Source organism: Furipterus horrens, unplaced genomic scaffold (genome assembly GCF_987537825.1).
Source record: "Furipterus horrens unplaced genomic scaffold, mFurHor1.1.pri manual_scaffold_3, whole genome shotgun sequence".
NCBI lineage: Eukaryota > Metazoa > Chordata > Mammalia > Chiroptera > Furipteridae > Furipterus > Furipterus horrens.
Window position 1 is genome coordinate 25,721,550 of NW_028327173.1, and position 140,896 is coordinate 25,862,445.

General features: G+C 41.6%; 5 protein-coding genes and 1 pseudogene across 9 annotated transcripts in view; 1 reads left to right on the top strand and 5 right to left on the bottom strand.

Moving 5' to 3' along the window:
* Window positions 1–28,182: 28,182 nt before the first annotated feature.
* On the bottom strand, window positions 28,183–28,724 carry LOC150014643 (proteasome subunit beta type-3 pseudogene; annotated as a pseudogene).
* Window positions 28,725–32,713: 3,989 nt separating this feature from the next.
* RRAGC (Ras related GTP binding C) lies at window positions 32,714–48,249 on the bottom strand. The gene is made up of 7 exons (XM_090269157.1): window positions 47,908–48,249; window positions 45,880–46,083; window positions 44,700–44,899; window positions 41,661–41,775; window positions 40,572–40,714; window positions 38,448–38,596; window positions 32,714–34,222 (listed from the first exon to the last, which is right to left on the bottom strand). The coding sequence occupies exons 1-7, from the start codon at window positions 48,142–48,144 to the stop codon at window positions 34,071–34,073; spliced, it is 1,200 nt and encodes a 399-aa protein (XP_090125283.1). The 5' UTR covers window positions 48,145–48,249; the 3' UTR covers window positions 32,714–34,070.
* Window positions 48,250–51,441: 3,192 nt separating this feature from the next.
* Window positions 51,442–58,285, bottom strand: MYCBP (MYC binding protein). The gene is made up of 5 exons (XM_090269159.1): window positions 58,187–58,285; window positions 57,932–58,004; window positions 54,267–54,315; window positions 53,900–54,029; window positions 51,442–52,648 (listed from the first exon to the last, which is right to left on the bottom strand). Exons 1-5 carry the CDS (start codon window positions 58,268–58,270, stop codon window positions 52,604–52,606), a joined length of 381 nt encoding a protein of 126 aa, XP_090125285.1. The 5' UTR covers window positions 58,271–58,285; the 3' UTR covers window positions 51,442–52,603.
* Window positions 58,286–59,319: 1,034 nt separating this feature from the next.
* On the bottom strand, window positions 59,320–61,236 carry GJA9 (gap junction protein alpha 9). Its single transcript, XM_090269158.1, has one exon. The coding sequence runs from the start codon at window positions 61,070–61,072 to the stop codon at window positions 59,525–59,527; it is 1,548 nt and encodes a 515-aa protein (XP_090125284.1). The 5' UTR covers window positions 61,073–61,236; the 3' UTR covers window positions 59,320–59,524.
* Window positions 61,237–66,076: 4,840 nt separating this feature from the next.
* RHBDL2 (rhomboid like 2) lies at window positions 66,077–111,714 on the bottom strand. Of its 5 annotated transcripts, XM_090271567.1 has the most exons (9): window positions 111,578–111,714; window positions 90,226–90,392; window positions 88,247–88,507; window positions 85,496–85,644; window positions 82,475–82,587; window positions 74,073–74,173; window positions 72,351–72,411; window positions 67,410–67,471; window positions 66,077–66,647 (listed from the first exon to the last, which is right to left on the bottom strand). In XM_090271567.1, exons 3-9 carry the CDS (start codon window positions 88,484–88,486, stop codon window positions 66,468–66,470), a joined length of 906 nt encoding a protein of 301 aa, XP_090127693.1. In that variant the 5' UTR covers window positions 88,487–88,507; window positions 90,226–90,392; window positions 111,578–111,714; the 3' UTR covers window positions 66,077–66,467. The 5 variants fall into 5 exon arrangements, with proteins under 5 accessions (XP_090127693.1, XP_090127694.1, XP_090127692.1 ...); XM_090271568.1 differs by lacking the exon at window positions 90,226–90,392 and having other exon boundaries at window positions 66,077–66,475; window positions 111,578–111,713; XM_090271566.1 differs by lacking the exon at window positions 90,226–90,392 and having other exon boundaries at window positions 111,578–111,713.
* A 21,797-nt stretch (window positions 111,715–133,511) lies between these two features.
* AKIRIN1 (akirin 1) overlaps window positions 133,512–140,896 on the top strand; it is a 12,097-nt gene continuing 4,712 nt past the window's right edge. The window contains exons 1-3 of the mRNA XM_090269161.1: window positions 133,512–133,846; window positions 137,686–137,826; window positions 140,171–140,305. Coding sequence (XP_090125287.1) covers window positions 133,630–133,846; window positions 137,686–137,826; window positions 140,171–140,305 — 493 coding nt within the window. The 5' untranslated portion in view covers window positions 133,512–133,629. The remainder of the gene's footprint in view (window positions 133,847–137,685; window positions 137,827–140,170; window positions 140,306–140,896) is intronic.

A 140,896-nucleotide genomic window follows, 5' to 3' on the forward strand; every position in this document is an offset into this window, starting at 1 on the left:
GTGCAAATTCTTTGAAGGACAAATTGGCAATATGTTCCACATTTTAAACCTATGTGTCCTTTGACCCAGAAATTTTACTTTTAAGAATGTTTCCTACATGTGCAAAAAGTATATATAAGAATTTTGCTGCAGCTTTTTTATATGATCACACACACGCACACAAAACACCTGAAAAAACCTAACCATGCATCAATAGGATAGTTAAATATGTAAGTATAGTAATGTTGTACAAAGAGAACTTGGAAAGATACACTAATAAAAGCAGGTGCCAAAGGTGGGCAGAGGAACACTCATAGGAGAGTCATAGATTAGAGTCAGACTTTTCAATGTATTCTTTTTTCTACTACTTTGATTTTTGAATCCTTTGGATGTATTACCTATTGAAAAACAAAATTGAATTTTAAAAACAACAACAAGAAGAATATCAGTCTATACTCGTATATGTCAATACAAAATGATCTCAAAATATAATGTTAATAGGAAAAAGCAAGGAACAGAAACCTGTCTAGTATGCTACCATTTATATGGAAAAGTATATGCATTGAAAATGTCTAGACAGATATAGAAGAAACTGCTAACAAGGGTTTCCTCTGAAGAGGAAACTGAAAATCTGAAATGGAAGAATCACTTTTCTTTTCATTCCCTTTAGTAGTTCTTTTTTACCAAGTAAATATAATACAATTGCAATTTTTTAATCCCTAGATCAAAACCATTATGCTAGAATTATCAGGATGAAATCAGCAGAATCTCATAGAAACACAGATACAGAGCTTGTTTGTGGGCCAAGGAACTAACAGAGTAGGGAAAAGCGCCCAGCCAGTATTCAGTGACCTGAATGATACATTTAGCTGGACACTGAGCTTTGGGAGGAGAGCAAGTCTTCCCAGTCTGAGTTCACCTGGGTGTGCATCCTGCCTTTGCCACTTACTAGCTCTGCGACCTCAGGCAAGTTCCTTCACCTCTTGGGGCCTGTTTTTTTATTTCTTCAAAAGGGATTTCTTACACTTGCCTCTGTTGTGATGATTAAATGACATGATACAGGTAAGGTGCTTAGTTAAAGGCCTAGCATGTAGCAAGCATTTACTTAGTAGTAGCAGGAAAAACGTTAAGTTAATTATTGTACCCTGCTACTCTAGAATATTACACGGCTTTTGGGTGGAATTAGATAGGGCAAGGCCTTATCAAGTGGCAAGATCTCCAGGCTTACATGAAAAAAGCAGGCGAGAGACCAGAATATATAACAGGGGTGGGGGAAAAACTGTTCTGTTTCTATTTTAATTTTTTGAAGTCAGATTGCTATAAGTATTAAAATGTCTGGAAGGCTATACGCCAATCTATAAATGGTGTTTATCTCTGGAGAGGAGATTTGGGAAGGAAGAATTTGAGGGACTTTCGCATCTTACTTTATGCATTTCGATATTGTTTGAGCTGCTCAGGACTAGCGTTGATCACTTTTTTTGATTTTTAAAAGAAATAAATACTTTTTAATTAGACAATTAATGGGAATTAGGAATCAGGTGCAGGCCTCCGCAGCAGCCCCGCCGTGGGGACAGAGGCCCGCTCCCGGCTCTCAGCACCGACAGACCGCCCTTTAGCGCCGGCCGCGGGGCCGCAGGGTCCCGGAGCGCGAAGCCCCGCAGTACCGGGCGCCCGCTGAGCCCGTGGGCCGCGCCGCCATCAGCCGCGCCGCGTGCAGCCCCGCGCCCTGCTGCTCTCGTCCGCCGGCTCCCGCCAGCAATAATGAGGCAGAGCGCCGAGACCTCGGCCCCGGGCGGAGCAGCCGCCAGCCGCGCGGGCGCCGTATTAGCATTTTAGAGGCCTTCCTGTTTGTTCTTTTGTGCTGTTTTTCCAGCCCGAATAGTCCGCACAGCCGGAGCCACGTACTGAGCGGTGGGGCCACCGAGGCAGAACACACCGGAGTGTCTCGGAAACCCCTGTCTCACGCCCTGTCCGGCCAGACCTGCTTTGGGACGGCAGGCCAAGGAAAGGGGCAGGGGCCGGGGCAGGCTTCGGCCCAGAGTTAGCCCTGAGTGGCGTCTTCCCCCTCCGCAGTCCCTGCCGTCAGTCCCTGCAGCTCTGGCCGGGGCGCACAGGCTGTGGATCCAGACTGGCGTCAGCTTGAGTCCTGCCTCTGCCACAGAATGATATGGAGCCCTGGTCTACAGCCTCCTCTACGTGTGCCTCAGTTTCCCCAGCTTTATAAATGAAGAGTACCGATCTCATAGGAGTCACCAATGCTTCTGAAGCACTTACCTTTAGTGCTTGACACATTATCTAATTTATTCTTTAACAATCCTGAGAGGTACGTATTAATACTGTCAAAGTAAATGGGGCTCAGAGGGGTGAAGTGGCAGAGGTCTTGACAGCTATGAAGCTCCTGCACCGCTGGGGGAAGCAGCCAAGAGCAGAAGTATTTGTCTCTAAGGTAGACTGCAGCAAGCACTTTGTATGCAACTTAAGTTTTCTAACGCAGAAAGGATCTTAGGAACAAATGAACTCAAACGAGGGGGCTGGAGAAGAAGCCTGTGCTTGGGGTGGCATCTTTTAAGAAGGAGCTAAGAAGCCCTGAAGTTCAGGTATATGTCTGCATGCACTTAGTTTGTGCTGAACAACTGCAATTATCTCAGGGGTGGGGGAGGCAAACCTACAATAATCAAGACTATAGGATAGGGATAAACATATAGATCAATGGAATAGAATTGAGCCAGCAATAAACTTGTAAATTTATGGTCAATTGATTTTTGACAAAAGTGTCAAGATAATTCAATGGAGAAAAGCTAGTCCTTTCAACAAATGGTGCTGGTACAACTAGATAGCCACATCATCGTATACAAAAATTAACTGAAAACAGATCATAGTGTAACAGAACCCCTGGGCTGCTCCGATTGAAACAGAACCCACGGGCTGTTTAGTTAGGGGTCCAACTGCCCGCCGCCAGAATCATAACTCTGAATACCAGAGTTTGGTGAAAAGAAAAAGAATTATTTACACAAAGTCCTGCCTCCCCCTCCCAGACCTGGCCAGTCTTACGGAAGTCAGAAACACCGTTTCCCTACTTCCTAGGCACAGTTCAGCTTTACCAGTAGCTGCCAATCATTCAGTTCTGATTGGGGAGGTCCTTTCTGTGCTGTGGTGCCTCCAGCTCTCAATATAGGACGGCCTGGATTCTCAGCCTCCTTATAAACTGCCTTCTTCCTGCAAACCGCATGGATCTCCTCTCCTTCTCAAAGCAGCCTGGCAAGAGCCGCTTCTTAAAGCAGCCTTGAGATCCCTTCTCCAAGCCAGATGGAGGGAGCCCACAAGAGCCAGAGAGTGAGGGCATGAGGGCCAGAGAAAGCCTGAGAGAGGGAGCCTCCTAGAGCCAGAGCCAGCCCAAAATGTCCGCAGCTCCTTCTGTCTTCCTCCCTGCCTCCTCTCTCCCCCTGCGTCCTCTCACGCAGTGGGTGTTGCAAACAGTTCTGACCATTCACAGAACCCTAGGTAGGCTCTGTCTGTTTCTTCCGTACCAGCCCACAGTCCAAGATCCCTCCCATCTTCCTGAGTCTTGGAAATAAAGCGGATCTTGCAACAATGTATCCAGCCACTAGCTCCAGGCATGCAAGGGTATCCTGAAAGCTGCTTCCTGCTCCCTATCTCCCAGCCACAAACTCTGGGATTTGTTTTTGGACTCCCCTGTTTCTGTAACAATAGTCCTAAATGCAGGAGCTAAAACTATAGCACCCTTAGAGGAAAACATTAGAGTAAATCTTTGTGGCTTTGAGTTAGGCAATAGTTTCTTAGATATGACACCAAAAGTATACACAAAGAGAGAGAGACAAGTTGAACTATATCAAAATACCAAACTTTTATGCTAAAAAGAAAAGGTAAAAAGGCAATCCCCAAAATAGGAGAAACTATTTGCAAACCATATATTTAGTAAGAGACTTGTATCTAGAATATATAAAGAATTCCTACAACTCAATAATAAAAACCCAAATACCAGAATTTTAAAAATGGGGAAAGAATTCGAATATATATTTCTCTAAAAGAGATATGCAAATAGCCAATAAGCACATGAGAAGATGCTCAACATCATTAGTCACTAGGAAAATGCAAATCAAAACCACAACGAGATATCACTTCACACCCACTACTATGGCTATAATCAAACACACAGACAGGATGTGGAGAAATTGGAGCCTTCACACACTGCTGATGGGAATGCAAAATGGTACAGCAATTGGAAAACAGTTACATATAGAGTTATTATATGACTCAGCAATTCTACTTAGATATGTACCCAAGAGAACTACAAACAGGTGTCCACACAAAAACTTGTATATGGATGTTTATAGTGGCATATTTATAATAGCCAAATGTCCATCAACTGATGAATGAATAAATAAAAAATGGGATCTCCATGCAATGGAATATTATTCAGCCATAAAAATGAAGTATTGACTCATGCTACAATATGGAAGAACTTGAAAACATTATGCTAAGTGAAAGAAGCCAGTAATAAAAGGCTACATACTGTATGATCTCATTTATAGGAAATGTTAAGAATTGGCAAATTTATTGTATAAAGACTAAAAGTAGATTAGTGGTTACCAGGAGTTGGGAGGTATGTGGGGGAGGATGCTCAGGTGGAAACCAGAACAGGTAATGGGGAATAACTGCTAACAGGTACAAAGTTTCTTTCTGGGGTGATGGAAATGTTCTGGAATTAGACAGCAATGCACAAAACTGAGAAAACAAGTATTGTAAGGTGGGATCTCGCCCCCAGAGTGTCCTTTCCTCCCCTAGCATATTGCTGATCATGCAGTTTAGATCCCTGACTTTTTGTATTGCTGGTCATGCAGGTTTGGACTCTCCCCTGACCTTTCCTCCCCTGGCATGTCACTAGTCATGTGGTAGACCTCCTTAGAAGAGGAACAAGACGGGGCAGAGAATAACCTCATACCACTTGCCAGAGAATACTCTCATATGACTCCCATGCCAGCCCTTGCACAACCACTACTTTAAGCATTAAGCCCTCAGGACAATGAGGTTCTGCTCCACATAAAATGATCTTAAGAACAAAGCCTTGGGTCTGTTGACCACAGAGACAGAGTTTTGGTCAAACTAGAGATAACATCTAGGCCTCAGTTGTGTTTCAGCTCCAGGCCCAGAAAAGCAGCAAAACCAGACAAAGTGGTGCCATAACTGACATCAGGACCAGCTGCAAAGACTAATGACCCTACCCTAGCACCAACCAATGAGTAAAGACCACAACCTTGAAAAGGGCAAACCTGGAAAGCTGATGAATATTCTATTGAGATCCTCCCCTGAGACCTTCCCTAAAATCCTTGCATTTGGAAAACAGATAAAACCCCTTAAGATGAAAGACCCAGCACTCATGGTCTCCCCCCACCCCTTCCCTTCCCTCTTTCTTCTTACAAGGCATATACCTTTGCTTTCTTTCTCCTAAGCTATAACGGCCCTCCTTTTGTCTCTGTAACTGGTTTTACTGAGTCCATGCAGCCCAGCTGGCTCACTTCTACCTCTATGACATTCTAAATGAATTTTCTCTTAGAGTTCTTGGCTCTAAATTCTTTCTCAGCCAAACTCAGGGACTGAGGTCTATCTTTGCCATTTACATCTGGTGCCATTCACCCTTAACATTCATGATAGTTGCAAAACTTTGTGAAAATACAAAATCACTGAATTGTACACTTAAAATAGTGAATGTTAAGGAATGTAAATTATATCTAAGTAAAACTATTTTTAAACAGAGAAGGGGTTTATGCATTACTTGTGCAAGTAAAAATCATTTTAAAAGTTAGGCAGGTTGGGCAGCAAGGAAGAAATGAGTTCCAGGCAAAGGGAACGGCATCTGTGAATCAAAGACTTGACAGCAAGATAGGAGTTATGATGGGGGAACTGCAGGACGTCAGAAAGTCTAGAGAATAGAATGTAAGGAGGACAGAGGGATGCAATGGGCAGAAGGCAAATTATGAGGGTCAGATCATGGGTCCTGAGAAGGAACTGAGGCTTTTTCCCAAGGACAGTGGGCAGCCATGTTGTTCCTCTCACTGCACAGATCTGGATTCACACTCTCCCATACCTTGACCCATCCTATGAGTCCCATCACATCCCTCCATACACCATCTTCTCTTACCTCTTACACACACTTTTCCCTCTGCCTGGAACTCTCATTATTCCTTCATCCGTGACTGCTACTCACCCATCCTTCAAGATGCAGATCAAATGTCACAGCCTCTGAAAACCACCCTTCCTACCTCCCACTGCCTGCTCCACCCCCTCCAACCCAGAGCAGCCTCTGTCCTTGGATCCCTCACACTGGATTGTGAACTGTGCGCCTCCTGGGGGAGTGCCATGATGTTCACTGCTGAGAACCCAGCACTGCCCGCATGCTAGTAAGTGCTCTGTATCTGTGTTGAACACGTGACGAAATGAAAAGGTGAAAGAATGACTGCTCAAGGGGTGTTTCAGCCACAGCTGGCCTCTGCCTTGATCTGTCAGCCCTCCCAGCTGTACCGTCCGCTCACATTCCCCTGGGTTCCTGGAACACATCTCCAGGCTCAAGCAAACCCCTGCACTAAAACATCATAGTCACCACCGAATATCACCCTGGCTCCTCCTGGCTGTGCAAGCTTACATGCGCCTTCTCTGAGCACTTGTCAAGTGCCCATCAGTGCTTGCCTGACTTCCCTCCTAGGGCTATGTGGCTAAAATGGAATGTGACAGGTATTGAGTACAATCTTCAAACTCAAGTGTCTAAGGAACATTTTTATTTTCTTTTAACAAGTTTTAGTCCAGCTGTGAAGATCCAGTCCACTAACACCATGGCAAATGTAATCAGTCGTTATTGGGGCTCTTCCTTGCCCCCAGGTTGTCCAGGGATATTGGGGTCTTGGACAGCACCAAGCCTCAGAGAGGGCCTCTGCTCACCAGGAGTCATCTGTCCTGCTTGTTCCTGAGGACATGGCTGTCCCAAGGACATGCCCAGGAGGCCCAGCCTCACAGCCTCTTCGGCCCAACAGCTCTGCTACTTCTACACCAGGCAGGGACCTACTACCTTCTTCCATTTCAGGTTCATAAAGCCTCTGTCTTCTCTCTCATTGCTTACCAAGCCATTCCCTACTCTAAGACACCCAGCATCCTGTGTTCAAGGAGCTTTGACTTCTGCAGAACAAGAGCCCTCTCTTCAATCAACTGCTTCGTTCCATGCAAGAAACCCTGAGGCAGAGGAATTGGAAGGGCCAGGCTGTTGGCTTGAAGCACAAGGATTGGGGAATAGGGGGGTGGGGTGGGGGAGCAAAATGCATTCATACACCAAAAGCTTTAATAGACTGTGAAGGGACATGCCTTGAGTAGGAGTTACATATGCCAAGCCCCGCCATGTGCAGACACCACTGGGGAAGTGCCTGCCGTAGTAAGCCATTAACAGACACTAATCTGTGGAGTGGATGAAAGAACAGAAAGGTCTGACTTCTTCACTCCAAAGCAGCGAGCTTTTCTAACTTAAGCAGGGCTGTCAAAATCCAAAAATCAGATGCTTGACACCTGACATTGGCCTTTGGGCCCCGTTTAGTCTCTCTGTTGTTCTAGATTAAGCAGGATCTCCAGCCCAAACATCACTTCCTCCAAGAGGTCTGCTCTGATCCCAAGAGGAAGTAATCCCTGCCCCTCTGAACTTTCCTAGCACAATGTCTGTGGTTCTCCCAAGGGACATGACTCTCTCACCCTCTTTTCATGGAGTTTTATGCCCTTGCAAGAGGCACAATATTGTTTGAGTTAACAGCACAGTTTGGGGTCAAACAGATCTATGTTCAAATCCCAGTTCCCCTGACTGGGATCATCATGAGCAAATGACTTAATCGTTCTGAATTTCACTCTCCTCATGGATAAAATAGGAACAACACAGTATCTCCCTCAGAGGGTCATAGTGAAGATTAAATAATAGGATGCACATAATAACTCAGTAAATAGTGGGTATTACTATTATCTGGTTTCTTTGTATGCAAGCTCCTGAGGGTAAACATAGCTTCTTTCTCATCTCCTTACAGAAGCTCAACACAGGGTTCTTTCTGAACATCGTTACACATTTTTTAAATAAATTCAATAATCAAAAGTAGTTTCAGGCTGTATACTTAAGTTCATAGCAGTGTTACAACAGCCAAAAGGTGAGAGCAGCCCAGGTGTCCATCAACAGACAAATGGCTAAACAAAATGTGGTACATGCATAAAATAGAACATTAGCCTTAAAAAGGAAATTCTGACACATGGATAGATGAACCCTGAGGACATTCTGCTGAGTGAAGTAAGCTAATTACAAAAAACCAAATACTATAAAATTCCACTTATATGAGGTACCTAGAGTAGTCAAAGTCATAGAAACAGAAGGTGGAACGGTGGTTTCCAGGGGTTAGGGGAATAGGAAATGGGAAGTTGTTGCTTCATGGATACAGAGGTTCCGTTTTGCAAAATGAAAGCATTCTGGAGATTGATGGCACAACAGTGTGAAGGTACTAAGGAACTAAACACTTAAAAATGGTCAACTGGTAGATTTTATGTTAAATATATATATTTTTTACCACAATTAATGCTAAAAATTAAATTAACTTGTTTAGACCTTTTTAAAAATAGTAGCTTTGCTGAATCCCTCAAGGATCTCAGTAGGAACAGAGCAGCTGAAAGATGTGCTTAAGAGTTTAACATGTTTGGGTATAAATTTTTTTTTTAATGTCTGTGAGTCACTCATTATATACATACACTCAAAATGAGCTCATTTTCCTTCTCCTTTCTACTCTGAAGGGTGACATAGAAATCATCAGCACAGGAAGGATCTGAACGACCTGCTGATTACAGGATAATATTCATACAATGAGGTTAAAAGCACTGGCTGAAAAGTTCTTTCATAAAACCTGCTACATGAGAAGAGAAAATAATTTATGAGAACATGAACAATTAGCACTTTGTAAAAAAGAAATAATGCACTTAACTTGATCCCTATATTTAACATCAATTAAAGATTATCCTCATGAATGAAACTCGACCTGGAAATTAACAAGGGATTTAAATTGCATTATGCAAGCGAAAGAGAGAAGCTGGTGCACCAGTTCAGGGCTTCCAATATTCAGCTACAGTGGCATCTGTACAATGAGGCTTGGCCATTTCTTCACATCTCTGAGCTTCAAGATGCTGCTGCCACATATAAAAGCATGTGTTTTAGCCCCAAAATCCTGTGATAAAAATCCCTAGTTATCTACAAACACAAGACTGATACCTTTCATTTTTAATAGTAACTTCTGGGTTGTTTTTTTTTAACCAATAAAACTAACCAAGAGATTTCCTTTAAAATGACATCTGCAGCGTTTCTAGATTTGAATCTGGATCATTTCCATAGTTCTATTCAAGTGAACCTATAGGGCAAGGCTAGATCAGAAATTATATTCTGAGTCACCTGCTTCCAAGTCAAAGAACATTTTATTTCCTAAAATGAGCAGCTCAAAGAGTGTAAAACGGGTCTTAGAAAACAAGTGTGGACTAAAACTATGTACATGTGGTTTTTAAAAATAGTTACCACATACTGGGCCAGACTCTGTGCTAAGCAACCCACACACATCCCATGAGGCTAGTATCATTACCTTCACTTTACAAATGAGAAGACTGAGGCCCAGGAGTTCATTAATTCGGGTTCACACAGGCAGATCTGGGACTGGGACCCAGGTGCCTCTGTCTCCATAGCTCACCGGTAGTCACTACCCTTTCCTGTGGAGGGCAGATATGATGGCAGCGGCACAGAAACCCTCACAGAAGACAAGCATAAGACAATCCCCTCCCACCCACAATGTTCCAGGGTTTGTATCTTAAACTAGAGACTGAGCTCTCTCAGTTTGTCTCCTTCTGATACAAAGCATCCTGCTGCTTCCCACGGGATGTGTCAGGACCATAGCTCGGATGCTGATTGCTAAGAATTGCCCCGCTGGGAGGAAGCAGAGAGCTTCTTGCCATCTTCCAGACCCCCTGGAAGAAAGGTTCTTGTTCACAGCCCAGAAAGTGCCCCCTGAGAGGTTGGCTTTGTTTTTTTTCCCCTATCACTGTCACTCTTGCTACATCCAAGTTTTCTGGTTATTTTATTGTTCCTAGTGCCAGATCTGGGGACAATTTACCTCTTTGCTGAGAGAGAGAGAAACTCAGCTCTCACAATCCTGGCTTAGTGTGTGTGCGTGCAGAGCACAGGTTTCCCCATTGTTATCTTGGGAAAAGAGAAAGCAGATGTTAACCATTACCCCTTGAGAATTCACCTTGCTGTGCTGTAAAATTCTGCATTATTAACATTCCAAAATCCTTCCACTCTTGTATGCATCTTAGATGGGAGTCAATTTTTGAGAATTCAAAAATGTGAAGAAGATGGAGGTGGCAGAAGTTTATTAAATTGGCCCAGGGCAGTTTTGAAATGTGAAAGTTTCTCACTCTTTCCATGGCTCTGGGCCAACTCACAGCCAACTTGGCTGAGCAGCCTGTGTGGAGGTTTCTCATTGGGTAGCCCTCCCCATCCTCTGAAGGTGAAAGGCAAATATAGTGGGGTACCAAGGGAGGACAGGTTTGTTCAGCTCCAGCTAGACTCTGGGTCACTCTGGGAAGAGTGACAAAAGGGAGACATTCCAGATGACTTCACAGTGAGTGCATTAAATATTAGTTAAATTAATGGATGGTTTTTTAGGGCAAATAATTCTAAGGCAAATTCTCTTTTATAGAAGCCATCAGTGAAACTCAGCAGTTCCTTCTTCTGATCTGGTTGACCCATTGAAAGTGAGAATTGGGGTTTGGTTTGTTTTTTGCTCTGTTTTGAAAAAAGGGGGAGTGTGGGAGAGAAAGGCAGCAAAACCCAACACCCATTCATTGCAAACTGTAAAATAATTTTAAGGGATATTCCCCAACATACACACGTGCTTTGCAGCAAGATAACTGCAAGTTTGTGTATCAGTAAAGCAGAGTGATGAAGTCTAGGGCCTTGAAATCAGGACTCAGGCTGAGTTCTGCTTCCATTCCTTTCCAGCTCTGTCACCTTTAACAAGTTAATTAACCTCTCTGAGCCTCAATTTCCTCCCATCGAAATATCAACAGCACCTATTTTATTGGTCTGCTCTGAAGATTAAATAAAATAATGGAGATAAAATGCACATTACCTGGCACATAGTAGGTGCCCAGAACTCTTGCCTGCAGTACATTATTTTCATCATTATTATTACTGTTGGTGAGGTGGTTTCTTAAGCACCCCAGGTGCAGCAGCATCCACACATCCTGCCCTGAAACCACAGCTGGGATTTGGTTTTGCATCATGAACTAGACCCAAGGATCCCCTGACCTGAGGCGAACTGCAAAACAAAGCCTCCTCTAATAAAAGAAACTCCCCCTCCCCAACCCTCACCTCCAACCCCAAGTGTTTATTTCAGAATTCCCAGCTACAAAAGATTTACTAAGGACATTTTGGGATAGGGAGAAAAGAAAGTCAAAGTAGAACCTAATTCCTGTAATTAACTGGTTAACTAGAGCCCACAATTAATGGAATTTTTAAATGCACTGTCTTCTAAAGAAGAGATGAGCCACCCTTTCTGATCTACCTTCACAGAGATAAGTTGTTCCCTAACCCAAGCGCAAAATGTCACCCAAAGAAAATCGAGGTGAGTTCTGGCACCCCCTGAGCCTCAGGCATCTGAGGAAGGAGGACCCACGTGGGTTTGTTGTGAAAGGTTGGCCCAGTGGAACCCCGAGGAGGAGATGGACGTTTGTGCAAGACTGCCACAGATCAGGATGAAACCCAAAAAGGATGGTCTCAGTAACGCAAAATAACCGGCCAGGTTAACTGACCCATAGCCCACAGCTCCCTAGCATTTGGGGAAACGGAGTCTGAAGAAGCCGCAGCGCCGAGCGTGGGAGGCTGGGCGCCACTCCCTGCAGAGGGAGCTGTGCGGGCGTTCCCCCGCCTGAGTAGACAGCCATCCATCACTCCAGGAGAGGCAGCGGTGGGGACGTGAACTCGGTCACCTCCTCCTCCTCTCCCCTCCGCAGCCGGCTCTAAGTTGCCGAGGCGGCGGCGGCAGCGCGAGGAACAGAACGCGCTGCAAACTGCTTGCCTAACCCCTTTGCAACACTGATGCCGCCGACACAAGTTTTTCCATTTCCCCGAACAGCCTCTCCGGCTGCCAATAAAGACAGGCAGCTGCTCCAGGTCCTTGCACGCGGTCAAAGGGGGCCTTACCCAGCGGGTTCAGAGAGGCCCTTTACGCTCAGAGCGTGCTCGGGGCCCCCGGGGACACTCACCTTTCCTCTCCATCTGCACGGCTGTGAGGAATAATTACCGAGTAATTTGATGGCGGGCCTGAGAGATGCCAGGTCCAAGTCCCTTTCGAAAAATCGGATTCTGCCGCCTTCTTCGTCCATAACGCCTGGAATCCCACCTTCGCAGGACTCTGGGCAGATGTGTATAAGTCATTTCTGCCTAAGGCAAGTTGACAGGCTCCATTAGAGAGCGGCTCGGTCATGGAAATCGTGATCTTAATGGAGGGGTAGGTTGTGGATACCAATTACATACTCACAGCTCCCTATACCACCTGGCAGCTCCCTTCCCTAGGGATTACTTATAGGATCAGTGGGTGTTCACATCACAAATCCCTAACTCCACAGTCAGGGAAGCATGGCCTGGAGACCCACCAACGAGTGGGAACAATGCCCCTTCAATGTTGGACCCCACTCCTGGGGCCCATTGGTCCATGCATTCTGGCACAAGGCCTTAGATGCTTCTCAAAATTAATGTAAAATACAAACTTCGCAAGGACTGTCAGATCTCAACTAGAAAAATCTTCTGAGTGGGCCTTGCAGCAGCAGCAAGAGTCCTGGAGTGGGAGACCTGGATGCCCAAGAGTGACCTCAGCAAAGGCCTTCCACCTCTGAGCCTCAGTGCCCCCACCTCCAAGTGCCACGACAAGGCCCAAGTCCTCAAGTCTATCCCTGACCAATTCGTAAAGATGGTCTCTAAACCAAGACAAATTCTGTCTGAGACCCCCTTCCTTCTAGAAAGCAGAGAAGCAACCCCCTGAGAAGGAGCTTGACTGGAAAGGGGAAGCGAAAGAGGGTCAACCTCACCTGCCCAGGCGGCCGCTCTCATTAGTTATGTAGGATCCTTAAAGGCAGAGACCCTAAGACTTGGAGCCCAAAAGAAAGGGGCCAGTAAAATGAATTCATGAATTCTATCAACATAAGAAATGTCCAGACCTGTAGAGAATGTTTATGAGTTTCTTGGAACCAGCCAATCACTGACGACAATTGCCGGGAAGCAAAATCTCAACGGATTGAGAAAATGCTCCCGAGAATGGCAGTTCTGCACCTTATTTTACACATTAGAATCAAAGGAGGAGATGTAAAGGGATTACATGAAATCCACTGGTGATAGATTAGGGAGAAGGGAGAAAGCAAAGTGGAGGAAATCTCTAGGACTAGATAAAAAAGTAAAGGAATAGAAACATACTCCTTATACATTGGTGGGTATAGGAGAGTTAACAGTTAACAATTAACATGATAACAATAACAATGAGAGGTTCTGTGGTCTCCCATTCCAGTTCAGTGATTGTGCCCTGAGGGGTCTGAAAAAAGGAAACTACCCTGACTTTCCAAAAGTGTATTATCCTAGATGCAAAAAAGATGATAGCCAGGATCAGTTAAAGGTTGACCTTTGTCAGGAAGATACCAGGAGGACATAACTACCCCGCATGACTCGTCTTTAGAGTTTTCATTTCAGACCATCCTATGTGGTTATTTTCAGCCTTTGAGTTTGTAAGGGCGCCATGCAGGCCTTCCCTGAGCTTGTCGGATTTAGCATGTGGCCTCTTTTTGTCCACAATTTCTATCATACATTCCAAAGACAAGAGGACTGAGCCCAGTCCTCTGGGACCCACCCCCCCTCTATTCTGGGAAAGGCAGGATTGGCCCCACCGCCACCCACACCTCTCTCCAGTGGCTGGGCCCAGGCCCTAAGGGGTGCCAGCTCAGAGATGTGCCAGTCCCAATCACTGCTTCCCTAAAGGTGTGGCCCTGAGGATGGGAGGGGATGACTCCACCTACCATTGGTCTTGGGTCAAGGGAGCATCACTGTGTCTGAGAGGCCAGCAGTCACTGACCCAGGTCGCTACGCGGCAAGTGTGAGCCTCAGAACGCCCAAGTCTGGGGGGGAGGTAAGGGAAAAGGCTTTACGGTAGGTCCCTCCAAAGGGACCAGATCAGGACACGCCCGGTGGCTTCCCACCACGGATTTCACCCTGTACGACCTCACTGACCCGCCGCACGACGACCCTTCGGGCCCTGTGCGTGTATCCCGGCTCTCCCAGGTCTGAAAGTGCCCGCCACCCCGTAGAGCACTCCGGAAGCCGGGAACAAGCCCCCATTTCGTTCCAGGCAGGGGAGCCTGAACTGCTCCCAGCAGCCCTCCTCCTTTGGTCACTTGGACCCTGTAAACCCGGGCTTGGGGGCCAACGGAAGCGCCTCCGACGAAGCAGCCCGTGAGTCCTCCAAGCCAGACCCTTCCAAGCTTGGCCGCCGTGCCTGCGGAGCCCCCTGCGGCCCGCGTCGCGCGGCGGAGACCAAGGCTGCCATCTAGCGGTCGCGTTGGACAGACGCCGAGGGTGACCTGAGCCGGACCAGGGCAGAGAAGGCTCCCGCATCTGCGGCAGCGCGGCTGGGTCTAGAGGCCAAGGACTCGCGTGCAAACTTCAGCACGAGCTGTGTGACCTTAGACAAGTTCCCGGCCCTCTTTGACTCAAACCTCCTTTCCCGGTTCCCCCAAAGACGGGAGAAGGAGGCTCCGAGGAAAGGCAGCAAAGCAGGAATGCGCACTGAACAGCAGGATCCTTGTCTAGGAATTGTAAATCCAGAATTGTAAATAAAATGCTAATGATTTATTCGTGCTCAAACTCCGGGGGCTGCGTCGCAGCTTTTGAAGACAATCCCCAGTGAGGCTTTCCAGGAAGATGGGCCTCCCACTGGCGCCTTCCAGGGCTCTGGGGGACTTAAAGGCTGTGGTTCTGGCTGAGAGCTCTGAACTGTCCTTCAGAGACATGGATGGGGTCAGGGGTCTTTTTCCTTCAATCCACAACTGAGTCAAGACCCCTCAGCAATCACCCTCATTTATTTACCCATTACCAAGTACCTACTAATCCTTTAGCTGAATACTGGCCAACAAAACAGAGGTGGAATTTATATCCCATGCAGAAGGCTGACTTAACAATCCAACAAGTAAATTCATGCAAATTACAGTGAGTGCCTCAAAAATAAAGTACAGTATAGATTTTTAACTTCCAGGATGAATTCCATGTAAGTTCTGGGAGCCCCCAGGGGTCCTGGAGGGGTGGAAGGAGTTGATCCTGTGATAAGCCTTGATTGTCCTTAAATATATTAAGGTATTTCTTAAAGGACAAGCTTTTTAAAAAATGATAAAGCAATACGCATGTACATCTTCAGCTATCATCATAGCTGTCCTGATGCCTGACCTAGCTAGGTAAGGTAAAGGTCACTGAGCACCAGCAGAACCCATCAGACTGCTGTCCAGACAGCTTAACCCATGGCAGCAGCAGAGGTGGGCTCACTTGCAGCCTCCTCTCCCAACTAAGCAGAAGGCTGGCTCAGAGACCCTGGCTCAGAGCTGCCCGGAGAAGCTTCAGTGGCCACAAACCCTACACTCAGAGCAAGAGACCTGAAACAGCCGCACCCAACTCTCCAGTAGCTCCCTGCAAAAGCACATGGCAGGCTTTGTTTGTTTTTAATAAGAGCTTCTCTTCCCACACTCCCTTTTATGTAATTTCTTGAGAAATGGTGAGTCTCTGGTTAACAGTGACCTTTCTAAGGTTCTTTTGAATGTAAAATACAAATATAGTTAAGTCTTGCCTCTACCACTAATTTTTTTTTTTTTTTTTTGCATCGGGGGTCCTCCACCAGCCCCGCAAGAAAATACAGTGTAGTTCGTCAGTCATCAGTCACTGAAGACCTTATTGCTGAGGAAATTCAAGCTGAATGACCTTTATTATCTCCTGCTATGGGCTGACTCTGTATTGGCCCTTGGAGATACAAGAGATAAAACAGCCCCTGCCTCCAAGGGGCTCACAGTCTAGATCAGGTGCCTCATTGACAAAGCAAGGAATTCTGGGATTTCTTTCCCTTGCCCAGCCATATGGAAATCTAGACCCCAGCAAAAACCTGTTCCCCTTAAATTACCTTATGTTTTGAGGGAATTCATGAAATGACTGGGTCTCTAAAGCTTAAGAGAAAGAAGTTGGTACTTGGTAAGGGCAGTCAGAACCAAAGTTCAAAAATCAGCCTTTGGGGGGCACCCTTGTTCCAACACCAACCCTCTAGGGTGAACTGCATTATGGATTACACTTTATTTCACAGGGCAGGGTTCAATGAGTTTCTTTCTTTTTTTTTTTTTTTTAAGATTTTATTTATTTATTTTTAGAAAGAGGGGAAAAGGGTGGGGGGACATCGATGTGTGAGAGAAACATCAATCAGTTGCCTCTACTACACACCCAGTTGGGGACCTGGACCATAACCCGGGCATGTGTTCTGACTGGGAATTGAACCAGCAACCTTTAGGTCTGCAGGCTGGTGCTAAATCCACTGAGCCACACCAGCCAGGGCCAATGGGTTTCTTTAAGATAAGTTTCACATAAAAAAAATACCACCAATGAAAATGAATGAAATTCAGCTACAGGTAACAACATGGATGAATCTCACAAAGAAAGAAGACACAAAAGAGCGCATACATACAGGATGGTTCCATTTATAGAGTTTACAAGCAGGAAGCAATAAGCTATCTTTGTGGGAAAATTATGAAGAAAGGCATGGAATGGTTACTACAAGTCAAGATAGGGATTACTTCTAGGAAGGGAAATTTGAGATAAGGGGGGCACATACTGGGCTTTGGAGAGGGGTGAGTTGGTAATACTCTATTTCTTGACCTGGGTGGTGAATGCAAAGGTATCTGCTTTATGGTTTATTTGTCAAATTGTACCTGTGTTTTATGCACTTTTAAAAAATGTGATAGCATACAGTAAAAAATATATTCAAGAAACAGAAAAGGAATATGCAATATGCAGCCTATTTTTAAAATACAATTATTTGAAATTGATTTTTTCATTTGGGTGTCTATTTCCTGCCTGAATTTCCTACACCTGCTGTATCAACCCTTTACTTTTCTCATGTGGCTGCAACAGAGTCTAATCCTGATCCAACTTTATAGATAGAGGGAGGGTAAAGAGGTTGGCCCAAGAGTCTTGAATTCTAGTTCTGTAGCATTACTAATTCATTGGATGACCTTGGGCAAGGCCCTTCTCTCTCTGGCCCTGTTCCCTCTACTGCACAAGAAGAAAGGTTAGAGGAGATGATCCCCCAGGCTTGTAGTTATGTGAGAGGTGCCTCGTATGTCGGGTGAGGTTTTCTGTTCTAGAAACCCCCTTCAATCTCCTGCAGCACCCACCCCAGGAGCTCAGCACATCTTGCAGTGATGTCACACTGCAGAGTGTGTGAGCATCCCCAAAGCAAGGCCATCCAACACCCAAGGTGACTGTCTGAAACTGCCACAAAGGCTGTTCGTGGGGGGTCGGCACTCTGCCTCACCCCACCTCCAAGAATTCACACAGAGGGAATCACAGCTCCATCAGTCCTCAGATTCCTCCCCACTGCTGAGACAAGAGCTGTCTTTGGGCCTGATGTCCCTCGGGGATGTGAACACTGCTAAAATCCCATTGATTAATCAGGTCCCACCCTTGGATCAATGGCTGGCATTAGGCGAGCTTAGCACAGTTTTATTAGTCTGGCTGCCCTCTTGCAGATGTTATAGATGAAGAAATAAAACGAGGAGGAGAGGGAAAAGGGACAAAATCATTAGTCTGAAAGGAGCAAAAGAGCATCTTCTCTATTTTGTATTCAGATTTAGAGCTACACTGGGAGCACACATAACAATCCATTTTTATGCTGTTTCCAGAAGTTCAGCTCAGCCTCCTGATTTCCCATTTTGCCCAATATCTCAGATCCCAGGATCATTTGGTTGGTAGCAACTGCCCGCCCAGACTCTGAAACCATTTTCTAGGACCCAGGAAAACACCTGAGGTCCCATTCATTCATTTATCCATTTCTTATGAGGGCCTTTGCGTGATGTAAGGAAACATGCCTAACTAACTATTCACCAGATAATCCATCCTGAAAGAACCATATTTGCTCTGAAGGCAGCGGTCCTTCCACAGGTCTTGAAGAGAAGCCTGCTATATATACACAGTCCCCACCTTGCCAAAGCTTTGGTTCCAATGGAGGAAACCCACGGCATCTACTCGCTGAAGCTCTCCAGAGGCACTTTGAATGAAGACAAGAAATGCTTTTAGAAGACTTCGTTTGGTCCCTAGCCTTCTATGATGACCTCTTCCTTAATTTTTCAATGGCTTCATCTTCCTCTTTCGATCACCTAGGTAGCTATAAAAAGCTAAACACCTCCTACTAACCCCATTAGGATGAAAGTGGAAGATTTTATTATTCATTTTTAATAGGAAGAAACTCAAACTCCCCCAGGAAGTGTAAATGGTAGGGTTTTGATGTATCTGTTATGGAGAGGTTGCAACAAAGCAGCATCCCCAACCTCCAGAATGGACATACAGAAATGTCAGGGTGACGAGATCATGCATGAAAGTAAATGATCTCAAGCAGCCTGGACCGATTCAAGGTGCCTGAGCTCTGCAACACAGACTGATTGCAAAACCAGCCTGGGAATCCAGGAACAACTCGAATCCCCTAGAACATCATCTCCTGATAATTGTCTGTTAAACATTTGCAACTCGCACACAAAGGTAACTAAATGGAATGGCTCCCTCCAGACATGCACCGTTCATAATAGTAATAAAGCCCCTGCCACAGACAGCAGCATTATCCAAACGCCATCGACATCAATATTTGTATCAAATGCCATCTGGCAAAGGAGCCTGCAAACCTAAACCCCTCCTACTCTGGGACTTCACAGCCTGCCCCTCTCAGCCTGATGCTTAGGGCAGGAGAGGCCAGGCCAGCAGGCTGGTCCCAGGAGGGTACTAAGGTATACAGGAAAGGAAGGGCAGGGAGGGGGAAAACATCCAAGTCTAATTTATTCACTGTCATTGACTTTTCTTCAAGTCTTAATTATGAAGATGTAACCAACTGCTCCTTCATGTTGTCATAATAGGAAACTGATTGAGTATTTATATAAACCTCAAAGGAATCATTGTTTTGAAGAGAAACAGAACTTAACCTCCCGCCAGTCCTCCGGGTTGCCTTGCAGACAGCATCACATACAGAACCCTATACTTAAATTGAAAGAGCTTTCTGTGGGGAGTAATTACGTGACCCCAGAACACTAGTTCTTCCTGGAGAGAGAGGCTGGGTACTTGGAGCACAGCTCAGCTCCTCCTCTGGGGCTGGATCCTGCTTCCCCAGCCACTGCATCGGTGTCACCTGGGTGGCCTCTTGAGAACTGGAGGTCACCCGGCCATGATGCTCAGCATCTCTGAACCCGGGCATGTGAAATGTACAAAGAAGGCAGGAATCTTGTGGGTCTGGGCTTGACAAAATGATGCTGGGCACAAGAGCAGCCCTGACCGGTGTGGCTCAGTTATTTGGGCGTCATCTCACAAACAAAAGGTCACTGGTTCGATTCCCGCCCAGGGCATATGCCTGTGTTGCAGGTTCAGTCCCTGGTTAGGGCATATGCAAGAAGCAAATGATTGATGTTTCTCTCTCACATCAATGTTTCTCTGCCTCTTTCTCCCTCCCTTCCCCTCTCTCTAAAAATAAATAAAATCTTTTTTTTTTTTAATGCAAAAGCAGGCTTCAAGGACATTCTAACACACCATGCTGAGGCTCATCTTTCCCTCTGTCAGCTTTAGCTATTATGATTATAAATATCAATAAATGAATACCTGCTGTATAGGGTTATGGTGAGATTTGAATGAAGTAGTACTAATGATGATGATGTTGATAATAAGGACTACCATTTTTTGAGTTTAATATGTGCCAAGAGCAAGGCTGAGTGCTTCACATCTTATCTCATTTAAATCTCACCACAACCATGCAAGGTTAAAAAGTTATTCATCTCCATTTCATGCAAGATGAAATAGAGGTTGAGAAAAATTGGGTAAGCTACTTAAGCTTATCCAAACTAAGTAAACTAGTAAGTGGGAGAGCTGGATTTTGAGACAAATCTACCCAACTGCAATGTCCAGGCTCTTAACCACTATCCTGTGCTGCTGCCAAAAGTATTTTGTAAGCCCTGATATAGTGAGCACAGGATTTAGAGTTAGAAGGCAGGGTCCTAGTCCTGGCTCCATTGCTTTGTAGCTGTGTGACCTTGGGTGAGTCACTTTGCCTCTCTGGATCTCAGTTTATCTGCCTGTCTCAAGAAGTGGTGATGATGTTCTTATGAGGGCTGAGACTGACTGCTCTTTCTAATGGGTAAAGCACTGCATAGATGAAAAGAGAAACCACAGGAGCTTCACTGTTAGAGCAGCAATGAGCAGCAGTAAACAGCTGGGAAACAGCAGCAGACACTGCAAAGAGGAGAAGCCTTTAGGGAAGCATCAGGGGGAAAGACTGTTTGAGCCCAGGGTCTGGGGCTGCCAAAAAGCACAACCGTTTCCAGCCACTGTGGGCAACCAAGGGCCAGAGAGAGGCTGCTTGGGTGCCAGACTAAAGACAGGCCTTCGGCCCCGCACAAACCTACCTGGGAAGAACCATAATCCCAGAACCAGGGACCCCGACAATGGTGACAGGCACATCATTACACTTACGGGCAGCTGTAGCTTCTTTCATACAGAGGTGTGCCTGGCTGGTAAGAACTGCTCTGACGTGTAGTGTCTCGATGAAAGTGAAGATGTTATAAAGCAGGAAGCCCTTCTCCCAGCCCCACTTTAAAAGCCTTTGGGAAAGATACAGGACTCAATACATTCAAAAAATGAAACAAAAAGAAGTGAGTTTCCCAGCATTGGAAACATCCACATACAACCCATCAGGAGTATCCCAGGGATGAATTTCTATTTGAGAGGGAGGTCTTCAGTCCTAGAACTTCAATCCTATAACAGCCCTTTCTAATCATCCAGCACAAAGCCTTCTTATAAGAGACAGGGAGAATCTTAAGTCTTTGACTCCAGGGCAGTACTGTTCACACTCTACATGTCTCCTGTGATAAAGTCCAATCGTTCCACACAGCCCCTCACTCCCTGCATGCCTCTTGAGGCTGGTGTGGTAGACATTTATCAGTTGCTAGAATGGGGTAGGTCTGGAGGCCAGGATAGAGGTTGGTGGTTCCCTGGCCTGGGAAAGCAGAAAACTACGCTGCTAGAGGGAGCAAAGTCAGAATGTAGCTCAGTCCAGAACAAGGAAAGGAGGTCCAGCAAGGTAGGTCAGGATCTAATGGGAAATCTGCATAATTACATCAAATGTCAGCCAGCATTTAGAGCTCACCTTTATAGCCCATGAGGACGTGACTCAAGGCTTGATCTGCCTGGTTCAAAAAAAGACCAAGACAGGATGGGTGCTTGGGGTGAACAGGATCAGCTCCTGGCACAAAGTACCCAGATGCCGACACCCTGCCCTCAATTGCCTGCAGTACCCTCTGAAAACCTTAGGCACATTTTCTCTGACTCCAGCCTACTAGTACAACAACCCTGGCACAGGAAACTTTTTCTACTCCTCCCTAATGCATTCAGGCAGAAGAGTCATTAACACTTCACAAGAAATGAAAAATCAAAAGAGGAAGATAATTCTTTACTGTATTTTTTAAACATTTGGGGAAGAAAAGTCAGATGTCAAAAAAAAAAATCTCCATTTACATCTTTTAAAATATGAGCAATTAATATTTTCCACGGAGGTTCACGCTCCCTCTCTTCATTCTGTTTGCAGGGTATTGTTAAGCCATGCTTTGTAATTTGTTGCATGTTTAAATATTCAGTCTGTATTTCATTTGGGCTACACATTTAATTCAGCCAACATGTTCATTTTAAGATCAATACTGTCATAACTATGTTGAAAAATTAAATTATTGTAACTTTATTTACATTTCTTAAAAGTACTGTGAAAATTATTCTTAACCAGGACCTAATCAATGTTAGAGTCTAAAAATATGCCACTCTGCATGAAGCTATAAAAAGATTAATGTACATTTTTTTACAAGAAATTAGTAGCTTAATGAAGTGGATAAAAACGCTGTCACAATTTTTATTGGATCTAAATTGCATAGTAGTGGAGGTACAGTAAGTGCCTTCTACATAATGACATAATGAGTCATGACTGGTGCTGGAAGGCTAATTTGCCCTTAACTGACACAAAACCAGGGAATTAACATCCCAGTCGCTCTACGCCAATAGCAGATGCATTATTTCATTGCACAGCAGGGTTTTTAACTAAACTCTTAACTGTAGAAATATTGATCTATTCTTCTGTGAAATGATGAAATTGGAATTTTTTAAAAGGACGTCTTAAATTATGGCTGCAGCAGTGACATTTGCTTTCACAGTAGCATGCCTGCTGACAGAACAGACGCAAGAGAAGTTTGGTGAGGCTCATACCTGTGTTTTAGAGTCTAGTCAGAAGACAGAGGAAGGGAGAATTTTGGAGGAGAGCAAATGCTGGCATTTGAGAACATGACAGACTGTCTATAGGTGCTCAGGTTCTGGAGTAAATGTTCTTGAACATGTCCCAGCTCATAATTGATTACTTTGAAAATTATTTAAGGTTTGCAAGTTGTTTGGGGTAAAACATCATCAAAACAGTGATATTCAACTTAAGTATGAAATAAAAATTCAGTAATAAATGGTAGAATGGGTAGAAAGAACTAGAGACCCTTATTAGAGACAAGTATAAAGTTAGAGACACAGTACCACACTGGTTTCAATCTTGTCTTCACTTATTCATTTCATTCATCCTGTATTCATTAGAGACCTACTAAGTGCCAGAGATAGATAAATACAGTAACTATCTTGTGGTGGCTAACTACTGCTTCTGTCAAATAGTAGTACAATGCTACATATTTCTTTAATAAAGTGAACCAAAATTCATCTAGCTTTGAAATTTTTACAACAAACCTGGTACTAACTGTAATACTTTGAGCTAATACAACTCCGAATCTTAAGAGAAAAAATATGGTGTGCTAACAAATATACATCTGATACCTCCTGAGTGTCTGTCTCTGACACATAAAAAAAATAAAATAAAATAAAAAGGAGTGGCAAAATTAGAATTCTTTGTGCTTGAGGAGCTGGGAGACCAAACCTATTTTAGTCAATTCAACAAGCCTATATTGTGTCGCATGACCTAGGCCTGGGTGAAGAACTAGATGTGGTTAGATCCAGCAATTCTCTACACTAACTGACATTGTCACATGGGAACAGACTTATTTAATTGGTTTGGGATGGACCTGATATCACTATTATTTAAAATCACCCAGGTAGTTCTAGAGTGCAGCGAGGGTTGAGAAGCACTCCTGTAAAGGCTACAACATAACAAGAAAAACTGAACACACCACGCTTAGAGGACTTCATGACCAGGCTCTGCTCGGGAGCTGAAAGGAAGAGAACCACAGATGGGCCAGGTGGGGATGCACAAAAGAAACCGCGGACAGTAAATACGGTCCCCTATTCTGATTCTAGGACCATGCTCTATTGCATGTTAAAAACCAATAAACATCTCCTGTGCATTTCCCTTCTATTTTATAGGATTCTTTAAAATACATACGTGTACATAGTTAACTGTTAAAAAAAGATACATATTCACTGTAGAAAAACTGGAAATCACTGTCAAAGATGTATAAAAAAGTAAGAGTCTTTTTAAATGTTATTTTAAAGACGTATAAAAATCAATCAGTTTAAAAACATCCTAAAATTGATTGCAAAAGCATGTGTGACGATTGTGTTCTTGAACTTTAATCAACATGGAGCATCATCCTCTAGGGAAAGAAAGCCTATTTGATAAAGAAAGGGAAGACCATTGTTATTTTAACACACATTTTCTTGATACTTATGAGGTTTATGGTTTTTCATGTTTTGGGCCTCTTCTATTTTGCATGTAAGAGTCACACACTGGTATCTTTTCCTTGTTTTATTTTGGAATGTGTTTCTTCCTGATTTGTGAAATTGTACTAAGAATATTAACTTTTTCTAATATACATTAGCAAACATTTTTCCCTAAGGGTTTCTCCTGTTTTGTGTATAGTACATTTTGACATAAAGCTTTCCATTATTATGGTTTAAAAAGGGCAATAAACAGAACTCTTCATTAAATTGCCTCTAATATATTTCCTATCTCTCCTCCCTACCCTCTTTGTGTTGACAAGCCCCTGGGACTAGGAGTCCAAAGACCGACACTCACTTATCAGCTGTGTAATTTAGGGCACACCACTTCACCTCTCTGTGCCTCTGTTTCCCTCCATCTGCATCCCAACTTTTGTCATAATGAAATTCAGTAAATACTATAATGGCAAGAACTTTGCTCTTATTCACTGATAGATCCCCAGAACCTAGAAAAGAGCCCTGCACCTGGTAGGTACTCAATAAATAATTTGTCCAATGGATGAATAAACACCTGGCTTGGACCCTAGCACAGAGCAGGCAATCAGTAAATACTGGTCACCCACAGCACGCCCAGACATCATTATTCCTAAGAAGTCTTTCATGGGTCTGAATTTGTATCTCCCAGTCCTGCCATTTCCATTTTTCCCATTACTCCCCAGCACAGTCAAGTATTGGTAGTGCAGAAGGAGGCCAGGCCTATTCTGAGCAACCCTGGTGAATGCAAACTACATAGACCCTGCATAGGCCTAGTGATGGCCCTTGCAGGATTTAATACATGTAGAATAAGTAAAAGAGGAGATAAGATGGGCCAGAATGTGGGCCAGGAGTCTCACAGAGAAGTGAGATCAAGAGAAAAGCAGAAGCCCTAGCTACTGTGGCTCAGTGGATTGAGCGTCGGCCTGTGAACCAAGTGTCACTGGTTTGATTCACAGTCAGGGCACTTGACTAGGTTGCATGTCAGGTCCCCAGTTAGGGGCACGAGTGAGAGGCAACCACATAGTCATGTTTTTCTCCCTCTCTTTCTCCTTCCCCTCTCTCTAAATAAATAAATAATTTTTTTTAAAAAGGAGAGAGAAAAGCAGGAGCAGGTTAGGCTCATTACAGGAGGAAGCACCACGGGATTTGAAGGACAAGGACACTTCCGACCACACAGAAGAGGAAGCTGGCAGGCCAGATAGTAAACCACGATCTAGGCTTATTTTCATTCCTAAGATTATTGGCTGAATGTGTTACTTGACCATAAGACAAGTACATTTTATATACATGATTTCCCTCACCCAGACTATTTTACTTGCTCATTGACACGTGTACCATATGCTAATGTATTGGTTTCAAGAAAAGCTCTCCATTTATAGTTTTTACACATAGAAGAGGGAAGTTTGGAAACTTTATTAAAAAAATGTGAAATCCAGAACATTCAGCCAAATCAAGTTTTTCATTCCTGTTCTAAATACGCTTCCTGAATGGTTCGTGTTCAGATTCACAACTGGTTCTTCACCTTTTTGAGTACAGACCCCTTGGAGAATACAGAGAAAAGCCAGGTTTCCTCTGTCCAGTTGGTACATGTAATTTTGCACGTCAGTTCAGGAGCTCTCAGAACCCCACCTCTAGCCCACCCATATTGACTCCTAGGGTCACACAGTGAACCGTTTGCATTAGAAGTTTTCCCTGAAGAGTATCTAGCAAACCCCAGACTTCAAATTCTGTAGTCATTATAATCTCCTTGACATAAAAGCATTATTTTTAGCATTTTGCAACTAACCACAAAAACTGGATCTTCCCAGTTCACTTCTTTTTGGAGGTTATACCCTTTTTCACTCCTTACCTGCCTGAGCTCCTAGCCAAGAATCATGACCCATATAGCATATAGGTGTTAAGTTAGGATAACACCAACTGCTGTAACAAATAAAGCCCATAATCTGAAAGACCTCATATCAGAAACACTTATTCACTGCTTATGTAACAGTCCAGTGTAAGTGTTTCTGTTCAGCAGATGAGCCTTCCTTAGTGTGACCCAGGAATTCAGGTTCCTTCCATGTCAAGGCTCTGCATTTGCAGGTGTTGCTATGTGCACCCTGCAGCAATCTGGGGGAAGGGGAAAGGATCATGCATGGAGGATCCTACATGAGAGGATTTTAGAGGTTAGGCCTGAAAGTGGTGTACATCCCTGCCACTCACATTCTGTTGGCCACAACTTAATCACATAACCATCCCTAATTGCAAAGGAGGCTGAAAATGCTATCCCTGTGCCAAAGAGGAAATTTGTTTGGTGAACAAGTATCCTGCCTCTACCACAATGGGTATCTACAGCTACTTCTGGAGAGCTCTGGGGCAAGGTTTTCAGAGTCCCCATGTAGCCACTATCCTTCTTCCTATGTAGACTGTTTCTAAAAGCTCTGGCACCAGACACATGGGACTTCAAGTGCAAGCTCTGCCAATAATTAGCAATATGTTTTTGCAAGTTCCTTAGCCTCTCTGTGCCTCAGTTTTCTCATCTGTAAAATGGATCATAACAATACCTCCAGTTTCATGACATTGGGTGGATTAAATGAGAAGGCACAAATAAAGCTCTTAGCACAATGGCTGGCAAGTTGTAAGCCCTCCAATATCATACTACTAATGATACTAATAATGACTATAGCAAAATAATACTATTATATTATAGGCTAGTCCAGATTTTGAAAATAAAGAGAAGCTAAGGGACAAGTGAAGGTTCCTGTAAGAACTGAGACAAAATGTGGTAAGGATCTGGCCTGGATGGGGTAAAATTAAAAAGAATACCATTTAAACAAGCACTAATAGGCTCTACAGAAACATCAAGTGACCCAGATCTCCAGTTTGAAGGTCTTTCAGACACTCCCAGGCAAAATCAAGGTCTCTTATTCTCACTTCTTGTCTTTGTGCTACATTTCACAGAATACCTGGTTTTCCTCTCACTGCAAGGATCATTCTGACTTCTTGCCCAACTATCTTCCTTCCGTTGATTAACCATGGTCCTCCCAAAGATCTTCTCCTATCCCCTCAGTGTGCTAGCTCAATCTTCAGCTCAGCCTTCCTCCCTTCCATCCAGCCTCATCACTGTAGTTTTCCAGAGAGCATTTTCACCGAGATCCAATGACCCCGACACCTAAATGAGTTCCTTTTTGCCGAATAGCCTGCCTTCTCAATTATCCCATTTCTTTTTTTTTTTAAGATCACCAATTCAATTCTTCTTCTTCTTTTTATAATTTATTTGTTTGTTTATTTTTAGACACAGGGGAAAGGAGAAAGAGAGGGAGAGAAACATCACTGTGTGGTTGCCTCTCACTTGTGTCCCCAACTGGGGATCTGACGTGCAACCTAGTAATATGCCCTGACTGGGAATCGAACTGGCGACACTTGGCTCGCAGGCCGATGCTCAATCCACTGAGCCACAGCAGCCAGGGTCTCAATTATCCCATTTCTATCAACAGACTGACATAGGAGTCATGCAGTGAGGAAACAGAGCCCAAAGAACCTTCAGTCTCAGATATCTAGGAAGAGCTACAGTGCAGCAAAGGCGGCAACCTCCAAGCATGAAAATGGCAAATAATTCTATTTCCAAAGTCAAGACAGGTATTAGGGAAATGGTCAGTAGGGCTATAAGCCTACTTCTCAGGCCATCTCCCAAAGCTGTAAAGCAAACACATTTTCCGGGACAAAGCCCAAGTACAGAAAGTTCCAGCACTGCTTTTCAGAATAAGATAGGTCCAGCCTGCTCAAGTAAGTTCACAGTCCCTCCTCAGCTGACTCATTACCTGGAGCACAGTTTGCACGCCTATTTGAATAGAGACATGAGAGAGGGCATGGAAATAAAAGTAGAAATACTTATAATTTACCAAAATGAGTGTTATTAGTATCGTACTTTAAAAATTATAGGTTAATATTTCATTTTTATAGCCCAAACTTCTGTTCTGCAAGTTATGTTACAGTAAATCAAATTAATCTTCTGATACCTGATCATTTAAGCTCAAAGATGTGTTTTTTATTTAAAGGAATACTATTTTATTTAAAAAGTGGGCTCTGGGAACAGGTTAGTCCATTCAGGCCTATAGTGTCCTCGTGGTGATTTTTGTCCTTCTCAGTGATATGGACAATGACTCCCATGCCCGACACTGCATTACAGTCCACAGCATTCAACATGGCTCTTGATGATGGTTTCAAATAGGAGTTCTGGATCCATGTTGGGCTCCCCGAGGGACTCACACATCCTATAATCTTATTCAGCGCCGGTGCCACTAACCACAAAGGTGTGAGCCACCATGGGCAGCCAATGAGGTCTGGAGAGCAAATGAAGGGCTTAAAGGTCTTTGGGTCCAACCCAGCAGACTGGCTCAGTGTAGCAGGAGCCAAACCGTTTCTCATACAAGAGGTGAACCACCATGCTCATGAGGGTGGTAAGGCTCGATCTGCTAACCTTCCTTCAGCTCATACTGGTTCAGCTGGAACCTGAGGCACTGGGCAACAGTCAGGATGTCAGTGGCTAGACCAGCCAGGCCATGTATAGCCAGTCATCCATGGAAAAGATCTTCTGGAAATCCATGGTCACCACCTGGGCATGGATCCCGAAGTGCCATAATGGCCCCTCCATTATAGGACATAGTAGACATGATTGCAGGGTACTGGGACCTCCAATCACCAGAATCCAAAAGATGCTTTCTAAAGTGTTAAGGATCTCTTTTCCTCCCTGGCTGCTTGAATGTGGGTCACCATTACGAACGAAACAGTAACTATCTGGACTAGAAAGTTCATGAACAACAGACTATTTCAGCAGAAACAAATGGTCATTGATGTTTTTCAGAGTGGGAAGGCAACAGCACCTATGACAGAAATGTGGGAAAAACTAGCCAAAATGTGTAAGACCACACAAGACGTCATCTTTGTATTAGGATTCAGGACCCATTTGGGCAGTGGCAAGACAACTGGCTTTGGCATGATTTGTGATTCCTTGGATTACACAAAGAAAATGAACCCATAGAATTGCAAGACATGGCCTTATGAGAAGACCTTAAGAAAACAGAGGGAAGAACACAAGACCAAACTGGAGAAAGTCAGGGGGCTGCAAAGGCCAACATTGGTGCTGGCAAAAGCTGAGCTGGAGACTGGACAACAGAAGGAGTAAAGGTTCTTCAGGGACCACTGTGGTGGTTGTGCAGATTTTTCATGAGAGGATTAATAAACTAAGAACTTATTTATGAAAATGGAAGTGTAGGATCTTAAAGCAGAAGTTGCAGCACTTTTAGGCCAACACACTGGTAATAACAGGCACTTTGAAGTGGGGGGGGGGGTGTCAACTAGTTTCCTTCCATTCAATTCCTCATTATAATTATCCTTTTGCAGTTCTCTCAATTATATTTTAAACAGCTCTGAAGATGCACTGATGTATCTAATTCTTTTACATTGAAATCTGCCTTTGCAGAACAAAATCACAAGCGGGGACTATGGAGAGATGATATGGTTCTAGAAGAAAAAAAAAAGTGTCCATGGTAGGATAATGGGCTGCAATCTTTTCCTTTGATAATACACTAAACCTTATTTGAGGCAAAGGAAAGTGATAAAAGCAGATATTTTTATTCAATCATGGGGCATTTCTTTCCTTGGGAACATTTAAGAGCACATACATCTATCTACAACAGATGGCATAGGAAGCAAGTAGTTTGCCTCCTATATGAATGTGGACAGGGTGGTCTTAAGGCCCATAACCCATAAAGCAAATGATGTTATGACTTATGTCTATCCAACCCTTTGTTAAAAAACTGTTAACAGACACAAAAAGGGAAAATCACAAACTGCTCCAGTTCCGCTAAATTGTCCCATATCAGCCCTGAATATTATTTCAGGGGACATAATGCCAGCAATCCTTTGGATCTCTAAGTCAGGTGTACACTTGGGTGATATGGGCAGTTTAAACTTTGAGAACAGAGCCAATAAGCGGGAGCCAGAAAGCTAGAAGCCATGTTTAAGTGACACAATACCACCACCTAGAGGTTAAATACTAAGGAATTGGACACTACAGCTAAACCCAGTGAAAAGCTGAACAAGCACTGCCCAGGCCGCAAAGGCATCCCTGCCTTCACACTAAGCTGCAATGACAGACCATTTAAATGAACACGGGTCTTCTTCAACATATAAAATATTGAGGAAATGCTACAGAGTAGCAAAATATGGTGCTCCTTTCACTACCTACATAACAGGTCCTCGGCAGACAACAGACCCACCCATGGCAAGGTTCGGCAGGGAGTTGAGAAGGCTTTTGTGAAGGATGTAGCACTTAAGCGGAGCTTAGGAGGGTAATAACTGCTACAGGCCAAGGGAAGCAGAGTACAGGCTCAAGGAACAGCATGAGCTATTAGGCTCAATTGTAGAATAAAAATCGTACTTCCAATCCCACTAAAAATATTTTAGTAAAGTGTCCTTCAGTATACTTTACTATACGCTGCTTGAACAGGCATTTCAAAAAGGGTCAAATAAATTTAAGAACAGGGATATAAACCAGGTAGTCTACTCTATTGCAGGTCTTCTCAAATATTGCAGAACCATTAGCATTTGACTGCACATAGTAAATTTCCAAGAAGAGACTACAGAATGCTATTTTCCAGATTTAACTATCATATTTGTTTTCTGCAAAACATCTTATGAGCAAACCCTCCCTCCCTACTGGGGAAGCAAGGTCAAGTGGCAGTTGAAGGATGCACGTTCTATAATCATACTGCATAGATTCTCATTCTAACCTCACCACTCACAACTGAACCTCTCTCGGACAGTTTCCCCATCTGCAAAATAGGAATGTATACCTACCTTGCAAGGTATTGTGAAACTTACTGAAGGTAATACACATAAACCACCTAAAATCACTCCTTATGCTCTGTCTCCCAACTCTGTAGGAGCAGTTCAGGGAATATGCTATTAACAGAAATGCACTCCACTATGTCCACATACCTGCAAAGACTGCTATTTCAGGGTCTCTGGGGGCAGGGAGTGTTTATAGTTACTTTACTAGCTTAGATGGAAAACAATAATGTAATTCACTAACTTATTTCGGATATAATTGGAAGAGCTTTCAGCATTAGCGAAACAAAACAGAACAGGAAACTGTTAACAAAAGTCCACAAATCACATATATTGCTTTCCCCAACTACAAAGTTTGTAGCTATTGAAATTTTACCTTTAAAATCACTTGTTTCTCTGTATAAGCACAGAATTCAAAATTTAGAAGTAAATTAGTACAACTCACAAACACCTTGAGTATTCTATTTCGGAACATCATTATGTCTGTATGTATATGTGCATATGTGTATGCACATATGCATGAATGAGTGTGAATGGGAGAGGTAGTGGTGTGTGAAACAGCTGAAACACCTTGCTGTGAAAGATTTTAAAGGTTTTATTTCACCATCTGTTCCAACTCTCTCTGAGGTAGCCTGGTACAGATAAACATCCACTGGGATGGAGAACACAGCAGGCAAATCCTTAATAATTTAATACGATTCTCCCATTTCCCTTTTCCTGAGCTGTCTCCTTTCTTCATTGGTTTTATTTCTATTCCATCATTTTCACCTTTTCTCCTTAATCACTCCCTGAATTTATAATTTTCGATAGTAGTGGGAAAAAAATAGTATTTCTTGCACACCTATGTGCCACATTACACTCATCTAGAGGCATTACTGCAATTTAACCAATGGGAGCCTGAAGCTAAAGGTAAAGACAGGCAGCACTGGCCTGCCTGCCAGGTCTAGAGCAGAGCCCACCTGGCCACCAACTAGATCTATGACAAGATTGGCCACCCTTGGTTTACCAAGAGCAGTGCAGTTTACACCTATTGCACTGGCATCACTTTCAACAGTATCCTGGTCCAGAGCTTAAGTTACATGATAATACCATCTATAACCCTAGACAAAGTTGTTTAATCCTCTGGACTTAAGTTCCCATAATTTGAAAAATACAGGATTTGATAGTATTTTAAGTTTTGTTTTTCAATCTGTTTCTGTGATTTCTATTTCAGAGTTTAAAATTGAACTTCCAAAGCAGCCCAATCATAGATCTTTCAACTTCTCTCCCTTCTATAAGCTAATGCATAGTTTACTCCAATCAGTTTAGTCCCAACCTAACTATATAAGGATCTATATAGATAAACATTGATTAATTGACATTTAGGGGTCAATAATAAGTATCTTAGGAATTGGAAGAAATGAATCACGAGCTGGAATTGGTACAAATTTTGTATATGGTGTTCTACTTAATTCCTCTCCTTCCTAGCTTGTATATGATACATCGATTATGCTAGGCCCTGCATATTTCCCACCATGAACGAGATCTGTTGGTATGAAACACCACAACTTACCCTCAAAAAATTTTCACCTGGGCCTAGACCTCCTATCCTAGGCAGAAACAGCCCAGAAGAGCTGTCTGGATACAAGGCATGAAATTTCTGCATCAGGACAGAACTTGAACTCCTGAAACCCAGGCATGTTACCCATAAGAGGCAGCAAGAGAAAAGAAATGGATGGTAAATGATAGCGTAGGACAACCCTATGTTCTATCACCCCACCCTCTCATATCTTACGCAAATAAAAAAACTAATTTTGGTGTAAATACATTTATTGATACCCATTTTATATAGTTCAATGAAATAATCTATAAATATAAAAGCATTTTTCTTTTAGATATCACCATGGTCCATGTAAATACTCAGCAGTCAGAGTCACCTGCAGGAAGCACTCCAAGTCACACTGTCAGGTTAGAGACCTGAATATACATATATCATTAAACAGTGGCACTTATGTACTCAAGTGGTCCAGTGGCTTTGGAATGTGTGACTACTGGGCATGTGGAGTAAAAATAATGTGTAACTTTAAATCAATAGGAAGGGTATCAACCAACAACAAAAAGAAACAATTATGAATTAATATGCTAGGCAAAGGAAGTACCACAGTTGACACTTGGTGTCAGAATACTGGAGACAAGTATGTTGAACAACATGTGTGGTGTCATGTGCTCTCTCCAACTCCCAGAAGATAGCCCACCAGTGCCTTAGGGTCATTCATGGTCAACAAAACAGCAGTAAAGAATCTAGACAGCTTAAAATAAAAGGTATGTAGCTGCTGGTATCAAATTTAAAGAAAAATGAGTTAAGTTAAATATCTCAATGACATAATAAGTTCCTCCCCTAGAAAGAGAAGATTGTGGAGAAAACAATTTTTTTTTTTATTTCCTTTGCTATATTGATCATGATCATTTATCTTATGCAGGAGAAAAAATCCAGATACCTGGTACCCAAAACACAGGTGCAAAAATTTTCTTATTTTAAAATTTTTTCCTCAATACTTCCACTGTTGAACTTTGCCCTTGACCTGACGCAGCATAAAATTTTCTCATTTCTTCAGTACCAAATACAGGAATGTCCTTTGCTATAGTCAGATCATGAGTCTTCTGAGTTAGCAAGCAAATGCATTTAAAAGGTCTTAGGTATGCAATGCCCAAAATGAAATCTGAGGCAGTGTTAGAACTTAAGCAAGGCAGCATTTTTAGAGACTACTCAACTGAAAACCTAAGTGAAGCATATAAAAACTCAGTTCTATTATTTTCAACTGGTAAATGATGGCAACATTCCCTGGTAAGGATGGGTAAAGTGGTGTTCTCTCCAGTCCAAAACATCCCAACTACTTAAAGTAGAACCCCAAAAAGGAGAAACACACACTTGAGTTCTGTGGTTTCTAGAATTCTTTTTCTGCCATTTTTTAAAAAGAAGAAATAGTAGTTTCAGTTGTACACCACCGATTGAAGGGGTTTTCATCCAAATGAGAAACTCTACCCCTCGTCTCTAGTGGGACAGGCACCAGACTTCCACAAGCAGTAACTCCCATGTCCTGTATCACGTGGCATCTGACCCTGGAGTGAAGAGTAAGCTGGCACAGAGCCCCAACCACTGGAATTCAGGCTAGATGGCGTTTCGCGGTGTGCCGTTGTGTGCCAATGCTTTCAAGCTGGGGACACTAGTCTGGTGACCACAGCCCCTGTGAGAAGTCACACCCACCTCAAAAACCTCATGAATAGCTTTTCGGAAACAATGGAAGTTGTAGTCTATTAAACCTGCAAGAGAAAAAAAGAGAATCAGTTCTCCTGAATGTCAATAGTGAAATTATCTAATAGGACACATTTGGTAACAGAGAAATATAATTGGTATATATTATAAAAAACATACATCCAACTGAGTAATTCTGTACACTGAACACACAAATGCATATGCCCAAAGTGTTAACACTGGTTACCTCTGGGGTCTGGGAGTGGACAGGTTAAACAAATGAAGGAATTAGGAAGGTGAACTTGCTCAGAAATTTTATAATAAAACCTAAAATGAAAGTAAAACACTTTCTGAATTATCAATCTTTTCCTTTTACACATCTTTGGGGAAACCAATAAAGGAAACAACTAGAATAACAGTTTGACAAACCATTCAGTAGAGCTCTGGGGTTTGGGAGATACCAGAGAGGCCCACCAGGCAGAACCTCAGACAGCCTGTACCTCCCTCCTCAGGCAAGGCAGCTCCTTCTTCATGTTTCACGAACTGGCTGGCTTCCAAATAAGATTCTGATCAATCAAAGAGTTCTATTTTATGACAGAAGTGGCTAGTTGTCTACTAAATATCCATTTTCCCCCTTTTTCCTCAGAAACAGAACCCCAGTTTTGGATGCGCATACTGGTGCTCAGCTGAAACATTACACTCCCCAGCCTTCCTTATAGTTCTGTATTGCACACAACCAATTCTGGCCACTGAGATAAGTGCAAGTGTGTGGGAGTTCGTGAAGTCTCCTTAAAACAGAAGAGGATGTATTCTTTCCTCACCCCTGTTCCTCCTTAATGACTGGAATATGAATAAAATGACTGGAGCTCCTGGAGACATTCTGAACCATGAGGTGACCTTGAGAACCGAAGCCAGTGCTGAGAATGGCACAGCAGAAAGAAAAGTACTTATGTCCTAAGGATACTGGGACATAAAAGACAACACACAAGAAACAAATTGAAACAATCTGGTGTCAACATGACTACAAATGTGGAAGAAGTCCAAAGGAAAGAAAGCAAAGTACGGGGCAAAAGCAACCAATGAAACTTCAGACATGAAGCAGAACTCTGGGAAAACAGGCAAGATTTCAACAAGTAGGAAAGAGGAGCAAAAATTTAAGAACACAGTAGAGAGCTGGCAATGAGAACACAGCACAGGAGGAAAGAAACTAGTCTGAAGAGAGGGGCAGAGAGTACTTGGTAGGAAGTACTGGGAAATCAAGTCTAAAGAAGTAGGTTAGAGCCAAATTAAAACGGTCCTTCAGACTCAGGGGAAAAAAAACTATAACAAAAGGTCTGATAAGTTCAATTACATTAAAACTGATTTCTGTGCAAATGGTAAAATAAAATTGACAGGGAAAGTTGAACACTGGCCCAATATTTGTTGATATTATTAAGTAATTATTAATTTGTTTTTATGTCTTAACGCTAATAGTGTTACATTTGAAAAAGAGTACTATCTCTTAGAGATGTCTGAAATCTATAATACAAAGTAATTTCATGTCAGGGATTTTTTTTTCAAAATTTAGTAGGGAAAAAGGTATAGAAATGAAATAAGATTGGCTTTAATTTTGATAATGTTGAATCTGGGTGACAGATTAAAGAGAGTTCATTGCATTATTTTCTCTACTTTTATTTTACATGTTTGACAGTTTTCACAACAAAAGAGTAAAAAATAGTAAGTTGGGAAAAGGACATACAGAGAACTAGAGTGACCCTATGTTAATGATTACTAAAACAAGGAGGTCAGTACTTGAAGAGTCATTGTGATGGTCTACTTCTGTACATATCTGAAAATTTCCATGGCCAAGAGTTTAAAAGAAAAATCTTAAACATGGAGAAATCTTAGCATGGAGAAAAATAAAGAACTCCTAAGAAGTACAAAAAAGACACAGTATGAAAAAGCAAAGGAATAAGAAGAGATAAATTACCAAAGAAGAAACTGATCAGGCATAAAAAAGTAACTGCTTGCCCTTACTATTAAAAGAAGTAAAAATAAGAACCAAATGAGATACCATTTCACATCTACCAGATTGACAGTAACTAATCAATCAAACAATATCAAGCATTATCAATGAGAAAGTGACAAGAACTCCCACACAGTACTGTTGGGGTAAAAATGGTAAAGACACTTTGGAGAGCAATGTCTAATAAAGATGATGTGATGTCCTCCATAAATTCCACTCCTAAACACATACTCTAGAGAAATTTTCTACATGTGCAAAGGCAAACTTGTTCATGAGAATTAGTTACAAAACTATTTTTAATCTTAAAAATAATCTAAATGTCCAGCAACAAGAAAATAAATTCTGGCATATTCAACCCATAAAGTATGGTATGGCAGTGAAAATGAATGAACTAGAACTGTACATTACCAATATGGATAAATCTCAAAAACAATCTTGAATAAAGATAAACATGGCAAGTTGCAGGAGAGACTACTTACATTTTTACATCATTTATACAAAGATACACAATACTCTATACTGTTATGGATAGATGTGAAGTAATACAATAAATTATGCATGGGAAAAATAAAACACTGGAAGTACAAAGGAGGGATTTTCAATTGAGAAATACACAGAAGACACAGAGGACATATATGTACTTGTCAAAGAAATACACAAAACATTTTTGTTTTATCAAAAAAGGTTTGCATATCTGAAATAATTTATTAATATTAACATTAATGAAATAATATTAATCATTTAATATTAATTAACATTAAAATCACAGGCAGAAGGGCAGGGACTTGTTGCAGTGAGTAACAGATATTGTACATCCACAGGTAGTTAAATAACATGATATAAGTGATTTTCTGAAAGCTAGTCTTTTGGAATAAAAGATGACACATACACAGGGGTGAGCAAAGGTAGATTTATAGGTATTCATATGGCAGTAATACATTTAATAAATAATAATACAAGAATAAACTGTTTCACATACAACTGCAAACCTATTTTTGCCCACCCCTGTATATGTTGAACGTATGACCTCAAGGAGGAAGCTGCTGCAGCACCACAAGCCTGGAAGGACCTATATTGGAACCACTGACGGTGGAAATAAGAAGGAAACCCAAGAAACAGTTCCAAGTAACAAATGATAAAATTTGGTGAAAATTCCATCTGAGCAATAGAGGAAAAGACTGGAAAAAGGAGACCACTGAATGCCCTCTTATCTGCAAGAGCTCCTTCAGCAATACCACCACACAATTATCTGACTACAAAATAGGTAAGCCTGGACACCAAAATGTCATAACTAGTAACAGATCAGGGTGGCCACGATGGCCATGAAACAAAGGGAAAATGTTCAGCAGCTCCAACATCATGTCAAGATAACAATCAAATTGTTAAGTGTAGATGTCGTACTAATAGCTTCAACATGGGACAGGAATATGGGCCCAAGTCACAGCTGCAGATGTGAATTTTTCAACCAACCACATAGGGAAGATTAACTGAAGCCATGGCTTGGATGAGCTGACCTGGAGAAAAAGAGAAGTGAGCAGAAAGACTTGACTCTGAAGAATACTCAGAACCAAGAAAGAGAAAAACAGTCAAAAGAAACAAGAGAGATGAGCAGTCAGAGAAAGAAATACACAAAATACCGTGGAGGGTTCAGCTTCAGGAGAGCAAAGAGAGAAGAAAGCTTCAAGTAAGGAGGGACTGGCGGTCATGTGCTTCAGAAGGCTGAAGAGGCTACAGAATGAGAAAAGGCCACTGGATGCAGCAAGAAGGTAACCTGGTAACCTCTGAAAGAATAACCTCCACATGGAAGGCAGCTGGGTAATGAAAAATCCGAAATAAGAGAGGCTGGAATTTAAAAATATGATATAAAAGATCAAAAGAAGGAGTAAGTCTGACTATATATGGAAGGGAAGGGAAGAGACAAAAGCAGTTTGACCTTTTAATCATCTAACACAGTGATTTTCACCCTTTTTCATCTCATGGCACACATCAATTAATTACTAAAATTCTGCAGCACACCAAAGAAAATATTTTTTGCCAATCTAACAAAAACAACAAATTTGATTCACTCACACCAAACAGCTATTATTTTTTTAATTTGGCAATGTAAGGAAAAAGAGGTCTGTGCCTCTGACTAAATAGTCAGATATGACATGTTCTAAAAATTCCTGCGGCCACTCCAGTTGAAAATCGCTGGTCTAACACTGCGATATTGTTTTCTCGTTTTCAAGAACCTAAGAAATTATGACAAGAGACTTTAATATAAAAATCACATTTTAAAATGTCATTACCTTTTCGTTCAAAACTTTCTTCCCTAAGAATGCAGACAAGTGCCAAAAATTTAGTCACTTCCTTTAAATAAAGGACAGTTGTATTATTCAGCTTGATAATGGCCATAGATTCTTTGTCATAAGCACTGCCACTGCCATCTTCCTTTAACCTATTTCAAAAGAAAGTATTGTTCATTCCTGGGTTTTCAACTAGGCATTTTATCGCATTTCATTTCCATTCAGTTTCCCAAATGTCTTTTGAGAAAGAATACTAGCTTAAATACATTGGCACCAATGTTCTACTTTAGGTGTGTAGGGTTCACAGACTTTAATGCAGCATCCCATGCATTCACATCTTCATCTTGTTTACCTAAGATGCATGAACTACAGCAGGCTCAAATCTTCCCTCATGCTAATCTGTTCTGACATGACACGTCTGCAAATAAAGAAGGACCTAAAATACAACAACTGCCATTAGTGAAAAAAGAATAAGAAAAAAACTAAAATAAACACAGTCTATCAAAGATACTGTGGAATCCTGATGCCTGCAAAGTGAGCCTTACAGGGTATGAAAGTTTTCATTTATTAAACTAGAACTGTCGTTCTATAATTGTTATATGTAGTCCCCCTTCAAAAAACGTAAATCAACAGTCAAGAAGGAAATTAAATTATAATAAAGCACACCAAAGTGCATCCATAGATTGTGCTCAGAATAATGAGATAATGGATATTTTTCTTTCATAAGGTACTTTATAATGTATGTTACAATGTACCTTATACTGGAAATAAACTTTACATCTACTTTTGGCTTTTTTAATTACAGAAAAAAAATTGGTTTCTAAACTTTTTGTTTTAATGAAAAAGCAAATGTTCTAGTCATTCATTTTTTTAAATTAGGAATGAAAACACGAAACTCCACTGAATAATATAAAGACATCTCATTTTCATTATGGAAAAAATCAAATCAAGGAAGGCATGTAATCACAATAGTGAAAAATAGAAACAGAATAGACAAGAAAAGAAAAGGTGAGACAAATGCATTTTGCTAGGCACTGAAAAATTAGGCAAAAAGACCAAGGTGAAGGGCAGGGACAGACAAACAAAAGAGGAGTTTAGACTAGGTGGAACAGAGAACAATAGATAAAGGACACAGGTATCAGAAAGCAAAAGCAATGTTAAAAGCATCAGTGCCTTGGGAAAGCTGATGTTAACATGTTAACTTTAGGACAGAGACTTTCAACTTTTTTCATCTCTTGGCACACATAAACTAAAAACTAATATTCTACAGCACACCAAAAAATGTATTTTTTGCCTATCTGACTAAAAAAAATAGCTATAATTTTGATTCATTCACACCAGATGGCTATTGTTGTGTTCGCTGTTGTCATTTTTTAATTTGACAGTCTAAGGGAAAAGAGGTCAGTGCCCCTGACTCAACCATCAGGTATTGCATGTTTTAAAAATTCCTGCAGTACACCAGTGTGCTTGCTGTGGCATACCGGGTGAAAATCGCTGTATTAGGGGAATTGGGGTTATCAGAGGCAACAGAGGCTATTGGCTTTTGAAATACCAGTAGTTCTCCAAAGTTTTCACTTATCCTCTGGCATAATGTACAAAATTACATCTTTGTTGGCTTTTATAAATTTCTGTACAGAATTTGGTGAATTTATATAGTTTATATTTTAAAGATTTACTTTGGAAACTCAGATACAGGTCAAATACGTATTAGGTCCTTCTGACATTCAAAATTCTTATTTCCTAAAGATTCCTCATTCCACAAAGCCTGAGGTTAAATTAGGAACCAGCACCCACCCTGTAACTCAGAATGTTTTAAATAAATTAATTTAGTCTCTTGATCTAGCTAAGTCCCTAAGTGAGAAGATGCAATGCAACCCCCCAGACCCGAAATAATGGCAGGAGAAACTCTGGCTCTTGTCACAGTTTTTCAACTGTTCTTATCCATCCTCTCAGGAGTAAGACCCAGCAGCCTACCTACAGAGAAATCATGTACCAGACTGAAGCACTATGGTCAGAAGAAGTCTGCTTCAGACAGTACTTACTAACGGCCTCCAAAATTAATCTCCCTGACAAATCAAACTGGTAGTTTTCCACCTGAGATCTTGGAAAAATATGTACATAACTTACCCATATATACAAGATACATCAATGACAACATCAATCATGTCACAACAAAGTTCGTAAGACTGCATATCCACAGGAGAACTATCTGTTGCAATGTAGATTTTGCTGACAACATCAAAGAGAAAAGCTTTTTCAATACCTGAATTCTTGGAAAAAACAAAAAGGGGGAAGTGGTCAGTTTTTGGTTTTTATTTTAAGAATCACAATTTGCAACTTATCAAAGATCTTGAATTATTGATGAATATCCAAGGACATTTTTAATGATGCAACCCAATACCAAAATAGTACTGGGCTGAGAGGCACTTCTGTTATCCAAAGAATAAAAGTGAAATTATTTCTCTGCTATGACTTGCTGACATAACTGCGTCAGTCAAATTTGCGTTGTCTTCCTCCTCTTCACTTAAATGAATTATTTTCTAAGACACCATAAAAAATTTAACAAAAAAAATCCTCCAAAAATCAAGCCATGCTACATTTTCAATCACACTTTCTTGTTACAATAATCAGTCTGATTTGAATGACCTTGCCACCAAAATGGCTTTACGTGACCATTAGCAAAGCATAAAAGAACTGGAGATCATTAAACAGTGAGTCTTTCAAAGTAATGTTTAGAAAATATGATAGCTAAATGCTAAATTAATTGGAGGGATATCCTTTTTTATTAAGTTGAATCCTCAAAATACATGAATGTAAAATATAATACTAAGATTAGCCAGGAAATGAAAAGATCAATTTTTTAATGTGACCTCCATTACGGCAGAGAATAAAGCAAGCCAAATTCCCAGAACCCAGTCTTTTTCAGTTGTTACTCTTATTTCAGGGAACACATATCATGAAGATATTTTTAAATTATAAAAGCATGAGAAAATTTTTTGTTTTAAGACAAAAAGGGTAAGTGCTAAGGAAAGAATTCAGAAAGAAACTCAAGCCGTTTTTAATATTCTTATTTATTTTATATGTTAAGTGTGTCATTACTTTTTAAACTTGATTCAGACAAATTCAAACCTTTTTTGAGAATTTAATCATACCAATATACTCAATGAAAATGAAATTAAAAAACTATAGTGAATTAAATATAAATAGCTCACTTACTGATATAAAAATATTTAAAAGGTTTTCCAAGGTCGGCAGTTGTGGAATGAGTTTCTGTACCACCTTACTAAAGGCTTCAAATATTGAATGATCATAGATACTAGTCAAATAAAAGCTGAAAAACATAACACAGTTTGATTAATTTGAAAAGTCTCAAGTTTGGGGATAATTATCATAATACACAAAATTTAAAGTTTCTTAACATTTGATTTCAGTATGAAGTTCAAAAAGAGCCTTTTTATCTTTTCTACCATTCCCACAGTTCAAGATGACAAATATGGTGTCCCCACCTGGCTTGTAGTTATCCAGCCCTTTTATTGCATTTACACATCAGGCAATTGAGGTAATACTCAGGAAGGCATTTACAGAAGCAGAAACTTGAATATTCACCTAAGTTCTTGCAATCTGATCCAAAAAGCATGGTTTCTTAAGCCCACAACTGACAAAAATCAAGAGAAATCTTTGAGGAGCCCTGGCCAGGTAGCTTAGTTGGTTGGAGCAGCGTCCTGTATGCCAAAAGGTTGCAGGTTCAATCCCTAGTCAGGACACATACCTAGGTTGTGGGTTCGATCCCTGGGAGGAATGCATATGAAAGGCAACCAATCCATGTTTCTCTCTCCCCTCCCTTCCTATCTCTCTCAAATCAATAAACATATCCTCGAGTGAGGATTAAAAAGTACTTTAAAAGAGAGAAAGCTTACAGACAAGAAACAGTAAATAAGTATATATAATTTGGATCTCTACTGAAATATTACCTCCTCAGAAAGTTCTTTCCTGATCCCCCTACTTAAAATAATACCTCTGTACCCGCTGCTTTCTACCTCTTTTCTCTAATTTATTTTCTCTTCATACCACTGACAAGAACTTAAAATTACACTGTACATTTATTTATAAGTGCTTTTGAGCTAATTCATTAGAATGTAAGCTCCACCAGGACAGAGACTTCGTCAGCCTTGCCTGCAACTGCAATCCCACTGTCCTAAACAGTGCTCATAAATATACTAATAAATGAATACAACTGGTATTTAGAATGTATGTAAAAACCTTGGTAAGAAGGATGGGAGCTGGGGCTCTATAGAGAATGGGACAGGAGCCTGGTGGCCTAAAAGGATGTACAGTAGAGAAGCAACATCTGCACATTTAACACAACATATTTGAGAGTGTGTGTGTGTGTGAGAGAGAGAGAGAGAGAGAAAGTCAGAGAAGGAGGGAAGGAGGCTTTTAACAATTTAAACAGTGTGAACAATTCTGTCTGCTTTTTCACTCAGGGAGTATACTCTTCATTATACAATTGTGTCCATGACACATTTGTAAGTACATATTACAAAGTCAGAAACGCAGAACTGTGGGAATCACACTTCATAGGTAATTTAAAGACACAGAACTTCCAGGGAGTTGACCTAAGAACTTAACCCTATGCAAGATAATAGGTAAGGCCAGGATGACTCCCCAAAGGCATTAGGGACAAAGGAATATTTTAAAGTGTTTCCTTTAGGCAAAAAGGTTAGTAGCGTGAGAAGGTCCTTCAGGGACAGTGAGGCTTGGAGGTGGATAGGGACAGGGAGAACAGGGCAGAAGTCAAATGGAGCCTCATCCATAGACTTGCTAGTAATTATTTAAAGCTTGACGCAGAATTCTGAGGTTAACAAGGCATAGGGCCCTATAAAGGACTGGGGAAAGGGATAGCATGTACCACTGGAATGAGACACCCTGGAAAGAGATATAGACACGGTATAGAGTACTAGAAGGATTTCCATGGAACTGGGAAACACAGGACAATCATGGCTTAAAAGCCATTATTAACAGTGGATTCCCAAAAAATACAAATGAGGAATTTCATGGGGAGGCACTTTCATTCTCTCTTATAAATACTGTATTGCTGTTTTTGTTTAATGCATGAATTACTTAGAAATATTTTAAATTCTTAACCTAGGTAAACTACAGATCAATGAGATTTTTCTAGATGATTTCCTTGAACTGAAAGACTTTGGAATTTGAAGCCCCGGGGGATATTTCAACCAAGGATGGGGGCTGGCTTGAGCCTATAAGGAAGTCTCTGTAACAGACCAGGGATAAGAAAATAGCTACACTTGTTTGTGTCTCTCCCCCTGCTTCCCCTTTAAGTTTGTATCATCAGCTGTTTATATCATCAAGAGAACATTTTGGGGGGTACTTTTTATTACTCATTTCTACCTATAACACCAAAAAACATACAATAACAATTTAATAAGATTTAATTATGAATCAGCAGTTCTTCAAACTTAATAGCAGCCCTACACAGATTTATAGGATAAACTCACCTAACCCAAACTTTAGTTTCAGAAGTTTTTAAAAACATAAATAAAATACGTTAAAGTCCAGATCTGAATGTATACACTCTTTAAAAGGCTCTTCCTACTGTCCTGGCCAGGTGGCTCAGTTGGCTGGAGCATACACCATACACCAAGAGCTTGCGGGTTTGATCCCCCATTGAGGCATGTACAGTAGGCAGCCAATCAGTTTCTTTCTCTCTCTCTTTCTCTCACTCTATCTCCTCGCCCCACCCCACTCCCCTTCCTCTATCTCTAAAATCAATAATAAAAAATATCCTTGGATGAAGATTTTTTTTTAAAAAGCTTTCTATTGAGAAAAATACTGTGAAAACCCAAGCTACAGAAATCTACAGCAAATATAACAGAGTTCTTAAACTGAGGTAAGGGAAAAAAAAATATGATGAAACCAAAAGATGGGAGTCATAAAACAACTTTATGCCATGAGGAAACAGCCTGACTCCAGTCTCTTGGGATGAATTTGGAAAAGCACCAACAGAAATACTTCACATGACTTCAACCTCTAGGAAAATACAAAAAAAGGGGAAAAGTAAATTCTCAATAACATCAGGTTCCCAAAACTGCTTGAATTCAACAAAGAGGAGGTCAAAAATTTTACAGATTTGGGACAGGTATACCAGTAACAGAAAGTTATATATTTGTAATGACAGAGATGGGAATACATTTACACAATTTTCAGGGCTCCCATATCAAACACACATGTTGTTACCTAAGGTGGAGTTTTTCTAGCCCAGCATCTGCAAGGTCATCATTGGCCCTTTGGTGAATGTCCCTCTGTGTTTCTATTTTGTGATCATCAGATAGACCATCAACTTTGTGAATAAAAACCTCAAAATTCATGTCTGGGTTAACTTTGTAGGCTTTAGAAACAGTAATGTGAAGTCTTGTTAAAGCCTCCATGTAGTCATCCTGTAAGTCAGAACAAAATAGTTTTTAAAAAGAAATCTTATAAAAGTCAAGTAATGACTTAAGAAAAGCTCAAAACACCTCTTTCCCCAACCACAGAAAATATATTATCCTAGTTACTCATAAATACACAAATATCCATATACATTCACTTATACCACTAAATTGATCTTTAATCTCTCAAGAGTAAAAATTTCAATTATGAAGTTAATGCTTGTAATTTTTGATTCTGATAAGGAAAGGAAAAAGGAAATGGACATTTCTTCCCAACAGAATTTTTTTTAAGTAATGCCAGCTCTGCCATTTATTAGATGTGTGACTAGAAGCAGATTGCTTCAACTCTGTGGTCTCAGTTTACTCATCCATAGAACTTGAATTACAGTACCTACCTCACAGTATTGTAAAAAATAAATTAGATCAGATATGTGAAAGAACCCATTACAGAACCTGTCACTCTGAAAAGCACTCCTATATAATGATAAAGCTTATAAAAAGTAAGCTTCTTAAGGAGAGAGACATGTCCCATTTATCTGAGGGCTTGCCACTTGCTGGCCCTCAATAAATGCATGTTGGGCTAAACTCAATTTAGACAATTAAGGAAACTATTCACTTTAATATTTACTGACCTAGTTCTTATATTCCTCCTTATAACATGGGAACTGATGAGATCTTTTCAGTGAGTGACATCATTATTATAACAGTGAAATAGAGCAATACCTACTATTAACAAATAAAAATGGAAAGCTGTTCATTAACTAGAACTCAAAGATATAAATCATATCTCCTGATCACCTGCTATTCTGTACTCGCACAATGGCATGCTTGCTCCCAAAGCACATCCACAGTTGCATCTCTTATACTGCTAGAGAAACAACTGGCAAAGAAATAAGCTGTAAGAAGCACATGACAAAGATAACTCTGCTTTGTTTCTACATCTTTTGCCACCAGAGAATTAAAATAAGTAAACAAATAATCCTAACTACCTGTGCATCAATGACATATATCAACGCTCCTGTTCCCCTGAAGATCATCTCGTAGTCAAAAGTTGGGTCAAAAAAGTCCATTTGCCCAGGAAAATCCCATATTTGGAAATTCACAAAGGAGCTATTGGAAATGTCATCCTTATAAATCTTGTTGGTACTTTCCAAAAAGAGGGTCTCGTTGGGTGACATTTTATGAAACACCACCTGTAAAAAGAAAGACAATTGTATGACTATTCAACTTTGCATCAAAAGTTGAAAATTCTATCCTAAATTAATGTAAAGACCTGATCCCATAGCAATAATTTTAAAAGAGATAAAAAGTAAATGGTGTATCCATTGGTATTCACCATCCTTTAGCTTCTGACAAACAGAATATAACACCCTGACTGGTGTGGGTCAGTTGGTTGGGTGTCATCTGGCAAAGCAAAAAGTCGCACAGTTCAATTCCCAGTCAGGGGACACGACTGGATTACAGGTTCGATTCCCAGTAGAGGGTGCATGTTTTCTCTCCCTCTCTTTCTCCCTCCCTTCCTGTGTCTCTAAAAAATAAATAAAATATTTTTAAGAAATGCCAAATTACCTTCCATTCAGCCTATTTTTGAAGCTGAAACTTTTCTATTTTCTCTGCATCATAGTCCATACTAGCAGTAGCACTGCCTCTCGTCTCAATTTTTTTCGTCTTGAATTGTGTTAATTTTGCGAAAACCTGCTTTATGGTTATGAATGCTTATAACTAAAGCTAGAGAAATTTTGTTCATTGAAAACTTATTGGATGCCTACATTAGGTTCCAAAGAATAGTCAAAAATGAAACGGACTGAACCCTGCCATCACTGAATCTGCAGTCTTGTGGAAGAAATAAAACAAAGGCAGTAATTATATCAAGTAAAAAGTGATACATGTGGGAGAGAGGAGTGTTAGGAATTGACAGGGAAACCCCATGAGGAAAGAAATGGTAAAGACAACTGTTAAGAATCACAATAATCACAATCCATACAACTCGAACACAAAACGAATTTACCTCTCACTGTTACTCTCCAGAAGAGAAAAATGGATAGTCACTCCCAAATTTCAGTCAGTAACACTAATAATAAAAGAATTAAGACCAGTTTGCTAAAAGCCTACCATAAATGTACCCAAATTTTGTTGTAGAGATGAAAAGCAAGCAACTCCGTAAATGGAAAAAAGTGACTGCTTTTCAGAAATATTGTCTACAAAATATTACAAATCGGTGTATTTTGGATAGACCTCTGCAACAGAGTGGAAAGAGCAAAAGAGCAGGTATCTGGCGTTTTACGACCAGGTCAATCATGCCTCTATTTTCCCCTTACAAAAACTACATAGCCCTCCATTCGGTCCTGACAGACCCCAAGTGAAAGCAAATCGGCTGACATAGGTCTGCAAATGTTCTTAAGGTCTCAGGAGATTTCTGTAACCACACACAGGGGTAATATCACCCAGCAACTATACTCGCCAAGCCACAGTACTAAAATCAGTGGAATTGCAGCCCCCCAATACCCAATAATGTTACAGTCAAGTCTCCGTATTAGTAACAAGAGCAAGCATTAAAACGGCCAGTGGCTTCGTCACAACTCCTGACGCTGTTCCCTGGGGCTCACCTGGGAAGTCCTGCAAGATCAGGTCACCTGAAGGAGTGGAACACACAGAAACGGGGCAGGGGGAGGGGGTCCTTTAAGTTCTCCAAGTCAGAACTTGGGAGCACATCAGTTTCGCGAAAGGCACAAGGGCTGGATCCCAGGTGGCGGAGATCCCGGGCGGTGCCACGGGCACCTGCCTACCGCGAGCCAGTTTCGCCTTCGGGGAACCCACTCGGCCTCAGCTGACCTGGGCGTGGACTCAGAGGTCGAGGTCCTCCTGCGGGTCGCGCCTCGGGCTCTGCTCCCCAGAGGAGAAGAGAAAGTGCGGTGGGACAGCCCTGCCGGCCAGCTCCAGCCGCCGCCCTCTTCGGAGGGCCTCCCCCGACCGGCCCCCGGGGAGGAGCGGAGGGACGCGGCGCGGGCCCCACTCACCTTCTGGATGGAGGACTTGCCGCTGCGCCGGAGCCCCATGAGCAGAATCCTCGGCTTGGAACTGTCAGCGCCCCCCGGGCCACAGCCTCCGCCGGCCCCCGCCCCAACCCCGCCGCCCGCGGCTGCCGCCTCCTCTTCCTCCTCCTCCACGCCGTAGCCGAAGTCCTTTGGGAACGAATCCGCCGCGCCGTAACTGCCGGCGAGGGGCGTCTCCTCCGCCCCGTACTGTAGGGACATGGTGCTAGAGCCGCCGCCACCCGCGCCCTGACAGGCCAGGCCAGGCCAGGCCAGGCCGCCGCCTCCCAGGTTCACCACCACTGCCGCCGCCCCCGGCAGCCGCCACCACCTTGCGGCCCACCCCCCCGGAGCCCGGCTCTCATTGGCTCCTCTCCGAGGCCCAGCCGTTCATTGGCTGCCCCAGCTGCCATTCGGGAGCAGCAGTGTAGATGGTACCCATCACGTGCCAGGAATCACCTGACTCGGAACCGAAGAGGGGGGGAGGAGGAGTCACGAGGAGGGTGGCCCCGCGGGGCAAGCCCTCCGCTCTCCGCTCTCCGCCCCAGCACGCACCTCTGTCCTGCCCAACTACGCTCATTGTTTCTCACTGCTCTCCTGACTTCCTCGAAACTCCGGAGGCTACCGCAAAGGGAGATGCTCTCTGGACAATTGGAAGAATTGATTGTCCTACCAGTACAATTGTACTCGCCCAAACCAACACTTATTGATGTCTGCGAAATCCTAGGGCACAAAATTGGAACCGACTCGGACCCTCGGTACCCTCCCGTTCGACGATTAATGGAGTAAGTAGCCTCGGTACGAGTGGGAAGGTCAAAAGTACAGATAATATGCTCGGGAGTCGAGAGGATGAGAAAGTCTACAAGGAGCTGATCTATGGTTGGATGGGTGGATAAGGTTGGGAAATGCAAAGGTATGGAGGCGGAGCCAGCCAGAGTGAGGGCAGAGCCTCAAATGAGACAGTCAAGAATGTGATATAGTTCGTTCTAGCAGGCAGAACATCTCTTACTTCAGCAAGTCACGGACAGTGGATACTGCTACCACTTCAAACTCAACATTGACTCGATTTCTCCTCCTTCCCATCTAGTCAAAGTCGACTCCAGTAATTCTTTGCCCCCGCTTCCCGCATAGATTGCATTCTCCCTCCCACCCCAGAGACCAAAGGAATAAATAATGAAAGCAGATCAAAAGAAATACTTGTCACCAAATGTTTGAGAAAGCTAGAGGAATTTTCACCCTTGACAGTCAGGTTTTAGAATGGGAAATTCGACAAAAAGAGGATATTCCTCTTAAAGTAGGGGTGGTAGGGTGGTACTGATCTTCCAAGGAAGCTAACGTTGTGATTACAAAGGGAAAGCATGTTCCTGCAGGTGTGGGACTTTGTTATGTCTGAATCTCGAGGTTAAAGGTAGGACACATCCTTAGAGATCTAATCCAACCTCTCACCTAAAAGAGGAGCCACTGTACAGCATCTGATAGACATACAGCATACACTTCAATAGTTCCAAGAGAAGAGGGCTCACTATCTCAAAAGGGAGCCAATTCCACTGTGGTAAAACTTTAAAATTCTCTTATTCAGGCCAAAAATCATAATACCTAGAGTTTACAGTGGAATAACACAGGAGTAGTCTTCTCTATCATGACAGCCTTAGATCATAGTCTTCATTATCCACTAAATCTTTTCTGTTCTACACTAAACATACGTAGTTCCTTCAACCATTCCTTTTATGGTGACGTCCAGAAGAACAGTATGATAAAAATGTTCTGCATCTGTACTGGTCAGTATAGTAGCCAGTGTGGATTGACCATGTGAAATGTTACTAGTGTGACTAGTGAATTGAATTTTCAATTTTATTATAGTTTTAAATGCCAATGTGGTTATGGCTACCATCTTAGCACAGCCTTATGTTTTCAAATGCCTTTCATTGGTCACTCTCCTTTATATGCATTTGAGCTCGTCAATGTTTGTCAAGATGTCTGGCACCTAAAATGCAATACTGATCAATACAGCCTTCAGAATAACTGCTTAGCACTTGGACAGTAAATCTATTAATGTTTTCCAGAACGGATTTTTAAAAAAATATTCATAAAGTTCAAGTGGGCCCCACTGATAATCACTGGAACTAATACTTTGTCAACAATCCTAGTGCCTAAACTTGTATAACTGCATTTTTTTAACCTAAGTATAACAATCCTGGTGCCTAAACTTGTATAACTGCATTTTTTTAACCTAAGTATAACAATCCTGGTGCCTAAACTTGTATAACTGCATTTTTTTAACCTAAGTATAACAATCCTGGTGCCTAAACTTGTATAACTGCATTTTTTAAGCCTAAATATAAACCTTGTGTTTCAGCTTTCCTGTTTGGGCCCAGAAGTTTGAGTATTCCAAGTTGTTAAGCATTTTCAAGATTGTTTCAATATAGTCTACCAACCATCCCTTCCAACTCTGTGGCACTTACAGATTTGGCATTACTACCATCTGACCCATATGTAGTCCTTTATAATTTGCAAGGTACTTTACATCCATTATATTACATATGATCCTTACAATAACCTTGTGATGTATGCAAGATATGAAATCTACATTTCATAGGTAAGTTAGCTGAACATAGCAGGAACTGAATGGATGGGATCCTTTTTGTACTCCATTCAACCTCTTCTTGTATACTGTCTATATCCAAATCATTGATAGGAATGTTGAAGAGGACCTCCAGAGGCCAGGCTGATCCTGAATTCTTAAATAGCAATGACTGGTACAGCAGTTTAGCAGGTCAGTGCCACCAAAAAGTGTGATTATCAAACCCACAGGTTTCCATTCTGTCCAAAAGGATGGTACAAGAGACAGCCACCTGACTTACACAGATATTAATACTAGTCCCAAGGGGAAAAAAGCAATGAGGGTTAACTACCAGAAAAAAAAAATTTCTACTAGTCTGTATCCACAAAGGGACTGTCATGCCAACTGCTTGAAGAAGCCAAGTCTCCTCTTCCAAAACCCCTATGGGGCCATGTTTTATTATGACTCTTAGCACATCCTAGTCCACACTGTAATTACTCGTATACATGTCTTATAACTAATTTCAAGTTCATTTTTGTAACACCCAGCATTCAGCCCACTGCTGTCCATGTAGGAGGCACTCAGACTAGTAAAAGATAAACCAATTCAAGTGAATGTTCTTCCAACAGTATCTGGCCCCCCTCCAAAAACAAACTTGTGACTGGAAGAGGCACAGACCATTGCCACATTCCTGCCAATGTATTGATTAAAATGCCCTTACAATTGGCTTAGTCATTTTCTAGCAGGTGTTGAAACTTTTGCTAGTTAAACCCAACTTTCAGTGGATTGTTTTGTTTGTGTGTCTTTTAACCAAAAAATAAAGACAGATTCTCTTAACTGGGACAGGATAATACATGAAATAGGAGTACTTAATGTCAGTCAATCAGTAAGGAAAAAACGATGAAGAAAACAAAACATCGTCTGTAGGTCTTCCAAAATAAAGGAAAAGGACTAACAAACAAGAATATAGTGCTTTACCATTTACAAATCTTTCATATACATTCCATTTGACCCTCACAACAACCCTGTGAGGTAGGCAGCACAGATATTATTCTTCTCACTTAACAGATGAGGAAAATGAATCTCAGAGCAGTTAACTGATGTGCCCAAGGTTCTACAGTTAGTAAATAGTTTGTATTAATATCAGTCATTGACCTAAAAATTCAGCAACCAACCTCCCCTCATACTTGCCCTACCTACTTCACAGGGATAATGAAGATAAAATGAATTCAAGGCTAGAAAAATACTTTTTTGAGAAAAGAAAGCACTATATAATTATACCCGCAAACTATAATTTTTCACGATATATGGCTCATTCCCCTTCTCCCAGCTTGTGCATGAACCCAGAATTTTATATTGCCTCTGTTCTGTGCTCAACTGAACAACTAAGAAGGCAGGGGAACAGTGTGATCCTGTTTAAAGTTATATAAGTTAAATTAGGGTAACTGCTATTATAGCAAATTGAAAATTAACATAGAGAGGCCAATGTGCAAGTAGGACCTATTGAAGCACAGAGCAAGCAAGGCAACATTATCAAACAGGGCATGATTGCATAGAAGGAAAACGTGGTGTCAGAGTTCAAACTGGCACACACACGGTTACCTAAGGCAAAGTGGTGGCAAAGAAGTTATTTGTTCTGTATATAAATGAGTAAAAGATTTATAGAAACCCATGCAAAAGCATCTCATGTCACACAGCTCTCCAGCTGCCGACAGAGAATATAAACAGTGTCATCTTCATTTTAAAGAATGACTGTACTTGTGCTCATATCTTGAACTAAACCAAGGAACAGCTAACCTTCCTTGGCTAAGATACAACCAGTACCACCATTCCTAGTCAGACTAGTAAACAGAATGTCTTTTAAGGTAATGAATTAGATGGCTGTTTAGATTTTTTTTCCGGATTCACTTTGGATTCTCCTGCTTTTAAGACCCAAAGAAAGTTATATTGAGTTTTTATTGGTGATTCTAAGAATATGTGTTTATAACAGTTAAAGTGTGATAGGTGAATTTAACATATTAAAAGAGTTCTATAGCATCTGTTCAGAAAAGATTATATACTATACAAACTATTCAAGTCTTACAAAACCATTTTTCAGTGTCTTTTCAATTGAGAAGAATCCTATTCAGCACGCTTCTCCTCCTGAGGTGGTTCATACTGAGCAAGCTATAGAGCAAAGACAGAGGAGTTTAAGTGAATTTTATTCTAAATGAGGTAAAAAAACAAACTTAATGGTAACAAAAAGTTAACTATTATATTCAATTTAATTATTCAATCAGTAAGTTTATGTTTAAATCATTAAGCCATTCAATGATTTAAGGTTTAATACACTCAAACCTAATGAAGGCTTTTCATATAAACCTTTAATATTACTAGGAAACTTAAATTTAATTCCAGTTTATGGCTACACTGATAAACATTGATATGCAATAATTGATAATATTCCCAAAGATGTTGTCACTTATAATAAGGTACTTTCTTTCCCTCCACCAGAAACTTACTGAACTTTCTCCTACAAAGTAGAAAAAACAAATTATGTGACATTGATGAAACTAGCCAGTCAAGTAAGACCTGCTAATGTCTTTGATTTAAGAGGTGCCCAAGAGTTAACTGGTATTTGTACATTGTGGACTCTTGGTAATTTAGATACTGCAGTTTCTTTTATGCTAAGTTACTACCCTGGAAGAACTCTAGGCTAAGACTGTTCAATTCAGCTGTCAGATTTGAGAAGCTAACAAGGCTTCACTGTACTGTAGTTTCCTCACCTGTCTGTGTACCTGTTTCACTTATCTTGCAATGTTATTGAGAAAATAAAACACATTGTAAGAAATTCCTCAAGTAATGTAAAATGCATTATATGATTCAGCATGTAGTGAAACCTCAAGGACTTAGCTGACTAATTTGAAGTTTATGAAAATTCTCACAGTTTAAACAAAGAAAAAACTTCAGCACTAAACAAAATTAAGTGCAAACAAATTTACAGAGGTACACTAACACATTTCCTGGTCACCACGTGACTAGGCAGACTGTGCACTGCACAACTCTTAAGAGATGCCATTCACAAAGTAACTTAAATCAACTGCTTAAGACTCCGAAATCTCCATATACTTCTGGAAGTAGCAATAACCAATATTCTCATCTTTTTGTTGATGTAGGTTCCCAAGAACCTCTTCTTGACCACACTTTGCTGACCCTCCTATTTATAATGTGTCTGTTGTTTTCCAGACAGGGTATCAGCTTGGCCTTGCCATTAATTGAGATTGATATTCACCATCCTCTCTCTCCTACTGTCCATTTTAGTGAGGTTTTGATCATATTAATATCACTAACATGAATTTATCAATTATTATTAATAATAGGTGAAATTATTTTAACTAAAGGTGCAATTATTAACATGAATTCTTTTTAAAAATTTACCTTTGTTTTCAGTTTTTTATTTTCTTCTACAATAGCTTCATATTTCTCTTTCATTTCTGCCAATTCTAGGCGAAGCAGTTCTATTTCTGGATTTTCAGGGGTAGCAGCTCCTAAGTGATGCTTCAAAAAACTAATCTCAAAGTTAAGGATTTACTTGAGTTGAATAAAAGTAATGAAATAGCCCAGAGAAGCATCTCTGATCAAAGTCACCCCACCCCACCACCCATATTTACACAGATCATCGTCCAAAAATTCAAAGGAAAGTAAATTTTTCAGTAATCCAAAGTATTTTAAAAGTTAACTATGTGAAAAAATAAGAGTTACAAAAAATAAGGCCTTTTTCTGACTTGAAAGATGAAAAGGATACTCCAAAGCACTATTAGGTTTCTCTGGTTCTTCATATAAGGCTACCAGTACTGCAAATCGAAAAGCAGAAAAAGCAACAATTAAAGTCTTAAATTTGAATAGCTGAAATTATATTCTATAACTCAGTCTATATTAAGTGCCTTTTATATGTCAAGCACATTGCTAGGAGTGTCCATACCATAGTGAATAAGACAGACACAGTCCCTGCTCTCAATGAATTTACAGTCTAATGCAAAAGATAAGTAAGGAACTAGACACAAACAGAATTAAGGAGCAATCAGGATAACAGGTTATGGTAGCACACTGGAAGAGCACCTAACCTGCAAGTTCAGGTGGACTTTGATCCTAAGAACAGGCACAGAAACATTTTAAGCAGGAGGGTGACATAGTCACTCTTTACTGCTATGTGAAAAATCAACAAGTGGGACAAGAATAAAGGTAGGAAGAGCAGTTAAGAGGCTGATGTGGTAATCCTGTTGAAAAAGACAGTGACCTGGCCCTGGCTGGGTGGCTCAGTTGATTGGAGCATTGTCTCATACACCAAAAGTTTGCAGGTTCAATCCCTAGTTGGGGCGCATGGGGGAGGCGACCAGTTAACCTGTGTGTCTGTCTGTCTCTGTCTCTATCTCTGTCTCTCTCTCTCCACCTCCCCCGTTTTCCTCTCTCTGTAAAAAAAATCAATAAACATATCGTTGGGTGAGGGCTTAAAAAAAATAGTGACCTGCACTAGAGTAATATAGGGGTGAAGACATGGTAGATAAACTGGAGAAAAATGTAGGGGAGAATCAACATAGCTATAGTAATCACTGAAAATTTTGAATTCAAAATGTTCTTAAAGAATGAGTTTCATACATAACATGCTAAATAACCACCAACCAAAAATTTTACCAGTAATTAACATGCTCAAATCAACATTAAAACATAACTTTAGTGTTTTCATATCCAATAGCTCATATCAGCACTACTCTGCTCATCTTCTATTGAACAAACTCCTACTAGGATTTACAACTCAGATAAAAATCTCTAAACCAGTGGTTAACTATTTTATGCATGGGCCCCTTTGAAAAATCTGATAAAGCCAAAATAATAATAATAATAATAATAATAATAATAATAATAATAATAACTACATGCAAAAAATGTGCATATCTAGGTCGCAAGTTAACTTCTGTTGTAAACCAACTTATGTGCTTCCCTTTTAGAGTTTTAATACGCATCAAAATAATATAGTATGGAAATACTCAAATGGGCAACTACTTTGAGTTCTGGTAGTTACTCTTCATCTCTCTAAATATTCTTACAACACTATTTTTTGAGAAATTGTTATATTTACATCACTGCTACCCTCTCCTCAACCCCCCTTTCAATATGTTACAGTACCCTTTAATTCCTCTACTTACTACTTTTCTTTAAATATATACTCAAATTTCTTTTTCTTCCATTAATTTCCACTGATCTCTACTGAATCCTAATTTTATCCTTTCTTCCTCGTCTTTCCCCATCCCATTTCTTTCAACTTTTAAATTTATGTCAGCGGTACAAGGTTGATAATTAAAGAACACGATGTAAATGTCAAGTTTTCTGTGCTTTTCTATAGATGTAATATACTTCCTTTTAATCAGGCAAGAAAAATTCTATACCCAATGTTCCCCTTCTTGCCTTAACAGCCAGGATTTTTATAGGTTGATACAGTGCTCAAAATAACTAAAATGCCTCTTCTTTCAAATGATTTATCATCTTTATCTTTAGCCATCCTGTCTTTTAGTGTTTTAATGTTAGAAGCAGTTTCAAATCCTCTTGGAAATAAGCTAGATAAAAATTATAAATTAAATCTATGTACAGTACCTATGTTTGAAGCTGAAAATCAAATTTGAAATAGATCACGTCAATAGATAGCATGTTAAGTTGTCTGATGTTACTTAGGAAACTGGAAGTGTAGGGAGGCTGAGGGATTAGGTACCAGTAGATGTGAGCAAGGGAAAAGCTGCCAGAGGTTTCCAATCTCTTGTGAAGAAAAATCCATGTATGGCCACAAGGCTGTATGTACATCTTCAGTCACCTCCCACAAGGGTCACTTATCTGCCCTTTACCATTCTACCTTTCTCTTACTCCATCCATCCACTCTGGCCTCTTTACACTTCCCGGAACTCCTAACATCAGATATTACAGCATTCAGGTCTCTGCTCAAATGTTACGACTTAAGAGAGGCCTCCCCCCACCACCCATCCTACAGAAAATGGCACACCCATCCCTCTTTATCTACTACCACAGGCTGACACTATGCATTATTTTGTCTTCCCCGACTAGGATATAAGCTCATTTACAGCAGGGAATTTTTCTTTCCACTGCTGTGTTTCCAGTACCTAGAACATAGATCTGAATGAAATGGTTAAATATATGAAAGAAAGGAACCTGTGGACTTTGAGGGGAGAGGGTCTCCAAGAATCAGTGACACTTCCGTAAACAACAGAGGACAAGGCTTTCGCATAGTAGTCCCTTAAAGTTTGTTTAAACTTATTTGCGAAGAGGCAGAGAAACTAGTACCTGAATCCTTCCAAGGTAGGTAGCCAAATCAAAATTACCAGTCCATGCTTGGGAGTTAAAAGCCCTGCTTTCTGCTAAAACACGGAGTTGTTCTTCTCTTAGAACTACATCCTAACCTTTGCTTCTGGCCAAAGAGCAGTTATCAAATTATTTCCCAGACACTTACTATCCTTCTCGTATGGACCCAGGTCCTCATCCCTGGGCATTCAGATCACTGCTGAGCCAATGAAATAAGCAGTACCCCCACTAGCTCTTGAAACCCTGCAGCTCAAGCACCCTCACTTAGTTCTTGAACCCAGGAGAAAGACACACAGTGTAACTAACAGCTTCCATTTTAAAAAGTGAAAACAAAATCATTTTAATGAGCTCTCAAACTCCTTAATCTGTAATTCTACTTTAATTATGAAATCTACACAGTATAGGAACTCAGATGGACAACGAAATAGGGGTTGAAAAGCCACAGCCTGCCCTGGCTGGTGTGGCTCAGTGGATTGAGTGCCGGCCTGCAAACCAAAGGGTCTCCCCATTGGATCCCAGTGAGGACACATGCCTGGGTTGCGGGCCGGGTCTCCCAGTTGGGGGCGCGCGAGAGACAACCACACATTGATGTTTCCCTCTTTTCCCCTCTAAAAATAAATAAAGAAAAGCCACAGCCTAATTGACTATGTATGAATCGCCCACTTTGGGGATTAGACTCAGCTACTTCATAGCACACTTTAAAATCTGTAAAATTTACCACTTGAATGTTCGAGGTTAAATGTTTTAACAGGACTTTGAAGACTCCGTATAAACTATAAAGCGGGAGGAATTGGGATCTCAAGCTCTTTAGCAAACATGCCCACAGCGGCTGCTCCAGGCAAAGCAACGGAAGTTGAAGAGACTCTGCAACAGCTGCAAGAGTTTCACTCCCGGCAAGGGGAGTGGTAGAGTGAGCTAGGCTACCCGATCCGGGCCCAGGCCGCGGCCGGTAGTCGGGCGTGCGCCGAGCCCCAAGGCTCACCTCGCTGGACCTTGGACGGGTCCCACCTGTACTCCCTCCTTCCGCAAGCCACGGACCGTCAGGGACGCAGCCCTGAGGAGCACGACGAGGACACTAGGAACCTTCTCCTAACCCATACTCACCCTTGGTCAGCGTGTCCAGCACTCCTGACTTCTCCAAGTACCTCCGGAACTGCTCGCGCTTCGAGTCGGCGGCCTGAGAAGACACGGCGGGTCAGTGGCCGAAACTGGGGGCCGGAGCAGGAAGAAGGTGCTGGGAGTGCGACAAACCCGCCTCCGCATCGCTACCTCAGACCCCCAAAACCTGCGCGCGCGCGCGCGCCCCAACTCCCACCCGGAGCCGACCCGCGGCTGGCCACCGCCCGCACGCCCCCTCACTTTGTAATGGGCCATAGTGACAGCGGCAGCGGCGTAGCTGGCGCCGGAGACCGTGGCTGGCGGGCTCTGAGCAGCACTGCACATGCGCGGAAGGGCGCGCGCGCCTGCGTACACGCCAACTACGGTCCGGGATGACTGGGGTGTGACCTGTTTTCATGACGACCAGGACGCTCTGAACGCCCCATGGTGAGCTGAGCCGAGAGAGTCTGCGTAAGCCCGCCTATCTTGCTACCCTGACAAGCACTTTCTTTCCTCTTCCGGTCCCTGCCGCTGCTCGGTTGCTTAGAGAGAAGCCGGGTTTGGGTAACTCCGGACAAGCGTCCTAGTGGGACCAAAGATGGGAGTGGCGTCCCGGGGCGAGCCTGCGAAACCCCGGAACACTAAGTCTATTACCCTGGGAAGGATCTCCCGGTACAGATAGTGGGCGGCCTCCCTCAACTGGGACCTCGGAAGCCGGGGTAACCTGTATGTATGTGCTGGCTTCTTGGCTGTCACCCTATAAAAGTGCCCACAACTGACTCAGGGCGACCCTTAGATTTCCAATGGCTTAAGGAGTGTGTTTAGAATCGTATGTTTTCGGTTCTAGCTTTTACGTTTGGAATTTCCTTGTTTTGTTGCTGAATGTGGGCCTGCGGAGGATGAACATTAACGTGACAATAATAGCTAGCAATTTTAAACGCTGTGTGTCAGGTACTGTATTAAACGCGTGTTTCTTATTTTAATTTTCACACTGTACCCGTAAGATAGGTAATGTTAGTAAAGTGACGAGGTAGATGACCAGTTAGGAGTGGGACCAAAACTTCAGTCTGGGCACTGAATCACGATGCCGTAAACTGGTCAAAGAAAGCCACCAACCTTTTAAAGATTTTTATTTACTGGATAACAACGTTATGGTTATACTCCGATACATCAGGTTGAAGTCTATAATGAAAACTAAGTCCCAGGAGCAAACAAAATTGAACCAGTGCTCACAAATAAAAGATACGTAGCTAAAAGGAATTATATACATCAAGAACAATCTCCCAAGGATTGCGATCCCTTCAAAGAAAAATCTGATTCAAATCCATGTAGGCTCAATTCTAAACATAGTTTTCACAAATTCTAAAGGGAGTTACGGGAAAAGTAATCCCGATTTGATAACTTTGCTATTGTTTTTAAAGCTACCTCTTCACAATTCAGAATTGGAACTGTTTTTCCCTTTTTAAAATGGATTTGCCTTTGTCCATCTTTAACACGTGGTCTTTAGAGCTGTCCTTATCTGTTTTCTCCGTGTTCTACTATCACAAGGCTACTTCTGTAATAATGTAATTTACAGAATGTCTAAAAGCCAACAGTTGTTCAGATCTGAAGGTCTGCGGGAGCCCGCCTACTGAGATTGTTTGTTGGCAACACTAACTGATTTGAAGGACATGCAGTAAGATTACTGCAGGTTCTGACCAGCTCAGATCCGGAGGACCCCTCTGCCTCTCCCAAAGAATCAGGAGTGTCTGGAATGTCAAGTGGTTGGAATTCTCCTTCTAAAGGAGGAAGAGTTCTGATTGTGCCTCCTCTGAACTGACCCCTAAGGCTACTTTTAGGAGGTGACACCCAATTTTTATTTTCTGTAGAGGGACTCCATGTAGCATGAAGCCAGCTCGGTGTCCCTGTGCAGTTCACTGGCAGAGAAAAAGCTGTTTGGGGTGACTGCTCCACGTGGTTGTCCAGATCTATAGCAACACCTGGAATAAAACAGTGACCTGTAGGGTACTGGTTCCTTTTGCTATCTTTGCCATGAATTTCTGTTTTTTTCTTTAACTGGTTACCATTAGTTCCATTTCCAGGTATTTTATAAGTGTTTTCTTTAGTACTGGAGTCAGTGGGTTGAATATGACTACAGGTAGTACTAAGTGTATACATCTCATTAGAAGATACAGTTTCCTGTCCATCCAAAGTGCATTTTTCATCATTCCTATTGTGATGGTCAGAATCTACCTGAAATGCAGAGGAATTTAAACTAGGATACACTGTTTTGTGTGTTTGCTTTTCCACTATCAGATTATAATCGGGTGCAGAAGAGAGTTGCTTCAGTGAATTTGCAGGGGTGCTCTGGTATTTGGCAAGATGTTTTGACCTGTCTGAATAGAATTCATTATGCTCATCCTTCAATTTATATTGTCTCCAAATCCCTCTTTTAATCTTTTTAAAGCCTAGGTGGAAAATTTCTAGGACATTTAAGAAAAGTGAAACAGTGGCTATGGATTGCATAAATAATAGGAATATTGTCTTTTCTGTTGGTCTTGAGACAAAACAATCAATTATATTTGGACATGGATAACCATGACATTTAAATAGAGGCTCTAAATGAAATCCATATAAAAGATACTGTCCAATCATGAACCCAACTTCAACTGCAGAGCGAGCGAAAATGTGTATCACATAAGTGCAAAGCAAGGTTCCTCTGAGTGGAGCTTTATTAAGTTTTCTGTGCTCCAGCTGACAAAGTTCTTGCTTCAGTCTCCTCCGATCCCCAGATATTTCAGACTCTACCCCCTCCAGTTCTCCTCTCAGTTGAACTTTCTCCTTCTGCCTCTTTTTCTCCAGAACGCTCAGTCGATACAAAGCATGGCCCACATAGACCAAGGATGGTGAAGACACAAAAATCACCTGCAGAACCCAGTATCTAATGAGGGAGATAGGAAAAGCCTGGTCATAGCATATATTTCTGCAGCCAGCTTGTTCTGTATTACAGATGAAGCCAGACTGCTCATCATTCCAGACATTTTCAGCTGCTACACCCAGAACAAGCATACGAAATATGAACAGGGTGGTGAGCCAGATCTTTCCAATCATGGTGGAGTGGATGTGAACTTCCTCCAGAATGCCTCCAAGGAAATTCCAGTCCCCCATGTTTGTTTAGTCCACCATCTTAGCTCTGAACCCCATCAACTAGGAGGCATAAAGTCTTCCATTCTGACGGCGTGCTATTTCTTAAAGCAAACCTATGGCCAAAATATGAACAAAGCATCACTCTATCAGTGTGCTGGTTGCTTTGCTTTTTCCCTAGAGAGTTGTGATAATCTGTTACCAAGAATATATTTAAGATATCAGAAATTTAAATTCACTTACCTTTAGACCTCATACTGCAAAATTATGGGGGGGAAAGCATGATACTGGGAAGGGGTTTATATAATCTCTACAAAGAATAGAACCATAGGACTTCCTGTAAGAAAGGAGTCTTTCTACATAAAGTTTGTTGTTTTATTTATTTTTTCAACTCAGAGCTTTTGAAGAGATTCCTAAAACTACTGATTTAATCTTACAAACCTGTTAAGATTATTTTGTATAAAAGGTATAACCAAAGTCAGTGCTTTTAAAATCTCATTAATACACAAAGGAAAATGAACGTGTTTCATTGCATAATTCAGTAAGCTATAGCATTTAATGAAACCAGAAGAAACAGGTCTGGCTCCTGCTATAAGAATTTAATTAGTTTTTTAATCCACACTTAAACATCTAAATTCTGGTTTCTTTATGGTAGTTTTGAACATTTTCAGAAATCATTTCAGTAGTATACTTATGAATATTCATAAAATCCTTATACTTTCCTATGAAAAATACTATAAATTTTTATCATCTTAAAATTAACTCCAGAACTTCTCAACTATTTTATACTACCAGGATGTTATTAGATATTACTTGAAATAAGTGGAATATTGGTGTGGTGATGGTAGTATAGAAATTTTCATTGTAACAGTATTTGACCTATTTAGGACAAGTAGCTTGCTTTTGTGGAGGGAACAATGGGACAAGTTATAATTTACATGGCTTGAATTATCAGCCAGTAGGTTTTATATTAAGGTTGGTATCCTAGGGTATCAAAGAGGAAAATATATCTCAAAGGAAAGAAAGAAGAATGAATGTTTTCGTTCACTTTCATTTAACGTATAAATATATGTGTTATACCCCTTATTGAAAGGGGAATGTTACATAATCAAACAATGTAGAGGGATATTAAAGCTACAGGATAACGTTCATCACAAAAACCCTATGAGGTAGGCATATTGCTTCCCTATTTTATAATGAGGAAACTTAGACACACCTTAAATTATCCAAGCCACAGCTAAAACTGGAATTTAAATTCAATCAATGTGGCTTTAAAGTCAGGTCTTAACTTTTTACTAAACTGTTATTTTTTTCTCTTGAAGCATATTTAAGAAACTTACATGAAAAACATTAAGAAATCATCTGTTTTCTCTTAAATGTTTAATTATTTAAATAGTGATAGTTTTGGCTTTTTAAATAACTGGTTAGAGCCTTTTTGAAAGCTTTATGTAGTTAAAAAAGACTTAAAAATCATCAACCATCTAAAATTTAGTTGTATTCCTCAGATAGAGAACATTTCTATTTAACTTTGTTAACAATAATATACTCTTTGACCCAACAATCCGAAGCACTTTAAAGTGTAAGCAGATATTATTGATGGTAGTAATCATAGCTTGAAAACATCCAAAATAATTATCAATACAAGAAAGACATAGTACCACATCCAGTGTGGTACTATGCAAACAGTAGAAATGATAAATATGTGTTAATATAAAAAGACTTCATAAATTGTTTCCGTGACATTCAGGTTATAAAATAGAATAGAATGGCCCCATTACTGTAAATTTACTTAAATGTAGAGATGCATAGAAAAAGCGTAGAAGGATATTTATCAAAATGTTAACTGTCATCTATGGGTAGTATGAGTACAACTGACTCGATTTTTTTCTTACCATGAGCACTTTACTTTTCCAATCACAAACAGAAATAAAAGATTTTTTTTCCCCTTAAAGGGCATAGTATTTACTGAAAGAAGGAACAGTATTATTTCACTACAAATCTTAGGTTCTAAAGCTTTCATAGCAAATGACATGAATACTAGTATATATAGATACAGTATTAGAGAATTCAAAAGCAAAAAAAGAAAAAGTTTAAATGGCTCTTAATTAACTAAAAGAGAGATTAACACAAACCTTTTTTAGCTTAGATAAATTTGAAGCAACTCATTCTTAGAAGTTATACCACATCCATTTTCAACTCGTTCTCTGAATTTGCCCTTTGCAGGTGTAGAGCAGGTTCCATTCAGTTCAGTGAGTGAATGAATCAGCCACCAGCTAAAATGCATTTCCCTTTCAGCTCATTCTTGCTTCTAAAACAGTCTGTCCAAAAGAATCTTTTGCACCAATGTTGAAATAGACTCTATCTGCACTGTCCAATAAGGTAGCCCCTAGCCACATGTAGCTTTTGAGCTCTGGCAATGTGGCTTATGTAAGCTACCTGTGCCAAATGGCTGCTTTACTGAACAACACAGATAAAAATACTTGAGTATTTCTAATAACCCAGCACAGTTTAGAAGACTAAAGTTATGAACCCCAAATTAAGCTTTTTTATAGTAATTTTGCCCTCTGGGGAACCCAATAGGACAATCACAGTGTTTGGTCATATGAACAATATTTCTAGTGCCAAAAAATCTTTCTGACTAGATAAAGTCATCAATCTTAATAATCAATGGGTCATGTCCGATTTCATGGATGAATGCTGTTGCTCTGTCCACTTTCCTATTATTAATTACATTGGCCGTTAGGTCATTAAAGGTCTGTCCTCAGAGCCAGTGATCTGGTATATTCATTATGGCAGGTGAGTGTCTCTTCCCTGGGCTTGTTGGAAACTAATAGCTACTTTTCAGATTAAACACAAACATTTCATCAGGGAGGGAAAAAATATATATATATATACTCATATTTGTATATTATATAAATTATATATTATGTGTAATATATTATTAACAAAGTTGAAAAACACTAAGCCTCAGTACTCAGAGAAATGCAAATTAAAATAAAACATTTTTAACTATCAAAATGCAACTTTTTCAAAGATTTATAATATCTGCTTTTGGAAAAATATGAGAAAACTGTTACTCTCATATACTGTAAGACTATAAATGGATACAGCTATCTAAAAGGCAGTTTAAATTTATCCAAATTAACATAGCATTTATGTTTCTGGATGCCTGAAGTACTCGTTCAGCAAAACATACTCAGAGATACACTGTATACACAGTTGGTGATGTAAAAAATCAGCAACAACTTGTGTATCTTTATCATTCAGCAACTCAGAGAATAAGTATCTCTACAAACAGAAAGATCTGTCACATTATAAAGCAAGTTACAAAACAATACATGTAGTATAACTTTTTTTATCCTGTTAAAACCTACATTTCACATGTATATTTAATTAGCTAAAACAGAGAGATTGTTAACCCAAACCTTTCTTAGTTTAGGTAAGTCTGAGAAGCACCTCATGCTTAGGGGGAGTTATACCAGGGCCATCTTCAACTTGTTTTCTGAATTTGTCCCTTTGGGATGTAGAGCAGATTCAGTGCAATAAAGTGCAGTGAGTAAAGTCAGCCATTGGCTAAAATACATTCTCCTTTCTGCTCATCCTGGATAGAAAAAGGTATAGAATACACACCCAATTGTTGACAGTGGTCATCACAAGGGAAGAAAGCAGTTTGAGGGTGGGGGGCAGTGAGAATAAAGAGGAGTTACCTTTTTAAGTTCTTGCTCAAATCTTTGTTTAACCAAGAACATACTCATATTCTCATATTCAAATTAAAAAGAAATTTAAACAAATCTCAGATCAGCTCTTCTCAAAATGCTAGAATATTTTTCTCACTATATTAAGTGTAGGTACTCCTTTCAGAATACAGCAACATGTTTAGATGGCTGTTTATAAATAAAACATGTTGATGAAAGAAGAAAAAGTGTATTTCCTATGTTCAGATATAACTACTGTTTTGGAAAAAGAATGGCCAACAATCTGAGTTCTCTACAGGAAAATGACACAGGCATCTCAGCTTTCAGCTATGACATTTTTACCTTCTGTAAATAAATACTAGCCACTCCTAGGAGAGCCACTGGCCATGTGAAGGATGAGAATCTTATCAGAGGTGAGAATCCAGAGCCAGGTACATAGTGTGCACTGGAAAGCCAGTTCCAGGCTCCTTGGGATCCTAGACAAGCTATTAGAATCTTAAACTAGCAGTCCAGAGAATTCTCTCTTCTCTTGTAAGTTATTTCTGCTATCCCTGGGGCACCCACAGAAATGTTTATTCCTATACTCCTCCAGTATTCTTTAAGTTTTGGGGGGACACGGCATGGTTAGACATGTAGGGGCGGAGAGTATGGGCTTTCAAGTCATTACCGATCTTAAATTGTGCCCCCTCTTAGACAACTTACTTGATTTTTAAAAGAGTTTCCATGTCTTTGCTCCAACTGGTGTGTAGCTCAGTGGGTTGAGCATTGTCCCGCAAACTGAAAGGTTGCTGGTTTGATTCCTGGTCAGGGCACATGCCTGGGTTGTGGGCCACGTCCCTGGTTGGGGTCATGCAAGAGGCAGTTGATCACTGTTTCTCTCCCTCTTTCTCCCTCCTTTCCCCTTTCTCTAAAAATAAATAAAATCTTAAAAAAAAAAAAAAAGTTTCCATGTGCTCCTCTCTAAGATGCAAAGAATAGCCACCTTTCTGGGTTCTTAAAAAGATTAGCAATAGCTGTGGCCATGTGGTTCAGTTGGTTGGAGCATGGTCCCAAACACCAAAATGTTGCCGGTTTGATAACCAGTCAGGGCACACACCTAGGTTACGGGTTTGATCCCCAGTCAGGGTGCAGATAGGAGGCAACCGATCAACATTTCTTTCTCTGTTTCTTTCTCTCCCCCACCCTTCCTCTCTCTAAAAATCAATAAGCAAATCCTCAAGTAAGGATTTAAAAAATTAAATAAAAAAAAGATTAGCAATAATTATAGAAAGCACCTTAGTGATCTATCCTCTGGAACTGTAAGTGATCAGAACCAATTATCAGTAGTCTGGCACAAGTATGAAAATTTTTATTAACAGCATAGTACAGTATTTGTGGATTCTATCAAGTCTTCTCTATAGTATATCTTCCAAGAACAAGTCTCTTTTAGAGGATACATGCATGCACCCCATATGCCTGGGAAAGACCCATTTCTCATTTTTACTTCCCTTTTCTCCCTTCCTCTTCCCTCCCCTTGCATTTGAAGCTCCTTCCTTAAAACCTAAGTCCTTTTGAATGAAGTCTTTGCAACTGGTGACTTGACTTCAGTGGTGGTCCGCCTTCTTTTAAAATTGTTAGCATTTGCTGGGACTTCTCTCTTTCTTCATAGAGTTCTCCAGTTTCGTTTTGTTTTTTCTTTTTCCCCAGCTGGCTCTTTTTATTAATTGGTTTCTGTTAGGGGCAGATTAGTTTGCTGGGGATAAGAAAATGTTGAAAAATACAGCAAATAAGACACAAGCTAAATAAGCTGCAATTGCTATCCAAAACCGTGGATCTTTCAGCAATGTCTTATCAAAGCAGCTAAACACAGTGTAACCTATGGACATTCCAGCAAATCCACCTGCAATGTGAGCTGCAAAAGACACCTTGGGAGAAAAGGGGAAAAAATGGAAGTAAGTGAAAAAAATGCTAGTTACATATTTCAGTTGCATCTCTCTTACAAAACAATACCATCACAATCACACAAGAGTTTTAGAAATCTGAAGGACAAGGAGCTCAAGCAAAAGACACAAAAACTCCATGTGCACAGAGAGGAGATGTTCTAAAAATATGCAAAGCTAGAAAATGTCATTTCACTGACTCTGTGAGTACATAAGACAGAGCTATTGTTTCTCATTCTTCTTGGTCATCATCCCATTTTGGATGGATCTTTATAGAGCCAACCAAGAGAATAGACTTGAGTTGCTTGAGAGATCTCTATAGCAGCATAATCTGATCCTGCATAAATGAAATGTCAGATTTAAAACACAGAAGCTACCAAATTCAAAGGCTAATTCCAACAAAATGAAATCTTTGTAAGTTTTCTGTACATTGTAAATTCATCTGTACCCAAGTTGTCATTGCTGATTTCCAACCTGCTTTTTTATTCTCTGTGGACAGTGAAATCCCTTCTCTCCTGTTCTGGAATGGCTACCAGCAGGGCAGATGCAGAGGAGCAGAGCCAGTGGTCAGGGCCATGAGTGAGTTAAGTGAAAAGAACAATCCCAAAGTCTGATTTTCTCAATTTTCTTCCAGATGGAAATTTGCCCTAAATCACAGAATTGTTGCCCCTATTTGATGACCCTTTTTTAGGTATTGATAGGATAAGTAAACAAATTTTCATTGACAAAATAATAAGCCGAACTCACCGGTGACCCATTTGCAGGAACAAAGAACCTTCGGTACAGAGCGAATCCCATGTCCGACGCAACTAGAAGGAAAGGCAACCTGATGGAGCATCAAAGTCTCCACAATATAACACCAAATGCTTTTGGTTTCCCTCTAATAATGGTAGCAGCTAACATTCATTGAGATTTATTCTTTGCAAAGTGCTCTTCTAAGAGCTTCACAATCATTAATCCTCACAATGACCCTACAAAATTGGTACTATCAATTATCCCATTTTTCAGATTTATTCAACTAGTATTGATTATCTCCTTTGTGCCAGGCACTGTCCTAGGTGGTGGACATACTGGAGTGAGATCAGCCCTATCTCATGAAGCTAAGTGAGGCAAACAAACAAGCAAAACATACAGTGTGTCAAGTGGGTCTAAGTGCAGTGGAGAAACACAAAGGAAGGAGAACTGGGGATTCTGGGAGTAGAGTGTGATCTTTAAGAAGAGAGTCAGGGAGGATATCACTGAGCAATGACTTTTGATGGAGATAAATAAGCAAGCCATGCTGACCTTTGAAATAAGAGTGACAGGCAGAGGGAAGAGCAAATGCAAAGTCCCTAAGGCAGGAAGCAGTTGATCTCATTGGGTAGGTGGTTTTCAAAGTGTGGTCCCCCCCCAAAAAAAACAAAGAAACAAAGTGTGGTCCCCCTGCCAACGCAACAGTAGCAATATCACCTGGAAGCTTATTAGAAATTAGTATTTTCAGGCCCACCCCAGACTTAATGAACCAGAAACTCTGAAGATGAGGCTCATGGTCTGTTTTAACAAGACTTGCAGGGGATTCTGGACACTATTAGGGACAAAGTAATAGGTGATGAGCAGGGGACAGACCATATAGGGGGCCTTAAGGGTTATTGTAAGGACTCTGACTTTTATTCTGAGTAATAGGAAGCTTTTGAAAGCATTTGAGCACAGGAGTGATATGATCTATGACACAATCTATCTTAGGTTTTTGGTTTTTTAAAACATTTTACTTTTAGAGAGGAGAAGGGAGGCAGAAAAAGAGGGAGAGAAACATCAATGTGTGGTTGCCTTTTGCACACCCCCAACTGGGGACCTGGCCCACAACCCAGGCATGTGCCCTACCTGGGAATTGAATCGGTGACCCTTTGGTTTGCAAGCCGGTGCTCAATTCACTGAGCCACACCAACCAGGGCTATCTTAGGTTTTTAAAAGCTCTTTCTTATGGTTATGTAGGGAATAGACCACAGGGGAGCAAGGACAGGAGCAGGAAGACCAGCTAGATAGATTTATCTCTCGCACATTGATGTTCCTCTCCCTCTCCTCCCTTCCTTTCCTTTCTCTCCCCTCTAATAAATAAATAAATAAATAAACAAACAAACAAATAAAAAGTCAGGTCTGTGCTGCAAAAGGAGATCACTAGGTTTCTTGGCCTAGAACTCCACCCTACATGACCAGCACTTGGAAACATCTCATGCAGCTGTCACATTCCACCCCCACCCCCCATTCCCTGTGCTGGACTTAGTGAGCCACTATGTCCTAGGAGATGGAAGGACCTAGTCCTTGCCTTTGGGAAAATAGCTTCAGCACCATGTGTTCTGGCTCCTTTCCCTTTCAATACTGTATTGACGTTGAAGTCACTGGACAGGAATTGAGGTCTAGGAAGTACTCAATGTTCGTTTCATTGTAAATGACTTTTACACAACGTTCTGGCTAAATGTGGCTGTATGGTATTTTCAATCATTTACATTTCCTGATCCAGTGTAAATGACACACAGAGATGGGACTAGGAAAGCATAAGAAAAACCCTGCCAGAGAATAGGGCTGATTGCTTGGAAACAGTTGCTCTGCTCTAGTCTTGCTTTGTCAGAAAACATATCCAATAAATAATGCTTAAGGCCAATTGTCCTCCACAATTAAGGACAACTTTTACCATTAAAAAACCATATACACACACACACACACACACACACACACACACACACACATTTTCCCAAGGAAATGTGTTAAAAATTGAAATGTTCTTATCTAGTATGTGTTGTAACTTTTCTAATTTTCAATAGTAGGTAAGCCAGGCCAAAGAACTTTTAGAAACAACGTGTGCAGGGAAGTGGGGAAAGTTAGTGTTGGCGTATCCTACTTCTGCTTGTAGAATATAATAAAAGCACATCATTCAGTAGCTTTATCACTTACCTCAGAATGACATAAACTATATTTGGAAAAACGCTGTGCATGAGCCACATGGCGTGCTTACTCCAACATTGAAGAGTGTTCAAGAAGAGTATAAAAACAATTTCCACATCAAAGGTTTGAGGCTTATTTTATAAAAGTCACTCATAATTGCTCAAAAGAAGCAGACTGAAGACCAGGTAATTTGTGTAACAACTTTTTTCGGTCAAAGGATGTGTCCCTTGGTTCTAGTTGTGACTCTTGAACAACTCAGGCGGCACCTCAGCTCCCACCACAACTCCCCTGACTCCCAGACCCGCTTCCCTGTCTGTGCTGACAACTCTCACCTCTCGGATTTCTTCTGGAGAAAAAAATTTATATAAGTATGGTATAGACTATAACAAGTCACTTATTTTCTCTCAGGATCAAACATTGCTTTTACAGTTAAACTGTTCATAAACTAAATTTAGTCTTTTCTCAGAGGCGGTCATCCCTGTTCCCACAGTGTATGTAACTGAACCCTTGATACAATAAGCAGAATCATGTTTTCTTACCATGTAGTAGCCAAAATCTTAGGCTTTATCAAGTGTCATCTCTGTCTTGGCCCTCCAGTCTGACACCACAGTCTGATCCCAACGTCTGCCCTTCTCCCCACACCCTCTGAGCAGGTACAGCTTCAGCTCATCAGCTCTGGAAACACAAGTAACTGGCCCTGCTTTTGCTCTTGTTTTTGTGGGTAGAAAAGGGGGTTCTATAGAAAGTAACTGACAGCCTTGGTTCCCCATGCCCTCCCCCTCCCCCCGCCCGCCTGCAGCTGTCTAGGAGTTCCCCATGATAGTGGGGAGTGTCAAGCTGAGCTCCGGCCTTGATCAGCCCCCAGACTGGCAGCTGCAGATAACGACTGAATTCAATAGTTTCTTTTTTCTTCCCCCTATAAAACAGCCCCTCCTTCCCTAGGAGCCTGGAGTCGGGCCATTCGCAGCACAGCTTCCTCCCCGATTGCTAATTCCCTAAATAAACTTCTTTTCTTCTGCTGATTGCCTCCTCGTGGTTCTCTGAGCGACATGGTTCTTACAGTAAGTAACCTCATAGGGCAAGCTGACCAGTAGGTACTCATGCCTCAAGCCTGTAACTTCTTCAGTGAAAGGTGTCAAGTCAGCCCTATCCATTTTTCTTGTGCATCTAGGTTCACACGCCTTTGAAATGTCTAAATACCCCTGGGAGGGCATATTTACCCTCAAGAGAGCACATGATCTAGCTAACTATCCCTTAATCCAGTCCCTGCCTTGCTTTCTCAAATCTCCCTTACTTTCCTCCTTAATTTCAAATGCATAAAAGAAGCTGCAAAACTGTTTTCCAGAGCACTTGAAATCTTGCTCCCCGGCATATGTCATCAGTTTGGCTCAGAGAAACTCATGAAAATTCTCTACATGTTTGGACATTGTTGCATCGACATTTTCTTCTATCTTATGCAGCCTGCCACTATCCAAAAATCTACCCTGACTTTCAGACTCAGCTAAAATCCCACCTCCTCTCCATACTGAACACTCTTCCTAAAATTTCTTTAGCATGTAATTCTCTTCTGTAATTCTTGGAGCTGTCAAAAGCCATGTGGTCATCCTTTTTGTTCCCTGAACTTTCACTTCCATTTCCTCCACTCCCATTTTCAATCCTTAGCTACTCGTCACCTCGGCAGCCGTCCGTCTGGAGAGACGATGGTGTAGCTTCTTAAGAGTCCATCTGCACCGCCGAGAATGGCTGTGCAGTCCGACTCGGGAGTCACCTCGGCAGCCGTCCGTCTGGAGAGACGATGGTGTAGCTTCTTAAGAGTCCATCTGCACCACCGAGAATGGCTGTGCAGTCCGACTCGGGAGTGACATGGTAGTATCTGTCTCCTCCCGTGTTGAATCGACATCTTGCGATGACGCTGAAGCTACAGAGCCTGGGCAGGGTAATATGGAGGGTCTGCTGTTGCCCATGCAGCAGACCCCCCCTCTCTTCGCAGCTGAAGGGTCCAAGGGAAAGACGGAGTCGATACAGCTTGGGTTCAGGTGCGCCGCAGGAGTTGCCGGTGTTGACTACAACGTCAAACCGCCTTAGGGACTCCGGCTCCGGATTTTCTGTCAGGGTTTACTCCCTTAGCCTTTCCCCTGAAGAGGTATGCCGCAAGGCAGCGGAGGTTTTTTGGAGTCAGAGTTTTCCTTCTCTGATGTACCCTGACTGGAAGATCGAACCAGCGACACTTAGCTCGCAGGCCGACGCTCAATCCACTGAGCTAAACCAGCCAGGGCAAAATTGGAGGATCCTTAGCTACTATTCTGTGCTTATATCCTAGATTAGTTGTTTTTCTTTTTTCCCCAATCTGGAAACTTAGAAATTGAGGAAGGAAATAGATACCAGTGGTTTTCAAGCTTTCCCTTTTCAGAAAAAAAATATATATGTACAGAATCCAATGTATGAACAAGAAAAATCCAATATATAAAACAAATGAAGCTATTGTGGTTGAAGTGGATGGAACCCAGAGTCTAGTCTGCTCTTTTGACTTCCCTCACTTAAGAAAGAGACTAAAAGCAAAAACACGTTACTGAGGCACTCTAAGAAGGACCCATGAGGGTCTGTGAAAATCCCGCCATTTATACCTTTTTGCTTAGGGCTAAGGAAGCTAACAATTTTCTGACTCAAGGCTAGCAATCATCCTACACCTCAGTGTATAGGAAATGTGAGAAGACCTGAAGGATGAACGGATAAAACTGAAGGTGTGAAGTATTCACAAGACAAACTTACTCATGAGGATGATGATCAGTAGTCTGACAATTCCCAAGGCAGGAATCATTTCTCGAAAATTCTTGCAAAGAGACAAATAAAAATAAGGTAAGCTCTCTATTAGCAAATGAAACCTCAACCGTACTCCCTCTTCATCTCCTTTTCACATAGAATAAAGTTTGAGTGTCAGAAATTTACAAAACAAAACATTGGATTAACAGCCCAGTTTTCAAATGTATTTGGGAAGTACAGCTCTGGTGCACTTTGGAGAACTAAATTGAAACGTGACATTAACTCCATGCATGATATAAATGAGGCACAATTTGATTATCAGGAAGTAATCTATAAGTATAAAATCAACACATAACATTAGATAGAGAGATAAATAGATATGCTGTCAAACTAAGTGATGAAATATTTCCAAGTTTTTTTGGTTCGTATTCATTTGATACTTCTTTATCCTCTTTTCAAGTAGGAGTTAGGAAAGAACTAAAATTTGAGTACTACCTTAATTTTCTGAGATAATTTCAAAAAAATTTTAAATGTTGGTCAGAAAAAACACATCTCAGTCCAGCTTGCAGTAACCTCATATGTTACTAGAGAATGAAGTCAGAAAGACATTGCCACTTTAATTTATAAAGTTAACATATCCATTTCCTTTCAAGTTATTCACACTCTTCCCAAAGAGTAAAGATGCTGGATTAGTCGTGTTTATTCTAAATACATTATTTTCAGATTGTTGTGCCTATGACTTACAGTAAGAAATAATTTACATAACAATTCAGTACACATATAAATCAAGCTAATTCTTATTACACATGATGCATACTAATTTTTTTCATTTTTTTCTTTTTCCTTAATTTTGCACAACTGTTAAACTGAGTTCGCAACCACTAATGGATTGCAATCCAAAGTTTGAAAAACGTTTTTCTAAATGACTTCTATTTTTGGAATAGTTTTATAATTGCTTCATATTTTTCCTCTTACGGTATTTTTAAAGTACAGATATATAAACATATAAATAAAATATAAGTACTTTATATTTTAAAGTATACCTACATGGTTAAAAGGTAAGAACTAGACAGGATTTTAGCCTGTTTTAAAAAGTGGTTGACATTCTCACATATTACTATATGGAAATGTAAAATAGTATGCAAACTTTGGAGGATGATTTGGCATTGAAATCTGCTTCTAGGGAATTATCCTACAAAAAAAAAATCACACAAATGCAAAAAGATAAATGTAAAAGAACATTCTTACAGCATTATTTGTAAATGTGAAAAGCTGGAATCACCCAACAGTTTTTTCAATGAAAGACTAAATAGCCAGGATACAGCTCTATAGAGGGTGCTGTGGAGCACTTGAAAAGACTGAGGTGGATTCCTGTGTACTGACATGGATAGATGGTCGGGATACTCTATATTAAGATGCAGAACACTATAAGGGTAGTTCTATTTTTATAGTATTAATATTGGCAGGATTTTGAATACAAAAAATATCTGAAAGGATGTATATCAAACTATTAGCATATTAATTGAGGATTTTGACTTTCTATTTTTCAATTTAAAATTTTATTGAGTATTCATTAGTTTTGAGATCAGGAGAAACAAAGATAAAACATGAAAAAAACTGGTGGTCAAAAGGAAGATGAGTGTTCATTAAATATTGATAAATGAAGATTCCCTAAACTAAATACCAGCTTAAAACATAAAAAAGTCCAGAGATTCCATTCAAAGTTCTTACCACTAGAACATTCATAAAATAGCCTCCCATCAGAGCATAGACTCCTCCTGAAGCACCCACAAGGTATTTGAGTGGGTCAAAGATGGAGCTGGCAAGGGATCCTGAAGAAATAAAACACAAAGGATCAGACATGACTGACTACAAGAATCATGAAAGACAAATCTTTCTAATCTAAAGTAAAAGTTTGGTAAACTTAGGCCATTATCATAATACCAAACAACATACTCACTTTGTCCCTTCCATACTATAGAGGTAAAGCTATGTGGACTAACTACCTCAGTTTTTCTGAAACACTGAATGTTCAACATGAAGACAGTCAACAGTGATAAAAACAGACTCTGGAGCCAGAATTACCAGTTGTGTGACTTAAGCAAGTTTCTTAACCTCTATGTGCCTTAGTTTCCTTACCTAAAAAATGAGGATATTAATAGAACTTACTTCAATGGGTTGTCAGGGGAAGTAAATGAGTTGACATGTGCATCATGCTTAGAACACTACCTGACATTTATTATATACTTGTTAGTTATTGTTTCACAATATCCTACATGTTTAGCCAAAATTATCAAAATACCTGAGACATGCCAACATTTTATCTTATCTAATGGCGAACTTTCTCATGGAGTCAGGATTTGGTCTCAGAATCCTTTTCAACGTATACCATTCAATCAGATTCACCAAGCAAGATGAAATCTATTTGCTAACCTAATCTTAGATTGCCTGAACAACAACAAAAAAAGGCTTTAGTCCTGACTGGCATGGCTCAGAGTGGACTGAGTGCTGGCCTGAAAACTGAAAGGTCACCAGTTCGATTCCCAGGCAGGGCACATGCCTGGGTTTTGGGCCAGGTCCCCAGTTGGGGACATGCAAGAGGCAACCAATGGATGTTTCTCTCACACATCATTTCTCTCCCTCTCTTTCTCTCTCCCTTCCCCTCTCTAAAAATAAATAAAAATAAGTTTTAAAAAAGTTTGGCCGTTTTTTAAAAGTTAACCACACCCTGTGACAGGATCCAGCCATTCTATTTCTCAGTATTTACCCAAGAGAAATTAAAACACTTGTCTACACAAAGACTTGCACACCAATGTTCATAGTATAATAGCTTCATTTGTAATAGTCCCAAACTGGAAACAACCCAAGTGTCCATCAACAGAAGGAATAAGCAAATGGTGGTACATCCATACAGTGAAATACTACTCAGCAATTAAAAGCAATCAGCTATTGAGATGCACAACATGGGTAAATCTCAAAATTATTATGTTGAGTGACAAAGACAAAAAAGAGTGCATACTCTAAGATTCCATTTATATGAACTAAAAAATACAGATGCCAGAGGAAGTGAGACGAGAGAAAGAGGCAAGAGGAGGATGGGATTTCTAGGGGCACAGGTAAACTTTTGGAGGAGTGATAGATACGTTCATTATCTTGATTGTGCTGATAGTTTGATGGTTGTATATACATATGAAAACTTATCAAATAGTACACTTTAAATGTATGCAGTTTATTATTATATGTCAGTTATACATCACTGAACAAAAAAACACATGGATCCCAGGGCCATATCCCGAGATTCTGATTCAGTAGATTGGGGTAGGTTCTGGACAGCTTCAGCTGTAACAAGCTCTCCAGGTGATTCTTATGATTGGTCAGGTTGAGAGGGGATGTCCTGGGCTGGAGCACAAAAAAGGCAAAGTAAAAAAGACAATGGGCAGGAGGAAACTTCTGGAGGTGGTGGATATGTTTATGGCATAGATTGTGGTGATGGATTCATGGATGTATACTTACCTCCCAATTCATCAAGTTGTGTGCATTAAATATGTACTGATTTGTGTAAGTCAATCATACCTCAATAAAAAAGATTTTTTTTAAATCAAGTCTTTCTCTAACCTTTACACATATAATTTACTTTTTTAATATTAGTAAAAAAGTTAATTCTTTAAAAAAAAGAAAAAGAAGAAGCAGCCCTGGCTGGTGTGGCTCAGTAGATTGAGCGCTGGCCTGTGAACCAAAGGGTCACTGGTTCGATTCCCAGTCAGGGCACAAGCCTGGGTTGCAGGCCAGATCCCCAGTTGGGGGCATGTGAGAGGCAACCACACATTGATGTTTCTCTCCCTCCCTTCCTCCCTCCCTTCCCCTCTCTCTAAAAATAAATAAATAAAATCTTTATTTAAAAAAAAAAAAGGAAGAGTAGGAAACTAAAGGCAATGAAGGGTAATGAAGAGCTATCTTGGACATTTCAACTTTCTCGTGGCCACTGAAAATGGCCTAGGAAGAGTATAATATGACCTAAGCTGTGTTTGAGGAAGGTAACCCAGGCAGCAGTGTGAAGGACAGACCAGAATGGCAAAAAGCTACTGCAAAAAATAGGCAAAGATCTGAACAGGTTATTCACATTTTCTCTTTTCTCTGGATCTAGGGTAGAGCTGATTCCACAGGTTGAAATCAAGCTGTGGGGGAAAAGAAATCTAGATTCTGGAGCCGGGCAGGGCCTGACCATCACAACAGGTCAGGAAGAAGGTGTGTGCAGGAACAGAAGTAGAAGTGGAAGAACAGGATCCACAAAAGTAGGAGGAAAGTAGAATGGGGAGCTTACTAAACCTTGCCACGTCTACCTCATGACTGCTTCCTGCTCTCCATCCCACTGCTTTAGGAGGCTGGCAAAATTTTGATTGGTAAAAATATTTCAAGCATTGTCATGGATCAGATTTTGATATGTGGAAGTCCTAATCCCTAGCACCTCAGAATGTGGCCTTATTTAGAAATAGGACTCTGGCAGATGTGATTAGCTACAGTGAGATCATATTGGAGTATCGTGGGCCCCTAAACCAGTATGACTGCATCCTTATAAGAAGAGACAGGGACACATGAAGGAAGAATGCCACAGGACAATGGAGGCAGAGACTGAAGTGCTGCAGCTGCAAGGCAAGGAATGCTGAGGACTGAGGATTGAAGGTCATGCCAGAAGCTAGGGAGAGGCAAGGAAGAATCCTCCCTCACAGATACCAGAGGAGGGATCGTGGCCATGTTGACACCTTGATTTCAGACTTCTACTCCGGAGCTGTGAGACAATGCAGTCTGTCTCGCTATGCATGTGTACAGGAGACAGGGTTGTTTGGGAAATCTCTGTACCTTCCTCTGAATTTTGCCGTGAACCTAAAACAGCTCTTTAAAAAATACCTTTAATTTACAAAATAAAAAACAACCTTTCAATGAACAATGTTATTAAATAAGTTTCACTATTGTTTCAAATCCTGGCTAAATCATGGCACAGAAATACAGATACAATAGTCCCCCCTTTATCTGTGGTTTCACTTTCTGCAGTTTCAGTTACCCATGGTCAACTGCAGTCTAAAAATATGAAATGGAAAATTCCAGAAATAAACAATTCTTAAGTCTTAAACTGAGTGTCATTCTGTGTAATGTGATAAAATCTCATGCCATCCTGTGCCATCCAGCTCAGGACGTGAATTATCCCTTTGTCCAGCATATCCATACAGTACAGTATGATATGTCAAGAGACAACATTCTCATAACTTTTATTACAGTACATTGTTATAATTATTCTATTTCATTATTAGTTACTGTTGTTAATATTTTATTATGCCTAATTTATAAATTAAACTATTATTAGGTATGTATTTACAGGAAAAGACAGTATATATAGGGTTTGGTACTATCTACTGTTTCAGGCATCCACTGGGGATCTTGGAACATATCCCATGTGGATGAAGGGGGACTACTGTATACTTTTAAGATCAGTTATTTTTCTATAGAAGTTTTCTTTTAATCACTGTCATAGCCAAAATATAAACAATTTTAAATGATGTTTAATTTAAAATGGAAGAATTGCATCATTGGCTGAGCTTACTTCAATTACGCAAAAGTTTTGTTGTACTGCAATAATTTTGGCTATTAATTCCCACCTTTCCTAATGTCAATCATCAGTTCTTGCAAACTACATAATCAGAAAATGTTTCCATACATAATTTTTAAATGCACTAAAACTCTTTACTGAGAAATTTTAAAACAGATTAGGAAATTGTTTCCCAGCTTTTTTTTTTTTTGAAAACAGATCTTTATTTACAGTATTCCAACCTGGGGAGGGCAATGAGCACCTCAGCTCAGAGCCCTGTTCTCCCACAGGACCCAGCACTTCCCTTGCTCCCCAAACGGCTATAAGCCAAAACCATGCCCAGAAGTTCCCCATCCCTTATCTGTCAACTGTCTCCTTCAGGATCTGGGGTACGATGTCATCAGCCTCAGTATAACAGTCCAGGAAAATGTGTGCCATGTTGCATTGGATCACACATGGTTCTCTCTCTGTCCTTTCAAAGCCACATGGACCTTTCTTTCTTTCTAAAACTGCATGGTTCTCCTTTTACCTCCTTGCAAACTGCATGGAACTTTCCACTCTGCAAACTGCATGGTTCTCTCTTCTCTCTCTGCAAACCTTGTGGTTCTCCTCTACTCTCCCTAAAATGGCTGCTGCCTTATTTTTAAATCCCTGACTGTGGCCTGTGATGCAGTGGGTGCAGTAACCAGTTCTGACATTTCCCAGCTTTTTAAGTATGAACTTATAAGAATTGTTGCATCACTTTCAGCTCTTTTTTTTTCTTTTTGGTGCTAAAGGAAAGGAGTCTTTATTCAAAGGCTACACAATTTTGGAATAACAGCTTTCCACCTACATAGTCACAACTTTAATCACTTAAGTCTATCAGTTAAGGCTAAAATCTTTAACACATGAGTTCTCCTAGCATTCCCCTGTTAGTTTTTAATTATCTTATTTCTAAAGGATTAGTTTACAAATTAAGACAACATAAGCAACATAAGATACAAAATTTTGGAAGAATGGCAGGCGTCTGTCTCGGAGCTCATCCCCTCTAGAACACCCAAAGAATAACCCTGCCACCCTCTGCCAGGCCAGCCCAATCCTAGTCTGCGCCCGGACTTCCTTCCTATCCAAAATACCATCCATTGAGAAGCACAGGCAGCTGCAGCATGATCATCCAGGCATCCTCGGGGAAGAAGACATTTTCAGCATTTTAAGTGTGACCTTAAAAGAGTTGTTGCATCATTTTCAGAGGCAAAATCACATAAACGTGGAATGGTTTTCAATGACCAGTTCTCAAAATGCTCTTTTCATAGCATGAAATATGTCCTCAAAGGAACACATTTTGTGTTTGTTTTTCAACACCTGTTAGCTTACTACTAAAAAGCCTTCTGTTATCACAGAAAAAAAAATAGATGCCCATGTTTTTGTAAAAGTAAAATGCATAAACTAATTTTTTAGGTGGGCAAAAAATGAGAGGAATCACTAACTGATTTCAAGACTTAAGAGCGGCAGTGGCATTAACTATGCAGAGGGATAGGCACATTGATCAAGGAACAAAAAGGAGAACCCGAAATAGTTGGTCACAACTACAACCAACTGATTTGCGACAAAGTACAAAAGCAAGTCAATGAAAGACCAATGGTCTTTTCAACAAATTGTTCTAGAGTAACTAGATATCCACAGACAAATAAGTGAACAAAGAGAACCTCAATCTAAACCTCACACCTTATATAAAAATTAACCAATTCAAATGGATCACATATTTAAATGTAAAACAGAAAACTATAATTTTAGAATATAACATAGGAGAAAATATTTAAGACCCAGGGCTCAGTGAAGAATTCTTAGATAATGTCACCAAAAGCATAATTCGTAAAACCAAAAAAATATAAAATGGACTTCTTCAAAATTAAAACTTTTGCTTTGTGAAAGAACTTGGTAAGACAATGAAAAAACAAGCTACAGACTGAGAAAATATCTGTAAGCTACGTATTTGACAAAGGACTATGATTTATAATATATAAAGAAGTCTAAAAATTCAACCGGAAAAAGATATCTAATTCGTCGTCGGCAGCCGTCCGTCTCGAGAGACGATGGTGTAGCTTCTTAAGAGTCCATCTGCACCGCCGAGAATGGCTGTGCAGTCCGACTCGGGAGTGACATGGTAGTATCTGTCTCCTCCCGTGTTGAATCGACATCTTGCGATGACGCTGAAGCTACAGAGCCTGGGCAGGGTAATATGGAGGGTCTGCTGTTGCCCATGCAGCAGACCCCCCCTCTCTTCGCAGCTGAAGGGTCCAAGGGAAAGACGGAGTCGATACAGCTTGGGTTCAGGTGCGCCGCAGGAGTTGCCGGTGTTGACTACAATGTCAAACCGCCTTAGGGACTCCGGCTCCGGATTTTCTGTCAGGGTTTACTCCCTTAGCCTTTCCCCTGAAGAGGTATGCCGCAAGGCAGCGGAGGTTTTTTGGAGTCAGAGTTTTCCTTCTCTGATGTACCCTGACTGGAAGATCGAACCAGCGACACTTAGCTCGCAGGCCGACGCTCAATCCACTGAGCTAAACCAGCCAGGGCCAGATATCTAATTAGAAAATGGGCAAAAGGCATGAACAGACAGTTCCACTAAAGAGGAGATATGGATGGCAAATAAGTATATGAAAAGATGTTCAATATCATTAGCTACTAGGAAAATGCTAATTAAGACCACTATGCGATATCACTACCAACTTAAGAGCACAACTAAAATAAAAAATAATGACAATTCCAAATGCTGTTAAGACTGTGGAAAACTGAATTCCTTATACAATATTAGGAAGAATGTAAAATAAAATAGCCATTCTGGAAAACATTTGGCTGGTTCTTGAAAAAGTAAGTATGCAATTGACATGCAACCCAGCATCTGTGCTCTTAGACATTTGTCCTAGAGAAATGAAAACTCATGTTCACAAAAACCTATATACAAATATTTGTAGCAGTTTTATTTGTAATAGCCCAAAACTGGAAACAACCCAGATATCCAGTGTCTGAAGGGTGGGCAGTACATCCATACCATGGACTACTACTCAGCAATAAAAATGAATGATCTATTAATACATGCAACAACCTACATGAATCTCCGGAGAATTATGCTAAATGAAGAAGTCCAATCCCAAAAGGCTATCTACCATACACTTCCATTTATATAACATTCTTGAAGTGAGAAAATTATACAGAGATAGGCAAAAGTAGGTTTATAGTTGTGAGTATATAAAACAGTTTATTCTTGTATTATTATTTATTAATTATATTATTTACTTGTATTACAACTATAAACCTACTTTTTGCCACCCCTGTAGAAATAGAAAACAGATTACTGGTTACCAGGGCTAAAGGAGGGTATTGAGATGGGAGGGAAGAGTATAGCTTGGGGGGTTGAACATGTTTTCTACCTTGACTCCCTCAGTGTGGATATCCTGATGGCCATACTGTACTATAGTTTTGTTAAGCTGTGACCATTGGGAGTAGCTGGTTAAACGGTACATGAGACCTCTAGGTATTTATTTCTTACAACTAAAGTAAAAACCAATAATTATCTCAAAATAAAAAGTTTACTTGAAAAAAAAAATGTTTCCAACAAATAATGGATAAATAGGAGTTCTCATATTTTCTGCCCACACCATAAAGAATCATCTTAGGCACACAAAAGTTTAGAGATCACTGCTGTATGCTGCTAGTACCTGCTCAGTCTTTAGACCCCTTTAACTAGTCTCTCCATTCTTTTGGAGTTATCTCTCATAAATTAAAATTTGATCATGTTACTTCCCAAAATCTTTACTCTGACACATAAGGGCCTTCATGACCTGGCTTTAGGTTTTTATCCAGTGTACCCACCTGGGCACCAAACTAGAAACCCTGTTTGTGCAATACCTGAGGATAATCACAATGACATTTCTATATGCTTATCTTATCTCTAATATCTCTAACTTATCTCTAATGCTTATCAGGTTTCAGAGAAGGAAAACTCTGACTCCAAAAAACCTCCGCTGCCTTGCGGCATACCTCTTCAGGGGAAAGGCTAAGGGAGTAAACCCCGACAGAAAATCCGGAGCCGGAGTCCCTAAGGCGGTTTGACGTTGTAGTCAACACCGGCAACTCCTGCGGCGCACCTGAAGCCAAGCTGTATTGACTCCGTCTTTCCCTTGGACTCTTCAGCTGCGAAGAGAGGGGGGGTCTGCTGCATGGGCAACAGCAGACCCTCCATATCACCCCGCCCAGGCTCTGTAGCTTCAGCTTCACTGGAGAGGACACTCCAGCGTCATCGCAAGATGTCAATTCAACACGGGAGGAGACAGATACCGTGTCACTCCCGAGTCGGACTGCACAGCCATTCTCGGCGGTGCAGATAGACTCTTAAGAAGCTACACCATCGTCTCTCGAGACGGACGGCTGCCGACGACGATATCAGGTTTCCTAACACACATCAGGAGTACATTTTAAATAAGGAGCCCATTATCAACGTTTATTACCTTTATTTTGTTTATAACCTCCTGAGAGTGCAGAGGTGTTGATTTCGTGTTTTCCTCACAACACTAACCTGCAATCACTCCTGCCAGGTACACCAGCCCCACTCGGAGGCCTTTGTGGACCATTTCCAAGGGAATACCCAAAACGAGCTGCATAATAAGATTCCCCAAGATGTGCTGAAGTCTGCAGAGAAAAACATATTTTTCAAATATTATGACTGACCCAGGCAGTTCTTTCCTTGGGAGACTAATAGGGATTGAAGTGTTGTTTCTAGGTATGGACTTGCTTAACTCAAATTCCATTTTATAATTTTTTTTTTTTTTGCAGGTAAAAGGGCATTTTAGAAATATACATTTATTTTATAAGTTCTGTTTCATAACAATTGCTGATAAAACATCAAAGAGAAATGAGGCTGAGGCTTTCCTAAGGAACATAAACTTAAAATTAGGTTTAGATGACAATTGGCAACTTCTGTCGGCTTAAACATCTGATTTTGTCAAGGTTGCACAGTATTTAGAAAATCCTAATTCACTCAGATCGAGTTTAAATTTCAATAGGTTTCTAAAGAACTTGTCTTGCTATCTCAGAATATTCTTTAATAAAACAGATGGCAAAAGGAATCTCATTCCCAGTTCTACATTTGAAAGTTTTTCAAAAAAGCTTACAATAATGGAAAAATAAGTTTACCTAGTAATGCTAGCTAAAGTTGGTATCTCTCATGTCCTACAATTTGTCGTATAATATATTTGAGTACAGGTGTTTTTTATTATAATTCTTAAATAGATAAGTTATTTTGCTTGTCAAATCCCACAAGTATCTCTGGAGAATCTCTAAATGCAATTTGGTAAATTCCCACATTAGACTAATCCTCAATTTAGTTGTTATGCAGCACAATGCTTTTTTTTTTTTTAAGATCCTAGGTTAAACCAGAAAGTTTAAAAACAGAATAGGTGTTGGACTCTCAACAAAATGAAACGGCTTTCATGTTAGTTCTAGGGATTGTGTTTTACACTACAATTTACTTAACAAATATCCAGCGGACCACTGAAGAGGTTCTCTGGGCGCACCTGGCAGCACAGATGACTTGCCTTTATGGCCACATGCACACCAGCCACAACTATCACTGCCCAAGCCATCTTCAAAGACATATAAGAGGTAATGTAATTCAGCACAGAATTGTCTAGCAAGGACAGTTACACTAGTCTTAGGAGACCTCAGGCATCCAGGGGATTTGGAAATATGTGCACTTTGTGAATCTGAGCAACAATGTCAAAGAAAGCCATGTCATCCTGTCTTCTGGCAACAGCTGGAAGACAATATGACCAATAGCACAAAACCTCAATGAATCAGCCCAAGCACTTTTTCTTCTGCTCAATGTCAAGAGTAAAAGTGGCAGAAAGATGAGATCCTGTCATATTCCCAAAATAGAAATATTAATTTTTTATTCCAAATTTTATCTACCCTTCAAGGGTCCAACTTGAATCTATGTCATTTGTGAAGCCATCCCCATTCTGATCTTTCCCTCATTCTGTTTATATTACTGTAGCTTATCCAACACCCATTTCCTATCCTTTCTCTACCTCCTCTAGTGAGACTGGAAGAGCTAATGTTGACTTTCCCAACCTCTCTTAAGTAGGGACACATAGTTCTGGCCAGTGAGATACAAGTAAAAGCAGCATTGCCAGGAGACTTAAGAGTACTTCTGTCTTGACAAAAGGGATGATGTCACCAGTACGTGGAATTACCCCTTTGAATGCAGAGCTACAGCAGTCAACTTGCAACCATGAGAGAAGGCTTAGGAAAAAGCAGAAGTGCCAGCACATGACCAAGAGCCCTGGCTTCATTAAACTAATGAACCAACCACCTACCCCTGGGCCTCTCATATGGGAAAAAATTGACCTCCATTTTTTTAAGTCCCTGGTAAATTTGTTTTACTTGCATATAAAAGCATTCCTAATTCATGCAACCCCATGTATGACATATCCTACACAGCCCTGCAAATTCTTTTTGAGTGCCTTCGTATGTGTCAGGCACTGTAAAAATTATGTCATAACCATTGTCTGATTTAATCATAGCAACCTTATGAGGTAGGTATTGTTACCCCATTTTACAGATGTGGAAACTGAGGCACAAAGCGATTGAGTAACTACTGTATACTATAACACTATACTGCCTTACATTACTAGTTAACTGTTCCCTCCTTGTCATTTAAAGTCCTTGAGTGCAGAAGTCACATTTGCTCAGAACATACTTGTTAAATGGAAAACCAAAGTGTGGAAGTGTCCACAAAAACTGGGCAGTTGATGATTTTGTCCTTGACTTGTCAAGGCTCTGCACCCTGTGTCCTGCCATGGATACCTGTTTACCCACAGGCCCGAGTCATCCTTCACAATTCAGGTCTATAGAGGCGTGTTAGACAAAATTGGCCTCATCTGAAACCTCAGGAGTCCACCAGAGCGTGGGGCCAGCAGCACACTGTTCATTGTCTGCAGTGGACATGATGAGTCGTGGGTTCTAAGCGAGGCTATAGATAGCTATTAGCATTTAAGAAATTATAAGCAAAACTAAAAGGCAGACACAGCAGCTTCTATGGCTTGTATTATTCCAGGTGGATAACAGTATTATACACTCATCACATGTTCATGAATTATTTTTTTAAGTGTGTGATGGGGGCAGAAACAGTGGGAGTGATGTTTCATATCCTAAAGGGAACATTTAACAACACCAAACAACCAGGGAAACATGCTTTTGGTTTGGTAATGATTTGGTGGTCTCTTCTCATTAATATTCCTAGATAAATACCAATATTAGGCAATTATAATGTAATACAAAGTATGATGGACCTGGAGTTAGCAATAATGGGTTGCTCAGCTCTACAACTAAGCTGTGAGACAAGGAGCAAGTTACTACCTATCCTAGGTCTCAGACATAAAACCGCAGGAGTAACACCTGCCTCCTAGGGGTGCCGTGATAATCATACAAGACTATGGATATGAGATGCCTTACCAGTAGTAAAGCTCTGAACAAACGTTAGGGGTCACAATCACTTACAGTCACCTCCGACGTCAGTGACTTAACAGCCATTCCTTACCCAGCATGGACCAGCATATATGAGATAAACCTCCAGGCTTCTTCCCTCTTCATAGGGCTGTAGATGAATGGACTCTCCAAGATGCCCGTGTCCAAGGTGATCCACTGTTTATGAGGCTTCCACACAGCATAGTAAATAAACACCGCCAGCTAATGGGGGGTGGGGGGTGGGGGGGCAACATGAATGTTAACCACACCTTCTGCAGAGGCCCCTTTTAAGCCCCTGGGCACCACTACCTTTGTTTCAGATGGTTAGCTCTCACGTGGGCCACTTCAGAGCATGTGCTCAGATGACAGGAATTAAACCTCCCTGCTGTGTAGCTGACCATTTAACTCTGGGTATATCCTACTTCCTCCAGGGACTAGGAGCAGCCCTATACCAGACTGTAAAGAAGACTCTTTCTGAACCCTTTTTCTCTCGTAAATACCCACTGCCCTCATCTTTCTATCCCCACCATTTGGTCTTTCATTTACAACTTAGTATGAAATTGAGTCTGCTGGCTTCCAAAGAACAGGATGGGGAAAGGGAAAAACAGTAACTTATAATTTACAGTGGAAAAAACTGGCAAACGTGACCTTAAACAAGTGATGAAGGCTAATGTCACCAGGGATGTCATGTAGCTGCTCCCTACTCCCTGACAATGTGATGTGATGTGATACGATGAGAAGGGCATGTCACCTCTATGGTGTTCTTCCCCCAAACCCATACCGCCAGTCTAATCATGAGAAAAACATCAGATAAACCCCAATTGGAGGATATTCTACAGGATATCTGACCAGTACTCCTCAAGGCTATCGAAGTCATGAAAAACAAAGTCAGACTGAGAAACTGTCACAGGTCAGAGAGACAGGAGACATGACAACTAATGCAATGTGATGCCTGGGTTCAAGGGTACAGGAGGGATGTAAAGAGATTAATGGAAAAATTCATAAAATCCAAACAAAGTCTGGAGTTTACGTAATAGTAATATACCACTGTGAGTTTCTTAGTTTTAACAAATGTACTATGGAAGTGTAATATATTAACAATGGGAGAAACTGGGTGATGGATATACAGGAACTCTATGTACTATCTTTTCAATTTTTCTATAAAGCTAAAATTATTCCAAAATAAAAAGTTTACTGGAAATAATTTTTCATTAAAAAAGTTGATCTTTCTGTGACAGGCAGGTATCTCAACACCTGCCCCGTGATCCTTCTGTGGAAAACTACCTTGTCCATAGAACTCACTGTCTAGGCAGTCATGTTTTGTATCATGTGATCTTATCCCATTCTTCTCCAGCCCTACCACCACACACACGCGCACACACGCACATGCACACACACACATCCTCTGATTGGACCATGAACAGGCCAGCCAATCTATAGACTGGAAGGATAACATGAGATAAGGTACTGCAAGAAAGTAGAAAGAATTCTGGTGGCTTTCTAGCTGCAGGTTGCCTCACAATGAAACCCCTTGAGAAAATTTAGACCTATGTCCCTCCCACCAAAACAACCTTGACAAAAGCTTCTCCCAGCAATATAATCTTTACACATTAGCCTTATCTTTAAGCCATAAGAGGCTACATCCCTGTGATAGTTTACTGTATGTGTCAACTTGGCTAGACCACAGGACCCAGATATCTGGTCAAACATCATTCCAGATGTTTCTGTAAAGGTATTTTTGATGATTAAATCAGTAGACTTTGAGTAAAACGACTACCCTCCATAATGTGAGTTGGCCTCACACAATCAGACGCAGGATTTAATTCAACAAAGATGATCACTGAGGAAAAGGGAATTCTGTAGCAGATGGCCTTTGGACTGCAACTGTCACTCATCCCCTAGGCCTCCAGCCTGCTACCTTACCCTGTAGATTGTGAACTTGCCAAGCTTCCACAATCACATGAGCCAATTCCTTACAATAAATTGATCTCTCTCTCTCCCTCTCTCTCTCAACATATGTGTGTGTGGATGGATGGATAGATAATAGATAATGTGTATGTTTGTGTGTACATATCCTATTGGTTCTGTTTCTCTAAAGAACCCTGACTAATACAATCCCTGATAAAGAAGATGAGGCATCAGTGGGAATTAAGAGGATTACATTAGGGACTTCCTAATGCCGCTGAAGTCCTCTGCCAATTCCTTTATAAGACTTCACAGTGAGGGAGAAAATGCAAGGTTTGAGGAGGTTCACAAGAAGACCAGTCCTGGCCCAGTCACTAAGTATGTGACTGGGGACAAGTCATTCCACAGCTCTGGACCTTGCATTCTTTTCTGAAAAACAAGAGGGCTGACTAGATCAGAGTCTGAAAACACAATACATACTGCCCATAGTATACGTCATTAGAGGATTCCATTTTTTTTCCTACTGAAATTTTGAGGCAACCTATAACTCTTGTAACTCTTACTAGCCAATTGAAGTTGGTTCATAAGACCAAATCAATTTGCAATACCATGATTATTTGGTTTCTAAAGCCCCCACCAGCTAAAATGAAATGAAGCCACTGGAATTGTAGCCACTGCTGGGCAGGGGCCTTGTTTGTAACATAATGCTCAACCCTTGGCTGAAAGTGAGTCGGACCACAGGCAAAACGTGGGAGCTCTGGAGAGTGTGAAGTGGAGTTCCGTGTGTGCTGTATTTGCCGCCACCAAACTCTCTTCTTACATGTTTTCCAGTCTCGGATCTAGATCTGATCTAAACCTTTAGTTTGTTTGCGGCTCCCCAGTGGTTCCTGCACTAGTGCTCACCACCCAACATACTTACCTCAGCGAGGCTAACGGAGATGATGAACACTGGGGGAGGGAGGCAGGTAGCTCTCTCCAAGTATGTTCTTCGAGCATTTTCGGGAAGCATCCATTTTGAGACAATCTTGTGGACCTTTTTATTCTTGAAGGGATCTTCTTCACCTTCCCCATCCTCTCTCATTTTCTCTTCTTCCAGCTCCTCTTCCACATCTCTATCCACATTCACAACCTTCATCTCCAAATCATGAATAGCAGCCATTGTCCTGGGTCCTCCCTATACCTGAAAAGGACAAGAATGTCAGGGAAAACAGATGACCCTACAGTCTTCAGGCTATGATTCTTTCCTGGGTTCTCTGGCATGACCACTGGTTTTCAAAGCCTTTCCTGTATGTTAGTAGAGGGCAAGTGAAGACCTGGTACCCAAATACTAATAATATCCATACCCTCATCACCAGTATATAATTGTGACAAAGTACTAGGGTCTCCCCAAAGGAGGAAGAGGGCTCTCAGAGGTCACTTCTGGTCTCATCTACTGCCACCACCCAAGAGGATAAACTAGAAGCTTGAAATGGCAAGACTACTTGTACACCTCTTCCTTCCCCTCTGCCCTGGACTTCCAAGTCGACCGTTGGCTTTGCCCTGAACGCAATGTGTCTCAGAGCCCAAACCATGCACAACACATAATTGAACTTAGTTTTGTCTTAACTTAACTGAGCAATCTCCTTTCCCCTCTTAGTTTCATCTTGCTCTACTCCCAGATTTCTGATTCACAATCAAAACTCGTTTATTGAGCATCTACTGTGTATCAGGCTCTATGTTGAGGACTGTTACATCTATTGACTCATTAGATTCCCCACAACCCCAGGAGTTTGTTGCCCCATTTACAGATAAAAGACTGAGTTTCCCACCCACCCACCTTCCCAAAATAGCGTAACTTTGTTAAGATTCAAACTTACATCTTCTACTTCTAAATTAACAGTATCCTTTCTAAATTACCACAACTGCCCATTCTGTAGCACACTTAAGTTAACAAGGCTATTCTTTACTGATTCGTTAGAAGCAATTTCAATACTCTTGCTCCAACACATCTCACCAACAACTCTCTGACACCGGAAACTCTTAGCTGAGTTTCTACTAATTTCTACATCCAGTATTCCCTTGAACTCAATCCTTAACATTCAATCGATCATTCAGGCATTTATTCAACAAATATCTATTGAAAACCTGTATCAGGATGTAACAGGTCACCATCCCTCTCCCAAAATGTTTACAATGTAATGGAGGGAACAGAGGTCAATGAAAATAACACAAATAATTGTATAACTAGAGAGAGGCTTTATCTGCACACTCTTTCCTCTCCCTGTGCCCTGCTGCTATCTGCGTAGCCCTTCTCCTTTTGACTTAGGCCTGTTATTTTTCACCCCTGTTTAAACCACTTAAATCACTCAACCAAATGTTTCCATGGTCAAAATAAAGCAAGGGTTGAGAAAAGGACTTGAATATATTAAAAGAAAAAAGTCATGTTGCAAACTAGTACACAGTAATGATCTAATTTTTGTAAGTAACGTACACAACCAGAAGAAATCTGGAGAATTAAGCATGATTGTATCTGCATGGTGAGATTTCCTAGATTTTCACCCTCTATGCAAGAGTGGGCCAAGATTTTGAGGAGCCTAAAGCTTAAATAATGTGGGGGGTTTTCTTTGGGAAAAAAAAATAATATAAAATTAAAATTGCAAAATAAAAAATATTTACAAAAATAGATACATGGCCTTAGAAGAAGCCCATGTGAGAGGTCTGAAGCTTAAGCTTTATTAGTTTCATGAATAATCCACTTGTGTCTATTTTTTTAAGTATGTATTACTACTTTAATTTTTAAAACCTAATAAAGCCATATCTAGGAGACCTTTGCTTGACCCTGAAGTTCCCACTACTATACTATTTCTCCCTTCCCCTTTGTAGCACAATGTCTTAAAGGATGGGTCTGTGCCCACTAACCATCTGGTCAGCTGCGTATCCCATTGCAACTGCCCTCATGAGTTAGGTCCTTCAAACAAATCCTCTTCAGGAGTGATGTGGGAGTCCTAAGGAGGTGTGTATGCAGAGCGCCCTTGGCATCTCAAAGCACATCCCCATGCACACGCTTACGTACTCCTCAGAACAATCTGTGAAAATAGAGAGAAGGCAAGCAGTATGTTCCCAGTTCTCTGCATCTTCAACCTTACTAACAGACGTCTCTGTTGAAATCCCTTCACCCCCGTCAACCGCATTCCATTCACTGACTTCCTTCTCCCACCGCCCCCCACAGGCATCCCCTCTGTAAACTTCAACAACAGCTCTCCTCCTACGACTGGCCTTCTCTTGCGGGATGAAGAGGGGCACAAGGGCACAAGAGGACAGCAACACTGGTTTGATGCCAGGCAGACCTGGGAAACGGCATGTCTTGTTTTTCTTTGCAACCCCAGTCCATAGCCCTGGGCCTGGTACCATGAGCCGTAGAATGGTGGTTGCCAGGGTCTGGGGGAGCAGGGAATGGGGAGTTGTTGTTTAATGGATACAGAGTTTCAGTTGGGGAAGATGAAAAATTCCTGGAGATGGATGGTGGTGATGGTTGCACAACGTAAACATAGTTAATGTCTCTGAACTGTACATTTAAAAGTGGTTAAAATGGCAAATCTTATGTTACATATATTTTACCACCCACAAAAACTAAACAGTAATACAAATTTTCAAAGTCATTATGAAGACTAGATAAAATAGTGTTTCTCACCAGTCTGTACTTAATAAATAGTATCTTACACTACTGATACTTTCAGCTTAGTCTAATGTACCTATACTTCTTAAATGGCCCCCAAATAGTTTTAACTATAATTTTTTAAAGCATGAGCAGTGGTGCCAAATGACTGAGATTAAAACACAGCTCTACTGCATATGAAATGTAAGTAACCTAAATTCCCTGAGCTTCAGATTATACTTTAAAACTTTTTTAATTGTTTTTTTTTTTTTTTTAGAGATAGGGGAAGAGAGAAAAATAAAAATTTGTTTTTCCACTTACTTATGCGTTCATTGGTTGACTCTTGTATATGCCCTGACCTGGGATCGAACCTGCAACCTTGATGTATCAGTACTACATTCTAACCAACTGAACTACTCTGCCAGAGCTCAAATTACATTTTTTAAAATTGTGGTTAAATACACATAACATAAAATTTACCACTTTAATCATCTTAAACTGTACTGTGAACATAGCTGCTGTGAACATCCCTATGCAAGTTTTGTTTGAACACCTGTTTTCATTTCTTTGGGCATATACCTAGGAGTGGAATTGGATCATATGGTAATTCTAAGTTTAACTCATGGGGAAACCCCCAGGTTCCATTTTAAAGTAGGGATAATAATAGCACTTACCTCATAGCATTGTTGAGAAGATTTTTGAAATAATGCATGTAAAACATTTAAAACAATAGTATTCGGCATGTAGTAAACACTCTATAATTGTTACTTATTATTGGCTATGAATTAATGGGGTGGGTGTGTAGATGGATGGGTGACTAGAAATCAAGTCAAATGTATTTCATTAGGCAAGGTTCCACATTACAATAGTTATACTCAATAAGTTAGGGACAAAGAGAATTCCCCTTTTGTTTGTATTTTTACCAGCAACTTTTCTGGAAAAGAAAAAAAAAATGCTTCTTCCCTTTCCCACATCTTCTACCCTTCCACTCACCCAGCTTGCAGGGTGAGAGAGTAAATCAATAGACACAACTATTTTGTTAATTTTCCTTGGATGTGATGATCATTTCTCGTTTTTTGTCACTTCTAATTGGCAAGACACAGTGAATTAAAGATCAGCAGTTTTGTGTGTGTGTGTGTGTGTGTGTGTGTGTTTTAAAGATTCTATTTATTTATTTTTAGAGAGAAGGGAAAGGAGGGAGGAAGGGAGGGAAAGAAACATCTATGTGTGGTTGCTTCTCGCACGCCCCCAACTGGGAACCTGGCCCACAACCCAGGCATGTGCCCTGACTGGGAATTGAACCTGCGACCATTTGGTTCACAGGCCGGCGTTCAATCCACTGAGCCACACCAGCCGGGACGAGAAATATCTTATTGGTTGCTTCTCGTATGTGCCCCAACCAGGGACAAAACCGGCACTCAAGCTTGTGCCCTAACCAGGAACTGAACCAGTGACTTTAGCTTTGCAGGCAGATGCCCAACCAACTGAGCCACACCAGTCAGGGCAAGATTAGCAGTTTTAACCACAAATATTAAAGCATTAAAAAAAATAAGTTCACTTAGGGATGATTCACATTGTGTTAATAAGCTCTGTTGTAAATTTAAGCACCGTACATGATCATGTTATGAAGAAATAAAATTCCACATTGTTAACAATGCAATTTAATATCTATCAATGGAGCTAGAAAAAATCAGGATTACATTTCCCCTCCCCCCATCACAATTTTCTCTTTTCTGCAGGTTTCAAATTTTCCAGAAATTTAACAACTTCAAGCCCACTGTTTTAGGTATTTTTGTGAAATATATTGCCTGGGCTGCAAAGATACCTGACCCATTGGGTTTCACTGAAACTAAGTGCATGTCTGCCTTCTTGGCCTCTTCAGCAAAAGGATCTGATGTGTAGTTCTGGCTAATCTAGGCTCTAGCAACAGATGAGCGCATTTGCAGTGACTGCAGCATTTTATTTTTACCTCTCCTCTCAGTCAGTCACAATCACATTCTGACTTCCATACCTGTATGTGGGCCCTGCTCCCTGAGATAAGGAGCCTCTCCCTGTTCACCTTATCTCCAACATCTGCTGCTGGGTGCTCACAGGTGCTGCTGCCAGTCCCTGACACGCCCCATCCTCCCCACTGCTGTTTACCTTCTCCTTCCACACCTGAATTTCTGAGCACAATTCACCACCTTAGAAACTTGACTAATCAGATTGGCAACAATGAGAAAGACTGAGCCATACTGATCCATATGAGTCTGTATGGAAATAAGTGTGGTTATGGGGTGTAAATTGATGCAGTCTTTTGGGAAGGCAAGGGGCAATATCTATGAAATATGAAAAGCAGAACCATCAAGTTCCTAGAAATATATCCGATAAGTGAATTTGCGCAAGTACACAAAGCTGTATCTTAAAGATGTTCTGTGCAGCACTATTTATAGTAGTAAAAAAATTACCAAGAACCTGAATGTACTTTAATCGGGTTGTTGCATTTTCTGACAGTTCTAATTCTTAGGTAGTTCTTCCTTACACTGTGCTGAAATCTACTCACCAGCACTTGCTCCTGGGTTCAAGGTTTTCCTCCCTAGGGTCTCACAAAGCAAGTCTAACCTAAGGTCATGTCATTCATTTTGTCCCTGTATGCGTGTAGCCATTGTAGGTCAAAGTTGGTATAGAATATCTGGAAGAACACTTCGGATTAGCAGAATTTTTGGAAGCCCATTTGAATAGAACGGGAGCCTCAAATCAAGTGAGCCATGATTACAACACATTATAGACCCACATAGTTACAAAGGCATCCACAGGTATCAAATGATTTACTTGGCCACTCTCATTGCAGTGTTACTCATTGAGTGGCATTATTTACAGCACTGACTGTGCTCTCTCACTAAGCAAAGGTTATGCAGATTTCTTGAGCTTTCTTTAATGTTGGCTTGATGTTATACTTCACCTCTTATCTGCAGCAACTGGCGGCCAACTCTTTGTTGAAATCACACACATACATTGTAAGAACACTTTGTAAATTATATAAATATCTAACCACCACGCTATATGCCCAAAACTAATATAAATTGATAATGAACGTCAACTGTAGTTGAAAAAATTAAAAATAAATAAAAATAAAATTTTTAAATATGAAATCACACACACATCTCAAAACATTTTCATCCTACTGGTAGGGAACAAATGGGGTAGATTGTTAGTGTGGACGGAAAAGGAGACACAAACTAAACCTAACAAGCTCAGAGGAGGCCCGCATGGTGGCCTTACAAACTCAGAGACCAAAAGTCACCACATAGGACAAGTCTGAACATAAAAAGTCCTAATAAAACCAGGTCATGACGGTAGTCACATCCTAGGCCTGTAACTTCCTTGGCAAAGGTCAAACTTTACCTTCAGTAAGCCTGTCTATTGTGTTTTTATATCAGAGATAACATACCTTTGAAATGTCAGAGTAATCTCCTTTCCCAGACTCCTCAGGGTACACCCACCCCAGACTATAGAACCTCTCATTTTTACCTTGTTCCCCACATACCTTCTCTATGTGCTCTAAATGTTATTAACTACCCTGTACCCACCAAGGTAGAAGACTTGCATCTGTTTATTTGGCCAAATGCAGGTCCTGCTGCTTGCTCTATTCTCTTCAGCAGCAGCACTTGCTATGCCGTAAACACTGAGAGGAAGGAGGCTGGAAACAAGCACCATAAACATCTCCTGCCTTTAATGAGTATCTTAGATTACTAAGCCAGAGAAAAATACAACAATCCTCTTAAATGTATCATTTCGGATATTGTCAAATATAGACATAGGTGTTAACCCCAGAGAGTCCCTCTTTGCTTTCTCCCACCCCTTAACCTACCCCCAATGAATTCCATGTAATCCTCCTTACGTCTCCTCCTTTAACTCCAATGTATAAAATAAGCTGCAAAATTGCCACTCTCTGGAGCATTTTTCTCAACTTATTGAGATTTTGCTTCTGGGTTTTTGTCATCAGTTTGGATCAAATAAACTAATAAAAATTTTCCGCCCCACCTGGTGTGTCTCAGTGCCTTGAATGCTGGCCTCAGAACCAAAGGGTCACCAGTTCAATTCCCAGTCAGGGCTCATGCCTGGGTGTGGGGCCAGGTCCCCAGTTGGGGGTGTGGGAGCAGCAACCACCCATTGATGTTTCTCTCCCTCTCTTTCTTCCTCTCTTATCCTCTCTCTAAAAATAAGTAAATAAAATCTTTTAAAAAAATTTTTTCCACAGGTTTGGATGTTTCTTACATCATTAGAAAGAATGTCTCTGGAGAAGTATAAAAAAATCATAGCCTTCTGGTTAAAAATGGAGACATGTTCCCCCCTGCACCCCAAATACCAAAGGCCTTCCTTTCATGGCCAGCAAGTATTCTTCAAAAGAGGAAAACTGGAAAGAACGTCCCTATTTCCTGACCGTATCTGGTAGCAGCGTTGCTTGTGTTATAAATCATGGAGTAGGTGTGTTGGCCAAAGATTGGAAAGGGCAGGGCTGTGCTCATTTACTCAGAATAGTTGTCTGCCCTTTTTCTTTTTAATTGAACTTATTGGGGTAACATTGGTTTGCAAAACCTTACAGGTTTCAAGTGTACAACTCAACAAAATATCATCTGCACACTGCATCATGCCCCCATCGCCCCAAAGTCTCTTTCCATCCCCGTTTCCACCCCTTTTGCCCACCTCTGCCTAGTTTCCACTCCCATTCTCCATCTGCCTAGCACCACTCTGTTGTTGTCTGCCTTTCTTAAAAAATCTGTAGAAATATAAATTTCCATAAGGAGCTCTGCACAGGAGGCCCTTCACATCGCAAGGGATTTTTCCAAAGACCCTTCGGGTGTCCTCATTCACTTATACCATATATTATCTCCCAAAATTATGCTGTAAATTATAGCCAGAAAGTTTTAAATGATTTCATTTCAGACCCTTAATGATTCTATAAATGCAAATGTGAAGTTATTTATAAAATCTGTGGTGTGAGGGGTATTAACCATGTTCAACTCTTCACACCCAAAGTCCCAAAAAAAGAAAAGAAAAAGAAAACTTGGTTAGTGGTACCTCTTTTCATATTCCATAAATTTTAATCTCTCTCAAAGAGCAGTTTCTACACTGGCTGAAAAACTTACTAAAATCACTTCCCAAAGCATTTGTCCTTGTATCTATGTGACAGACATGGTGGATCTCTGGATATCAGAGATATTACACACCACTGAACTTGACATTCCATGCCCATTTGTCTAAAACTTCTCTTTCTGCCAAAAAAAATTAAAAAGAAAAAAAGTTACTTTCTCGGGCCTCTTCACTTTGTTTTCATGTTTATCACACTGGCACTATCAAGTGATTTATTTTTCTGAGACTCTCCTACTCCTCCAACAAGAAACAAAGATTTTAGTTATTGCATGCAGGTTACATAAAGTCTGTCACTAGTAGAAAATAAATAGTAAAGTCACATGAGATGTCAAGGTGGAACAGTAGGCCTGGCTCACTGTTATAGTAAATGACTGGCAACAGGCATAACCAGTTTTTCAATTCATTCATTTACAACAGGGTAGCTAATGAAATACAAAACCTGTACGTGATGAATCTGCAAATGTTGGAAGACTTCCAGTGTATTCTTTTCATAACACTTACGTAGTGATCATTAATTAGTCAGTTTTCTTGGAGAATTCCTCATTTCATGAATGTTAGCAGGCAGCAGAGACCACTTCCTGCTACAGAAGCCCAAGCTAAAACCACTCACTTTTTTAGGTCCTTAGAAGGTAGGCTTGCCCCATCAGCTGCATTTGCTTAGGATACTTTAGACCAGAGCTGTTGTTCGGGAAAATTCTTTACAGCAGTGGACAGCAATATCTGGTGTCCAATGCCAGCTGTATCTTTGACGAAGGCTGCAGCAACGCGCATACAGCAGCAACAAAGAGGCTGTCTTCGCCTACCTGGGCTCTGCGATGAAATTTTTATATAGTTCTAGGCTCCTCGTCTCCCTTTGTTTCTGCAGCCTTCTAGTGATTTTGTAACGTATCTGTGAAATTATGATATACTAAGAAATACATATTTGGTCTTCATCCCCATTTGGAATTTCCAGAGTGATAGAGGTGAGAGAAGCATCTTTTGTTATTTATAATAAGCCTCTTTCAACCACACCTGAGTTTATGCTAATGAAGTGACTCTTGGAGGATGGGGGCTGGTTGCCAGAGGAAACAACCACGTGATTAGAGGGTTGGAACTTTCAGCCCCAACCTCTGGAAAGGGAAAAGGGCTAAAGATTGGGTTTAATCACCAATGGTCAAGAATGTAATCAATCATGCCTATGTAATGGAACCTCCATAAAAACCCTAAACAAAGGTGTTCAGAGAGCTTCCATGTTGTTGAACACATCGAGATGCTGGGAGGGCGACACACCCAGAGGGAGTAGGGAAGCTCCACATCCCCACTCACACACCTTGCTCTGTGCATCTCTTCCATCCAGCTGTTCCTGAGTTGTATACAGTACTTTGTATACAATGAATTGATAATAGTAAGTAAAGCCCTCTCCTGAGTTTTGAGCAAATTATTGAACCTGAGGACCAGGTAATAGAAACCCCAATTTATAGCTAGTTGGTCAGAAGTACTGGGAGCCCAGACTTGCAACTGGCATCTGAAGTGGGGAGAAGTCTTATGGGACTGAGCCCTTCATCTATGGGTTAGTGTCAGAATGGCTTGGTGTGAAAAACACATACTTGGTGTCAGAAGTGTGAGTAGGAAAAGAAGAATAGTTTGTTTGTTTTAACTACCCAATGTGTTTTCAATAAAATTCATTTCCTGGTATAATCAGCCAGAATCAGTTTATGTACTTTGCAGCTAAGAACCTAATTCATACACCTAAACAGCCGAGAAACTCTTCTAAACTCTATCCTGTTGCAAGTTAAACGCGTTTCTTGTTCTATGTCTGTCTGGGAGGCACACTGTAAGGAAAGCACAGCAGGAGACCTGTTTTCTGGTGCAGACTCTGCCGTTCCCCAGCTGTGAGCAACAGTCCCCTCACATGCACAGCGAACACTCTGCACTAGACCAATAGTTCCCCAAACTGGCTGTGCCTTAGAATCACCGCCCCCCGCTCCCAGGCATTTGTTTTTCATAGATTCCTGTGTGGCCCCATCCTGAAGAAACTAATGATTAGATTTAGTAGGTCTCTGACAAGCACAACAGTGAAGTGGAGGCAGCAGCCCCTTTAAGAACCACAAACTAAGGCTCTCTAAGGTCCATATTCCCTCACACATACTCTGTGATCTTCTCATGGAAGGCAAATACAGGTTTTTTTTTTAAGGCTTATTTATTTTTAGAGAAAAGGGAAGGGAGAGAGACAGAGGGAGATAAACATTGTGTGAGAGATTGGTTGCCTCTCACCCACCCCCAAATGGGGGGGACCTGGCCCACAACCCAGGCATGTGCCCTGACTGGGAATTGAACCAGCAACCCTTCGGATCACAGCCCGATGCTCAATCCACTGAGTCACACCAGCCAGGGAAGGCAGAGACAGTTTTATTGCTGTATTATTCCTCATGCCCCAAAAGTTCCTGGCACACAGGAGATATTCAGTAAAGGATAAACAAAAACTCTGCAAGTTTTTAATAAATCTAAAATTATTTCAAAAAAATAAAAATTTTATTGGAAAGAATACTGGAAAGAAGGGAGAAAGGAGGAAAGGAGGTAAGGAGGAAGGGAGAGAGGAAGAAAAGAAAGAAGGGACAAAAGAAGAAAGAGGGAGTGAAGGAGGGAAGGAAGAGGAAAGGGAGGAGGAAGAGGAATTTTATCCACACCACATTAACTGAGAGTCTTATATCACTGAGTTGAAAAGCACCTTCCATCGCCCTTTTCCTCTGCACACACACCCCCTCCCCCTCCCCACCACATTATTACTCTGCCATCACTGGGCTGTGAGAGGAGACCTGTGGGGCCACCATGCTGTAATGGCTACGGAAGGGCTTGCGGCCTTTCTTTGAGGAGCGCTTCTCCCTGTGCTGGGCACTGTAAAGACCTGAGTTCTACTCCCAGCATCCACATTTAATTTCACTGAGCCTCAGTTTCCTCAACTGTGAAACGGAACTCCTCTTTCCTCTCGGTATCTTATTATAAGAATCAAATGAAGTAAGAGTTGTCATTTAGTGAGCACTGTGTGCTGGGGTTCAATACTAAACACTTTATGGACATTCTCTTTGTTAATTTTCACAACAACCTTGTATAGTAAGATAATAACATCTCTGTATTATGGATAACAAAACTCAGGCTTCCAGAAACCTTGATCAAGGTTCTACAGCCAGTGAGGAGAGAGGAGCCCAGGGCAGCTGACTCCAAAGACCCCATGTGTTCCTGTGCCCTGTGATTTCTCCACACCTAGTGTTACAAAAGTGTACATCTTTGTTTCTATTATTTCCGTCCCACCCTTCCCTCTGCCCTAATCTCCCTCTTCTTCCCTGGGGTCCCCAAACAGAACCAGACTAGACCCTGGGAGTTCCCAAATGGGAGCGCAGGATAACTGGCAGGTCCCCAGCCCTGAGGATGGGGCTGGGACTCCCCATCACTCCCATCCCTGCCACTGGGAGTCAGCCTGGAGACAGACGTCCAGGAAAGGAAAGAGTTTGCCTGTCTGAGAAGCCAGAGGACTAAGTCAGGCTCACCTTCCCTTCTTCACCTCACCCAGGAGAGGCCACCGCCTTAGACAACTCCTCTTTGTCAGAAGAGAGTTCAGATCAATTGCTTGTGTTCTTTCCTAGCTGCGCTCTAACAAGTAGGTTCTAAATATCTGAATTGTGTTTTCAAACAGCTGACCCCACCCACTCACTAGTACCAGGCAGGCCCCTGCGGAGGCTGAATGCAGCCTTGATGTGGCCGAGGAGCCCAGGAGGCTGGGTGGCAGGCTATGCTGGGTGTACCCAACTGCTGCCCAGCTGGGCCTGGTGAGGAGGCTTTTGGTGGTGTTGCTAGGCAACCTGAGTAATTGGAGAGGCCATGGACTGCGCTGCTGGGCCACAAAGATTAACAGCCTCCTTCATCACACTGCAAACCATCATTATGCCCAGTTCCAGAGGCCTGCAGCAATCTCTGTGGTTATAACCTGAAAGAGTACTTTTTTAGCTACAGAAATTGAGAACCAGCTTTTCAATATTATGGGTTTATGGCTGAGGTTGTTTCTTTTTGCTATGTCTCTGAGGATACACTTGGAATAAATAGGCAAAAGATTTAAAAACAAAAAATACCTTTTTTTCCCAAAAGATTTCCTTCTTACTGAAGCAAAGCACTCTTGCCCTCAATTGTGAGGGCAACTCAGGTAGAAACGCTGCTTCCTGAGGTCTCTGCATGCCCGCCACAGGTTCCAGGCTTCTTTCTTGGGATCTCACAGCTGCGGCTGTGGTTCGGGGTAGGGGGCCAGGGCCTTGGTCATGTCTTTGTGTCTCTCATTCTAAGAAAGCCGTGGTACCTCCCCTTCCCAGTCTACAGAACCACTTTCACTTATGCTGTTTAAGTGGATCCTCCCAGTTGCCCTGTGAAGACCTCATTACTATTCCCATTTTACAGATGAACAACTAAGGCAAAAAGAGGCATCCAAGATTACATACCAAGTCGCAGCAAAGCTGCAGCGCCAACCCATTTTTCTGAGGCCAGACTCTGGGCTTTCCCCTACACCACAACGCCTCCACACCGAGCTATTTAAGATATTACATAGATTTGTGTACCTTATTAGAGTATGAAAAATAGTAATAATAATACACACTGGTGGAGAGACACAGAATTTCACCCTATATCTTACTATATCCTCAATTCATCATCCTTATTGATGGGGGTCTGTCTTTCAAAGCTGCCTCATGTACACTAAGGAATACAGTCCGGAAGAATTCCCAGAGGTGGACACACTATTTAACTAGTTTAACAGACCTAGCACACCAGAGCACAGGGCTGAAGGAAAGCCCTGACCCTGAGCCATCTCCTTAATTCAAGAAGTTGACTTTATTTGATAGCATTATGATACTATATCAGTCTCTTAAGTAAGGAGGCAGAATCACTGCTTTCGCTATGTATTGTATTTGTAGGTATTTTTCAAAAAGACTTGCAGTGCCTCATCCACAATGTTCCTTAAATGGTAGTCTATCAATAGTGACCAACTATGCTGGTTTGGACAGCACTAGGGATTTCTTAGGACTGAGGACAGTTGGTCATCCTATAATTGACCACCTATATTAGAACCATCTGAGGACATCAAGTGAAGATGTCTGGTTTCAGCCCTAAGGCAGTGGTTTTTAACCCTGGCTCCACAACAGAATTGTCTGAGGAAACTGTAAAAATGTATTGATGCCTGAGCTCAGCCCAGATCAATGAAATCAGAGCCTCTGGAGCTAGGGTCGGGTCACTGGTAGTTTTAATTGGCAACCAAAACTAAAAGCTCCTGCCCTAGAGATTTGGATTCAGAGGGTCTGGCGAAGGTCTTGCCCAGAAATCTACATGCTTTCTTAACAATTCCCCAGGGCATTCTTATGTATACCACAGTCTGATAACCAGTGATGCGTGCATTCATTGGACAAGAATACCTTGAATGCCTCGTATGTGATAGGCTCTGGAAACAGAAGGAAAAAACAAACAAAAGAAAACCTCCTCTTCTCCAGTCCCTCCCTATGCAGTAGGGAATAGAGGCCTATAAATTGTTCCAACACAGTATACTGTGATTTAAACTTAAAAGTGGGTCAGCATCATCAGGGTGGTTATGATTACTCAGTTCCCAGAAGCCTTGTGCAGTAGATTAAAGGCAGAGCATGTTATTTGCCATTCTTTCCACTGAGAGGTGGAGTTTGCTCTTCCTCTCCTTGAATCCGGGCCAGCCCTGTGACTGGTTTTGACCAATAATATGTGGCAGAAGTAGTGCCAGGTACCTCTCAAGTTCAGGTCTTAAGAGATCTGTAGCCCCACTTTTGTTCCTCTTGGAATGCTCCCTCTGTGAAGCCTGACACCATATAAAAAAGGTTGACTACCATGCCCTGCCTGGGTGGCTCAGTTGATTGGAGGTCGTCTTGCAAACCGAAAGGTCCCAGCAAGGGCACATACTGGGTTACTGGTTCTGTTCCCTGTCGGGGTACATATGAGAGGCAACCGATCAACGTTTCTCTCTCACGTTGATGTTTCTCTCCCTCTTTCTCCCTCCCTTCCCCTCTCTCTAAAAATAAATAAATAAAGTCTTTTTTTTTTTTTTTTAAGGAAGAAAGGTTGACTACCCTGAGGCCACCATGCTGTGAAAAAGCCCAAGCTACCTACACAGAGTGAGGCCACGTGGAAGAGCATCAGTGTGCCAGACCTGTGAGTGAAGCCGTCTTGGACCTCCCAGCCCAGTTCATCCACCAAATGAAAACAGACGCTCCTTGACTTACAATAGGGTTAAAACCTGATAAATCCATTAGAAGTTAAAAATGTCATAAGTTGAAAATGCATTTAATACACCTAACCTACCAAACGTAATAGCTTAGCCTAGCCTACCTTAAATGTGCTCAAAATACTTAATTAGCCTACAGTTGGGCAAAATTATCTCACTGCCACTGCCCAGTATCACAAGAGAGGATCATACTGCATATTGTAGCCTAGGAAAAAAATCTAAATTCAAAGTACAGTTTATACTGAATGCACATCACTTTCTCACCATGGAAAAGTCAAAAAATCATAAGTCAAACCATTGTAATTTGGGAACCATCAGTCTAGCCAAGTGATTGACCCCAGCTAACAACATATGGAGCAGAAGAAACATTCAGCTGAACTCTGCCCATATGCCAGACCCATAAAATCATGACAAAATAAGCTACTAAATTTTGATGTGATTTCTTATACAATAGCTACCAACACACCTCATTAGAACTCGAAGACAGAATGACATCCCATATCATTCTGCCTTTCCTTTAACATTGTTCATCTTTATATCCCTCCACAAAATAGATTACAGTTAGTCTGCATCTATGTTTCCATTCCTGCTTCCCTCCAAAACAAAACAAAAACACACTGTAAGTCAGAATATATCAGCTCTCTGCTTAAAATCCTGCAATGCTTTCCCACTGTCTTTGAGGAAAATAAGAGGATCTTTACCATGGCTGATCATGCCCTATATAACCCAGGTCCTGCCTTCTTTGTGGAATTCTACCACTCACCCCAGCATTTCTGTGCTGCAACCACAGGGCCTCCTTTCTGTCCCAGGAACGCACCAGGCTCTCTCCTGCCTCAGGGTCTTTGCACTTGCTGTTCCCTCTACCTAAACCTTTCTTCATCCCTTACACATACCCCAACATATTCATACAAGGCTAGGTCCTTCATAACTGATAACACTTCCCTAGGAAATCTTCCCTAATAAACCAGCAAGTAAATGAAGAATGAAGAAAGAAGGAAGTACGGAGTAATAGAGCACTGAAATTACAGTAGTCAGAAAACCCTAATTCTCGCTCCAATTCTGCCCCTGCTTACGTATGGACAAGACACTTCACCTCACCTGATCAGAATCCTCGTTCCCACCATCATGCACATGGCCGGTGATGTTTATATGTGCCATATACCAAAAGTCTTCACATTTTTTGCTCATGAGTCTCCATAAGAATTTTGAAAAAGCTATGACCCTCTTACATGTTTTTAAGTTAATAACTAAAACTATTGTTCATGCCCTGGCCAGCATAAACTGCAAAGCAAAAGACTGCCAGCTTGATTTCTGATCAGGGCACATGTGTGAGTTGCAGGCATGGTCTCTGGTTGGGGTGCATGCGAGAGGTAACCAATCGATATTTCTCACATCATTGTTTTTCTCTGTCTCCTTCTCCCTATCTTCTCCTCTCTCTAAATAAATAAATAAAATCTTTTAAAAATTTATTTTTCGTGAGTAAAAATAGGTTCCAAGGAAGAATCTTCTGGCTCAGTCTTTATTAGAGACAAGCTTTAGCTATATTTTCATCCAAACCTTGGGACTACAGATTTAGCGTATTCAGTTTATGGAACTTGTCTACCCATAAACCAGTTGTCAAAGTCAGTCCTCACTGTCAGATCAATCAACCAAACCAGAATAATTTTCTGCCCATAAGAAAATCCACCTTCATTTTTAAAAATTTCTATAAATGAATTCATTTGCATCCCCATGACAACTGGCACAGGTCCCAATTATAATTTTGCAATACATAAACAGCAAAAGCACTTATGTTTAAAGAAGAGTAGCATAATGGTTCAGAGCACACATTCTAGAGATAAGGTACAAGAGACAAGAAAGAGTTCAAACCCTGATTTAACCACTTAATAGCTCTATGACCTTGGGAAACTAATTAAACCTCTGGGTACCTTGGGAACCTCATCTGTAAAAGAAGAATAATAAGTATCTACAGTATTCTCTCAATTTTCACGGGTATTATGTTCTAGACACCCCCACCCCCCCGCGAAGTAGGAAACTTACGTTTATTCGACACTGTTAAATCTACATAATTTTAACAGCATACGTATACAGTATCACAAAATCCCGCGATATGGAGAAAAATTCGTGATAAATAATTAAATATAATATTTTTTAAAATGCCGCGATACAGTGAGGCCTGTGAACCGCGATCTAGAGAGGGACTACTGTACTTTATAGACATGATATGTGTTTATTAATCTGTAAAACCCTTAGTACAGTGTCTGAAATATAATTAACACTAAACGAGTTTTTAAAATTTTTTTTAATATCTTATTTACTTTTTAGAGAGAGGGGAAGGGAGGGAGAGAAACATCAATTGCCTCTCTCACTCTCCCAACAGGGGACCAAGCCCGCAGCCCAGGCATGTGCCCTGACTGGGAATTCAACTGGCGACCTTTCAGTTTGCAGAACATCCATCTCACTGAGCCACACCAGTCAGGGCAGTACTTTTTTTTTTTTTCTATAAATACTGTAAGAGTCTATACTAAGGCACCACCCCTTCAGTTTATTTTACCTAATCTCTCTCTGCTTGCTCTCTCTGGAACAGACCATTCTCCAATTATCCTTTTGGTTTTTATATTCCCAAATAACTTAACATAAAAAGATTCACGAAGAATTTAGTAAAGCCAGAGAAGTGAAACAATGAAAGCGGAGTTGAAAAGGAGAATTTAAAAGAATCCAGACAAGTAGATTATTTTCAGGAAAGAGTACCTATGGAAATTGAGGATCTGGAAACTGATTCCCTTAAAGCTATCCAGGTCCATGTCCCCCCAGTTCCAGGGCCACTAGCATATTTGACACAAACCCCCTGAACACATTCAGAGCTCCATATAGTTCCTGGTGTCCCATCTAAAACTCCATCTCTTCCTCTTTTATGTAAGAAAGCACAGCTTTTGTCTTTCAGCTTTGGGCTCAGAGGAGGCCTAGGTGAAACTTTCTTCGGTTGCTTAGTCCAAATCTGGGTTCATCTGACAACAGTTGCCTCCAAGATCAAAGTTGTATATCTGAGGTACACCGGTAGGGAAGTCGGTGCCACAGCTGCCCTGGCCCCCAAGAACAGCCCCCTGCGTCTGTCTCAAAAAAGGTTGGTGATGATATCGCCAAAGCAACCAGTGACTAGAAGGGTCTACAGATTACAGTGAAACTGACCATTCAGTACAGACAATCCAAGATTGAGATAGTACCTTCTTCCTCTGCCCTGATCATTAAAGCCATTAAAGAACCGCTACGAGACAGAAAGAAGGAAAAAAAACATTAAGCACAGTGGAAATATCATTTTTAATGACTGTCAACATTGCCCTACAGATCCAGCACCAATTTAAGCTAGAGAACTCTCTAGAACTATTAAAGAGATCCTGAAACTGCCCAGTCTGTGGGTCACAATGGTGGTAGCTGCCATCCTCATGACATCATGGATGACATTAACAGTGGTGCAGTGGAATGTTCAGCTAGTTAAGAACTACAAAGAAAAATATTTCAGTTAAAGATCATTTGACAACCACAAATTTAAAAAAATATAAATAAAGCACAAAGGATTGCAAGTTAGCAAGTAGTATATCCCAGAATTTGCTCCAGATTATACAAATGTAACTTATTCATAAATTTCAGTTTATAGAAAGAATAGATCAGCTGTAACCCACTGTACAGCTGAAGGCAAAGCATTCATAGATAAGGACACGGGACAAGTCAGGATGCTCTTCATGAACCATTATAAAGTCCTAAAAAGGAAGACTCATTTCCTCAGACAGGTAGGAACTCCATCAGGCCTAGAGATCACGGTGTGATCTCCTCAACCATCAGCCACATTTCTGAAATACAAATCAGATGGTGTCCTCCCTTTGCTAAGCCCCTTTGGTATGTTGCCCAATGCCCTTCATATAACATCTAGGCTCCTTAACAAGGCACATGAGGGCCTCATGACCTGAGCCCTGCCTATTTATTCACTCTCATTCCTTGCCATTCCTCAATGCACACACACTACCCTTCAACCATACTGAGCCCCCAGCAATTCCAGTTCCCTCCCTCACTAGGCCTTTTCATGAGAATCTCCCTCTGTTAGAATATTTTTCCTCCCCCATATGTTTTCCTGGTGAAGTCTTAAACCCTTCAAGACTGTCCTAAACATCTCCTCTACAAAGCTATATTGAGCATTAACTATGTGCCTGCCATAGTGGAGAACAGTGGAGAACAAAGCAGAGATGGTAGAATTAAATGCCCTTCTCAGTTCCTTCAACAAACTCTGTTCCTGTCTAGAGTACTATTGTCTTCTTTATATTATCACCATCTCCTCTGCAAGACTGTGAGTAAGTACCCTGAGAATAGGACTTAAGTTTTACTCATCTTCAAATCCCTACTATGGAGCCCATGGAATACATCAATAAATGTTTCCTGGAGACTTCTGCTGAAGATGGTGGCACAGGTAAACATTGCTCCCCTCCTCACACAACCACATCAAAATGACAACTAAACTGTAGAACAACCATCATTCAGAAAGGTCAGAAATCAAGCTAAATGAAAATCCTACAACTACAGAATTAAAGAATAAACCGAAAATCAGAACTATGAACATTAAAATGACAACAAACTCACAACTATCAACAACTGAATCTAAAAAATAAAGACAAAATCCAACTAAGCAAACCAGAATAGGAACAGAATCATAGGTATGGGGATCATTTGGAGGGTTATCAGCTGAGAGGGGAGAGGGCGAGAAATGGAGAAATGATGCAGGGACTAAGAAGCATAATTGATTGGTACAAAATAGACAGTGAGAGGTTAAGAATAATGTAGAAAAGGGTGAAGCCAAAGAACTTATATGCATGACCTATGGATATGAACTAAGAAGAGTAGGACTGCTGCAGGGAAGAGAGGTACTGGGCAGAGGGGAGCAAACGGAAAAAAAATTGGGACTACTATAACAACATAATCAATAAAATATACTTTTTTAAAAAGGAAGAAAAAGAATAAACCACACTGATACTGGTAGGAGGGTTAGAGATATAAAATGGGAGGGTCCTGTACCCACATGTGGCATATAAAAATAGGGAGGGATATCTCAGGAGTGAAGGGTCCAAGTCCCATACCAGGCCACAAAATAAAGCTGTAAAAATCAGTGGGGATTGAGGCTGTGAAAGATAGAAACTACTGGACTCCCTAGCAGTTCCTCCTAAAGGGCCCATGACTTACTCGGATTCACTCCCTCTGAGCTCCAGTGTGGGGACAACAGATTGAAAAGCATCAGAGACATACAAGGGAGAACTGAATTATCCAGCATCAGGGCCAAGCTGAGGGAGAAGCTTTATCCCAGACAGAAGTGCTGGCAGAGGCTAATATTCCTTTTCCGAGTCCTCCCCACAAAAGAGCCACGGAGCCAGGAGGCAGGCATCCGAAACTCCATCAACAGCTTACGCTGCTTTCCCCACCCCAGTGATTCCCTGAGTCTCTGTCCCACCCAACTTTCAGACCCATTAGAGCTGTTTCCAGTGACTTTTCCATATGAATGGCTTGCCTTGGCCCATGCTTCAGATTTTCCAAAATTATCTCAAACAAACAACATCAGGCTTCAGTGAGTCCCATACCTCTTGTGAAGTTGTCCTAGGCCTGGCAATGGAAGAAGTCAGCTTTGATTCACAGCTTGGCCTCGCCTGGGCAGTTCGAAGCCCAGCACAAGTAGCAGCCATCTGCAGATCATTTTGCAGCTTATGCTCTGTGACTCTAGACAGAACACAGGCAGTGGGTGACCTTGGACATGCCAACAGCAATCAAGGCTCAACTACAACAGGAGGGGATACACAGCCCACACTGTGGGAACACCTTGAGTACCCAGCTTGGGTAATAGGGGAAGCTGTGCCACTGGACCCTACAGCACACCTACTGCATTAGGTCACACTACTAATCCTGGGAGACATAGCAGCTCTACCTAATACATAGAAACAAACAGAGAGAGGCTGCCAAAATGAGGCAAAAACATATGGCCCAAATGAAAGAACAGAACAAAAACCCAGAAAAATAATGAAACAAAATGTAGACAAGCAATGTACTAGATGCAGAGTTCAAAACACTGGTTATAAGGCTGTGCAAGGAACTTAGTGAGGACCTCAACAGCATAAAAAAGATCTTGTCAGAAACAAAGTATACACTAGTCAAAATAAAGAAAGAACAATTCACAGGGAAACAACAGTAGAGTGGATGAAGCCAAGAATCAAATTAGCAATTTGGAATATAAGGAAGCAAAAAACAACCAATCAGAACAACAAGAAGAAAAAAGAATTAAAAAAAAAAATGAGGATAGTATAATGAACCTTTGGGACAACTTCAAGCATACCAACATTCACATCATGAGAATGCAGGAAGGAGAAGAGAGAGCAAGAAATTGGAAACCTATTTGAAAAAATAATGAAAGAAAACTTTCTTAATTTGGTGAAGGAAATAGACATACAAGTCGAGGAAGCACAGAGAGTCCCAAACAAGCAAGACTCAAAGAGGACCACACCAAGACACATCATAATTAAAACACCAAAGGTTAAAGACAAAGAAAGAATCTGAAAAGCAGCAAGAGAAAAACAGTTATGTACAAGGGAGTTTCCATAGAACTATCAACTGATTATTCAAAAGAAACTTTACAGGCTAGAAGGGACTGGCAAGAAATATTCAAAGTGATGAAAAGTAAGGACTTACAACCAAGATTACTCTACCCAGCAAAGCTATCGTTTAGAATCAAAGGACAGATAAAGAGCTTCCCAGACAAGAGAAAGCCAAAGTAGTTCATCACCACCAAACCAGTATTATATGAAATGTTAAAGGGTCTTCTTTAAGAAGAAGATCAAAAATATGAACAATAAAATGGCAATAAATATGTATCTATCAACAATTGAATCTAAAAAAAAAAAAACAAAATAAACAAACAAGAAGAACAGAAACAGAATCGTAGATACAGAGAATGTTTTGAGGACTGCCAGATGGGAGGAAGATCAGAGGGATGGGTGAAAAAGGTGAAGGGATTAAGAAGTTCAAACTGGTATTTACAGAATAGTCATAGGGATGTAAAGTACAGCATAGGAAATAGAGTAGCCAAAAAACGTATATGCACGACCCATGGACATGGACAACTTGTGGGGATGGCCTGAGGGAGTGGGGTGGGGGACTGGGTGGAAGAAGGAAAAAGGGGAAAAATTGGGACAACTGTAATAGCATAATCAATAAAATATAGTTTTTTTTTAAATGTTTGCTGGACTCATTTATTCAAGGATTCATCAAGTATTTCCATGTCAGGGACATACAAGTTGCTGGTTATACAACTGAACGAACAGACACTGTCCCTGCCCCCTTAGGGCCTACAGTGCACTTGATAGAATGAATGATGTATGAGTGAGCGAATGAGTTCATGAATCCGGGAAGAAGTGTGCTCCTCCCCACCTGGATGAAGCAGCCCAGAGCAGGGGGTGTACAGGAAGGGAGAAGCTGGAGTCTAGGAAGTTGGGAAAGGTAATGCCCTTTTTTTCTTTTTGATACAGAGAAACTTATTAGCCAGGTGACCATAGGCAAATCCTTTAGCCTGTTTGTATTTTCACTTTAATAATATAACAGGGTTATGATTACATGAGATAATGCATTTAAAAGCAGAGTTGGTTTAGGAACTGGTAGTTCCTGTTACTTGCTCAGTAAGAGTTCGCAGAGTCAGAAACAGCAGGAGAGCCTGCTGGGACTAACATGCCCCCCAGGTCCCACCCCTGGTCCAGCATGCTTTCCTCAGACCCACAGGAGACACCTTCCCTATTCAGCCCAACCCCTACCCCTTCTTGGCCTCCCTCTCTTTACTGCCCAGTTCTGTGTTTACTTTCCAGAGCTTTCAAGGCCAGAGGTTGTCTTACATATCTTTATAAGTCTAGAGAGGGGGATGTGGTAGGAAAGAGGCCAAAGAAGAAGGGAGGAGCACAGATTTGTGTGTGTTATTCAGGCTTCAAGATGTGCCTCACACTAGGGTCTGTGCTTAACATGCATTACCTCCTGTCATCTTCATAACAATACCATTTCACAGATGAGGAAACTAAGGCTCAGGAAGAGAACAGAAGAGGGGGTTATTGTAAGAACAGAGTGGCTCAGAAGTCCATCAAGACACAGCAAGCAGGAAAAAAGAAGTTTATTGAGGGAATCAGCAAACAGGGAGGGAGCCGTGCCGCAAGTGGCTCCAACTCTGAACTCCTAGGGAAGGAAGGGGTTGCTTCATAGTGGGAAGAAAAAAGGAACTATTGAATTTAGTTTGGTTATCTCGCAGCTGCAAGCATGATGGACCAATCAAGGCCAAACGCGGCTCAGCTTGAGGCACCCCGCTATCACAGGGTACTCCCAGCCCAAAATATTGCTATCTCCCAGGCAGCTGCAGGCGGGCAGGGGGAGGGCATGGAAACTGAGGCTGTCAGTTATGAAACCAAGTGTCTCTATGATTCCAAAATAATTTTCCTCTGTGCCACACTGCCCACCAGCTTATAAATGATCATTAAATGTTTGTAAAATAAATTTCTATTTTCTTATTCCCCATAAGAGCAGAAATTATGTGTGTTTTTCTGCCCCAGAGAACCCAGATACATATTCAAACAATGATGAATAAACAAATGAATAAAAATAAATAAATGGGCAGCTGAAATCCCTCAGATACCCCATACCAGGAAGGAGGAAACATATATAACCCTAAGGGAGGCCCTTGCAGGCATGAAGAAGTGAGAAACTGTCTTCCCTGGCTGTGGTCTGCAGTGCCCAGGGCAGGGGCAGAGGGTGGACAACATAGGAGAGCAAGGAACTGGCTCATTTGTAGGGGGAAAAAATCTGGAAAGCAGGAGGGAGGGTGGGGATATTACTGGGGAGAATGTGAGGAAGGGAGAGAGAAGGCCAACGATTGACCAGAACACAGAGAGGGAATAGCATTACCTGGTACCCGCACCATGTCCTGGAGGGAGAAGCCAAGAAATCTCCTGACTCCTGGTCGAACATACTGCCAACTTTGAAAAGAAAGTTGCAAGATCCCAAGGGGCCACTCCGAAAGGCTGCTCAGGAAGGGAGGTTGCCAAGGAAACCCGGTGCGTTCTGCCTCCTTCCCACTGCCCCCACCCCTGTGCTTCCTGCCCTCAACCCCCTTTGCCACATGGAGGAACTCCCTCCACAGGCTGCTGGCTCCTGCAGCTTACCTCCTTCATTCAGGAGGTGTTCCAGGCAGGGCAGGCTGCTTTCTGTGTTCCGTCCTGGGCCAAGGGGCTGCCTCTACTGCCCAGTAGTTCTTGACCTTGTTCCTGGTGCTCCTTGACCCCTCCCTGAACTAAATTTGTCACACAGGTTCCCAGCCGCCCTGCCCTGAGGGAGGGAGCCTGAGGAAATCCCCTCCCATCTTTCAGCCTGGGTCTGGGCCGGGCCAGCCAGCTCCACAGTCTCACTCCTGGGCTGGCCCTGGATGAATGAGTCCTCCCCCTCCGCCTGCCTGGGACTGAGCCAGGAAGCCTGTGCCAGCCTCTGCTCTTTCTCCGTGGCCCTGACACTGAACTCCATTCCTCCTCCAAGTCCTACCCTACTCTTCTATGTCCAGGTCTCCTGCCTTCTATTCTCAGCTCTCTGGGGAAAGACCTTAGCAGGATGGTCTCTATTTACTCCGATTGTGCTCTGATAGAAACCCAGGCCTCGTACTGGGCACCAGGGTGGGTGACTTGATGACTCTCGGCAGGGGTTTAGTCACAAGCCCCAGGCTCTCTCCACTAAGCAGGTTGTACATTGGGCCCTGGTGAAATATGTCCACCAGTTTCTGATTATTCATTCAATGTGTTTTGAGAATAACTCACTTGTGCCAGGTCCTAAGGACAAAGAGGTGAGTTAACATGGTTCCTGACATCATGCTGTACTAGGAAGAGAAGGATGAGGTATTTCTGTAGATGTCAGCCAAAACTTAGGCATCAGAAATCAGGGGGATTCACCATCCCCTCCATGGGAGGTTCTGAGAAAGCTCTTAGAGGAGATGACATACAAGGTGGGTTTTGAAAGATGAGTAGATGTTCTCCAAAGCTGTAAGGGGGAAGAGAAGCAGGGGCAGACTGAATGGGCCAGGCAGCTAGGTGGACTCGGGCGGGAACTACTGGAAGCCAGATCAGTGAGCAAGGAGTGTCAGATCAGGAAGGACCTTGTGCACTTTGCTAAAGGACTTGGATTTATCAAATAGACACTGGAGAGTCACAGAAAGGTTTTTAACGAGGGAGACAAATTTCAGATTGCATTTTAAATAGATTGCTGGGGCCTGCAATGTGAAGATCATTTTGAAAGAACAAGACTGGAGGCAGGAAGACCAGCCAGATTGCTGCAAGAGTCAAGGCAATGGATGATGTGCGCTTAACCAGAGCCCAGGCAGGAGACCAGAGAGGAAGGGATGGATTCAAAAGATGTTAAGGGGGTTAGCACTGACGGGAACGAGTAAGGGAAGAGTCTCTCCACTCATGACCTAATTATCTCCCAAAGACATCATCCCCAAATGCCACTACATTGAGGATTAAGGTTTCAACATATGAATTGAGGTTGGGGGGTGACACAGTTCAGTCCATAGCACTAGGCATACTGTCCACCAATGAAACTGAGCAAGAAGGGAAGACTCAGAGGCCATAAAAGTGAATGAGAACTGGAGGGGACAGAGCAGGTATGATGAAGAGGTGGGGAGCCCTGGGAGATGCCCCAAAGCACTAGAAAAGGGCAGCTGAGGCATTTTATAGGGAGCTCATACCTACATTGAGGGAAGTACATCCCACCCCTATTTTCTAGCTAACATAGCTGGCAGGGTCACCTGCTAGAAGGTAGAGAGATCGAGGTTGGGCGGAAGATTGAAGAAATTTGTCAAATGTTTGAAAAAAAAACAGCTGGGAGGAGAAAAAAACGACCAATGTAATGTAGAGGTTCACAGAGAGCTATCCAGAACCCAATCAGAAAGGCAAAGATTCACAAGGGGACAAGAGTCAGGGGCACTCAGAAAGTGAGAAACTAAGAAAAGCAGGTCAGGTCCTGTCCTGTATGGTATCACAGTAAGGTCAATGCAAAATGGATACAACCCAAGGTGAATGCCACCAACATCATTCAACCCTTAGCGCTAGAGACTGAGCTTTCCCATGAGGTAGAAAATGGATACAGGAAGAAAGCAGACTTCTTTTGACCCCTGCTCAAAAGGGCTATGGGCAGCCATAGAAGCACAAAGGGCATATGAGACAAACATTGGCACAGAGGAGGGTCACAGAACTAACTGTGCCAGGTCAACTCTAGTTCTCCCCACTCGAGAACGCTGGACCCATGCTGTCAGAGATACTGTTACAGAAACAGGGGAGTCCAAAAATCCCCAGAGTTTGCGGTTGGGGGATGGGGAGAAGGAAGCAGCTTTTAGAATGCCTCCACATGCCTGAGGCTGGTGGCTAGTGTCTTTTTTATGCAAAATGGCTTTAATGCATCCAAAGCCTCAGGTAGATGGAAGGGGTCTTGAACCAGGGGACGGTATGGAGAAAGCACACAGAGCCTACATAAGGGTCTGTGAATGGTCAGAACTGTTTGCAACGCCCACTGCGTCAGAGGAAGCAGTCAGGGATATATAAGCAGCTGCGGACAGTTTAGCTCTCTCTCTCACTCTCTCGCTCTCGCTCTCTTGCGCCCTTGCGCTCTTGCTCTCTTGCTCTCTCGCCCCCTCCATGTGGCTTGGTGAAGGGGCCTTCTCCATGCGGAATAAAGAAGCTAAGTTCTCCATGTGGCTTGGAGAAGGGGTCTCCAGGCTGCTTTAAGAGGCTCTCGCCATGCGGTTTTGAGGAGAGGAGATCCACGCGGTTTGCAGGAAGAAGGCAGTTTACAAGGAGGCTGAGAATCCAGGCCGTCCTGTATTGAGAGCTGGAGGGCACCACAGCACAGAAAGGACCTCCCCAATCAGAACTGGGTGATTGGCAGCTGCTGGTAAAGCTGAACTGTGTTTGGAAAGTAGGGAAACGGTTTCTCTAACTTTTCTAAAACTAGCCTGGTTTGGTAGGGGGAGGTAAGGATATGTGTTTATGGGTGTTTTAAAGAACATATGACTTAACAGAAATCCGCAAATAACTAAATCTATGTAACTGTTAAACTATTCTTTTCCTTTTCACCAAACTCTGGTATTAAGAGTTATAATTTTGGCGGTGGGCAATCGGGCCCCTAACTAAAGAGCCCGTGGGTTTGTTTTCAACTAGAGCAGCCCAGGGGTTCTGTAACAATACCACCAACCATTTCCACCTTCCAATCAACCTTTCATGTTCTTATTTTATCCTCAACAAGCTGCTTCCTAATTATGATTTGGCTTCCTAAGCTGTATAACTTCAGAAAGTAAAGGTGTCTGCCCACACCCAGCACACATAGGTTAGGATGTTCTTAGAGGACAAAACCTGTATCTTATTTATTTATGTGTCCCCAGCACCCAGCATGGGGTGTAGCATTGGGATGGGATTCAAAAAGGTATTTGCAAAACAGATCTAAGGAGGGTTGATACAAATATTTTGTAAAAATTAATAAATTCTTATTTAAGAGCTGTACATCAGTGGCTTGCAAAGCTTATTAATGTGAATGAGTACCTACAAAACACATGAGTTTTATCCCTGGCTGGTGTGGCTCAGTGGATTGAGCACCAGCTTGCAAACCAAAAGGGTCGCTGGTTCGATTCCCAGTCAGGGCACATACCTGGATTGCAGTCCAGGTCCCCAGTTGGGGGCAACCAGTGCGAGAGGCAACCAAACATTGATGTTTCTCTCCCTCTCTTTCTCCTTCCTTTCACCACTCTCTACAAATAAATAAATAAAATCTTTTAAAGAAACAAAACAAAACATGACTTCTGAGATATTAACAATCTCATGTTTCTAAGAAATCAGAGCCTGCCGGCAGGCTGAACTATGATATTTTCCCCAAGACCGTGCCCCTTTGTGGCCAGCGAATCAGTCTTCTTTGCAATGCTACTCTCACTTATTACCATTCCTACCTCCCCATCATGAAGCTAAAGGATTTTTTCCAATTCAGATGTTTCAATTAAAATTTCTACACGTTTGTGTGGCTTTTTTTCTCCAGCAGCTCTTAGCTGCTCAGGTAAAGAACATAGAACAAGGGTGGTAGGATTGATTCCGGTTTGGGCGCTACAAAAAGACAAGGGCCAGGTGTCCTTTCAGCTCACTGCAGTCCCATTCTCTGAGAACAGTTCCTACCCACATCCGCCCTCAAAGTCCTGTCATATATGTGTTCTGTGACCAGCATTGATCACAGTGATTGGACCAGAGAAAGACATTTGACCCAGGCAAGGCCAATTCATTTCCCTTTCCTGAAAATTTGCAGTGGAGACAGAGACCCTCCTCTGCCTCTGCTTGTAGGTGAAACTTAAAAAGTAAATCTGGGAGCTAAGGAGAATTTCTGGTGTGGAGATGCAAAGTAGACTAATCTCCTTCAGGGCACTCTGAGCTTACCGCATTTTGTGTGGGGAAACCCAGTCTCTCCCTCCTCTGTGTCTCTTTCATCACTCACACAGAACACTTCCCTTTGGACAATTCTGGTTACCAAATGTGAGTGGGGGTTCCCCCACCAAACAATTCTCTGACACCAGCTGGGTGTCCTACAATTTAACTTAGTTCTGACACTATCTACCTGGAAACAGCATCAGCCCCCACAAATTAAGGGCCCAGTCCCACAAGACTGCCCCCTCACCCACTTCAGATTCCAATCACAAATAGTAGGTTACCCATAACTTCTGTCCAACTTGATTACAAATCAGAGCTTCTCGTATTTCGCTCCTAGGGTTTGATTAATTTGCCAGAGTTGCTTAGAGCATTCAGGGTAACACATTTACCAGTTTATTAAATGATATGGTGAAAGATACAGATGAAAAGACAGATGGAGAGATACTTTGGGTGAAGTCTAGGAGGGTCCCAAGCACAGGAGCTTCTGTCCCCATGGAGCTGGGGTGTGTCACCTTCTCAGTATGTGGATATGTTCACCAACCTGGAAGCTCTCTGAACCCCATACTATTGGGACATTATGGAGACTTCTTCCCATAGGCATAATCAATTATTAACTTCATTTCTAGCATCTCTCTACTCTGTAGAGAGTGGGGGTTGGGCTGAAAATTCTAAACTCTAGTCCTAGCTTGGTCTTTCTGTTGACCAGTGCCCATCCGGGAGCCATCCAGGAGTCCACCCCAAGTTTCCTCATTAGAACAAGAGATGCTCCTAGTGCTCTTTCCACTTGAGAAATGACAAAAAGTTTAGGAGCTCTGTGCCAGGAACTGGGGGCAGAGGCCAATATAGACTTTCTATTATTTCACACATATCATAATGCCTACCCAATGTATTTAAATTTTGTGTATGTATCCTTTTCTTCCCCTACTAAAGGGCATGCCCTGATATTATTAGTTCTTCTAGAGCAGTAACCTTCTCTGTTTTGTCTTTGTATCCATGCAATTATTCGCAAAATCCAACACTAAGTAGGAAACAATAAATGTTTGTTGAACTTTCCAACTGGGGAACATAGACAAGGTTCCCTCCTTTAGCCGGTGAAGCCTCCCTAGCCACCAACAGGTATCAGGACATGTCTTGCAGCCTCTGGCAACCAAGCTCCTTGTCTGAATCCAGGTTCCTAGTAGGTGGTAAAAGTATAGGTGGATCACTGCGGGTGTGCAGTGTGGCCACCTGAGTCAGCTCCACAGCCCCAGGTGTCAGGCCAGGCAATAGGAAGCAATAACTCTAGGCTGCACAAAGTTATTCATTATGTTATTCTAGGTTTCCTAGAGCTTGTTTCCCAAATGCTGAGTTCTCTCCAAAATGTGTTAGATAAACCAAAAATGTAAGTATGTCGATAAATTATTTTTTTCCTGATATTTAGCATTATATATTTAAAAGAAATGTGAATTTTAAAAAAAGATTTTTAGCCCTGATTGGTGTGGCTCAGTGGATTGAACACAGGCCTGTGAACAGAAAGATCACCAGCTTGATACCCAATCAGGGCACATGCCTGGGCTGCAGGCCAGGTCCCCGATAGGAGGCGCACAAGAGACAACAGATAGATGTTTCCCTCAAGCATCAATGTTTTTCTTCCTTCCTTCCCTTCCTTTTAAAAATAAATAAATAAAATATTTTTTAAATTAAAATTAAAAATATTTTTTAAAGTTTATGAAAAAAAAATACTAACCATCCACAGAAAATCCAGTACAGCTGAACTTAAAAAAAAAAAAACTAGATAAAATGTGAAGAAAATCTTTTTCAATGCAGGTCTGACTTTGGGGGACAAGTAAGGAATCTGTAGGGGAAAAGAGGAGTAAACCACTGTGAGGGGCCTACTTGCCCTGGGGACATATATGGATTTCTAGTGACTCAGCACCTGTGTTTTCAGGAGCCCTGGAGCTGACGGAGTCTAAGCCTGGAGAGAGTACAAAGTAAAATCAGAGGATAAGCCTTAGCCTCCCCAAGCCCCAAATCACTAATATCCTCAGGGCAGCTAATAAACTAAAAAAAAAGAAGAAAAAGAAAAAAGACTGCCAAACTAGGGGGACAGTCGGGGTGTGGGCTTGTCTTGTCTTAGCCTTGGATCAGAGTAAAGTAAAAAAGATAAACAAATCAACAATGGTCTCTCCTGAGAATTCGGCACCCCACACCTCCATTCATGTGTATTCACTTAGAGACATACTCATCTTACCTGTGTAGCCCCAAATATTCAAAGATGAAAATTCAAAGTGTTTCTGGATTGTTAGAACCTATAGGCACCTGAAAGAAGCAAACCCAAACTCTCTTGAAGAAGAAGACCACAAAGATTTCCCACAAAGTTTCAAGTAACATGACTCACAAGTTTTTTTAAAGTCTCTAACCACACAAGAAAACAAATCTCAACAAGTAGAAGCAAACAACTACAGAATCATACCCATAAATATCAGAGACATCATTATCAGCTATCAAATATAATTATGTTTCACGTTGAAATAAATTAAAGAGGGCATTTAAAGTACAATGAAGGAAAAAGTTATAAGTTAAGTAGATTGGCCTCCCCAAAGTGAGTAGGCCTCATCAAATACCCTGAGGAGACGAATACAAAAGGTGGAGAAAGAAAGAATTCATCCCTTTTGCTTTCTACCTGCTTGAGTTGGGACTCTCATTTTGTCTTCTCTGGCCCTTGGACCCTGGTTTTAAGGCCTTTGGACTTGCACTGAATTACATCACCAGGTAGATTTCCTGAGTCTCCAGCTTGTCAATAGCAAGTTGTGGGACTTCTCAGCCAATTTGTCATATATATGTATATATACATCTGGAGAAACTGACTGATACAAGTAGAACGCATGATAGTCGTCGGCAGCCGTCCGTCTTGAGAGACGATGGTGTAGCTTCTTAAGAGTCTATCTGCACCGCCGAGAATGGCTGTGCAGTCCGACTTGGGAGTGACACGGTATCTGTCTCCTCCCGTGTTGAATCGACATCTTGCGATGACGCTGGAGTGTCCTCTCCAGTGAAGCTACAGAGCCTGGGCAGGGTGATATGGAGGGTCTGCTGTTGCCCATGCAGCAGACCCCCCCTCTCTTCGCAGCTGAAGGGTCCAAGGGAAAGACGGAGTCAATACAGCTTGGCCTCAGGTGCGCCGCAGGAGTTGCCGGTGTTGACTACAACGTCGAACCGCCTTAGGGACTCCGGCTCCGGATTTTCTGTCGGGGTTTACTCCCTTAGCCTTTCCCCTGAAGAGGTATGCCGCAAGGCAGCGGAGGTTTTTTGGAATCAGAGTTTTCCTTCTCTGATGTGCCCTGACTGGAAGATCGAACCAGCGACACTTAGCTCGCAGGCCGACGCTCAATCCACTGAGCCAAACCAGCCAGGGTTAGAACGCATGATAGCACCAGTGAATTTATGCTATCACTCACTGTCATACACTGTTAATGCAGAGTGTGCTCCTTAAACTGCAACTCTTGCTGGCAAAAACCCTACCCAAGTGAGAGGATTTGTCTTCTTTATATATATCCATCAAGATTCTTAACTGCCACAATAACCAAACTTGGGTGTTTTAAGCAGAAAAAAAAACTATTAAAAAGATATTAACTAGCTCATAGAATCAAGGGGAAGACTGAAGAGAAGAATCATATTCTGAAGATGCAGAACTGGTCTGTTGATAAGCCATGGCTGTGAAGGTCTAGCCATGTGGCTTGTGCCAATAGTACCACTAGCATTGAATACAAACTGATCACAACCCCTACAGTCACTGCTTTTCTAGGAATTCTTCCTGAAACCAGTTTGTCTCACCTGGTTTGAAGCAGGTATGCATGACTGGCAGAGCCCAGTCCACATGCTAATACTTTAGCAACAAACAAGAGAAAGGAAGTGTTTAGCACTTCCAGCTTTCATAGAGGATGATAGGCCTTATAGCTCAGATTCAGAACCTGAGAGAATTCGCTAAATGCAGGACAGGGGCTTCCAATACTGAGGGCCCCAGAGAAATACCCAGGGACCACTATACCTTTAACCTTCAAGACACCCCTGCCAGGGCCATCAACTTTGGACTGGTGCCAGTATACCTCACAGAGCCTTCTGCAAACAAGACACAGACTGTAGTGATCTATACTTAGAGCTGGTTATTGAATAAGGGTTGATATAAGTCAGGCACAAACTACCATCAAGAAATCCTCAGCTGTACCAAAAAACTGGGAAATTACGAAGCCACTGTCCAAACTATTGGTCCCAAGAACACACTACCTTAGCCAGGATCTGGGGAGCAGAAAGCCAGTGCCAGATATATTGGCTCCACAACCATGACATCTTCAATCCTCATGTGCTGCCTCATTTACCTCCTACTTAGCTCAGTTCCAGATTCAAGGCCCCTAGGGAACTGAAAACACATCTGGAGACATAGTGCAAAGAGGTCTAGGAAATGCAGTTATGGCTGGAAAACTAAACTAGAGAGTATATGGAGGCACGATAGCAGCAGGTTGGTGCAGCCGTTGAGCAAGCCTCAGATACTACCCATTTCATCTTATCTCTGAATGCTATGTGTGTGTATATCGTCGGCAGCCGTCCGTCTCGAGAGACGATGGTGTAGCTTCTTAAGAGTCTATCTGCACCGCTGAGAATGGCTGTGCAGTCCGACTCGGGAGTGACACGGTATCTGTCTCCTCCCGTGTTGAATCGACATCTTGCGATGACGCTGGAGTGTCCTCTCCAGTGAAGCTGAAGCTACAGAGCCTCGAGAGACGATGGTGTAGCTTCTTAAGAGTCTATCTGCACCGCCGAGAATGGCTGTGCAGTCCGACTCGGGAGTGACACGGTATCTGTCTCCTCCCGTGTTGAATCGACATCTTGCGATGACGCTGGAGTGTCCTCTCCAGTGAAGCTGAAGCTACAGAGCCTCGAGAGACGATGGTGTAGCTTCTTAAGAGTCTATCTGCACCGCCGAGAATGGCTGTGCAGTCCGACTCGGGAGTGACACGGTATCTGTCTCCTCCCGTGTTGAATCGACATCTTGCGATGACGCTGGAGTGTCCTCTCCAGTGAAGCTGAAGCTACAGAGCCTCGAGAGATGATGGTGTAGCTTCTTAAGAGTCTATCTGCACCGCCGAGAATGGTTGTGCAGTCCGACTCGGGAGTGACACGGTATCTGTCTCCTCCTGTGTTGAATCGACATCTTGCGATGACGCTGGAGTGTCCTCTCCAGTGAAGCTGAAGCTACAGAGCCTGGGCAGGGTGATATGGAGGGTCTGCTGTTGCCCATGCAGCAGACCCCCCCTCTCTTCGCAACTGAAGGATCCAAGGGAAAGACGGAGTCAATACAGCTTGGCTTCAGGTGCGCCGCAGGAGTTGCCGGTGTTGACTACAACGTCAAACCGCCTTAGGGACTCCGGCTCCGGATTTTCTGTCGGGGTTTACTCCCTTAGCCTTTCCCCTGAAGAGGTATGCCGCAAGGCAGCGGAGGTTTTTTGGAGTCAGAGTTTTCCTTCTCTGATGTGCCCTGACTGGAAGATCGAACCAGCGACACTTAGCTCACAGGCCGACGCTCAATCCACCGAGCCAAACCAGCCAGGGGCAATGTGTGTGTGTATATATATATATATATATATATATATATATATATATATATATATACAAGTTTTTATTCACGCTCCAAGAAAGGAGAGGGGCATGGTATGGAGACATACACCAGCATTGAGGAACGGAGGCTCTGAGCTTTTATTGAATTATAATTGGATTTTAAAAGGGTGGGGTGCTGTTATGAGGCCGCTGAGCTGTTGAGGGCTTTGTAACACAAGGCTGCAGTTTGTTCCAATGTTATCTTCTGCCTACGGCTGCAGGGAATGGTTAGTCACATTCTGGCTTTCCAGTAATTTCCAGTCCCAATCCTTGGCCGTGAAGATGAGTGAGCAAGAGGCTGTCTGCAGAATCTGGAGAGATGGAAAAGGATTAGAGTCCTCTCTCCAAACCTCACAGAGACAGGGTTAGGGGGTTAGACTGGGTAGAGCTTCTGCTGCCCAGTGTTCCCCTAATCGCAAGTCTCAGCATGAGAGAGCGTGTTGAAGCTGCTGGTCACCAGTTGTCCATAGCTGCGGCCTCTGAATCATCTGAATACGTTCCGCAGAGGAATGTTCAAGCTTAACACAAAGTCTGATGCAGATTCACTGCTCTACTCACTCAGTCATTTTAAGTGCAACGGCCACACAGTACACATGCTCACTCAATGGGCATCTACCGCCAGCCACACTGACTAGTAGAGTGAAGTCATCATCGTTCATACATACGAATTCCAGTCTACTCTCTTTGGCTGCCAGGTTACATAAAAGTCGCATGAACTGTTCTCATTATATTAACATGGCTGGACTGTTTCCGGACAGGCCTTATATATGTGTATTTTTTCCCTTTTTTCAGAATTTTTAAAAAATTAAATTTATTGGGATAACATTGTTTAATAACATTATATAATTATATATGTATAGTTATTATGACTTTGAATTTCTTCCTTGACATTGTTCCAAATTCTTCATTGACTAGAGTATTGGATCCAAGTTTGCCCTGGTCTAGTAGCTCAGTTGGTTAGAGTGTTGTTTTCATGCGCCATGGTTGTGGATTCAACCCCTGGTCAGGGCATAGCACATATTAAGAATTAACCAATGAGCAACTTCCAGCCAAGATGGAGGCCTAGATAGACACGCTGTGTCTGCCTCCACAGCTAACAAGAAATGCAACTATCTCAAAAATAGAGACAACCAGAAGTTTCAGAAAATCGAGCTGCATGGAAATCCACAAACAAAGATATAAAGAAGAAATACTTATCCAGACAGGTAGGAGGGGCAGAGAGGATGCAGTGTGGAGGCTGCAATAGCAGCAGCAGCAGCAGCAACAGCAGCAGGCTGGCAGAAAGTGCAGTCACGCATTTTAAAAAGTATGGAAGGACACCTGAGGAGCACTCCCAGCACCAGACCAGACTGCGCAGCTCACAGTCCCACCACCTGGGTAAATAAAGCCTCATTATTTCTGACTGTGAAAAACAGTGGGGGTTGGGGCAGAGGAAGAAACTGCCGGTCTCTCAGCAGAGTTCCCTTGTTTAAAGGGCCCCCACAATCCTAGAACATCTGCAGACTCGCCCATTCTGGGAACAACAGCCAGGGTAACAGCTAGAGGGACCAGTCCCCTATGGGAAGTGGGAGAAGAGCCTGGAAAGGGGGCGAGTACTGAGCAAGCGGCATTGCTTCCCCTCGGACCCCTCCCCCACATACACAGCACTACAAAGTGGTGAAGTGAGTCGAATACTGACAAATACCTAAGGCTCTGCCCCTTACAACGTAACAGATGCAACAGCTCTACCTAAAACACAGAGGCAAACAAACACAGGAGACTGTCAAGATGAGAAGACAGAGAAGAATGGCCCAAAAGAGGGAACAAATCAAGGTTCCAGTGAGAAAACTGAGCGACGAAGAGATAGCCAACCTAACAGATGCAGAGTTCAAAACACTGCTGATAAAGATGCTCACAGACTTGACAGATATGCTTAAGTATGGCAAACGCATAAGGGAAGAAGTGAAGGCTATGCTAAATGAAACAAAGAAAAATCCACACAAAACCAATGGTGAAGGGAAGGAAACTGGAGTTCAAATCAATGATTTGGAATATAAGGAAGAAAAAAACAGTCAACCAGTACAGAATGAAGAAACAAGAATTGAAAAAAATGAGAAGAGGCTTAGGAATCTCTGGGACAACTTTAAACATGCCAACATTTGAATCATAGGGGTGCCAGAAGGAGAAGAGGAAGAGCAAGAAATTGAAAGCTTATGTGAAAAAATAATGAAGGAAAACTTCCAAAATTTGGTGAAGGAAGTGGACGTACATATCCAGGAAGCACAGAGAGTCCCAAACAAGCTAGACCCAAAAAGGACCACACCAAGACACATCATAATTAAAATGCCAAAGGTGAAAGATAAAGAGAGAATCTTAAAAACAGCAAGAGAAAAGCAGAGAGTTACCTACAAAGAGTTGCCTATAAGGCTATCAGCTGATTTCTCAAAAGAAACTTTGTAGGCAAGATGGGACTGGCAAGAAGTATTCAATGTGATGAAAAGCAAGGACCTGCAACCAAGATTACTCTAACCAGCAAAACTATCATTTAGAATGGAAGGGCAGATAAAGTGCTTCTCAGACAAGGTAAAGCTAAAGGAGTTCATCATCACCAAGTCATTATTATATGAAATGTTAAAGGGACTTATTTAAGAAAAAGAAGATCAAAACTATGAACACTAAAATGACAACAAACTCACAACTATCAACAACCGAATCTAAAATATAAAAACAAAATCCAACTAAGCAAACCAGAATATAAACAGAATCATAGGTTTGGGGATCATTTGGAAGGTTATGAGCTGAGAGGGGGAAGGGTGAGAAATGGGGAAATGGTGCAGGAATTAAGAAGCATAATTGGTTGGTACAAAATAGACAGGGGGAAGTTAAGAATAATATAGGAAAGTATGAAGCCAAAAAACTTATATGCACAACCCATGGACATGAACTAAGGGGGGTGGGATTGTTGGAGGGAAGGGGGGTACTGGTCAGAGGCGAGCAAAGGGAAAAGAAATTGGGACAACTGTAACAGCATAATCAATAAAATATACTTTTTAAAAAGATTCATAGATAAGAAATATAGTAATCACCTCAGGCTGTACAACCAGATTTTGTGGAACTGAGCCTTTTTTCTTTGCCATTTAAGATAAAATAACAGTTCTAATGAATGAAAAAAACTTCAATCGTCACTCCCCTCCCCCACTCACAGGTGTTGCCTGTCCAAATCACTTCTCCAATCCTCCTGATACAGTTCACCTCTACCCTTGACCCTACTTCTCCCTACTGCATTTACTGATGACTTCTTTATTCTCCTTACAGCTCCCTCTTGATTTCTTCTTTCTCCCTCATAGCTTTTGCTTAGTGCCTTTTGTTTCTGTCTCCACTAGTTTCACTCATAGACAAATGCCTCCAAAAGAGATATGTCTAGGTTGATGAAGTGCTAGTGATACAGAAAGATCTGATCAGACCACTGGGGAGGAGTACGGAGGGGCCATAGGAGGAGGTTGCCCAAGGCAATGGTAAATAGTCTAGGATAGATTGGCTGAGAACTGAATGCCACTAGAACGCATGGAATTATGGGCTACATTTGAAATAAAAGAGGGGCTCTTGGGCTATCAGGCTCTAGGGCTCTCAGGTTGGCTCAATGACTCTGGCTCTCTCTTCCTTGAGGATGCCCGGGTGATCATGCTACAGCTGCCTGCATTTCCCAACGGACCATATTTTGGATGGGAAGGAACTCCAGGCACAGCCTAGGATCAGGCTGGCCTGGCAGAGGGTGTCAGTTTTATTCTTTGGGTGTTCTAGAGGGGATGAGCTCTGAGGCACAAGCCTGCCATTCTTCCAAAATTGTGAATCTTTTGTATCTTATGTTGTTTTAGTTTGTAAACTAACCCTATAGAGATAAGAGAAAACTAACAGGGGGAAGTGATAGGAGAACTCAGATGTTAGAGAGTTTAGTCTTAATTAATAGGCTTAAGTGACTAAAGCTGTTATTCCAAAATTGTGAAGCTTTTGATAAAGACTCCTTTCCTCTATCACTAAACCCTTGCCCCTGGAATTTTGCCTAGATCATGGCAGCCGGCCGCAGGACCCCACTTGCTCTTTGGCAACACTAGTCAGAGCTATCATTTTGGACCATTGGATAATGTTTAGATTCCACTCAATATGTTCAAAGCATTTATATCATTTAAAATTTTTTAAATGTTGATATTGCAATATGTTGGAAACCCTATCCTTTGCAATATTTAAATCTTAACATGAAAAAACTTTAACGTCAACTTAAACTAATGCACAGGAGTACACTGTTTTTCAAAATTGTTTTAGAGACTGTGCAAGCAAAACAGTTGGTTCATTGCCCAAATTCTTTCTTTATTGGAGTCTTACAGCAAATAATGGGAAGAAAAGTTATAAGTGGAAAACTAGCTGAATACAAGTGACTCCACTGAGAAAAACTTTCTGACTTTATTTGTAATAAGATCTATACTAAGCACACTGACTGATGTGGCTCAATGGGTTGGACATCGGCCTGCAAACCAAAAGGTCACTGGTTCAATTCCTGATCCGGGCACATGCCTAGGTTGCAGCTGCCAGGTTCCCGGTTGAGGGCATGTGAGGGGCAACTGATGGTTGTTTCACACATCAATGTCTCTCTCCTCTTTCTCCCTTCCTTTCTCCATTCCTTCCCCTTTCTCTAAAAATAAATAAATAAATACATAATTTTTTAAAAGAATATGTGCTAAGCATTTGGAATACATAATCTCAGGTAATTTTGATAATTAACTTGTCATCTAGGTTCATTTTACAGGTGGGCAAACTAAGACTCAGAGAGGTTGTGACTGGCCTAGGTTTACACAAAGTAGTCAATAACAGAGCTGGGATTTGAACCCACCTCTGCCTGATCTGCAGCTCTGGATTTTAACCACATCACTGCCATATGGCAGAGGGAAGAGAGGTTTCCATTATCTGCCATCTCTGGGAATGGTAGTAACTGCACCAACAACATCCAGGGACAGTGGCAGTCAGAGCCACACCAGCGGAGAGGAGACACAGGAGCAGCTCAGGGCAGGAAGAGCCCAAAGCACTGTAGTACCTGTTACCAACACTCACAGGTTCTATAACTCAACAAAGGAAGCCGGAGTGACCTCTGGTGGCCTAAGAAGTCACCATTCTCATACCATATTGAAAGCTAGGAAGGGTGGCTTCTGCTGTATTCTCTGAGGTTGGGGGACAAATAGTTGCTATCTATTATTATCCCCCCTTTGTTCTGTGCTCCCTCTTATTTGTCATCTTCTACCAACTTTCTACTGAACCCCATTTCAAAAGTAACAGTATAGTGGCTAAGTTGGTGGACTCTGGACCTAAATATTATTATTATTGATTTGAGAGACAGACATGGATTTGCCATTCAACTTATTCATGCACTCATTTGTTGATTCTTGCATGTGCCCTGACCAAGGATTGAACCACAACCTTGGCGTATGCAGAAGATGCTCCAACCAATTGAACTACCCAGCCAGGACCTTGGACCTAGGCTTTTTGAATCTTGGCCCTTACTCCTTACTAGCTGAGCAATCTTACTCAGTTTTACGGAAACTTTCCATACCTTAGCTTCTTTTTAAAAATCGGACTATGTAAATTTGCATGCTTTTCATCCATTATTTTAAATAGCTGCATTAAATGTACCATTCTTTATTCAATGACTGCTTGAATGATGAATATTCTCTCTCTCTTTTTTAATCCTCGGTATTATGTTTATTGATTTTATAGAGAGAGGGAGGAAGAGAGAGAAGAAGAGAGAAAAAGAAGAAGAAGAAAAGAGAAACATTGATGTGGGAGAGAAACATCAATTGGTTGCCTCCCATAGGCACCCCAACCATGGATCAACCCGCACCCTAGGTATGTGCCCTGACCTGGAATCAAAACCCTAACCTTTTGGTGCTTGGGCCAGCACTCCAACCAACTGAGCCACATGGGCCAGGGCCATACTTTCCCATTTTATATATGATTTCTTTTCCTTGTCCTATGCTTATTATTGCACACATATTTTGCTACTATTTTATAAAAAAAATTACAACAGCTATTTGCCCTGTAGATATGCTTGGTTCCCTAACTTCTTCCTTCCCTTCTCCCAACAAGATAAGAGTCTTTAGAATACTTTTATTTCCCCATTCTTTACTCACACAAAACTCGGGGATGAGTTCTTACCACTTCTCTCCTCACTCCCACTCTAGTTCCTAGATTTTGCTTAGATAATTTGGTACTCTTTTGTTTCAGGCTATATTTGGAATCTCCTTTGCAATATGTTTCTTCCACCTTAATAATCTTTTTTAAATCCTTTATATTACACAGTTTCAGATACTTTATTATAATTCTAATATCCAACGTACATATACATTTCCAAGTAAACTATCAGTATCAAATGAATATCCAGTTGATATTGATAGGCTATATATACATATATAGTATACATATACATATATAGTAAATTTGTGTCATGTATATGACTAATTTTCTTTGATTTTCTTTGTAATCTTATGTATTTTATTTTATTATTTAAACTTTTTTAAATTTATTCATTTTATTTTTTTAATATTTGGGGTTTTTAAAAATATTTTTTAGAGAAAGAGAAAGAAAGAGAGAAAAAGAGGGAGAGAAACATTGATGTGTGAGAGATGCATCAATCTGTTGCCTCTCACATGCCCCCAACTGGGGATCTGGCCTGAAACCTAGGCATGTGCCCTGACTGGGAATCAAACCAGCAACTTTTTAGTTAGCAGGCCTGCATTCAACCCACTGAGCCACACCAGCCAGGGCTAATTTATTTGTTTTTAGAGTAGAGAAAAGAGAAGGGTGGAAGAAAGAGAGAAGAGAAACATCAATGTGAGAGAGAAACATTGATCAGCTGCCTCTCGTAGGCACCCAACTGGGGACCAAACTCCCAACTTAGTCACGTGATGTGACAGGGAGTTGAACCAGCAACATTTTGCTTTGCGGGACAATGCCCAGCCAACTGAGCCACACTGATCAGGGCTGTATTTTACTTTATACACTTAAAAACATTCAGAGAAGGGATTTATAGCATGGGCACAAAAAGACTGAGAACTCCTACCCTACATAATTCCAGCTGCCCCTACGACTTCAATTACCATTTCTATACCAATGACTTTCCTAAATTTTTTCTCCATCTAGGCTTCTCCTGAATTCCAGGTTACACACACACACACACACACACACACACACACACACACCATTTGAGAATCCCAAATGATGCTTTAAAGGAACCCCCAACTCAACATGTCCAAAACCATGCTCATATATTCCTCCCCAGTCTGGTCCTTGTCTGATGAAAACTTCTCAGAAAATGACTCTGAGAAAGCCAGAAGCCAAGGAGTCTTCCTTGAGTCATTCATCTCTCTCACCTCCATACTTAACCCTCACCAACATCTATTACTTCATCTTCTAAACTTTACTCTTGTCAGTCCACTTCCCCCATAGTCTGGAGATCATTGGTGACTTTACCTGCTTTAGTGGAATGGGAGGGGTAGAAATCAGATGGGTGTGCGTTGATAGGTGGTGGGTGGGAGGCAAAAGGAGATAGCAAATGTAGACAACTCCTTTGGAAACTTTGGGCAACGAATCCTGGAAGATTTTGTAAGATGGTATTCTTCTGTCCTTTCATTCCCAGACCCATGTTAAGCTCATCGATGACCCTGGGTCAGACAACTGCTGGCCCCAGTAAATAGACCTATTGCTGAGCTTTCACGGGGTGAACTATCATAAAAACACCCACAGATGGGGATACGAGAAAATCTGTGTGTGCCAGGAAGTGGGAGGTTCTTTGTAATATTATAAAACTAATACTACAAATCAATACCCTGGCTGGTTTGGCTCAGTGGATTGAGCGTCGGCCTGCAAGCTAAGTGTCGCTGGTTCGATCTTTCAGTCAGGGCACATCAGAGAAGGAAAACTCTGACTCCAAAAAACCTCCGCTGCCTTGCGGCATACCTCTTCAGGGGAAAGGCTAAGGGAGTAAACCCCGACAGAAAATCCGGAGCCGGAGTCCCTAAGGCGGTTTGACGTTGTAGTCAACACCGGCAACTCCTGCGGCGCACCTGAAGCCAAGCTGTATTGACTCCGTCTTTCCCTTGGATCCTTCAGTTGCGAAGAGAGGGGGGTTCTGCTGCATGGGCAACAGCAGACCCTCCATATCACCCTGCCCAGGCTCTGTAGGTTCAGCTTCACTGGAGAGGACACTCCAGCGTCATCGCAAGATGTCGATTCAACACGGGAGGAGACAGATACCGTGTCACTCCTGAGTCGGACTGCACAACCATTCTCGGCGGTGCAGATAGACTCTTAAGAAGCTACACCATCGTCTCTCGAGATGGACGGCTGCCAACGACTACAAATCAGGTGTCTAAACAGAGACAATAATCTCTTTACTGATCTCCTCCATCCATCCCTGCTCTCCTCCAACCTGCTCTCCATAGGGCAGCCAGGAATCTTTTCAAATGTAAACCTGATCATATTTAATTAAGCTCTTTGGTTTCAACCTTAACTACTAATGTGGCTTCCCACTGCTCTTAAGATAAAGGTTAAAATAACCCCTTGCCCTGGCTGGTGTGGCTCAGTGGATTGAGTGTCAGCCTGTGAACCAAAAGGTCACCAGTTCTATTCCCAGTCAGGGCACATGCCTGGGTTGCAAACCAGGTCCCCAGTTGGGGGTGTGCAACAGGCAACCACACACTGATGTTTCTCTCTCTCTCTTTCTCCCTCCCTTTCTCCCTCCCTTCCCCTCTCTCTAAAAGTAAAATCTTTAAAAGAAATAAAAAATAAAATAAAATTTAAATAAATAAAATCTTTAAAGAAAAACCTCTTGGCCACCTATAGGGTATTAAATGACCAGACTCCTGCCTTTTTCATCAATTTTTCTCCTCTGACTCTCATTCATGCTCTGTACCATAGCGACTTCAGACTTCTTCTTCTTTTTTTTTTTTTAGATTTTATTTATTTATTTTTAGATAGAGGGAAAGAAAGGGAGAAAGAGGGAGAAACATCAATGTGCGGTTGCCTCTCGCATGCTCCCAAATGGGGACCTGGCCCACAACCTAGGCATGTGCCCTGCCTGGGAATCAAACAGGCAACCCTTTGGTTTGTAGGCCGGTGCTCAACCTAGGCTTCTTTTGATTCTTTAAATACATTAAGGTCTCTTATATCACTGGCTTTGGGTATGCTATCCCCTCTGCTTGGGATGTTCTCACCCTCTCTTTGCTTACTTAGTTAGCTCCTAGCTTCCTTCTTCAGGGAAGTCTTCATTGCTAAGTCAAGTTAAAATCTCTGTTGTGATACCGTTTTTTCCCTTCGGAGTACTTGTCACAGTTTGTAACTGTATATTTGTTGTTGTGCATTTTTGATAAATGTCTATCATCTCTAACAGACTGGAAGCCCTAGGAGGGCAGGAACTATGTCTCTTTTCATACCATAGTATCCTCAACCATGACAGTATAGCGCCTGGCACATGAAAGGTACTTTGTAATGTGTGTATGTATATGCATGTATATGACTGATTAAGTGTCTGGATAAACAGAGCAAAGCAGACTTGACTGTGGTGACTTCATAAGGAGATACCACCACAGTAAGTGGCCGTCAGAGTAGTCCATCTGCTTCCTTCAAGGGCAAGTCTCTGGTTGGGCTGCTGTCAACTGCAATTTATAATAGGATATACTACCTACTTGTTTGGTTTCTGAATCATTTGAATCCACCCTCATTCAGCAATGTGGACTATCAGCTTTCAGGGACAGAGAGAACAACCTTGAAATAATTACCATTTATTCATTCTACCAATATCTATCCTGTGCCTACCCCTACTGAATTCAAAACACTGTGTGGAAGACAGGGAAACACAAATGAATGAGGCCTGGTTATTATTTTCAAGGAATTTCTAATTTTGAAGCATAGTCAGATTTGTAAAGAAATTATAACTTCCTGTTTTAAAACACTAATATTACAAGGCATGCTTAAACTTTTAAAGGATCACAGAGAAGAGCATGACTCTCAAAGAACTTAGAAAAACCCTAGCTATTTAGAATGATGGCTGAAGGGACATACTTTCAAAACCTTCTAAGCTCTAAGTTTGAAACAGTTTAGACCACAAGAAAGCAGTTTCCTTAGACTGCTTTAGATAAGCCCCTTACAAAAAAATAACTATCAATCCTGGCTCTGTAGATCAGTTGGTTAGAACTTCATCCTGATATGCCATGCCTGATATGGTTGTGGGTTTGATACCTGGTCAGGGCACATACTAGAAGCAACCAATGAATGTATAAATAAGTGGAACAACAAATTGATGTTTCTCTCTTTTCCTTCCCCTCTCTCTCTCTAAATCAATAAATTAAAATTTTTTTGAATAAGTTATAAAAAAGAACCATCGCTATGTTGCTATTTATGTCCCTGAGTTTTATTAAACAGAACAAGAAATATCCATATGAATTTTGCTCTTGCATTTGTTGTTCAAATCTTCTTGATTGCTTTATTACATCATTCACTGGTTCCTAATAAAGTTTTATGAGAAACTACCGTTAGAATTTAGTGCTATGGAAAAAAAAACTATAGTCTATCTCCTCTGATGAACTGATTTCTTTCAGATGACAAGATTCATTCAATATGTACTGTGTTTTCATTTTTGTTCTGGCAACCAGAAAGCCCAGAGCTAATTTCAAATTCAGTCAGTCACGTTTAATTATTAGGATAATTATGATCTTTTTCTTTGGTCCTAATGTCCCATTTCTAGTTTCCTAGTCTACTGTAACCCTTCTTCATTATGGAAAAGAGATAGGATAAAATAAACTTAATGTCCAGAATGCATTGTCATTTTAGAATTATTTCTGCTGTTGTCAAATATAAATGCCAAAAAAATAACAAACAAAACAAAACAAAAAAACCTATGTTGGGATCTTCATAAAATTTGGAGAAACTGGGAGGACCCAGAGTAAAGCAACAGAAAGAGACAAAGGATGGAATGAGGTACAATAGTATGTCCATATTCTTCAACTCAAATATTGGGAAATATTTATCAAGCAAATCAGCTATTAGAGAAGGAGTTTCTGAAATGTGGATTGTCATGGAAAATCCCAGAGGTATGTCGAAGCAGACAGGTCCCAAGAGTCATTGTCAATATTTAATGTATTTGAGTAGTTTAGAAAGGTTTTAACCTTTGTTGTATTACAGATTCCTTGGACCTCTTCCCCAGTAATATACAGGCACATAAAGTTTCTAAAAGTAGAACCCTCCTGTTACTGATTTATTTTTCAGAATATCAAAAGCACTTTACAGCTGGCACTGCTGCAAAGAATTCAGACAGACCTGGGGACGCACCTGAACTGTCAGGTCAGTTGGGGAGACTGGCAAATCAGCTATCAGCTGAAGTTCGTAACACTCTGACACCATTCTTAAATGGTTTCATCCACTTTGTTGCTTTCTGTTTGTTTTTAACTTTTATGCGGAACAGTTTCCTTTGATGAGCTGAAGAAGGTATGGTCATCAATCCTAAAATATACCCTCACCCCCAATTTTGCACAGTTTCATGGGATTCTCACGTTATGTTTAAATTGAGACTTCCTAGAGGCAGGGAAATGCCTTTGAAGACCTTTCAGAATCACCCCCTCTTTTATCACTGGGACTAAGACTAGATAAAATGAGGTTACTGGACCCGGAGACAGCGACTCCCCGACGGCCTTCCAAGGAGCCCCTGCGAGCACTCCCCTCCCCCACGCCCGGGCCGCGCAGGTGCGAAAACATAAGGGGCCACCCGGGAGCGATGGGAAGGGGTGGGGGTGGGAATGGAACCCTGCGAGGGGCGGAGGCGGGGGGCCCTCCCTAGGTTGCTTGGTGACCAAATTCTCCGCCCAGGCTGTTCCATTTCCTCGGTAGGGGGCGCCGCGGGCCGGACCGTTGCTGCTGGACCGCGCAGAGTGGTGCTCTTCCGGCTTTCCACCCCTCGCCGGACGGTGGCCAGGTCCGTGAAGTCACAGGAGGCGGAGCCAGCGCCGCTGCCGGGTGCTGGAGGCGCCATTGGAGCCGGCTTGGCCTGAGAGCTCCGCGGAGGAGCTGAAGACTGGACCGCAGTTACAGCCGCGTCCGCTCGTAGTCCCTGGCCCGCCAGCGGCATGGCGTGCGGGGCGACGTTGAAGCGGCCCATGGAGTTCGAGGCAGCGCTGTTGAGCCCGGGTTCCCCGAAAAGGCGGCGCTGCGCCCCGCTGCCCGGCCCCACTCCGGGCCTCAGGCCCCCGGACGTCGAGCCGCCGCCGCTTCAGATGCAGACCCCACCGCCGACTCCGCAGCAGCCGGTCCCGCCCGGCAGCGAGCGGCGCCTTCCAACTCCGGGTAACCTACGCTGCGGGCTTGGCAGGAAGCCAGGCCCTGGCATTTGGGGGTGGGGGTGGGGGGAAGGGTTATGGACGCTAGGCTAATTTACCTACGGACCCCTTCTTTGCCCCGAGAAAAGGGAACTGCAACGGCGCTGGGCCTGGTCGCTTCCGGGGATAGGGAACATCCGGGAGAGGTAGTTGGGGGTCACAGTGTCATTTTCGGTTTTCCTGGAGCTGGAGAGCCTAGAGGGGTGGGCAGCAAAAAGAAAATAGGAATATCCTCGCCGCTCCGCGCCCTCCCCGTCCCCCAAGCCCCTCCTGCCTCTGCTGCCTGGGCCTGCACTGAGCCGCCCCGTAGATCAGAGGGCCATGGGAAATTGGATTCTGCTCACGAACCCGGCCTTGAGGGTGGGGGTTGGGGGCTGCTTACTGGGAAGGGGCCTGAGTGTGTGCCGTTCCGCACCTGTAGGGAGACCTGACTTACAGAAGTCTGGAGGGACCCGCCGCCGCCGCAGAAGTCATGGAATTCGATTTCAACCTGACTAATTCTAAGGGACTGGCCGTGTTCTTTTATTGTATGGCTATTGTCTTGTACCATATATGGCTTGAAATCGGTGGATCGTTAGCTAGAATTTGAGAGTCCTTAAACATACAGAGGTTCCGAAAGCAGGAATTCAGCGATCCATAGCAGACTCGCCTTCAGTAAGGACATCGGTCAAGGAAAGGGGAGAGCTGGTGTGACAATAAAGTAAAAAAAAAACAAAACAAAACCAGTTGAGGGGAAAGTGCATCAGAATTAATATTTAGCAGTTTTAAAGGGCTCCCGGAAATGGGGGGGGAAGTCTCAGAACTGGACTTTGGCAAGTCATTTCTTTGTGTGTTTTTCTACTTTTGAAGCATAAGCAGAACTTCGGAATTGCCTTGAATCGTTCTTCCTTTACCCCTTCGCAGTTACCAGTGTCTTTAGGCTTTCTTTGCTCCTTTGCAATCCCACAATACAGATTTCGGGCCTCATCCTCTGGCACCAGTGTTCTTGCAGTTGCCAGCCAAGCTCTCCGAGAATCATGTTCACCTCCTCTTTATGCTGGCATTCAAAGGACTTAGCAAGTACAACCGTATCTTACCTACCCAGTCTTTTATACATTTTTTTAAAACCAAACTGTACTTTTGCTCTTTTCCCCCAGAATCACCTGGCTGTGTCTGTACTCTTGCCTTCCATCATGATGCTTTTCCTTCCTATTTGCTAATCCAAATGCAGTCATTTCCTTGAGCCTCCCATCCATTACCTGACTAACCCTGGGCGGTGAGGAACTCTGTTCCACTCTAAATTCCCTGACCACTTAATGTTGCACTGAATGAGAGTGTTTGCCAAAGTTCATTGTGAAGAGCCCTTCAAAAGCAGAGGGTGTAGATGCCCACTTAAAGTGATTTTTTTTTTCTTTCCGCTGCTCGTACAGCTTACCCTGAGCTTACCCCAATAGTCACATAATCTTTCTGGATCTGTTTTCTTCAGCAAAACAGAATTGATTCTTGCCCTATTTATCTTGATGAATATTAAGTAAATGTTTTATTTCTTCCAGTAACATTTTCTAGACTAATTCTGTCGTCGTTCATATTACAACAAACGCATTATACATGACTGCTGAATGTATTCGGAAGCCTAAATGTGGCACAGTGCTATAATGGGGGTCAATTTTTTTTATTTTTAAATTTAATCTTTGCATAGATCATGCAAACTAGCTTCCTGGTCATTTTATGTTAAAGTATTTTGTTTAAAATGTTCATTTGTAAAGATTGATGTTATGTTTCTTAATGCTTATTGGAATACAGCTCTGTTATGAAAGAAACAACATGAATGATTCATTATTTAATGCTTTGACTAGGGGAAGAAATATTAGTTGTTACACAAGTAGAAAGAATATGGCCAACTAATAGAAAAGTGAATTTAAAAATGAGTTACTTCACTCAGTAACACCCTAGTTATCTCAAGGGTTGTAAAGTTCTCTCAGAAATGGTCAGGAAATATATTTTTACTTCACTTTAAAAAAAGATAGGTCCTAGAACTCTTGTGGAAAAGGCCTATAAAATTAAACCTTGTATAGCTTAAATGAGTGAGGTGGATGGATGCCAGGGAGATGTTTGTAAACATGGAGTGAGTCTAGATGCAAAGCAATTAATTGATGATGACTTAATCAGAATGAGGTAGCATTTTAGCTGGGTCTGGTCTGTCTTAAATGTTGGAAGGATAAACACAGCCCCATTTCAAGCAAAGCAAAATTGCTTGAGTGAAGGACAGAAAACCCACACATTAAGGGAAGCATCGTTTAATGCAACTGGGTTGTAGTAGGAGATGGAACTGGATAAATAATGGACTCGGTCTGATATAACCTAGAAGCACAACCTCAAATAATGGGAGGCAAAGATTAAAATTATCCACTGTTAAGAAATTTGCATTTTCTTTTTAAAAAAATGCCTTTGTTGTATGTGGCCTCCGTGGGAAGAAAATCACATCTGCTTTCTTATTTTTCTCCTGTGTATACTATGTTTAGATTCTTGGACTTGTTAGTCCTTGTACCAGCCTCAAAGTTGTATCTTTCTGTTTCTTCACTTTGACAATACAGGAGGCACTCACGAGGTTTATCAAAGACCTATTTTCATGAGCATTGTTCTCATACTTGTTTGTTCTTTCTTTTTTTTTTTAAAGATTTTATTTATTTATTTTTAGGGCGGGGGGAGGGACAGTTGTGGTTGCTGCTTGTGCTCCCCCAGCTGGGGACCTGGCCAGCAACCCAGGCATGTGCCCTGAGTGTTATGGAATTTAGCTGTGTGTGGAGCTACTTTGAGTATATGTCAGTTCCTGGATTGTACCTTTACTTGTTATGGCATTATTAATATCTTTGATTTTGATTATCACAACTTTATTGGGCAGACATTTAACATTTACATTGAAGAACTAGGCTAAAGATCTTGCATGGCTTCCCAAGGTTATAGTCACAGCTAGGAAGAAGCAAAATGGCATTGTTAACACCACCACCCCTTGTTAAAAAAAAAATACAGCTATAGTAAAGTGTACATTAGAATAATGGGGAGGGTGATATAATTTTCCAGTTTTTGTTTTTGATAAGGAGGTTTTATTATCTGGAAAGTGAATATATATTCTACCACAGAAACAAAAAACTTCAAAACCACATCCTTCTAGATTCTGTGTTGTCTCTAGGAATGTACTTCAGGGTGATTAGTGATTTGTGTGTCCTGGACTCCTTTTAATAGTATTAAATTTGGTTTATTATTATCTCTACTCAGAATAGTAATCTGAATCCTACCAAATATTGCCTCTTATAGAATCAGAAAATTCTTTTTTATGTCCTGTTAATGAATTCTAAGCAGTAAGTTTCAAGTCTTCCCCTGGCTGTGGAAATACAGTTTTTGCTTTCATTTTCACTAAAGATCTCCAGTCCCTGAAGGTGGTAAGAGACCCCTAGTACCCTAGTTTGTGAAATTGCAACTTAAAGAAGATAGAAAATAGCTCCCTACTAGGTGAAGCGTTTTTTCCCCCTTGTAAATTGTACAAATTAATCCTACAGCAAACAGCAGGTCTGGCCTTTATTGTCACAAGAAACAAGCAAAGGGAACTGTCTGAGTGCTTATGCCAAAATAGGTACTATGCTACATATTGTCATGTAGAATAAGTGTGCCATTAGGGATAATAAGAGGGCACATTTTGGGGGTTACAGGAGAAGTGGTTTATTCAATATAAATATTTTCTTGTTAGTATTTATAATATGGGGGGAAGGACAAGTAGTTTGAAGAAATCACTCAAAGTGAATGCTCAAGTGCGTTTCTTTTTTTATTTAGAGCAAATTTTTCAGAACATAAAACAAGAGTATAGTCGTTACCAGAGGTGGAGACATTTAGAAGTTGTTCTTAATCAAAATGAAGCTTGTACTTCAGAAAATCAGCCTCACTCCTCCGCACTCACAGCACCTAGTTCTCCAGGTGAGTATGCTTTAATTTGCGCAATACATTTAAGAGTTTGTAAATGGTACTTAAAATAATGGTTTCCTAATTTAGAATCGATTTCATCTAAAGGAATAAAATTGGTAAAGTATATGCATTATAAATACTATTAAAACCATAGAAATCATGGAATTGGAAAAGACCTTAGATTAATTTGATTGGTTTCCATCCACCCAGTGCAATGGTGCCCTCTGTAGCTACAGTGTCTTAATACCATAGCCACTAGCCACATGTGGCTGTTTAATTTTAAATTAATTAGTATTTAATAAAGTTTTAACATTTAGTTTCCCAGATGCATCCAGTAGCCACTTTTAAAGTGCTTACGACTAAGTTCTGTTTAGCAACAATTATAGGACATTTCCATCATGACAGAAAGTTGTGTGACAGCATTGCTCTCTAACACTGACAGGTGGTTAGAGAGGATGTGCTCAAATAGAATCTCAGGGTTGAAGTGAATCTTCCTGGTCACATAGTTCCGCCACCAGTCTTGTCTGCTGTATCCCTGCAAACAGTCAACAAGCTAGTGCTTGACCATCTCCAATGCTGGTGAACTCTGTTCTTTAACAGTAGTTTATTTCCTCACAAAGTATTTTATTTCTTTGTTTGTTTTTTAAGATTTTATTTATTTATATTTAGAGTGGGGAGAAGGGAGGAGAAAGGGAGAGACACGTCAATGTGTGAGAGACACATCGATCTGTTGCCCCTCACTTGCCCCCAACTGGGAACCTGGCCTGCAGCCCAGGCATGTGCACTGACTGGGAATTGAACTGGCGACCTTTTGGTTCTCAGGCCAACACTCAATCCACTGAGCCACACCAGCCAGGGTTACCTCTTAATGGTTTCAAGAATTAAAAATTACCTTGATGAAAAATTGTCTCTTTACAGAACACAAATTGGTGTTGGCCAGGAGATGGGGTGGAGGGACTGCTTAATGGGTAAGAGGTGTTACTTTGGAGTAGTATCCGCATTTTGAAATTAGATAGAGGTGGTGGTTGTACAACATTGTAACTATACTAAATGCCACTGGATTATTCACTTTGTCAATTTCACCTCAAATAATTTTTAAAACTTGCTTTATTATAACCAAAAGTTTTGACTGAAACAACACCTTTTCTGATTGCTCTTGCACATACATAAGTGATAAACTTTGAGTAGTTATAGCTAACATGTCTCAATTTTCTCAATTTTAGTAATATAATTTTTTTATTATTATTTTATTTTTAGAGAGGGAGAAAAAGATACATAGACTGGTTACCTGTTACACGTTCCACACCGCCCCACCCCCCCAATGCAACTCAGGCAGTAATATAATTTTGAAGTAAAAGAATATGTTATGGGTAGAGAAACAATTACAGATAATGGGCTAGATGTTTTGGTCAGGTTTCATTTGTAGAAGAAAAAAAATTCGGTTTAAGCTGAAATTACTTGTTTCAGGCTGTGAATGGTTTATAGACTAAGAGGGCCAAAGAAACAGATTCCAGGCTAAGCTTTGAAAATACTGCAAACTGGACTACCAATGGAACTGCTGCTTTTCTCATAACCAGGAAGTCAATTTCCATGTTATCTGGCATTCCAGGGGATATTTTGGTTCCTAACTACTATCTTAACGAATATTTTGCTCTTCTTGACCTATATTCAAAAGGAGTCAAAGATTAGATGTGTAGAGGCTAATTGTCCCCTTCACTGATATTTTAGTGACTTTGCTAACAATTTTTTATATTGGGCAAGTCATTTGGTCTCCTAACTGTCAAACTACTTTTCTTATCAAAATCATCAGTGGAACTTAAAAGAGGCTGAAGTCCTATTCCAGAATTAAATCAGAATGTGTGTGTGTGTGTGTGTGTGTGTGTGTGTGTGTATATATTTTGTTAATTCCACAGATAATTGTAATGCACAGCCTTGGTTAAACATAGGTCTAGATGATCTTCAAGGATCTGAGTAGCTCTCATGCTGTGAATCTACTTTTCCTAATTCTGGCTAGAGGCTTTATATCAACTTCAAACTTTTTGTTCTTGTCCTTTACCAAATGAGCATTGAGTATGGGCTCTGATTGTTACGGCATTGGAGCTATTCTTTTGTATGCAGACCAGCTAGCATACCTGCATACATGTTGTTGTTCCTCCTACTTCCCAGTTTACCTTTGTCTTTGCTTTGTAAAACAAAGTCAGAAACTTAAGAGAATTTTGTGAAAATATTCCATGTGAATTAGTGAAAAATACCACTTTTCATAACATTTATATCCTAGGACTGTTTGCATGAAGTTATTAATTCTGAACCTTGGAACTAGAATTTGTTATATAAAATAGATTTGTCTTTTGGCCAGGTTCCTCCTGGATGAAGAAGGACCAACCCACCTTTACTCTCCGACAAGTTGGAATAATATGTGAGCGACTCTTAAAAGACTACGAAGATAAAATTCGGGAGGAATATGAGCAAATCCTCAATACCAAACTAGCAGGTAGGCTGAGGTAGTGGTTAAGGATGAACCCCAATTAAGTAAATGGTAATTTAGGAGTAGGACATCATGCAAGAAGGTTTAATGAGTTGTGAGTGTTAAGTTTTAAGTTATTCCCTTTGGTGATTGTAAACATTTATTCTGTGGAAGGACTTTTCATTTACATTTCTGAAACAAGATAAATGCAACTTTTTCTGAGAATTTTGCATATGAACAAAGGCATTTTAAGTAGGCAGTTTGGGGTGGCTGTCCTGTAATGGTTAGTGCTAACTATCAACAGATGGTTGGCGGATTGTGTAGTGTAGTCAACATAATCAGACTTCCTGGGGGCGTCACTGAGTGAATGTGGGAAGTCAGTCATCTTGTGATTTGGAAGAACATTAAAGTTTAAAAAGCACAGCTCAGGCAAGAACAAAGGGAGTGATTAATGGTAGCAAGTTAGAGCCTTTGGTGAAAGGCAGGGACCTGAATCAGGAATAGAAAGTACCTGTTTAGTGAGAGGATGATACCATGATCAGAGAGGTTTTAGGCAACAACTTCTTCCAGATACAGTATTGTTTCCTAATTTGGTGACACACACCATGTGGTGCCTCA

Excerpts from the sequence above, each read along its gene's own strand:
- RRAGC (XM_090269157.1), bottom strand. The coding sequence starts at position 48,144 with ATGTCCCTACAGTACGGGGCGGAGGAGACGCCCCTCGCCGGCAGTTAC. Across the intron at positions 41,776-44,699 it reads CTAGAAAAACTCCACCTTAG|CTTTTATTTGACTAGTATCT; the intron begins GTAACAACATGT and ends TATGTTTTTCAG. Across the intron at positions 34,223-38,447 it reads AGAAAGTTTTGAACGAAAAG|GTTTAATAGACTACAACTTC; the intron begins GTAATGACATTT and ends TTTCTCTTGCAG.
- MYCBP (XM_090269159.1), bottom strand. The coding sequence starts at position 58,270 with ATGTGCAGTGCTGCTCAGAGCCCGCCAGCCACGGTCTCCGGCGCCAGC. Across the intron at positions 54,030-54,266 it reads AAACCTAATAGTGCTTTGGA|TTTTTTGAAGCATCACTTAG; the intron begins GTATCCTTTTCA and ends CTTTGAGATTAG. Across the intron at positions 52,649-53,899 it reads ATAAAAAACTGAAAACAAAG|CTTGCTCAGTATGAACCACC; the intron begins GTAAATTTTTAA and ends TTTGCTCTATAG.
- GJA9 (XM_090269158.1), bottom strand. The coding sequence starts at position 61,072 with ATGGGGGACTGGAATTTCCTTGGAGGCATTCTGGAGGAAGTTCACATC.
- RHBDL2 (XM_090271567.1), bottom strand. The coding sequence starts at position 88,486 with ATGGCTGCTATTCATGATTTGGAGATGAAGGTTGTGAATGTGGATAGA. Across the intron at positions 67,472-72,350 it reads ACTGATCATCATCCTCATGA|TTGCGTCGGACATGGGATTC; the intron begins GTAAGTTTGTCT and ends CTTTCCTTCTAG. Across the intron at positions 66,648-67,409 it reads TTCCTGCAAATGGGTCACCG|GTGTCTTTTGCAGCTCACAT; the intron begins GTGAGTTCGGCT and ends TTTTCTCCCAAG.